This window comes from Sarcophilus harrisii, chromosome 5 (genome assembly GCF_902635505.1).
Source record: "Sarcophilus harrisii chromosome 5, mSarHar1.11, whole genome shotgun sequence".
Taxonomy (NCBI): Eukaryota; Metazoa; Chordata; class Mammalia; order Dasyuromorphia; family Dasyuridae; genus Sarcophilus; species Sarcophilus harrisii.
Window position 1 is genome coordinate 42,217,102 of NC_045430.1, and position 144,179 is coordinate 42,361,280.

A 144,179-nucleotide genomic window follows, 5' to 3' on the forward strand; every position below is an offset into this window, starting at 1 on the left:
TTAGAAATACTTTCACATTTGTACCTTGATGTCAATAACAATTACATTAAATAGGAAAGCTTAAGTACCCTCCAGGTGAATTACCATCTCTCCCTTCCCCTCCCTCTGAAGACCTATTGGTTTTATGATATTTTGGCATTCTCAAACAGATATACCAAAGTCTTAAATATTGAGTTGGTGGTGAAAGTTGACTTTTCATCTTGCTTGATCAGAATATCTCTTGTGAAACTTGTTCTAGCCAAGAAAAAATGTAAGTTAAAGCTATAATTTCTTTTTTTTTAAATAATTATAACTTTTTATTGAAAGATCCCATGCCTGGGTAATTTTTTAAAGCTATAATTTCAATATGTTTTTGTTTGTAAATTTCTCTAGTCTAAGAAAAAAAGGTATATAATCTTTGGTGGGAGGCACAATAATAATCACAAAAGTTGGTAAAATTGCATAGGGGTTTTTAATTTTTTGAATTTATTTAATATTTATTTTCAAACATGCTTTATGAATCATATTGGAAGAGAAAAATAAGAATAAAAAGGAAAAATCATGGGAGTAAAAAAAAAATAAAAAAAAAACATAGCATATGTTGCTTTAAGTTCAGTGTCCATAGTCCTTTTTTGGATACAGATGACATTTTCTATCCAAAGTCCTTTGAGATTGCCTTGGATCACTGAAACTGAGAAGAACCAAATCTTTCAAAGTTGATCATCACACATTTTTGCTGTTATTATATACAAAATATTCCTGGTTCTGCTTGATTTTCTCAGCATCAGTTCATGTAAATCTTTCCAGGCCTTTCTAAAATCAGTTTGTTCATCATTTTTATAGAACAATAATATTCCACTACCTTCACGTATCACATTTCATTCACCTATTCCTTAATTGATGGCATCTAATCATTTTCCAAATCTTTGCTACCACAAAAAGAGATGTTAAAAACATTTTTGCACAAGTGGGTCCTTTTCCCCTCCTTTATGATTTTCATGGGATGCAGTCCTAATAGTGGGCATTGCTGGGTCAAAAAGTTTGCACAATTTGATAGTCCTTTGGGTATAGTTCCACATTGCTCTCCAGAGTGTTTGGATCATTTCACAACTCGATCAGCAATGTATTAGTATCCCATTTTCCCCACATTCCCTCCAGCATTTATCATTATCTTTTCCTATTATCTTAGCCAATCTAACAGTTGTATAGTGATACATCAGAATTGTTTTAATTAACATTTCTTTAATCAATAGTGATTGAGTTCATTCTTTCACATGAAAAACTTCTTTACATGGCTTTAATTTCATCATCTAAAAATTGTCTGTTCATATCCTTTGACCATTTATCAATTGGAAAATGACCAGTATTCTTAAAATTTTGACATAGTTATTTGTTTATTTTATAAATGAGACCTTTATCAGAAACACTGGCTGTAAAAATTTTTCCCAGCTTTCTACTTCTTTTCATTTTATTTCTGTTGGTTTTCTTTGAGCAAAAACTTTTTTATTTAATGTAATCCTAATGTTATCACCCATTTTGCCCAAACCATGTACCCATTTTGACTTATTTTGGTATGAATCGTGAGATGTAGATCTATATGGAGTTTTTGACATATTATTTTCCAGTTTTCCTAGCAATTTTTTGTTGAATAATGAGTTCCTATCTTAGAAGCTGGAGTTTGGGGGGTAACAAATATTAGGGTATTACAGACCTTGATTATTATGTTGCATGGATATACTCTGTTCAACCGATCCACTGCTTTATTTCTTAGTCAATACCGAATGGTTTTGATGATCTGTTACTACTAAGCCACCATGCTTTGTATTTTTTTTCCCATTCATTCGCTTGATAATTCTAGAACATTTTTTCTTCCAGATGAATTTTATTTTTCCTAATTCTATAAAATAATTTTTGGCACTTTGATTGGTATGGCACTGAACAAGTAGACCAATTTAGGCAGAATTGTCATTTTTATTATGTTAGTTAGGCCTAGATATTTTTCTAATTGCTTAGATCTGACTTTATTTGTGTTTTGAAATTGTGTTCATATAGTTCTTTGGTTTGTCTTGGCAAGTAGGCAACCAAATATTTTATTTTGTCTATAGTTATTTTAAATGGAATTTCTCTTTCTATCTATTGCTGCTGAGCTTTGTCACTAATATATAGAAATGCTGATGATTTGTGTGGGTTTATTGTATAACCTGCAACTTTGCTAAAACTGTGAATTGTTTCCAATAGGTTTCTGGATGATTCTTTAGGATCTTTAGGATTCTTTAAATATATCATCATATCATCTGCAAATAGTGATAGTTTTATTTCCTCATTGCCTATTGTAATTCGTTTAATTTTTTTTTCTTATTGCTAAAGCCAACATGTCTAGTGCAATGATGAATAATAGTGGTGATAATGGGCATCCTTGTTTCACCCTTAATCTTCTTTGGCAAAGATTCTTTGTTCTTTGGCAAAAAGCTTTTTTCTGCCTCTATTGAGATTATCATATGATTTCTGTTGATATTGTTATTGCTTTAGTCGATTAAAGTAATAGTTTTCCTAATACTGAACCAGCCCTAAATTCCTTGTATAAATCCCATTTGGTCATAATGTATTTTCCTGCTTATACCTTGCTGTAATCTCTTTGCTAATATTTTATTTAAAATTTTACATCAATATTCATTAAGGAGATTGGTCTGTAATTTTCTTTTTCTGTTTTGGCTCTTACTCATTTCAATATCAATAACATATTTGTGTTATAGAAATAATTTGGTAGGACTCCTTTACTTATTTTTCCAAATAGTTTACATAACGTTGGAATTAATTATTCTTTAAAAGTTTGGTAGAATTTATTTGTAAATCCATCTGGCCCTGAATATTTTTTCTTCGGGAGTACATGAATGGCTCATTCAATTTCTTTTTCTAAAATGGGACTATTTAAGAAATTTATTTCCCCTTCTCTTAGTTTGGACAATTTATATTTTTGTAAATATTCACCAATTTCAGTTAGGTTGTCAGATTTGCTGCCATATAGTTAGGCAAAATAGCTCCTTATCATTGCTTTAATTTCAATGGGACTATTTAAGCAATTTATTTCTTCTTCTCTTAGTTTGGACAATTTATGTTTTTGTAAATATTCACATTCATATTTTGTAAATAAATTTGTAAATGTTTTGTAAATATTTCAGTTAGGTTGTCAGATTTGCTGCCATAGTTAGGCAAAATAGCTCCTTATTATTGCTCTAATTTCCTTTTTATTTGTGGCAAGTTCATCCTTTTCATTTTTGATGCTGGTGATTTGTTTATTTTTTCTTTCTTTTTTCTAATCAAATTAAACTGAGTTTTATCTATTTTTTCATAAAACCAAATATTAGTTTTATTAATTAGTTCAATAGTTTTTTTTAGTTTCAGTTTTGTTAATCTTTCCTTTGAGCTTCAGAATTTCTAATTCAGTATTTAATTGGGGGGATGGTTAAATTTGTTCTTTTTCTAGCTTTTTTAGTTGCATGCCCAATTCATTAATCTCCTCTTTCTCTATTTTATTCATGTAGCTATTTAGAGTTATAACATTTTCCCTATGAACTGCTTTGACTGCATCCCATAGGTTTTGGTATATTGTCTCATTATTTTTATTTTATTGGATAAAATTATGGATTGTTTCTATGATTTGTTGTTGGACCCACTCATTCTTTAGAATCAAATTATTTAATTTCCAGTTAGTTTTTAGTCTATCTTTCCCTGTCTCTTTATTGAATATAATTTTTATTGCATTACTACTTCATTGTTTATAATAGTCTTTATCAAGATTTCCTTCCTTTTCTCTTTCAATTAGATCTATTTTACTTTTGCTTTATCTGAGATCAGAATTGCTACTCCTGCTTTTTTATTTTTAACTTTAGTTGAAGCATACTAAGTTCTGTTTCAGTCTTTTGCCTTTATTCTGTATGTCTCTCTCTGTTTCTTGTATGCAACATATTTTAGTATTCTGTCTTTTTAATTCACTCTGTTATTAGCATCTATTTTGTATGAAAACTCATCCTATTTACATTCACAGCTATGATTACCAGCTCTGTATTTCCCTCCATCTTATTTTCTCCCCCATATGTACTTTTTTCTCTTTCTACCCTGTCCTTAGTAGTGCTTTTACCCTCTCCACTCATTATTTCTTCTATAACCCCTCCCTTCTCTTAGTGTTTTATTTTTTGACCCATCCCACCCCCTGTCACCCTTCCCCCTTCTCTCACCATTTTTCCCTAGTGGTTTCTGTCTATGCAGCCCTCCCTTCTCTTTCCTCTTTCTCCTCCTACTTCTTCATGTGTTTAGATAAATTTTTATACACAATTAAATAGGTTATTTCCACCAAAACCAATGAGATCAAGCTTCATTCCTTTCCCTTTTTTACCCATTGTCATAGATCTTTTGTGTCTCTTCACGTGATCTAATTTGTCCCAGCACACCAACCCTTTCCTCTTCTCCCAGTATAATCCTTTTTCTTTCCATTAATGTCTTTTTTCTTTGATATCATCACATCAGAATCCACTCACAATCATACCCTCCAGCCATGTGATGCCCCAATAACAGACAGTTCTCAAGAGTTACAGATATAATTTTCTGATCTAGGTATGTAAACAGTTTAACCTTTAAATAATATATATTTTCCCCCGTTTACCTTTTTATGATTCTCTTGAGTCCTGTGTTTGAAGATTAAATTTTCTGTATAGTTCTGGGTTTTTTCAATAGAAATGATTGAAAGTCTCTTACTTCATTGAATATACATCTTCTTCCCTGAAAGATGATGCTCAATCTCTCTGAATAGTTATTTCTTGCTCATTAAGCCCAGGTTTGTTGCCTTTCAGAATATGATATTCCAGGCCCTCCAATCATTTATTCTAGAAGCTACCAGATGCCTGGGTAACCCTGACTGATGTTCCTTGATATTTGAGTTGTATTTGTCTGGCATTTTGTGGCATTTTTTCCCTTGAGATTGTAGTTCTTATGTTTTGGAACAGTGTTCCTTGGGGTTTTCCTTGCAGAATCTTTTTCTAGAGGTGATCAATGGCTTCTCTCAATGACTATGTTTTGCTCCACTTCTAGAATATGGGGATAGTTTTCCTTGATGATTTCTTAAAGAACGCTATCCAGGATCTTTTATTGTTTATGTTCTTCTGATAGACTAATCATTTTAAAATTGTCTCTTCTGGGCAATTTTCCAGATCAGCTGTTTTTCCAATGAGGTATTTCACATTTTCTCCTATTTTTTTTCATTCTTTATAATTTGACTGATTCTTGGTGTCTTATAGAATCATTAGCTTCCATTTGGTTTATTGTAGGTTTTAATATGTGATTTTCTTCAGTTAGCTTTTGTATCTCTGTTCCTATTGGTTAATCCTACTTTTGAAGGTGTTGTTTTCTTCAGTGGATATTTTTTTGCATTTGAACAATTGTATTTTTTTTAGGAATTGCCATCCTTTTCCAAACTGTTGACTCTTATATATCTCTAATTTCTTTTCTTTTTTTTTTCTTCTACCTCTCTTATTTGCCATTTAAATTCTTTTATGAGCACTTCCAAAAAGCTCTTTGGGTTTGAAGTCAATTCATGTCACACTTTGAGATTTCCTTTGTGGACATTTTGTCCTCATCTGAGTTGATGTTTTCATTTTCCAGTCACCATAACAGCTTTCTATACCCAAAGTTTTTTTTTTTTTCTGTTTCTTATTCATTTTCTTTCCTTCTTCTTCTTTTTTCTTTTTTAACTTTTATAGTTGAGCTCTTCTCCTGGGATAAAGGAGGTACAGTCCTAAGCTTCCTATGTAGCTCTGAGCCTTGGTTTTGAGCACAGGGATCCCTTGTGTTTGCAGGGAGTAGTTTTACCTGCTCTTTCCAAGAAACAGCCTTGTATCCCAGAATTTGCCTTCTGAGCTGATACTGGGGGCTGCCCCACTAGTGTGTCTCTCTATTGAGCCAGAACTGAGAGTCTCAGTTGCTGATCTGCAGTGTTTAAGATCTCTCACTGACTACTGCAGACTGAACTAAGCTTTTCTTCAACCAGTGAGACTGATCTTTCTTGAAGTTTTTCTGTTCTATCTTGATCTGGATGGTGGTTTCATTGCATCAGATTCTCTTCAGAGGCTTGGGAGGGAAACTTTCAAGGGAAACTGGGAGAGCTCGAGCAACTGCCTGGCTTGACTCCACCATTTTGGTTCCACCCCCAGAAGCAGATTGTGTATTATTCTTATTTTATTTTTATGACAACCCTGTTTGGTAATTACTGTGAAGATCATTAGCCCTATATTTTAGATGAGTAAACTGGAGCATGAAGAGATGAAATGACTTCACACAACCAGTATGTGTCAGAGGCAAGATGTTAGCTCAGGTTGTCCTAACTCCGGTTGTGGAAACCTTTCCATCATTATCCTGACCGTAAACTTTTCTAATGCCTTCCAAAAAAATTGCTGTTATTTTAGTCTGTGGGTGATTCAGATTAGCAAAGACTGAACTTCAGAGTTTGAATCATTATTTAGTCCAAATGACACTATATGACAAATTATTGTTTGGTGACTGCTGCTTACCAGGTCAGACTTGAAAATTTATTAGTATTTGTTGTGTGCCAAGGATTCACCTATCCACCCCAAGGAAATACCTCATTTCTGAATGATATTGTTCCTCTTTTCATGGATTTTAAAGTCTAGGAAAAAGTTTTCTTTTCTGGAAATTCCATTATATCATCTTTCAGTTTAAAAAAAAATAGTCCAATTTTGGTCACTATCAAGAGACAGGAAAATTTTTTATTAAAAACATTATTTTTTGTTTGTAATGTTAATTTTTTCCATGAATATATAACAATTGTTTTCAAAAATATCTCATGATACTTTCCCCAAATATTACCATAAAATTAGCTAAAAGCTAATCAGATAAAATGAATAAGAAATCAATAATCAACAAAATTATATAAATATCTATCTGCATTACATATACACATGCATATGAATGTACTCCATGTGCTTGTCACTTAATCTCTATCTGACTCAGTTTCCTCGTCTATGGGAATAATAATGCCTACTTTACAGGTTTGCTAAGAGGATAGAATGAGATAATACTTGTAAAGCACTTTCAACATTTAAAGTGTTATATATTTCCTAACTATATGTATGTCTGTATGTTGTGTTTATGGATATAAATGGGTATATGTGCACATACACAAACACATACATGTTTATATATGCATATCTATTCCAACAAGCTGCTCTATATGTATGTGTATGTATGTGTGTATATATGCATATTTATACATTAAACATATATATTATGCACATTGATAGAAGAAATGGTATGTGTTACATATATATAAATATACACACATGTGTAATCACTAACAATAAATAAATATATCATAAAATTAATAGTTATATATTGCACATATTTATACATACATATACATACATATATGCATATATATACTGTGTGTTTATTTATAAAATTGAGGAAATGAGGCAGCTTAGTGAAGTGGATACTAAGCTAACCTTGGAATTGGTTCTGAAACACAGTGGCTATGTGATCCTGGAAAAGTTACATAAATATGTTCATGGATATAATTCTCTTTTACTTGATATTGAAGTCGACATTGGTAGAAGAGGTCTCCAGGTCTCCAGAAGCCCAATGATTAATAAAATCATATTGTTATTACTCAGTTGTGTTCAGCTCTTCCTGACCATATGTACCATGGCAAGTTGAGCCTTCTATCCTCCATTGTCTCTCAAAGTCTATCTTCCATGATAATATCTATCCATCTCATCATCTGCCATCCTGTTCTTTTTTCTTCTTCAGTTTTTTTTTTTTTTTTTTTTTTTTTTTTGACATCAGGATCTTTTGCAATGACCCCTGTCTCTTATTATGGTTAAAATTGTTTAAGCTTTGGTATCAGTATTTGACCTTACAACAAATAATCTAAATTAATTTCTTTAAGTATTGTCAGATTTGATCTCCTTGCTCTCCAGGGCACACTCAAAAGTCTTCATCCTAGTTTTAAAATATTGATTCTGTAGTGCTCAGCTTTGCTTACACTCCAGTTCTCACAGTCATATTTTGCTAGTGAAAAAAATCATATCTTAGACTTTATGCTTCATTGTTGGCAAGGTGGTTTCCCCGATTTTTAGTATATTGTCCAGTTCATTAAAGCTTTCCTTCCAAGTGGCATCTTTTACTTCAAGGCTGCAGTCACCATCTGCAGTCGTCTTTGAGGCCAAAAATACAAAATTACACTGATTCCACCTTTTTGCCCTCTATTTGTCAGGAAATGATAGTACCAATTGTCATGATTTTAATTTTTTATGTTAATCTTTAAACCAATTTTTACATTTTTTTTCACCCTCATCAAGAGGCTTCTTAATTCTTCATTTTATGTCATCAGAGTGGTATTATCTACATATCTCAAATTGTTGATGTTTCTCCCAAAACCTTAATTTTCCAGCTTTTGATTCCTCCACACTGACATTTCACTTGTATTCTGCATATCTTGACAATTTGGTCTCTAGTCCTATGCCTCTTCCAAACCAGATTACCCTTCTGGTAATTCTCAGTTCACATATTGCTGAATCCCAGTTTGTAGAATCTCAAATCTAACCTTGCTGGCATGTAAGATGAACTCAAGTGTTCAGTAATTTGAAAATTCTTTGGCATTATCCATCTTTGGAACAGAGACATAAACTGATTTTTTTTTTTCAAATCCAGTAGCCACTGCTGGGTTTTCACCATTTGCTAGCATATTTAAAGCAGCACTTTAACAGTATTATCTTTTAGACTTTAAATAGCTCAGTTGGGATTCCATGAGCACCACCAGTCTTATAATTAGCAATGATTTCTAAGGCCAATACCCTTTTTAGATGTCTGGCTCCAGATCAGTAACCACACTATTATGATTATTGATAATATTAAGATCTTTCTTAAATAGTTCTGTTTCTTCTTGCCACCTCTTCTTAATATCTTTTTTGAGTGTAAGTCATTATCATTTTGTCTTTTATCATGCCCATTTTTTCATGAAATATTTCCTTAATATCTCTATTTTTTGTAGCAATCTCTTCTCCTTTCCATTCTATTGTTTTCTTCCATTCTTTTGCATTGCTCAGGTAAGAGAAACTTTTCATCTCACCTTCTCTGGAATTCTGTATTCACTAGGTAAATTTTTTTTCCTCCTTTTTCTTTCACTTTTTCCCTTGCCTCAGTTTTTTGTAAAGCTTTATCAGAGAGTCATTTTGCTTTCTTGTTTTTCCTTTTTTTTAAAAATTTGTGTGTATGCAACTTGTACAGTACAGACAACATTTTGGTTCTTCATACCTTTATTAGATAATTAGATAATCCATTAAATCTATTCCTTATTCCTAATTCATATATATATATATATATGGAATGTTATTTAAGTCCTACCTCTATAGTCTGATGGTTTTTCCTTACTTTTTTTCAATTTAACTCTGAATTTTGCAATAAGAAGTTCATTATCCGAACCATAGTAAGTTCCAGGTTTCTACTAACTGTATCAAGCATCTCCACCATTAGTTGCAAAGTACATAATCAATCTGATTTCAGTATTGATCATCTAGTGATTGCTCTATATGGAGTCATATTTTGGATTGTTTAAAATAAAATCATTTATCAGGTTAAAAAACTTACCAAATGTCTAGAATTTCTACAAAATTGCTTTCATCTTAATTTTTTTTTCTTTTTCGTGCTTCTTTTTCTGGCCCTCACTGAGATGGAGTTCCTTCATGATAACATATCTCCCTGAAAACCCTTTTCTGTATAGGCTCCACTTTCATTCAAATTCATTGGTTTTTCTTAATCCTTGTCCTTCTTAGTCTCTCTGTAGGCTGACACTGTCAATTACCTCTTCCCAATGATACTCTTTTCTCTCTCCATTTTCATTTTTTTCCCCACCTACCTATCAAACCATTCCTTTTGAGTTTTGTTTTGGTTTTTTTTTTTTGGTTGGGTATTCATTCAGGTCATGACCACTAACCAAGGTGTCCTAAAGAGAAGTTTCTTCTCTTCTCCCTCTATGCTTCCTCACTTGATGAATTCATCAACTCTTATAGATTCAAACTATCTCTATCCTGATGATTCTCAAACCTATTTATCCAGCTGTTAACTTCCAGTTTCATCTCTTCTAATGCATATTAAATGTCTCTAACTAAATGTCCTTTAAAGATCTTAAACTCACCATGTCAAAAACTGCTCATTTTTACCCCCTGCAAAGTTCTCTGCCTTTCAAACTTTCCTATTACCATTAAGGACACCACCATTCATCAAGTCTTCCAGATTCACAATCTAGGTATCATTGCTGAATCATCAGTCTCTCTAATCCACCATATCTAATATTTTGCCAAAGCCACTTGATTTTACATCTGTATCATCATGAGGGATGTTGATGAAAAAAGTAATAAACTTAGATCGGGATGGTTAACGAATTTGTCTAGAGTCACATGCCTAATAAATATATAAAATGGGATTTTTTCCAGGTCTTTGTAACTCCAAATCTGGAGCTCTGTCTGCTCCATCATCTCACCTCCTTCCTTATAATACATAACTGAGTATAATTGCAAAGCTGGTTTACACATACTCCTGGATGTTTGCAAATGTTATGATCATGGATATGCATGTTTGCATGCTTCAGACAAATACATTTCTATTGAGTTTCTATAGGTGAGGTAAGATTTGAAAAGATATCGAATACTGTTGATTATCAGTCTACAAGCAATTAAAAGCATTATTTATAGTATAGCCAATTGTCTTGGTCTTGTCCTGCCACTGGACAGTAGTGGTTTTACAAGAGAGTGAGATTGATATCTTTGTGCAATTCTGCTCATTTAAATCTAACTTATTCACAAAGCAAAATATTTCGCCATAGTATTATTCTATATTATGTACTGTCCTATACTATAGTATACTAATATAATAATTTTATGTTATAATAATGAAACCATATTATAGTATAATATCTGATATATAATAATTATAATATATAACATAATATACTTAATAAATATAATAATATTAAAATTTAGTATTCTATTTTCTGCTAGTAATTAAAACATATCCTAAAAGTATACTTTTTATAGTTTTTAATAATGAAAAGTATTATTTTTATACATTTTGAAATCAGGTATACATTTTATCAATTGAAAAAACACTTCAATTTCACAACAACCTAGACTCATTACTTCTTATAATCTTTGCATCAAGATAAACTCTTTTATTCCCATTATATCTTTTGATCTTCATTGATCATTTTCCTTTATATTTCTTTTTTTGAAATAGAACTTAATATCTGCACTTCATGTATATGACAATTTTTGATCTTAATAATCCCCAAGGCATCAAAGAGGCAGTGTGGAATAGAGGAGTAGGTGCTGGGTTGGAGTCAAGAAATCTGGGCTCAAAGCTATTTTCAGACACTTAATGAACTTCTTAAATCTCTTTAATGATTTCTTTGGACAAATCCCGTAACTTTTCAGATTCAATGTTATATTAGTTGTAGAGTAGAAATGACACTTGCCCATCTGGCAGATTTGTTGTAAAGAACTTATTTCTCAATGCTAAAGGATGTCATGAGTGAGAGTAAGAATAATGAAAGATAACATAATTCTACTTGTGGAGGATATATTCAAATCATGCCCTCACTTCCTACCCACCCCTGCCATTGGCCAATTGTGTGACCTTGGACAAGTCATTTAACCACTCCTGGTCTGAGTTTTATGAAAGGAATGCCCTAAATGCTCTTCTTATTTTTGATCCTAATCCTATGCAATGTTTGATTAAGGAGTATATTTGATAGAGATTTAAACTGGTAGACAGAAAGCCCTGAGTTCAAACTCTGCCTCAAGAATTATCCAACTAACATAAATTCTCTGAGCCTCAGTTTGTTCATCTATAAGGAAGGCTAATAATAACATATCTGTACTTTGTTGTGAAGACTAAATATGTTAACATGTGGAAAGTGCATTGCCCATTCTCTGAATACTACAGAAAATCACTATAAATAATATATTTTGTTATTATTATTATGAAATCTGAACAATGACATTCAGATTTTTTTAATCTGACTAGAAAATTATATGCATTTAATGATCCATACAAGTTTGTCTGTGACCTCAAACCTGTTAAGACTTCCTATGTGGAAGTCCTTGACCTTTAGAACTCAGTTTGATGGAGGCAATACCCAATCAGTAATTAAGGCCCCAGGCAGAATTTAACCCAAAGCCTATTTTCTAATAAATATTATCTCCAGTTATGATTTACTGTGATATTGTCACAATATCAAAATTATAAATTACATTATTAATTAGGAAAATAATCATTTTTAAATTTTACTTGAAGATGGTTTCCTTTTTTATAATGGGTTAAAGCTTTTCTGAATTGTGTGTGTGTGTGTGTGTGTGTATTTTATATGTGGTATTCTTGAAATTAGTAAGTAAAGCTTGAATATTTGATGTTGTACTTAGGGATTAAATCCCTTTTGTGCTAATTTGGTGATTATTTCTTCCTTTGGGCAACTAACTCCACCTGGAAAGTATCTTCCAGTGAGAAATTCTAGCAATAAGGCCTGGGGCAAGTTATTAACCATTGCACTTTGAGTATATACTTAGAGAAAACTCTAAGACTCAATCATAAATAAAAGTACCTGCTAGGCATAAGGCATATATATATTCAAACCTGCCTTAGAGGCAGGTCACCTTATCAGAGAGACTGAAAAATATGTAGGACTGCAGTCAAAGAAGCTTTGAGATCTCGCCACAACAACCTAGAGGAATAAACAATATTGTTCTTAGAATAAAATATATCTCCTCCTTAATTTAGGAGGAGATAGAAGATATTGGTTTAGTTTGGCAGTAAAAGGACTTAATTGACTGCAATTGTGGTGAATTGATTATCAGCCTCCTTACTATTCTAGCTAAATTACATTGTCTAAAAATATTAAAAAAAAATGCAACCTTACTATGTAATTAACTCAACTAATGATTCTATATAAGATCATACAGTAGAAGGAGCTTGCATTAGGAATAGTAATTGACATTTATAGAGTGCTTTAAAGTTAGCAATGGGACTTACATACCTGATTATATTTGTCTGTCAAAAAAAATTATCTCCATTTTTCAGATGGAGAAATTGAGGCTCCTTAGAGGCTAATTGAAGTCCTGATGCTTGTATAGTTCATATATCTCACATCATACAAGCATAATCACTGTTTCAAAGGTCCTGGATCCAAATGCTGCCTCTGATTACTGAATGTGACTTTGGGCAAATGACAATCTTAGTAACATCTAGTTTCCTCATGTGTTTAAAAATAAAAAAAAAAAAAGAGGAAATAAAATACTTTACCTTTGTCTCTATTCAAATGTAGATTGATGATCTAAAGTATCAGAGATAGAATTTGAACTCAGATCTCACTGATCCGTTTATGGCTAATATTTTTATACATTGTATCATAGTATATCTCGATAAGAAATATGGGCAAGGAAAAATGCAATTGAAATTTAAAAATTGATTCAAATAGGCTAAAAAGAGAAATATATACCTTGTTTATCCACAGAAGAAATATCCCAAAATAAAATGACTATTTCTTATGAGTAACTTAATCAAAAATAGTCCTTGAATATCAACTACTCCAAAAAAGTTGAGTGTTTTAGGGGAAAAAAATCAACTTCAAATGTCCTTGGAATAAATTTCAGACATACATAGACTAGTTTTTCATTTAAAAAAATGTCCTACAGATCATCAACATATGCTTTCAATTTTATGATAGTATAATTTATTTTCATTGTTTCTAGCCTTTAATTCATCAATGTGCTAATTGGCAACAATTGTAAATGAATACCCGTCATTATGATTTCTTTGGCCATATTGCTTAAACAGCTGACACACAGGAACATATAAGGAGTCTCCTTCAAATCTAAAGCACGACTAATGCTTTAGAATTTTGACTAGAATATTTAGAATTTTAACTTTCATGTAATTCTTCACAAAATCGAAAGATCTGGCAGGCACTAAGAATAGGATGTGGGCCCTAAAAGTAGTGTTCCAGGGCAAGGAGTAGTCATAGGTCATTGACTATATATCAAGCAAGCAGTAAATCTAGGAGCAGCCAGCAGGAATGAGGCTCAGATCCCAGTAATGGAGCAGGATCTCAGTTCTAAATTTAATTGGAAGCATGCAGAGGAATAAAGAGGGCAGGAATTCCAGACTGAAGAGGAGCCTACAGTTTTATCTTTATGTACCAGCTGGTTCAGATATTGGCAAATAGTGGCTGGGTCCAGCAGCAATCTATTGAAACTATAAAGTGGCAAGCCTAAAGGTCTGTTGCTCAGACCCAAACACATGTCAGAAACTTGCAGAGCTCATACAAAGGAGCTCATACAGTATTTGTGCCAGATCAGACCCCACTATAAGCACTAAAAATCTGTAGGTCCTAACCTGAAATACCTCAGAGATCCAGGAATAATATAGCATTCAACACCCCAAGAAAATAGCAACAACGCCAATCCAACCCTTCCCTAAATACACAGACACTGGTCTTGAAATAAATTCCAAAGTCTGGGACAAAGAGCAAACAAAAAAAAAGAATGCCAAGGTAAGAAAAACATAAGGAAAGGGGACGTTCAAGACAGGAACCTAGGAGGGAATGACTACAAAACAAGTAGAACAAAGCTCAAAACAAAACAAAGTTTAGGTAAAAACTCAGTTTTTATAAAGTTTTTAATTTATACATACATATGTATGTGTGTGTATGGATTATGTATGAAATGAGAAAAACCTAGGAATATTTGTATGAATTGATTCATAGTGAAATAAGCAGAATCAAGAGAACTAATTATATAATGGACATCCATAATTTAAAAACAAACAACTAATACAGTGGATAGACATGAAGTCAGAAGAGCCTGCAAATCCACTTCCGATACTTAACACTTACTAGATGTGTAATCCTGGGCAAATCATTTAACCCCAATTGTCTGGCCACAAAAAAAAAAAAAAGAAAGAAAGAAAAAGAAAAAGACAAACAACTTGAAGGTTTTGGGAAATCTGATCAGTATAATGATTACTGATGATGCCAGATGAAACATGTTGGCCACCTGAGAGAGATGTGAAAGGCAGACTCAAAGTACAGAATAAAACATGCACACACACACACACACACACAACCCTTGCCATTGAAGAAATTAGTTTTACTTTATAGCATTTTTTCCTTTCTCAACTTCTTTTTTAATTAAAACAGGGATTGAGAGACAAAATATACTTTCAATGGTTTAAAAAAAGAATAAAAAGAAAGTATTTCTTTCAAGGAAGTTGCACTCTAATACAGAAAAACAACTTTTACTTAAACTTAATTTTTTTTTTAAAAATGGGGAGAGAGAATCCACATGGAAACATGATGGCAAAGTATAGAAAAATAAAATCACAATTAAGGGAAGCAAGGTGCGTGGCCAGCCACGGCTTGTCTGATTCAACTAATGCTTTTTCTACCTTACATCTATTTTCCAGCTGATTGAATTTGAGTTTGTTGAGGGAGTTTATTGTTGTTGAGTTTTTTTTTCAGACACATCTGACTCTTCATGATTCAATTTATTTTTTTAAAATTTTAGTAATAGCTTTTTATTAAAAAAAAAAAAAACAGCAAAAATAGGTTTCAGCATTCACTCTCACAAAACTTTGGGTTCCAAATTTTTCTTCCTCCCTTCTCCCCAGCTCCCTCCACTAGACAGCAAGTAATCCAAAATAGGTTAACCATGTATGATTCTTTTATACATATTTCCACAATTATTATTCTGCACAAAAAACAGATCAAGAGAAAAAAAATGAGAGGAAAAGAAGGCAAGAAAACAACGACAATAAAAGTCCCCATGGTCCTCTTTTTACTTCCAAACGGCTCTCTCCATCACAAGTCTATTGGAATTGCCCTGAATCACCTCATTGTTGAAAAGAGCCCTGTCCAAAAAAATTTATCATCACATAGTTTTGTTATTGCTATATACAATATTTTCTTGCTACTGTTCATTTCACTCAGCATCAGTTCATGTAAGTTTCTCCAGAATTTTCTGAAATCCTCCTGTTTATTGTTTCTTATAGAACAATAAAATTCCATTACATTCATATACCATAACTAATTCAAGTCATTCTCCAACTAATGGATACCCACTTGGTTTCCAGTTCCTTGCCAATACAAAAAAGATGCTACAAACATTTTTGCACATGTGAGTTCTTTTCCATTTTTTGTGATCTCTTTGGGATATAGAGCTAGTAGAGACATTCCTGCTTATAGTCCTTTGGGAATAATTACAAATTGCTCTGCAGATCACAGCTCCACCAACAATGTAGTAGAGTTCTAATTTTCCCATATCCCCTCCAACATTCATCATTATCTTTTCCTGTCATTTTAGCCAATCTGAGAGATGTGTAGTAGTACCTCAGAGTTGTCTTAATTTGCATTTCTCTGCTGTACAGTGATTTAGAGTATTTTTTCATGTCTAGAAATGGCTTTAATTTCTTTATTTGAAAATTATCTGTTCATAACCTTTGACCATTTACCAATTGTGGAATATCTTGTATTCTTATAAATTTAAGTCAATTCTCTCTATATTTTAGAAATGATGCCTTTATCAGAACCCCTAGATGTAATTTTTTTTCCAGTTTTCTGCTTTCCTTCCATTCTTGGCTGCATTGTTTATGTTGTACAAAAACTCTTCAACTTAATATAATCATAACCATCGATTTTGCATTCATAATGCTCTCTAGTTCTTCTTTGGCTATAAATTTCTTCCTTCTCCATAGATCTGAAAGGTAGATTATCTTTTGTTCTCCTAATTTGTTTATCGTATTACCCTTTATGTCTAAATCATGAACCCATTTCAACATTATCTTGGTATAAAAATGTGTTAGATGCTGATCAATGCTAGGTTTCTGCCACACCATTTTCCAAGTGTCCCAGCAATTTAGTGAGTTCTTATCACAGAAGCTGGAATCCCTGGGTTTATCAAACACTGGATCATTATAGTCATTGACTATTATTTTTTTTAAGATTAACCTATTCCACTGAAACAACTACTCGATTTTTGCTACTCAATAACAAGTCATCTTGATTATCACTGCTTTCTAATATCTTCTAAAATCTGGTACAGATAGTCCACATTCATATGCATTTTTCATTAATCCCCTGGAAATTCTTGACCTTTTATTCTTCCAGATGAATTTTGTTATTATTTTTCTAGCTCTATAAAGTAATTTCATGACAGTTTGATTGGTATGGCACTGAATAAGTAGGTTAATTTAGGTAGAATTGTCATTTTTATCATATTAGCTCAGGTATCCATGAGTACTTGATATTCTTCCAATTGTTTAGATCTTACTTTATTTGTGGAGAAAGTGTTTTGTAATTATGTTCATATGGTTCTTGGTTTTGACTAGGTAGATAGACTCAAATTGGGGAGGCAAATTGTATTCTTTTCTGTTCCCTGCATATATCATGCATTTTCTAACTTCTATGTCTTTTTTTTTTAATTAACTTTGATAGTGATTACAGCATTTTTCAAAATTGGCCCTAAAGTTCTCTCTATTCTAAAAGTTAAATACATCTCAAAACTGGGAAGCCTTCTCTAATTTCTCAAGTTGACATTAACATTTCCCCCATTGGAATTATTATATAATTTTTTTTTTACATTTAAGAAACATTTATTGATTGGATGGATGTGACATTCTTTTTTTCAGCAAAGCAGTTGGGTTGCATTTGGCAACTTGTTTATAACCTCAATTCCAGAAAAATCCATGAGCTTATAGAGAGAATCAAGCATGTTGCATATACCAGTGCCAAAAACACAGTATAGTGCTAATGGTGTAATTCCCAGTTATTCCTCAAATGCCATATTAAAAAAAGTCCCCAAAACAAAGTTCCTTTAAGATTGTGGTTAGAGCAGCCTAAAATTCCAAAGACCTATTATTTAATTTTACTGCAAATCTCATAGAATGATAGATAAGGTGAAAAAGACATTGAGATCATCTAATAGACTTTAAATTTCCTCTTTTATGGCTAAGAAAATTGATCTCCTTAGGCAGAGATTGGGAGATCAATGCATGAGAGAGCTGGTATTCAACTCAGTTCCTATGAGTCCAAGTTAAGCATTCTGAATTTCTTCTCCACTGCAACACTGTCTCATGTACAATCATATATTTATTTATCTGTATTTATATCTGAGATATATTGCAAATTTCATCAAGGCAAGAACCATGTCTAAGTTAAACATTGTTCCTCCGTCAAGCCTAGTTCTAGCTCATTATGAGCACTTAGTGAATGTTGGTTGAATGAATGGATGGATGACGAATGAATATCCTCTTTGATACATGACAATCCTCCATGGTTCAGTACTGGTGAGATATCTTCAAGGTGAAGCTTCCTTGAAATCATATGTTTCTCAATCAATTATATATAGATTGATATACTTCCTGTTAGAAACCTTCTGCATGACTGACAAACCCTTATGGTTCTCCTCCTTTCCCAACAGTCATAACATAAATCACTAGAATGTCTGATATCTGGTCCTGTTCTTTAAAAATGGAAAGTTTGGTTAGATAATTCATAAACTGAAATAAAAATGTTCATTATTATTTGACAATACATTAAACACAGTGTGTAAATGATTGAAAATGATTATTTAGTAAGATAAAATATTTAATGAGGAAAACGCATCATTTAACATAGTTTCTTATACTTTTGACTGCCAGAATTTCTTGTGCTTTCCATAAGGATGTGTTGCAACATTTCTTGTTGTAAGTCGGTTGACTTACTGAACCAAGGAAGGACATGACAGAACTGGAACAACTCCAACTAGACTAACTAAGAAGATCAGTGGGATGAAGAAAGATAAAAACAATCAATACAGAAAAATAAAGAATGTTTTAGAATGAGGTTACTTTGTAAAATCATGAAAGCATTAAAATATTATTTCTATGAATGTGCTTCTCTTCTACTCAAATAAATATCAGAAGTGAGTTATGACAATAATAATAATAATGGATTAAATGCCTAGTATGTGCCAAATATTGTATTAAATGCTTCATAAATATTTTCTTATTTGATACTCCCAACAATACTGAAAAATAGGTTTATATCATCATCTCCATTTTACATATGAAGAAACTGAGTCAAACAGAAACTAAGTGCCTTGCTTAGAATCACACAGCTAAGTATATCTCAGGCCAGATTTGAACTCAGGTTTCTCTTTAATATGTGCCAGCTTCATAATTTTTGGAAGTGGTCAAAGTGATAATGGAAGGAAACTGATTATTTAACATTTAGAGCATATCTTTGGATTCAGATATTTAATTAAAGTGTCTTAATTTTAAAATAGAATAATGTTATAATCAAAGGCTGGTGTGTAATGAAATTTTAGTATCACTGAATCTTGAATTGAAGATTTTTTTTAATGTATTTCTTTTTTTAAAAACATACTGTTAAAATATCTGTACGTGTGATTACCACTTTAAATGATTTCCCTTTTAAAACTGCATTTATAAAAAAGTCAGGTATTAAAATCATTTGTGAGAATTCACTATTTAAATAGCATAATATATTTATATCTAATATAATAAATTTTATGAGAAAGATTGATAAATGGAATGGAAAATTAGTTTCAATACAGATTGAAGCATAATATTTTCACTTTATTCTTTTCATGATTTTTCTTTTCTTTTTGGTCTGTTTCTTTCACAACATGACTAATATGGAAATATGTTTTACATGATTTCACATATGTCACCTATATCAAATTGCTTAGCCTCTTAGGGAAATGGAGAGGGAAGAGAAGGTAGGAAAAATATGGAACTCAAATTTTTATTAAACATTTTACTAAATTTTGTTATAAAATGTAATTTTTTACATGTAATTGGGGAAAGGGAAGGAAAGGAAAGGGAAGCAAGGAAGGAAGGAAGGGAAGGAGGGGAGGGATGGAGAAAGGAAAGGGAGATTTGGGTCATTCAAGATCTGACCCTGAACTAAACTGACTTTGTGACCCTGAGCCAATGATTTTACTTCTCAGCAATATTAGTAATCCTTTAAGAACAAAATAGTGTAACCTGCATGAGGACAATGGTTCCCTATACTAAAGGAATTACAGGTTCTATCACTAATAGATTTTAAAATACTTTATTTGTCATTATAAAACCCTTGCTTGAGGCACAGAGATTTTGTGTCCATAGTCCTACAACTAATTTGTGACAGAATCAAATGATGTTACTAGATAGGTTTTTAACTGAGTTCAAATTTCACATCAGAAATTAATAACTGTGTGATTCTGAATAGTAACTTAACATTTTTCACTTACCTGTAAAAATGAGCATAATGATAGCATCTTCCTACCAGAGTAATTGTGACGATAAAACAAAATAAAAGATGTAAAATGTTTCACAAACCTTAAAGCATTATAAAAATATTGTTAATAGTTATGGTTTGTTGTAGCTTATCTGTTGATGTATTTGTTTTTTTGCTATTTGTGCTTGTTATTAAACTAGGTTTTCCTGACTTTCAGATCAACTCCTGTCCATTATGCCAAGTTTCCTTTTAAAACTATATTTGCTCTTTTAAATTTACATGTCCATTTAGATTTTCCATTATTATATTAATATTTCCCATTATTCAGATTTCATTATAAATGCATGTTTTATTTAGGAAATATTACTTCCCCCCTATTTTTATGATATAACATCCAAGAGGGCTATATTTCCCAAAGGTTTTCATTTTTCTAAATTTTATTATTCAACTAAAGAAAGCAACACTCCTAAATTCAAATCCTTTGGGATAAAATGCTTACTCTGAGGCAGGTAGCAAAACTTTTGTATCTGTATTATTCACACTTGTTCTCTATTTCAAGGTGGTGATAGATATTTAAGCTTCTCAAGGGTATGTTTTATACTACTGTATTCTTCATAGTGTGGACACATAATAAGCATTCAGACATAATTATGAACTAATGAATTGTAAATTGAGGAAATGTGTTCTAGTATTCAAACTAACATTTGTTGAGTATTTATTTAATAGATACATTTAAGTTCAAAGTTGGAAATACAAATAAAATAGCCAATCTCTGCCTTCAAATTTCTAATTGCTTTCTAATTGGGGAAGAGAACCCCCAAAAGTAAGATGAACAGAGACATGGGTACCCAATGTTGGACATGGTAGAAATCTGAGGTACACACTGGAGAAGAATGGTATATTGTTCCTTCCTCCCATCTCCAACCCCATTCACCTTCATCCTCTTGGAGGCTCTGGGAAGAACCATGAAATACTTCCTATTTTAAGGGACACAAGGTGTCAGGGTTCAGGATTAAAAACTCTGGTTATGGTTCTCTTTCAGAATGAAAATCTGAAGTGCAGCTGAAAGAGGAATAAGGTCATATGAAAGTCAGTGTCAGTTTTAAGACATTACCATTATATATTATGTTTTCAAATAGGCATGTGGAAAAATGCAAATGTTAAGAGGAGCATATTTAAGTGTCCTACTGTCTGATGGTCACCATGGAAAATGGGAACTCAGTACATTTTCCTATCTAATCTAGAAAATTCATAAACTAACCAAGAAGAGGGTAAAGCTATTGCCTCCCATTCATTAATTACATAATCTAATATTTGCAAGAGAATTAAGAGGTCATTCAGAACAACCATAACTGGAAAAAGAATCACCTGTGTGACTTTCAAATATTTACTTCGGGGTAGCTTTGATTTTTAGAGAGACTTGTCTTTTGTATAATTGTTTTGTACCTTTTCTTGTCAAGTCTAAACTTGCTTTTTTTGTTTGTTTGTTTATATTCATCATTTGTTTTTATGGCCTCTTCCATATTGAATGAAGGAAGTGAGATAGTAGAGCCAATTAAAAACTTGACCTGGAGAGCTAATCCTGAGGAAGTCAGTTAACTACTGTTCACCTCAGTGTCTTCATCTGTAAAATGGTCATTTATAATAGTATTTATCTCTCAATATTGTTATTAGGATCAAATTTCCAATTATAAATAAGTAAAATTAAGTGCCTGATATGAGTCATACATTATACTAAATACGTACAAACAAAGAAAACCCCAAATGAGGCTATGAAGAGTTGCACACAATTGAATAACATTGATGGTTGCCTATATGCAAGACCTATCTCCCAGGATCATTCTTGGGTATAAAAGAAATAACATTTCTAAATCATTTTCCAAATATTAAATGGTTATATAAATTCTTTGTTTTAAGAATTTTTATTTTATTCTACATTCTTTATTTTATTTTATTCATACAATTTTTTTCTGATGAAAAAAACTGTTTTTCTAGAAATATGTAAATATCATGATCAAATCCAAGGTTAAATGGTTAGGATCAAATATGACTGATGTTTATAAAGCATTGTAGAGACTTTAAAGTGCTAGATGAATGCTAGCTATTACTATTATTATTCTTCTTTGAACTCTTTCAATTTCTACTGAATATCTCTCTAGCTAAATGTATTGTAATTTTTTACAAGTCCTCATTCAACACAATCTTAAGACCCTTTGCTATTACAATTACCTTCCTTGGACTTTGCTGTTTTTGAATGTCCTTTCTAAACTCTGGTTCATAGTACCAAATTCAGTAGTCCAAAAAAGAGTATATAGTAAGATCATCTCCTCCTAAATCCTGGAGTCTTTCAAAGAAATCAAAACTGCACTAACTTTTTTGAATTGTCATATCATATTATTGTAGGGCAGCTAAATGGTGTAGTGAATCCTAGACTCAGGAAGACTCATCTTTGTGGGTTTAAATCTGGCTTCAAATATTAACTGTGTGACCCTGGGCAGGTCACTTAACCTTGTTTGCCTCAGTTTACTTAGTATTTGTAAAATGAGTTGGAAAAGAAAATGACAAACTGCTCCAGTATCTTTGGCAAAAAACCCCAAATGAGGTCAGAGTCAAATACAGCTGAAAAATAATTTAACAAAAATCATAATCTTGACTGCTCTTAAATTTACACTTCATTTGAAGAAAGTCTCTTTCCTTAACTTGATATGATTCACTTGGAATTAATTTATGTTAATTTCTATGGATTTTAACCTGAGTTCATCAGATAGAAAAATTAAATAATTATGTGGAATAAAAGAACAGTTCTTAAAACCTAGGATTTATAGAACAATTTGGAAAATGATTTAGACACGTTATCTCCTTTTAGCCCAAGAATGATTCTGGAAGACAGCTTTTGCATATAAGCACCATCATTTCCATTCTGTTGTTCAGTTGTGTCCAACTCTTCATGACTCCATTTGGGATTTTCTTGGCAGAATTACTGGTGTGGTTTGCTATTTCTTTCCCTAACTAAAGAAATTAGCTGGTGACTGAGGCCACAACTCAGAACATGAAGTTGGCTTGGGGCAGAATGTAATAAGACCATCCATTCTTAATTCTGAGAGAATCTGAACTCAGGAATCCCTGACTCTAGGTCTGGTAGTTCTATCCACTGTGTCTCCTAACTGTGCGTATAAGTTAGTATATTTACTATAAATGCACTGAATGAAAAATATTTATTATATGAAGAAAATAAACATTAGTAGATGTAAGGCACTCTGCTAAGGATTTTACAAATGTTACCTTATTTAATATTTACAACAAACCTGAGGGAGAGATCCTATCCTTATTTTAATAGATGAAGAACTGAGGTAGATTGAGAATATCTCGTATTGGGAATTGTGACCAAAGAAGATCATCTTCTTACACAGTAGTTGAAGAAATGTTGAATTGGGTCATAATAGAGTAGATTGGTACACTTCATCAAAGAACTACAAGGTTGTGGAAGAGATGATCAGAAAATAGGAAGTGATGGGTGTTTCTGAAATAGTGGTCCAGGAAAGTCAACAAGATAGCAGCTTATGGGTATGGACTAATACTTCTAAGGAATAGGATTGCTTAACAATGTTTTTTTTTTTAATTTAGCAAAATTTGGGACAACTCTCAGTGGCAACAATATCTAGGTTTTTATTTTATCCTTTAAAACTGTACCCTGACGCAAGGTAAGCTTAAAACTTCAAAACTGCTAACAACCAATGAATTATTGGTGAATTCCTTCAATATTCAGGATAGGACTTGAGTTAAAAAGAACCTGAGTTAGCAAGAATTTAGGATAGAATTCAACTTTCTGATTGTCAATGCCTTGTCATTAGTGACAGGTCAGCCAGTGAGTCCCAAAGGTAATTTTATTGAATATGATTTAATGGGTCATTTCTACCTCCACATCATCCATGCTTTTGTATAGACTGTGCTACATGCCTAGAAAAATTATTTTCTTACCTCCACTAACCTCATTTTAATCAAAACTTATATCAATTGTTTCTTTCTACGTAAATCCTTTCTTTATCCCTTAAGTTATCAGGGCCTTTCCTAACAATTTGCCTTGTATTTATTATCTTGTCTGTCTTTGGAAATAGAACCTCAATCTATAATTTCATCAAACAGAGAACTTTGACATAAATAAACTCTACCAAAGCAGATCAGTTCCTTCTCTGCAATTTATAGTCTCAGAGAGTTGTTGAGACTGGTCAGCTGATTTGTTCAGGGTCTCACAATCAGTATGTGTGAAAAGGCATTGAACATAGAACTTCCTTGTCCTGAGACTAGCTCAGTTATATCCACTACTCTTGGCTTTTCCTCTCTCTACTTGAATATCTTGTCTACATTTATATAGAGTCCTAAAGTCTTAGTGCACTTTTGAACTATCATAGGTTAAGATTATACCAGAACTTTTTGGATAGTCTGTATTACCATCTGTTACCTGCCTAAGTACAATGCTATCTCCTTAAATTAAGGAGATTTTTTTTCTTTAAATGGTCAACATCAACAGTTTTTGGCATATAGTAGATAACTAAATGCTTTTTGATTGGAACTTATCACATCCCAGTATTTTTAATGGATTGTCTTCCATGATTAGAATTCATGTTCAACTCACTGCTACCTCTTAGTATCTTAGCTTCCTTCACAGCAAGGCTCATATATTCCATATCACAGGGAACATTTTCTGATTTCCTCCAGTTGCTAATCTTTGTACCCAAATTGCTTTTTATTTCCTTTGCATAGGCTTTATTTTTTATTTCTTCCAATAGATTACTATCTTCTTAAAGTCAAAGGACTGTTTCTTTTTTTGTGTCCTCTTGAAGTCTAGACCTTGTTTTGTCAATTTGGACTTAGAAAGTACTTAAAATATGCTATTGAAGTGGTAAATGAATAAACTAACATGATGAAATTTACTCAACACCCATTCCCACCGGTTAAAATTTTCATAATTCTATATCACCACAATTTTCAAAAGAGAGGAAACTCAAAATGCCAGTGATGAAGGGTTCATTTGAACATTTAAATGTACAGAATAATGAGCAGACGTAAAGGTGAAATGTGACAAGAAGGAATACAAAAAAGGGCTCATCAAAGTTGGTTTATAAAATAATTCACAGTCACATAGCAATAATCAGGAAATCTTGGTTGTAAAATGATACACTCAAGCAGTAGCACTGCATGAATTCCCAGGTTGACTTTCCATCACCACTTGATTCTGGGCCCCACTCATTCTCCATCTATAGTTCTGTCACAGATGAATTCTGCCAGCATACTAAATCAAGGGTCTAAATATCCAACTACATTTCATACTCAGCATTATAAGTATTCTTCTTCTGATTTGTTTTTTTTGTTTTGTTTTTCTATAGAAATTAGAAGTAAATGTGTTCTTATCTTTATGTTTTCTCGGATTGTAGTCTTTATTTTCTCCTGGAAACACAACAGATTCTGAACATATGTCAAAGTCAGCATACTGCTATTGAGATAGAGTGCAGGCTTTCTTTAATCCTTTAGGAAACAGAGACAGATGATACACAAATGCAGAGAAACATACAGACAGAAGCAGAGAGACTGACAAACAGAGGCAGAGAGACAGACACTGAAGCTTCCTGATCAGTCTGAGATCACATTTAATGGAGTTTCCTGGACTTTGAATCAGAAGAAAACTGGGTTACAATAGATCCTTTTGACAGCTATTAACTGTGTTATTAAGGCATCTTTTCACATCTCTTCTCCTTTCATTAAGAATGTTCCTACTCAAAGCATCAACATTTCTGGGTTGTTTTGAGAGAATGTGTTTAAATCACTTCACACACTTTAAATAATTGTAAAGACTTTGACCTATTATTATTGTTACAGAACTCAGGTCATTTAACCACAGGTCCAGCTTTGGTCACATTATGCCATTATATTGCTATTTTATCTCCAGCATACCCTACTGATCACCTCCAGAGGTGGCCAAAGATTATGTAGTACCTTACTTATTTATTTTCAAGAAACAAATTATTGAACAACTCAGTGGATAGTAATTATGTTGTTATATATCTTCCTTTTGAAATTAGCTCAAAATGTAAAAGTTCAAAAACATTTTTAATGACTAAAAAGATTGATAAAATTAACCCATCTTTTGAAAGTTTTTCCTCTAGACTCCATATCATTTTTTTTCTTTTTCTAATAAGCATGGTCAGGCAAGGCAAACCTACTCATTTTCCATGTTTTTCTTATTCTGCACCTTAAATCCATCACTTCTGTAAAAGGACATCATTTTCATACTTCATTATCTGTTCTATGGATGATTATTGCATTGGTCAGGATCCATATTTCAAAATTCTTTTTCATTTTCATTTTCATCTTCATCTCAAACATAGCTGAGGCAAGTTATCTGTTGTTAGAGATTTGGCCTAAAGTCTACCAGACAGTTAACTGCTGACAGTATTTCCTCTCGAGAGCAAATACCCATGTGAACCTGAGTCTGATGAGACATTTTTTGTAATCCTTCATGTCACATCTCACCATTAGGCCTACTCATTATGCTGTGCCTTTAAATGTTCAAATGAATCCTTCATTATTGGCATTTTCAGTTTCTCTCTTTTAAAAAATTGAATATTGTAAGAGAAGTCCTTTAACAAGACTATAATGTAAAGGGAAATGGAGGACTGAAACATCGCTAGGTTTGGCAGATAATGTGAGAAAAACAAGATCAGTGTTGAGCTTCACATCTTGGCTTTCTTTCTTGCTCCATCCTTCAGTCATTGTGCTTAATTGCCTTTCCACTGTTCTTCCTAGGAATGAAGAAAACCATGACAACACACTTTTATATAAAAATATAGGGTTTATCTTATCCTGATAAACTAACACATCTCTTGCCAACTTTTAGTTTTTATTCTCACTTAGAATTTTTATTGCTTTTAAGGCCTTTTCTTGCAGAATAATTGAAATTTAAAAAAAAAAAACCACATTTCTATAGTTTACTGTTTACTTTATTCATGAATCTAATTATTTCAGATGAAATGTTAGCATATTTGGGAATGATTTTATATGAATTAGTTAATATTTATGCATTTAGATGAGATTAAGTGCTATATAAATTCCAAAACTCCTTATTATTATAATAACTCATTGCTTGTCTTTGTTGGTCTCTGTATATAAAAGTAAAACAGAGGGCCATCTGGGGAGCCAATAAGTACTTTACAAGTACTGTTGCAGTAAAATTATAAAAACAGAGGCTTCTTAGAGCTTATATTTCAGAATAAAGGTTCCCCTCTATTTTAATGACTTTTTTATTAGCACTGAAATTAATTCCTGAATTTTTCTGCATTCCCCTAAATTGGGACAAGATGGATAATTTCATAAAGTTTTAGGAAATCCCAAGAAGAGCAAACTTGTTATGCAGGCCCTCACACCCTCAATAATTTACCCTTTTAGCAAATGGTCTAGAGTATAGGTATCAAATATGCACTCTGAGGGCAACATGCCATCCAAACCCTCCTCAATGCATCCAAATAGTTTTAAATTTTAGTTGGGCAATATTTCACAAAATAAATAAAAGTACAATAAAACGTAATAGTACATTTTAAAACAAAGTCAATATGGCACTATGGGGTTGTTTATGTAGGGACTAATGGCCTCCATTTCTGTTTCAATTTGACACCATCATCTAAAGGACTGAGAGATTTAAGTGACTTGCTAAGGGCTGTAGCATAGATGAGATATGTCTTCTAACTCAGACTGGCTCTCCATCCTCTACTCCATGCTATATGTTTTTTCCAGATACACTGCGCTAAATTGTGTTTCTAATAATTTTAACTATATAGAAATTAATACACATAATTAAGTATTCGTAATATAATTCTGAAAACTTTAGTTGCTTAATTATTCCATCCAGTTTTACCTTTTGAGAAGAATAGTGTTGTTGTTCTGATAATTAGCACCATTGACTTTGTAATGATTATGAGAAACGACATGGTACCTTGCCATTTATAATTTTAACAGCAACCACTATTTGAGGATTATAGTTATTTTCCTAAACTTCCAATTACTTCCAAGCAATTTCAATAAAATTAGCCCACCAAGAATTAAAACAAAATGCATTTTCTCTAATGCCTTAGATGGCCCAATGCATTATTCATGCATTTTTGAATGGGGCATTTACAGTCACAATTGTAAAATGCTATTAAAAGTGTTAATTTCTTTAACCTATATGGAAAACATCAGGTTTCAAGGTTGCACAAAAAAGAATCATTAGTTAAATGAGATACATTGGTTACATGTGGATTAGAAGCCAGACGTTGACCTTATCTTTTTGTTCTCTCAATTTTTCTCCTATGAAGAAATTATAGGTTATTTTCCCCTGCTATATATTCTAAAAGAAAGATATATTTCCAAGGCAAAAGTATGTCCCTTTGAAAGTAAGCTTTCTTGGTACTTTTTAAATTGTTATTCATAGTTATTAGAAAAATGAACAGTTAAAAAAAAAGCCATACCTTTCCAAAATATCTTTTTTGTAATCCAAATAGTTTGGGGACCTAGAAAAGTTTTTGTTTGGTTTTCCTTTATTTTCTTAATGATACCAGTGATATGATAACACTATTTCCTGCCATTTTTCTGAAAGAATTCTAAAAATTGAAGAATCAGCCAATTTTTAAATACTCTAGATGAATTATTGAACAGAATGTTTAATGAAAATGGGAGTTGCAAAATCTATACAAAAATGAGCTTTAGAGAAAATACTGTCAAGAATATTCCCCTAGTGAATACTTCAATAACCCAAAAATCATCGAGGCAAGGGTATTCTCTGCACTGATATAGAATATAGATAAATTTAGGACATTCATGTGTGTGTATATAAGCATATGTACACATGTATGCATATACACAAATATATGTATATAACATGTATTTACATTCACATATAAAAATATGTATATACATAAATTATTGTGTAAAGTATGTGTGTGTGTGTATATATATATATATATATACACAAATACACATATATACACAGATATACATGTATACAAACATCCTGTATTTAATTTGGTGATGAGATTCTTTGAAGTTAGTGATTCTTGGACAATGGATGTACTAAGTGTAAGAAATCTGGAAAAAAAATAGGACAATAAAAGCATGAAGAGAGCTTCCTTCAAAGATAGAAAGTTGTATAATCTATTAGTTATGTCTGACAATTTGTAAGTTCATTTGAGATTTTCCTGGCAAAGAAATTAGGTTTGCCATTTCCTTATTTAGCTCATTTTACAGATGAGGAAACTGAGGCAAAGAGGGTTAAGTAACTTACGGTAAGAAAGTGTCCAAGGCTGAATTAAACTCTAATCCTCCTGATTCTAGGGCCAGTGTTCTTTCCACTGTACTGCCTAGTGACTCCAAAGGACAGGTGCAATTGCCCTGACAGAAACCAGATCCTAGAAAAAAATTAAAATTTCAGTTTTCTAGCAGTACTTTTAAAATATTATATAGAAGGTATGAACCTGAATTAGTGGAAAGAACTTTTGTAACTTAGACTTCTCTATATCCATGAAATCAGGTCCAGTTTCTATCTCTGTGTGTAAGGAAGTCTCTGATCCAGGCAGAGTGTTCTAAGAATATAGACGAAAAGAAGGATCAAACATAAAAGCAGAATGTGAGTGGAGTTGCCTGAGTAACATCATGGTACAAAATAGGGTTATAAATTTAATTTCATGGTATTTCTGTTGTGGCTTGTTTTCTTGATGAAATTTCCCTTTATCCCCAGCTATCTGATATGACCTCCTCTACCCAAGAAATTTGATTGTTTGGGATTTCCTAGTTCAGCTTCATGGCCTCAGAGCATTAAAAAAAAAAAATCTCAGCCATGTTTTGTTTGGGCATTTCAGACTTGATGGGTGCTCAATACGATGTGAATCCCCATATCTTGGTCATTTACTGAGGAGATTTGTTTCCATGTGGAGAAAAAGAGGCAGTCAGAAGTTCTTGTGTCTTGTTGCAAGTTCTTGTTTTGTGGGGGCAAAGAAAAGGTCCTTTATTAAACAGATGTGACTTTGGAGCGCTTTATTTCATCCCAACATAAAACCTGTAAAAAGAGTATGTTGGAATACATATAAATGTACACACAAATAATGCACACATCCAAGTGAGACAGAGAGAAAGGATAGTCACTTTTACATATTTTATAAAAGACAAATGTACTTTTTTTTTCATTTTTGATTGAATTTATTTTTCTTTTTTGAGATGCAAAAGGACCTTTGATTGAACTGCTTACCCAAATGAGTAGAGAAGAATAAAAATAACATGCTATAATTAATATATAGCAAGACCTTTCCTATGGCCAATGGGCTTATTCTCTCCATTTCCATTTCATGACTATATCTCTAAGTGATGACAGAATTTTGTGTCCCTCACAAGAGTTGTATATTATTGCAAATGGAAAACTGAACTTAGAGGCAGAGGATAAAGGTTAAATTCTTGCTCTGCCTTAAACTAGTTAAATGATCTTAAGGAAATATTTCACTGAGCCTCAGTATTCTTATCTGTGAAGAAAGTAATAAGCCATATCCTCCCTCACTCACAGCGCAGCTGAATCAAATGAGATAATGCATGGAAAACATTATGCAAATCTGTGATGTTATGATGTGAGATAGTCTGATACAGTGCAAAAATATCATTACCTTAATCTTATTATTGAAAAGAGTAAATTGCTCAGCTCTTGGAAACCTGTGGATGTTTCTTGATGTAGGGTAAAATGCTGTTTTATAATTCCTACAACATATCAAAATAGCTGGGGAGAAAATGAGAAGTTTTGCTATCCATATATAATTTGTGATTTTGTATTTTAGGCCCTTTTTCTACTTCTAGTATCAGGTATAGGACCTTGTCACCTCATGTCTGGACTATTACAATAAGCTGATGAATGTCAACAACTCTCTCCCCACGCCAGGTGATCCACTACTCAACTGTTTAAATGAGCCTTCTAATGTTCATCTTTCTTTCTGTCTCTCTCTGTTCTGTCTGTCTGTCTGTTTAGGTCTCTCTCTCTCTGATTCTGGCTGTCTGTCTTTTTCTCTGGTTCTGTTTGTCTTTCTCTCATTCTGTCTGCTGTCTCTGGTTTGGGTCTATCTCTCTGTCTCTGGTTCGGGTCTGGCTGGCTGTCTCTGATTTGTATCTCTGTCTTTCTGTCTATTTATAGTGTAGATCTGTTTCTCTCTGGTTCAGGTTTGTCTCTCTCTTTGGTTTGGATCTGTCTATCTGGCTGTCTTTCTATCTGCCATCTCCCCTTCTGTCTCTGTCTCTCTATTACATATACACTCTCAATAAATTCAAGTGACTATATTATTTCCATTTTTAAATATCAAATCCTTTATTTAACTTTTAAATCACTTCACAACCTGCTCCTTCCCAATATTCCAAGCTCTTACAATCATCTATAATCTATAATTCGATGACACTAACCTTCTGACTATTCCTCTCAAAAGACACTCCATTTTCTGAGTCCATGTTCACTATTGTCTGTCCCTATTGCCTCAAATTTATCTTCCTTCTTAACACTTATCTCCTAGCTTCCCTGACTCCCTACAAATCCTAGCTAAAATCCCACCTTCTACAAGAAACCTTTCCAGAATGTCTTCATTCTAAAGTCTCCCTGCCTAAGATAAGTTCTGGGGGAAGGTAGGGGGTGGGTAGAATTACCAGGTCTGGAATTAGAAGGACTCATCTTTCTGAGTTCAAATTTTGCCTTAGACCGTCACACTGGCTGTGTGACCTTAGGCAACTCACAACTCCCTTTACCTCAGTTTCTCATCTGCAAAATGGCAAAGCACTCCAGTATCTTCTCCAAGAAAAGAGCAAATGAGGTAACAAAGAAATAACTGAAAAACTACTGAATGACAAAGACAACCTTCAGTTTACCTTGAACTTATCTTGTTTTATACTTACTGGTTTGCATACTGTCTTCCCTATTAGACTGAGAACTCCCTAAGAGCAAGTACTGTTTTTACATTTCTTTGTATCTCTAGGCACAATGCTTGGCATGTAGGATGCACATGATTAAATGCTTGTTTATTTCTCCACTGTTGCAGATAACAATCAAGCCTTCTCTATTCTAGGAATTTGAATTTATCCTTTGGCCATTAGTCATAAGTGATTCTGTAATATACTATATAGTCTTTGAGAGTTATTGTGATTGAAAAAATTTCTCAACTTGTTAATATGCATCTTTGAACTCAAAGAGTTAAAATTAAACTAAACAGAACCAAGAAAACATTGTACACAGTAACAAGATTATCTGTGATAGATTTTGCTTTTTTCCACAATGAGGTGATTCAAGGCAATTTTGGGGATGGAAAATGTCATATGTATACAGAGAAAATTATGGAGACTGAATGTGGATCAAAGCATAGTATTTTCACCTATAGTTGCTTGTTTCCTTGCTTTATTTTTCTTTCTCATTTTTCCCTCTTTGTTTGATTTTTCTTGCACAGCATAAAGAATATGAAAATAGATTTAGAAGAATTATACATGTTTAATCTATATAGGATTGCTTCCTGTCTTGGGGAAAGGGGAAGTAGGGAGAGAGTGAGAAAATAAGATTTTGCAAAGATGAATACTGAAATTTTATCTTTGCATGTATTTGGAAAAATGAAGGATTTCAACTACAATGGTCCTGAGATCATAAATATGTAGTCCTCTCAACATTTTTGATCTTCTTTTTAAAAACCAGGTGAGAATACTGAGGGTCAAAGAATTACTTTCCAGAGATTATTCAACTAGTTCATGGTAGAACCACACATAAAAGCTGTATCTTCTGCCTTTAAATTCAGTGTTCTTTCTGTTGTGCCACGCACCCCTTGCTTAGAACCATGAAATCATGCTACTGTACTTGAAGGCTTTCTGACTAGACAAAAATTGGACTCTTCCACCAAAATATTAAAAAAAAAACCTTAAGTGTTGTTTTATACAATCAGACATTCAAATAGATTCTTATTGAATATTCAATATACCTTATTGAAGAATAATTCTTTTTTTTCTTCCTGAGGCAATTGGGGTTAAGGGACTTGCCCAGGGTCACACAGCTAGGAAATATTAAGTGTCTGAAGTCATATTTGAACTCAAGTCCTTCTGACTTCAGGGTCGGTGCTCTATCCACTGTGCTACCTAGCTGCCCCTTGAAGAATAATTCTTAAAAGAAAAAATATTTGGATGCCATATAATAAAAAGCTTCATAAAAACATTTAGAAGAGTCAATGATAATATAACAATGTTTCCTTTTTTCTTTTCAAAACATAGAAGACTGGTAGATTAATAGAAATAGTGAACATCAGAATGAAGAGGTAAGATAATAAGCTTAATTTTATATATACTGATTTTAATATTTTAGCATGAAATCTCAAGCTGAGAATGTGTTAAGGCAATTAGAAGAGAAGTCAGAGATAGTTTGTAAAACTTGAGATATATGAAAGAAAAGGGAAGGAAGAAGAAAATAACATTTATTAAGCACCTACTATGTTCAAGGCACTGTGTTAAGTGCTTGTCATAATAGATTTGGCATAGTAGCTAATAAATGCTTGTTTCCTTCATTCCTAAGACATTATATGTGTGTATACGTAGTTCATAAACATAGATACATATATATATATATATATATATATATATATATTTCAAATGAAATTAAATATACACACATACCTATACATATATATATATATGCATATATACACACTTATATATATATATGTGTGTGTAATGTAATTGATTAGATACTTATGACAATCCTCATGAGGTAGTAAGAGTGTAATAAGAGAGAATAGAAGGGAGAACTTGGATAAACCATTTTAAGAGAAAAATAAATTAATAAGAGAGTCAGCAAAGTTGAGAGAAACATTAAATTAATCAAAAAAGATCCAGGAGACTATAGGATCTTAAAAACTATAAAAGTGAAGGATTCAGGAAGAAGGGATAATCAAAAGCATCATCTACTGCATTTTGGTCAAGAAGGATTTTGTCCTTGGCTTTGTACTACTCTACATTTTATTAATAATTTTTATGAAAGGAAAGATGGTGTGTTTATTAAACATTTGATTGACATAAATCTAGGAGAGAGCTAATAGAGATAACTAAATAGAGATAAATTGAAATGTAGAGTACATTGTTTAATTTTAGCAAACATATAGTGGTGGTAGTGATAAGACAGCAGCAGTAGTAATTAATACTGTTTTTCTTATCATTTGTTTAGTGGTTTAAGTGTTTATTAAGTGCTTGTACTTAAGTGCTTATAAAGTACAAAGCATTTTATAAAAATTATTATGTGATACAACAACTTGGGGATGTACATACTATTATTATCTCCATTTGTATTATTTTCCATATTGTGCTATTCCTACTTTGTTATTTTAAGCGACTGAAATTCAAAGAACAGATTATATTGCTCTCTTAGCTTTGATATCTTATTTCTCTATTAGGTCATGTAAATCTTTCCTTTATTTCTGTGAAAGTCTTATATTTGTCATTTTCAGTGATGCTATATATTTTTGCTACATCTCTTATTTTCTCCCCATGCCCACTGTTTTCATCTGAAGAATCCTGGGCACCCCTTCCAATAAATGTATCTTTCTCTGCAGTGTGTTCTCCACAATAACTTCTGTGGACATTTTATTTGGCTTTTTTCTGGTATTCTAACTACAATATACAGTGTGCATGAATGAGTTGATCAGTCTTTTAATAGAGACACTCTAGTTAATATTCACAAGGTAAACTACTGAGGATCATATGGTTGTAATATTCTAAGGTAGAATGGATAGAGCACCAGCAAGCCCAATTGCCTCAGCAAAAAAAAAAAAAAAAAATCTAAGGCAGAAGTGTTAAATATGCAGATGCGACCTCTAACGATCTTGAGTGCCCACAGAAACAGATTAAAATATAATTGGGAAATATTTAGCAAACTAAATAAAAATAATAAAATACAGAAGATGTGAAGATGTGGTTTTCTAAATCAATATGCATAGCTCACTAGGATCCTTATATGTGGTCTAGTGTTCATAGTTTCTATTTGACTTTGATGATTTAATTCTGCAGTTACAGAATGAAACCGTCAAGCAGTATGTATTAAATTCTTAGAATGTGTTAGGCAATGTGCTAAGTGAGATGAATATAAAGAAAAGTAAACTGTGGTGCCTGCTTTCAAGAAACTTACATTCTAAAGAGAGAAGACAATATACAAATAAGTATATTCACCAATCATCATCATCTTCAATAGCATATATATAGCATCTTAAAGATTGTAAAATACTTTATAATGTTATTTTATCTTCCCAATAACAATGAAAAATTATGTGCTATTATTATCTCCATTTTACAGTTGAGGAAATTGGAAGTTAAGTGACTTGCCCAGTGTCATACAACTACTAAGTATCAAAGCCAATTTGAAAATAAGGGTCTTCTGAATTTGTGACCAAAGAAGAACTAGAGATCATTATTGATCACAAAATAGAAAATTTTGATTATATCAAATTAAAAGGCCTTTGTACAAACAAAACTAATGCAAACAAGATTAGAAGGGAAGCAATAAATTGGGAAAACATTTTTATACTTAAAGGTTTTGATAAAGGCCTCATTTCCAAAATATATAGAGAATTGACTCTAATTTATAAGAAATCAAGCCATTCTCCAATTGACAAATGGTCAAAGTTTTATTTTTCTCCCCAGGTTAGTTTTACCTTCTGAATCCAATTCTTCCTGTGCAACAAGAGAATTTTACAGTTCTGCACACATATATTGTATCTAGGATACACTATAACATATTTAACATGTATAAGACTGCTTGCCATCTAGGGGGAGGGTGAAGGAGGGAAGGGAAAAGTCGGAAAAGAAGTGAGTGCAAGGGATAATGGTGTAAAAAATTACCCAGGCATATGTTCTGTCAATAAAAAGTTATAATAAAAAAAAGAAAATAAGGGTCTTCTGATTCCATGTCCAACACTCCCTCCAATATGTTTTTAGATACACTCTCCATTCAGTGAATAAACAAATGTAAAGTGTAAATCATTCTAGCAGGAGATACCACTGTTTACTCATTTGGAATACAATTACATAAAACAAGCAAATAACAACCAAAAAAATAACTTTTCTGTAATGTTCAGGCTAGCTTTCTGGAGGGCTTTGGGACCAGCCTCTGGCTCAGCAGAATGATCACCATGAGGGTTCATGACCTAGGCATAAAGAATGAAATTAATAAATTAGAGGAACACAGGATAGTTTACCTCTCAGACCTGTGGAAGGGGAAGGTCTTTTTATGACCAAAGCATAACTAGAGATCATTACTGATCACAAAATAGAAAATTTCGATTATACCAAACTGAAAAGTTTTTGTACAAACAAAACTAATGCAGACAAAATTAGAAGGGAAGCAATAAACTGGGAAAATATTTTTACAGTCAAAGGTTCTGATAAAGGCCTCATTTCCAAAATATATAGAGAATTAACTCTAATTTATAAAAAATCAAGCCATTCTCCAATTGAAAAATGGTCAAAGGATATGAACAGACAATTCTCAGATAAAGAAATTGAAACTATTTCTAGTCATATGAAAAGATGCTCCAAGTCATTATTAATCAGAGAAATGCAAATTAAGACAACTCTAAGATACCACTACATACCTGTCAGATTGGCTAAGATGACAGGAAAAAATAATGATGATTGTTGGAGGGGATGCGGGAAAACTGGGACATTGATGCATTGTTGGTGGAGTTGTGAACGAATCCAACCATTTTGGAGAGTAGTTTGGAACTATGCTCAAAAAGTTATCAAACTGTGCATACCCTTTGATCCAGCAGTGTTACTACTGGGATTATATCCCAAAGAGATTATAAAGAAGGGAAAGGGACCTGTATGTGCACGAATGTTTGTGGCAGCCCTTTTTGTAGTGGCTAGAAACTGGAAACTGAATGGATGTCCATCAGTTGGAGAATGGCTGAATAAATTGTGGTATATGAAAATTATGGAATATTACTGTTCTGTAAGAAATGACCAACAGGATGATTTCAGAAAGGCCTGGAGAGACTTACACGAACTGATGCTGAGTGAAATGAGCAGGACCAGGAGATCATTATATACTTCAACAACAATACTAGATGATGACCAGTTCTGATGGATCAGGCCATCCTCAGCAACGAGATCAACCAAATCATTTCTAATGGAGCAGTAATGAACTGAACTAGCTATGCCCAGAAAAGAACTCTGGGAGATGACTAAAAACCATTACATTGAATTCCCAATCCCTATATTTATGCACACCTGCATTTTTGATTTCCTTCACAAGCTAATTGTACAATATTTCAGAGTCTGATTCTTTTTGTACAGCAAAATAACGTTTTGGTCATGTATACTTATTGTGTAATCTAATTTATATTTTAATATATTTAACATCTACTGGTCATCCTGCCATCTAGGGGAGGGGGTGGGGGGGTAAGAGGTGAAAAATTGGAACAAGAGGTTTGGCAATTGTTAATGCTGTAAAGTTACCCATGTATATATCCTGTAAATAAAAGGCTATTAAATTAAAAAAAAAAAAAAAATAAACAGGATTAGTTAAAAAAAAAAAAAAAAAAAAAAAAGAATGATCACCATGAGAATAGTTAGGAATAAAGTCCAAAGTCTTTATTGTCTCCTTCAATCTCCCAGTGTGAACCAGTCTGCTTCACAGTCTTTTCCAGCAGTCTGCCAGTCTCCCCTATAGTGCAGGAGGCAGGAGAGCCACCAGGATGATAGTCAAAAATGTCTGTGGCTGACTTTGTCCTCACTTTAAATACCCTATTAAAATTACATCAACTGTAGAACTATTTAGCATCACCATGCTAAGTACTAAGTATATGTAAACTAGATAATCATTGTCCCATCAGTTCCACTGAGTTAACACCTTGTTTCAAGTATACTTCTTTTAAGTGTACTTCTCCAGAGTTCCAGCCAGCTACATCTTCTTTGATCCATATATCCCACTAATTATTATCACCTATGCCTTCCCCTTTTGATAATTAAATACCTTAAAAAGTGCCCTTTTTGCCATTTACCGTAATTGACTCAACTTCCTTTCCTCAGTCTTTTTACACAAGCTTCTAACCTCATCATTTAATCAAAACTGTGCTTTCCAAACTACTTGCAGAGATCTTTCAAAAATATCTTAATTCTAAAATCTAAAGGTCTTTTCTCAAAATTGATTCTTCTTGATCTCTCTGCACTCTAAAGTTGATCAAACTCTTTTTTTTTTTTTTTACTCTTTTCCCTAAGTTTTATGACACTACTTTCTTGTGTTCCTTCCATTTCTCTGACCACTTTTTTTTTTTTCAGTCTCTTTTGTGGAATCTTCAATCAGGTCATACCTAATAATTGTGGATGTGTCATCTCTTCTCATCTCCTTCTGTACTATTTCACTGCTTATCAACTCCAATGTATTCTATTATGATTTCTCTGTTGATGAATATCTAATCTATTTGCTTTGCCCTAGCCACTCTGCTAACCACAGGTTTGCTTCTCTAATATCGATTTCAAACTAGATATCTTGAATGCATCTTAAAGTCAATAAGTTCAAAACTGAACTCATCTCTTCAGTAAAATTCTTCTCTCTTACTGTTCAAGGTACATTTACATTCCAAATCAATCTGACTCTCCTCTGTGTCATCCTCAACTGCTCTCTTTCTTTCACCCTTTACTCCCCCATATCCAATCTTTTGTCAAGACTGGTTAATTTCAGGAATTGTTGGAAAGAGCTACCTTTAGAAATTGCAATTTAAGCTGAGTTTTGAAGAAATTAAGGACTTCTAAGAGACAGACAAGAAAGGAGAGAATTCTAGGAATAAACAGACTGACAGTTTAAAGGCAGCAGTGTAAAAATCAAGTGTTTTGTGCAAGGAATAAGTATTAGACAAATATGGAAGGAATACGGAGTATGTGTAGGAGAGTTTGACATTCCAAATTTCTCTTTTATATAACTCTTCTACTCTAATCCAACTGTTTTGTTTCAACCCCTTTCTCCCTCCCCATGTCAAAAACACATTACTTGTTCATTCCTTTCTCCAACCCTTCGCTTTGTATTTGTTTCAGAAATGGAATGTCCTGTATCCTCCCCTCCATCCAAAAAAAGTTAAGCTTTCACCTATCTCTTGAGGCTCAAATAAAGCCCCCATTCTTCTTCTCCATGAAGAATCCTATCACAATCCATAATGATCTCTCTCTTAACCAGACTCCTTGTAATTTAAAATTGGCACAATCTATAGTTAAATGCCACATAGTTTACACTTAATCGTTCTCTAATTATTTCATGGGTCTGTGATTACTACAAATAAATTGTGAAGTCTGTAAGGGCAGAGACCTTGCAATATATTTTGTCTAAATCCCTGTCAAAGGTATCAGTACAACTAAGTTAATAGTAGGTAAGCAATAAATACATGTTGGTTAATTGCTTGATCAATCTTAAGCTTCCAACACATGGAAGGGTAATTGCATTCATGCATGACATTTCTTGGAGTTTACTAATATTCAGGCACTTCAAGACTGTTCCAGAAGAGGCTTACTAGTTTGCCCAGAGACATTTGGAATGTCTACTATATACAAAAGCAACTTTAAAAAAAGTCTTTTGGTAGATGAAGAAAGGAAGATAATTTTATACATATATATTCATGTATGCATATGTGCCCAGAAATGTCAAAATGCTATTTGCCCTTCTGAAATGATAGTCACAGACCTTAGCTATAAAACATAGAATAATCTTCATTGTTGCCATAAATCTGAAACACGTTTTAGTAATTCACAGTTTTGATTGTAGGGTTTCTTATGTCTGGATAATATGCAAATGATACTTAATCCAGCCTACAGTCCTAGCATAATATTGAGAGAATTTAATTATGCATACAATTGAACGTCCATATGCCGTTGATACATGTATGCTTAACTATCCATGCCCAATCTGTGGGATATAAAGACAATAGTACATATATATATCTTTCTTTCTATAGATAGAAAAATAGGTAGATATTGATATATGTATATATAGATATAGATATGTATATGTGTGTATAGATATATACATATATATTGTTTTGTATTAATGATCTTTTCTAGGGGTCATATTTTTAAATAATTGCATTACCAAAATGAATGGTTTTATATGTATATGTTTATGTGTAGAAATATTTATATGTATGTAAAAGCCTCAGGTGGCTAATATCCCCATTAAGAAATGATTGCAGGATTGAAAAAACTTTTTTGCTATCTATTAGTGGTTGTCTTTTATTGAAATTAATGTAACATGCCTTTATGGGTTTTTTGGGATTTTTTTTTTTTGAAAATCCCTTGGAAGTGTTTGAGCACAAGTGTGGGTGAAAACTATATAAACACTAATATTTAAGCTTTAAAAAACACTCTCTGGAAATATTTTAAGAAAAAGGGGCTTCAGAAAGAGTATTTGCTTTATATAAAAACACAACTGCTGATAGCTGTAATAGAAATTGGATGCATGTGAAAAAGAAACTATTCTTTATCTTTTTTGTTTTAGAGGTTTTTTATTTCTTTGTCTTGGAATTTTTAAAAGATTTCTATTAGAAGAACTTGGCATCTTTCTGGAAAATGGGAAAATTATATCTGATCCAAAAATTGAGATTTGTATCTTTCATTCTCCCTAAACTTCACATTTATGAGGATCTTGACCCAATGGCATTACTCGACATCCAGGAGTAAACATATGAATATTTGTGCTTTCTGGACACACTTGAAATCATATTACATGTATGACCCAGGACAGTGAGTTACATTTTGAACTAAACTCTCAATATCAACATTTTACTCCTGTTTTTAGCCACTACAAAAAGGGCTGCCACAAACATTCGTGCACATACAGGTCCCTTTCCCTTCTTTATAATCTCTTTGGGATATAATCCCAGCAGTAACACTGCTGGATCAAAGGGTATGCACAGTTTGATAACTTTCTGAGCATAGTTCCAAACTACTCTCCAAAATGGTTGGATTTGTTCACAACTCCACCAACAATGCATCAATGTCCCAGTTTTCCCGCATCCCCTCCAACAATCATCATTATTTTTTCCTGTCATCTTAGCCAATCTGACAGGTGTGTAGTGGTATCTTAGAGTTGTCTTAATTTGCATTTCTCTGATTAATAATGACTTGGAGCATCTTTTCATATGACTAGAAATAGTTTCAATTTCTTCATCTGAGAATTGTCTGTTCATATCCTTTGAACATTTTTCAATTGGAGAATGGCTTGATTTTTTATAAATTAGAGTTTATTCTCTATATATTTTGGAAATGAGGCCTTTATCAGAACCTTTGACTGTAAAAATATTTTCCCAGTTTATTGCTTCCCTTCTAATCTTGTCTGCATTAGTTTTGTTTGTACAAAACTTTTCAGTTTGGTATAATCGAAATTTTCTATTTTATGATCAGTAATGATCTCTAGTTCTGCTTTGGTCATAAAGACCTTCCCCTTCCACAGGTCTCAGAGGTAAACTATCCTGTGTTCCTCTAATTTATTAATAATTTCATTCTTTATGTCTAGGTCATGAACCCATTTTGACCTTATCTTGGTGTACGGTGTTAAGTATGGATCAATGCCTAGTTTCTGCCATATTAGTTTCCAATTTTCCCAGCAATTTTTATCAAACAGTAAATTCTTATCCCAAAAGCTGGAAACTGAATGGATGTCCATCAGTTGGAGAATGGCTGAATAAATTGTGGTATATGAATATTATGGAATATTACTGTTCTGTAAGAAATGACCAACAGGATGATTTCAGAAAGGCCTGGAGAGACTTACACGAACTGATGATGAGTGAAATGAGCAGGACCAGGAGATCATTATATACTTCAAAACAATACTATATGATGACCAGTTCTGATGGACCTGGCCATCCTCAGCAATGAGATCAACCAAATTATTTCCAATGGAGCAGTAATGAACTGAACCAGCTATGCCCAGAAAAAGAACTCTGGGAGATGACTAAAAACCATTATATTGAATTCCCAATCCCTATATTTATGCACACCTGCATTTTTTATTTCCTTCACAAGCTAATTGTACAATATTCCAGAGTCTGATTCTTTTTGTACAGCAAAATAACGTTTTGGTCATGTATACTTATTGTGTATCTAATTTATATTTTTATATATTTAACATCTACTTGTCATCCTGCCATCTAGGGGAGAGGGTGGGTGGATAAGAGGTGAAAAATTGGAACAAGAGGTTTGGCAATTGTTAATGCTGTAAAGTTACCCATGCATATATCCTGTAAATAAAAGGCTATTAAATAAAAAAAAAAAACATTTTACTCCTGATGAAAGATTCATGACATATGCTAGATAATTCTTATAATCCAGAGCACATTGTAATTGGAGCAGGATAGTGCAGTGTAGAGTGCTGCATTTAGAGCCAGAATTACTGCATTCAAAGGTATGGTCAGCTTTTTTATATTCTTCAGTATGTCACTTGGGTTTTTTGGTACTGAGTTTCTTTATCTTTAAAATGAGGTCCTTTCTAAGTACACATATTAGATTCTAATCTTTTTTTATTCTTCAGTAGTTTCTCCCCCCCAAAAAAAAAAAGTTTCTATGTTATGGCAAATATATATGTTTCCTTACCAATACTTGCCTTCACCAGTGTTGTGATGAATTGCATCTCTCTATACAATGTGCAGTAGAAGTATTATTTAAAATATGGCAGCAATTCTCATCCTTTAAAAAATGATAATTGATTATGACATGAAACGAATAGAATAAAAGTTATTTTTGAGAGGAAACATTTTGAATCTTTACAAATTCAATGAAAATAAAATTATATACACTTAATAATGATGACTGATGTTTATTGCATTTTCCTGTACAAAGAAAGCCTTTGATTATACATTGGATGTCCTGTAGACATTTTAAACTCAATATATTCAAAACTGAATTCATCTTCCCTTCAATTCTTTCTCTTTCCCCAACTTTGCTATTACTATCTCAGTCTCCCAGGCATTTATCATAGAGATCATCCTCAACTCCTCACTCTCATTCCTAATATTTAATCAGTTGCTAAACTGGTTGATTTTTACCTTCCTAGCATCTCTTATATGCCCCCTTTACTCTTCTAATACTGTCACTATCTTCAAAAAAGCCTCTATTGTATCACACCTGGATCATTTTCATACTTTCTGATTAGTCTCCTTGATTCACAGCCGTGCATTCCAGTTGGCTATCAAACTGATCTTCGTAAACTACGGGACTGAGCATGTCATTAACCTATTCCATAAATTCCAACATCTCCTTAGTACTGCCTGAATTAAGTAAGAAATCATATTTGCTTTTTTAAATTTCTTCATAACCTAGCCTTTTTTTAGTTTCCAGTATTACATTTTATCCTCCTGCATATCTTACCTGATCCAATGACATTGACTTCCTCACTGTTTCTCACACAAAAAACTGTAGCTCCTCATTCCAGACATGCAATTTCACTGTCTATCCCACATACCTAGAATTATCTCCCTGTTAATTGTTATCTCCTTTATTCCTTGGCTTCCTAAAAACCCCTTCTCCAAGAAGACTTTCCTGATCTTCCTTAACGTTAGTTTCTTCTCTCCAATTTATTCTGTATGTAACTTGTTTTTATACAGTTGTTTCAATGTTGTTTCTTCCATTATACTGTGATCTTCTTAAGAACAGAGATCATTTTGTGTTCATTTATTTCATTTTATTTCTTACTTATTACTTAATGAATTACTACATTATAATATATGAATACACGCTATATATATATATATAATATGTATACATGTCAGATATATGCATAGATGTATATACACATATATATGTGATAAATGCTTACCAGTATCCCTTTTTACAGATGAGAAAACAAGCTCAGAAATATCAGTTTTATACAGTTTAACACAATTAGCATATATATATATATATATATATATATATAGGCTAATATTTGGCTGAAAGTCTAGTGTTCTGTCTCTCAACTGATGCTAGGATTCTTTCCCCAAGATTTTAAAGCTTTTGAATGTTATTCTGAAAATACAGTTTTGAGGGTGGGGAAATTAAGTCAATTTCAGTAGCTACCCATATATTCATATAACTCACCTCTTTCTTATAGGCATTATACAATGCCCTTTTTCATATTTTTTTAATTTAAATGCTCAGAATTTCATACATTAGTCATGTATTGAAATATTTAGTTTTATAAATGGATATTCCATAATATGAAATATATTTCTAAGAATTCCCTTCTTACTTTTCTAGCCCACAATGTCCTATATTGTTTAATTGTTTTAAAAAAATGTCCATTTTATGGGTTTAAAAGGCTTTATATATATATACATCATCTTTCTATTTCTTTTAATATTTATCTGCACAAATACACATGTACACACATTTTGGTCAGTCACTGAGAGGGGAAGTAAACACAGGGAGAAAACATAAATATATCGAAAGTGCTTTTCAAATGATCACTGAATACACACACATACACACACACACACACACACACACACACACAAACAGATGCACATCATTCATACATATATATTCATACATGACTATCTTTTTGGTAGGTCAGAATTTTAATGCTTATAATACTAATGGAAGATGGCATTTTAGTTAGACCTCAGAATCTGACGTAAATATGTGATCTAGTGTTGTAAAGCAAAAAGGTTTATTTTTTAAATTTGTCTAGTATGAAATAATAACCATATTTTGAAATGGAAATAGTATCATATTTGGTATCAGAAGAGTTGGATTTGTCCCTTATAAAATTTAGAATCTTCAACCATTTAACCACCAGTTGTCTTATATCAAAGTAAATAGTTTGCCTAAATAACCCTAAAGGTGTCTTTTCATGCTTACATTTTGTCATTTTAATTATTTTATAATCTAAATGTCATCACAGAGGGCATAGGGTAGTCTTACTGTCACACCACAAACAGATAACTTTCACTAAAGTGCTGTATTTATGATTTAATGTGTTCTGCCTATCCAAACTTGAAAAGATACCATTCTATGTCATGATATGAATTATCCAAATGTCTTGATAAGATTTACCCAGTGCAACCTTCACACATTTTACATCCCTCAAACTAGACACTTTCGATCAGCAGAGACTACAAGTTGAAGGAAGATGTCAAGTATACATAATCAAACTTATATATTTTCAATGTGCTACCTTTTCTTCTATATTTGTAGATATTAATAGGAATGGACTGAATGATAAGTAAAGGGATGATTCATTCAACTTTAAATATTCTAAAAGTTTACTGATTTTGAGCGACAGTAGAAGTCATAGACTCTATTAAGTGTTGGTCTACACACACACACACATATGCCACAATAATCCAGGTAATATGAAATTTAATATAACTTAAAAGAATTATTTTCAGAAATAATTTTCCCTTAATTATAACAAAGCTTACTCATGAGTTCCACAAATTTAAATTTGCTTGTTCTTTGTAATTCAAAGAATATTTATTTTTCTATCTAAACTCATGAACACAACCAATGAAACAAAGGTAATACCTGATGTGTGGGAGAAGATATGATATGAGTATTATAGGGGTTCAAAGATCAGATATTAACCATCAATGAGAATCCATGACTCTTGTTTCTTGCTCCAATCCCTGGACAACAATGAAGGAGCCAAAAATACCCTTTGCCCAATTTTATGTGTGTAAATCATCATTCCTTCAAATCCTTGCTCAAATGAATGATTTCCATGAAATCTTCCTTAACTTGGTCAATTAGACCCATTTTTTCTGGTCTATCGTTTTTCATCGTATTTGTTATTATAATTATTTATTTTATAGTATAAATAGTTATTGAGGCAGTATGCCATAAAGAATGGGAAGCTGGACTTGAAGCAGGAAGATTTGTGTTCAAGTTTTATCTATGATATATACTATATGATTTCTAGCAAACCTAAACTTTAAATTCATTAGGCAATTTTCTGAAATTTTAAGGTGGCTGTTCTCTATTAGTCAAGGAAGTCCTATACCAGGACATCTTTTAACATCAATGAAATCCCAGGTCTAAAGGTTATATCCCTAAGAGATATAAGATAGATGTATCTTGGATTTCTCTCTCTTTGCCTCCTTCCCTCTCTGTTTCCTTCCCTCTTCCTTTTTCTCTCTCATCTGTTATTCTATGTATCTGTGTGTCTATCTGATAAAAATATTTTGACACTTTGTTTTCTTAATGCATCATATATTGATATATTAGTTTTGGTAATTTCTCTAAAGATCATGATCTAAATAGAATGTATCATATTAGCCTATCAATGTGCATGTTTTAATAATTTTCCCCATTTGTCTTCATAGCACAGCTTAGAAAAAAGTTTTCTCAAAGTGATTTGATTGTTTTAAGATAAAATGATATCTTCATTACTTTTCCTAACAGGATCATGGCATACTGTTTAATCAGAAGATATAACCATGGAGATGAGGAAGTGATATAAGTGCATTAGAAACACAAATATTTGGTAAGATCCTGACCAGATTAATTTATTTAGATCTATTTTTTGTAGATCTATTTTTACCAATTAGTTAATTTTCTTCATAGGTGAGTGTTTGCTTCACTTTCCCCCCTTTCCCACTTTATTTTAGCTAATAAATCATTCATCAAACTAACAATTTCAAATGCCTGAATATATCTTATTTAGAAATCATTTTGATAACATAATAGAATCTAATTAACCTATTGCACCATTTTCTTTTGTTAATTTCTAAATTCAATAAGTGTGACTTGGAAAAAAATTGAAAAACTGTCCAAAAAATTGTTCTGTTTTGTGTAATAACCTCAAAAAGGCCTCATTTGGCTCTCCATATGTGTAGAGATGTGAGCTTTGGATGTTTCCTATATGAATAGCAAAAATTGGGATATATTAACAACAATGAAAAAGACCTCTGTTCATCTTTCTGGCACATCTTCAGCTTCTTCATTACTCTTGGAACAGGAATGAAAGTTTAATGGGTTGTTACACAAAAATTTTACAGTCTATTCCCTCCCTGTGCCAATGTACATAGCTTTCATTGATTTCCTGTCTTTTTAGATATTCAAGCTCTTCAGCTTTTGTCTCCCACTGGATTATTTTTCTCCAAGTAAGGTGTGACTTAAAATAATTTAAATGAGATGTAGTAATCATTCACTTCTTCAAAATACTTATTCATTTTATTATTTACAGCTAATTAAGTAGCTTGACAACAATTGCTCATTAGAAGGAAACACTATGTGTCTAAGCATGATTGTTCTAAGGATTTGTTTAAGAAAAAGGATTTAAATTTGTTGGATAGTAGAAGTTTTTTTTTTTAATCTAGCAATTCAAAATACAATTTCTACTTGTTTTAAGAATCAAGCTGAATATAGTTCTCAGTTGAAAACCAACATATAGATTTTGCTAAATGTAAACATTTCTGAAAATGAATATATTGCTATTCATTGGTCTATTGCTCCATGGTTTCAAAGTTAAATGACTGTATCACATATATCATATTGAAAATTCTTTTGAAGGTATGAGTTTGACTAAATGAACATGAGGTCCCTTCAAATTCTCAAATACTGTGATCCAGAAGCAGTATGATACAGAGGAAAAGGTAATGAAGTTGGATTCACAGGACCTGAGTTCAAATGATAACTCTTGTCACTTATGAATTAGGAGTTAAATAACTTAAAATCTATGAGCCACACTTTTCTCATCTTTAAAACGAAGAATTCTACTAGCTAACATCCAAAATCTTCAAGACCCAAATCTGTGGTAAGAGGATCAAATTTCTTGGTTCTTGAAAAAAAATTTACATTTTAAATAAAATTTATTCTGACATTCTTCCATAGGAGCACATATAAGTAGTTTTCTTTCCTTATTTTTGTCTTTTTTTAAAGGAATAAAAGTGTAACAAATATCAAACAGATAAATAATTTTTCTCTTGTATATAACAAGTATAGATATGATTATTATCTTCTTTTTAGTGTTGAAGAAACTGAGATGTCTAGAAATGGGTTTAATAATACATTATTGAAAATATTGTTACAAGAATCAGAGATGTATGAAAAGCATTTTCAGACCTTAAAATGCTGTATAAATACTTCTTTTCTTTTTTCTTCCTTCTCCATCATTCCTCTATTTCCCCTCTTCTTCTTCTACTCCTCCTCTTACATGTAAACCTCATAACAACCTTGTAATACATAACTATTTTATCATTCTCATTTCACAGAAAGAAAATACTTCAATGAATTTTTAAGGCACTTACTCAGTGTTACATATCTAGTAAATGTCTGAAGTGAGATTTAAGAACAAGTCTTTCTGATTCAGGCATTAATGATTATGCCACAAAATCTCTCAAAGAATTAGAATGAAACTGAAGGGATCTCTATCTGCTTTTTCTATTCAGTAGCTCTATTAAAAAAAGAAGAAGAAGAAAAATTTCAGAAGCAACAGCCTCCTAGTCCATGAGTATGTTGCTAGTTAATATTAGAGTCTGGTCTGGAAGTCAATTTTCCATATATAGATGTTGATGGGTATATACATACACATAACACACACACACATATATATACACATACACATATGTAATAATATATTACATAATATATTATTATATTATATATAGCTTTAAAATTCATGATTGTAATTTATATACATTATCTCACATATGCTATACAGTCCTCTAAAGGAAGCATAATAGACAATATTAACACATTTTTAAAAAGAACTAGTGAATTACTCTCCACAATCATATAGCTAATAGTATATGACTGAATTTTTAAAATCAGTAAACTTTTTTGCTAAAAATCAAAAATAAGCACTTTTTAATGCTTTTAATTTTAACATCCAAAACATTTTATATCAGATATCATTAAAAAATAGTGAAATCAATAGCACATGACTAGGAATCATGGGGGAGCAGAGGAAATTTTCTATTACATTTTTTAAATTCTTCACTATCTTAAATGGGGCATTCAGGAAATTTCAGAAATTTCTCCTGAGCATTTATTATTCCCCTTAGTCCTGGAATTAAAAAATTCTTTAAAACCTATACTTTCTACTTGTTATATCACACCTAAAAGTCACATAAGCTGTTGAAAAGTTGAAAGAAAAAAATGCTTTCTTTTTATTCTAAATTGTAGACACATTCACTGACAAATACTAAGTTTTGTCATTTGGGATAATTATGTCCCTCCTAGAACTTTGAGATTTACTTATGTGAGCTTTATTTCTTTGAGAATTCATAATGATATAGCTTCAACTATTCCTCCACCAAAAAAAAAATATAAGAGGAAGGGAGAGAGAGAGAGAGAGAGAGAGAGAGAGAGAGAGAGAGAGAGAGAGAAGGAGAGAGAGAAGAGAGAGAGAGGAGAGAGAGAAGGAGAGAGAGAAGGAGAGAGAGAAGGAGAGAGAGAAGGAGAGAGAGAAGGAGAGAGAGAAGGAGAGAGAGAAGGAGAGAGAGAAGGAGAGAGAGAAGGAGAGAGAGAGAGAGAGAGAGAGAGAGAGAGAGAGAGAGAGAGAGAGAGAGAGAAGGAGAGAAAGAGAAGGAGAGAGAGAAAAGAATGAATCTCCAGGATTCCCTTCTATCTCAAAATTGATAGTTCTATGAACTCACAGCACAACAAATAGGTCACTTTTTTTATATCACTTTACAATTCACCCAGTTAATTCTTCCCAATAACTCTTTAAGACAAGAAATGCAAATGTCATCAATCCTGTTGTTCAGAGAAGTGTTGAAGTTGGAGAGGTAAAAAGAAGCATCCAGTCAATTATAGTAGAGTTCTATGGTCTCAGTTAAAGCTTTTCAGTTTTCATGCCACTATACCAAACTGCATTTTACCAAAATCATGCTTATTCTTTGGCATGTTTGACCAAAACATATATTCTTAACCAGTGAAATAAAACTGATTTGAATTCAACATGTTGTTAGTCTGTACTCTGATTCAGTGCATACCAAGTGTTAGACTATAAAAGCACTCAGTGGTGAAGTTCCTGACTTTTAAAAACTTATAATCCAGTTGAGGGAACCAAGTCATGTGTTTGAAGCAATTTGAGGACAATACAGGGTGTTAAATATGTGTCCCAAACATAGCATATTTCCCCCATATCCCTTGAAGCACCCATATTTTAGGGTTTTATACGTATTAAAAGTAAGGTTATTTTTTATTTTTTCAGAGACTTTTATTTCTCATCTAGACAGTCTATCACAGAAATCCAGAGTATCACATGCACATAAAAAAGAACCTGAGTTGACTTAGAATCTGATATTTCTCTTTGTTCTTCCTTTCTATGATGTATTATCATCCGACTCTTTCCTTTACATCACTAATTCCCCCTTCTCAGTACTCTTCTTTCTACTCTCTTCAAGTGCCTCCTTCACAGACTTGCAATATCTTAGCCAAATCTTAACTGCTGGTCAGGATGTCTCCTTTTTTGGACAAGTTATTACTACTTATTTATTTATTCCCATTTGAGGAAGGGGAAAATAGCAACTATCTTTCCTTTCTTGCAGAAGTCTCATTCCAAAATATCTAAGCTCCTCAAGAATTATTCCCAATGGAGGTAAATTTATCTTGTCAATTTTTCATCTTGTTCTCTTCTTTTTACAATAAAAGAGGCATTTATACCTCATAAAGGAATCATAGGTAAACTGCAGCCTTCAGAGTTAAATACTTCATTGATATAGTCTTTTGCACCTTCTGTGATTATATCACCTGAGCTGCAGATGAGAATCCCTCTCTTTACAAAAGGCAGAAAATATTTCATGAAATGATTGTAGAGAAGAGTGGGGATGGAAGGGATAACATCCTCAAAAGGTACAATAGTGCAGAAGGTGCAAAGATGAGACTTAAGGATAGTACGTTCAGGTGTGGTGCAGCACCCCAGGCTTGATTGGGGAAGAAGGTTCATGCAGGAACTAAGTCTGGAAGAGCAAGTTAGGACCAACACATCTCTACTTAATTTTCTTTTTCTCTCACTTTCTTCCCCCAACACTCTTCCTTCCATCATTTGATGCCACTTGACCTTTCTAATCTCCATTATCTTTTCTTTAGAGGGAATCTAGCCTAAGTACTTGGAGAAGATTCAGGGTCCTCTATGTGCAAATGGACCTGACAGGATTTTATTATTGTTTTGACCCAATTCAGTAATGCATTTAGAGCACTGGATTCAGTCAAGAAGTTTGAATTCTGGCTCAGAGCATGAAAGTGCTAAATCCTTCTAGGCTTTTTCTTTCCATGACTTAGGAATTAGGAATATTATTTTATAAAAGTGTTTGAACTGAGCCATAACTTTCTCAATTTAGAGAATAATTTCTGGAATATTGGTCCTAATTATTTTTTAAGTTTGATAGAATTTTATTATAAAAACCTAAAGACCACATATTTGCTAATTCCTTTAAAGGTAGTTCTAGAGATTTCTTGGGGTTGATCAAGATGGAATAATAAAGAAATCACTCATCTGAATTCTCCCAACATTCCCCTTCAAACAATACCCAAAATAGAATTCTCCAGTGGCAGAGTCCACAAAAAGCACAGTGAAACATTATTCTACTCTAAGACAACTTACAAGATCAGGAAAAGAGATCTATGGCAAAAAAAAAAAAAAAAGTAACAAAGATAAGATGGCTGAAACACTAGTGGTAGTTCTAAGTACTGGTGACATAAGCAAAAGCAAATCAGGAACTCTGAAAACAAAGATGATAGACCTCTGAATAAAATTGAATGGGAATACAAAGGAATACAGATTGAATAGAAATACATGTCTTTTTCTCAGCTGTACTTAACAGACATTAAAAATCTATCTTTATTAGCTTTATTATAGCTCAAGCTAATGTATACCAAGATGCTAAGGCATTTGGAGTATGTATATATATATATATTTGAAAATATTGGTTTGGTGTCTATGGTTCATTTCATCATAATATAGTTTGGCTATTAATTTTTATTTTTTAATGTTTGTTTTGGTTTTGAATTTTTAGATAGTATGATTACAGCCTCTGGAGTTTTTTTCTTTAGATTCACTTGATGATCTTTCTATCCTTTCAGCTTCATTTTTTGTTTTTTTAACTTTCTTTTTAAAATCAAAAAAATAGTATGTTTTCATTTCCTTAACCAATGTGTAACTCTTTTTCATTTTATTGGATTTTTTAGTCCATTCACACTTAAATTTATGAAAGTTATGTTTACCTTTCCTCCTTGTGTGTCTAATATTAAATTTTAAGTTATTTTTTCAAATCCATTTGTAAACAAAACACAATGTTCCTACAATTACTTTAACTTATTCTTTTTTTTAAGTTGACCTATTCCTAGTGTCTATTTTCTTCTTACTCTTGGTTCTCTCTTTTCGTTATTTACTGGTTTCCCTTTGGGGTTTTGCATATTACATTATTTTTTTCTTCTATGCTTTCATCTGGTTATTTAATTTCTCTCAACTTTTTTTTTCCTTCTTAATTAGTGAAGTAGATTTCTTCTTCCTCTAATCCTCTTCAACTAATTTTGCTCAATAGTTTTTACAGTTGGGGTTGTTGCTACAAGCCCATGTTTAGGTGTTTTCATTGGACCCTAACTGAAGACTTGACTCCCACAACATGACAGAGGAGGGAGAAAGTGGTTGAGTTATTTCAGTGTAGAAATCAATTTATAGGTTTGTTTTTGGTTATGGTTTTACTTTCCTTTGGATTCTTGGAGTCCTAAAGGATGGAGATGGTTAAAGTTATTTTATTTGGGGCATGTTATTTTTATTTGGAAAAAGTTTAAGTGGTCAGGAAAATTAAAGAAATTAAGAATTAAAGAAAAAGCCTAAAATCAATTACCTATTTTAGAAGTCCAAAAAGAAATGATATATTTGATTTAATATATTAAAGCACCATTAATAAACACCACTCATTATACAGTAAAAGTAGGAAAGATTGTTGGATTTGGAGTTGGAACACTGGATTGTTATATTATAAAGGATAGCAATATTCTACAGTATAATTACATATTACTGATTTATTATACATGTTATGTGCATATTAATGATATTCTTTTGGCAAGTCATTCATTCAGCTCAATTACTTCATTTGTAAAATAAGAGAAATAGGTTAAATAACCTCTAAGGGTTACTTTTAAATCTATAATCCCTATGATTTGTGAGGATAAACTGAATAGACCTTCCATGATTGGCTCAAACTTGTAGTCCAGTTTTTAGTATAACCCATTTCATAAAACTCATTGGTAGAAAGGAATGTTCTATCCTGCAAAAGGAACATGACAGAGTTGGTGAGAGATAAAAAGTTCCCAGGCATCTTCAGTTTTCCTTTGATGATTTATTATTCAGCATTCCTTGCTTTCAGTTTGAAGAAGAAAAAATTGAAGATACCAACTCCAGTTCAGATTGCTGAAAGAAAAGACACTGGGAAGAATGAAAGGAGAATAAAATCTCCATTATGTCTTTGTTCTCAGCTTGCTACTCTAATGATTTCAGGCAGTTTCCCCTTGGATAATAATCCAGAAATCTCTCTCTTGGTTGAGCTGAGTTACTTCACTCCAAATAGGAAGAGTCCCTTCAGTCTTAACTAGCCTAAAGAATCTCATGTATAACTTTTCTGATTGTTTTTTTTTTTTTTTTTTTTAGTTCTCTATTGTAATGTATTTGGTTTTCTGGAGATCTTGGAACCAGCCTTCGTTTCAGCAGAATAATCACCATGAGAATAGTCAGGGATAAAGTCCAAAATCTTTTATTCACAGTCTGTCTCCTTCACCTGGGGCCCAGCTAGCTTTCTGGAGACCCCCTGAAATGGGTCTTGGTTTCAGTGCAGGAGGCAGGAGAGCCACCAGAACGGTCTCTATCTTGAAGTCTTTCTGAATCCCAAGAGCCTGAGCTCCAGTCTCCAATCCTCTGTCTTCTCTCCTTCTGGCTGAGTTTGTCTCCAGTTTATATACTCTATTACAATTGCATCATTACAATATACTGAGGATAAACCAATCATTATATCACTAGGGAACCATTATTTGTTGTGTTGTTGATCATTTGTTGTTGTGTTGATCATTACTGATCACAAAATAGAAAATTTCGATTATACCAAACTGAAAAATTTTTGTACAAACAAAACTAATGCAGACAAGATTAGAAGGGAAGCAAAACTGGGAAAATATTTTTACAGTCAAAGGTTCTGATAAAGGCCTCATTTCCAAAATATATAGAGAATTAACTCTAATTTATAAAAAATCAAGCCATTCTCCAATTGAAAAATGGTCAAAGGATATGAAGAGACAATTCTCAGATGAAGAAATTGAAACTATTTTTAGTCATATGAAAAGATGCTCATTATTAATCAGAGAAATGCAAATTAAGACAACTCTAAGATACCACTACACACCTGTCAGATTGGCTAAGATGACAGGAAAAAATAATGATGATTGTTGGAGGGGATGTGGGAAAACTGGGACATTGATGCATTGTTGGTGGAGTTGTGAACGAATCCAACCATTTTGGAGAGTAGTTTGGAACTATGCTCAAAAAGTTATCAAACTGTGCATACCCTTTGATCCAGCAGTGTTACTACTGGGCTTATATCCCAAAGAGATTATAAAGAAGGGAAAGGGACCTGTATGTGCACGAATGTTTGTGGCAGCCCTTTTTGTAGTGGCTAGAAACTGGAAACTGAATGGATGTCCATCAGTTGGAGAATGGCTGAATAAATTGTGGTATATTGAAAATTATGGAATATTACTGTTCTGTAAGAAATGACCAACAGGATGATTTCAGAAAGGCCTGGAGAGACTTACACAAACTGATGCTGAGTGAAATGAGCAGGACCAGGAGATCATTATATACTTCAACAACAATACAATATGATGACTAGTTCTGATGGACCTGGCCATCCTCAGCAACGAGATCAACCAAATCATTTCCAATGGAGCAGTAATGAACTGAACCAACTATGCCCAGAGAAAGAACTTTGGGAGATAACTAAAAACCATTACATTGAATTCCCAATCCCTATATTTATGCCCACCTGCATTTTTGATTTCCTTCACAAGCTAATTGTACAATATTTCAGAGTCTGATTCTTTTTATACAGCAAAATAATGTTTTGGTCATGTATACTTATTGTGTATCTAATTTATATTTTAATATATTTAACATCTACTGGTCATCCTGCCATCTAGGGGAGGGGGTGCAGGGTAAGAGGTGAAAAATTGGAACAAGAGGTTTGGCAATTGTTAACACTGTAAAGTTATCCATGCATATAACCTGTAAATAAAAGGCTATTAAATAAAAAAAAAAAGATTACATCAGTCATACTGAATTAGAGAACTCACATGCTAAACTAAATAACCTTGTCTTATTAATTCCACTGAGTTAACCCCTTGTTGTAGGATTAAATCAATCATACTGTTCCTACCCTTTACACTCTATATGTGTCATCATGGTGAAAGGTAGAGGAGGAATCAAGAGGTAGATGAAACTTTAGAGAGTCCTTCCTCTTTCCGAAATATCAGAGCAATCAAATTTTGGATGAAATATCATCATACTCCAAAGACAAACAATATTTAAAGTACCAGATAGATATACTCTTTTTGTCAGATAGATATATTTTCTTCTTTCATCACCCTTTTTCAAGGGATATTTTAATTCCTGCTAGGATAGAAGCAGGAGTATAGGACTACAAGTCACAACTCTGGTTCTCCCTCTGAAAATAGCAGAGGGGTTCACTCAGAGTCCAATTTCCTGCTTCCAACTCTGGAAGAAATTAAAGTCTTCCTTGAAGAAGTATGGGGTAAGAAAAAGCAATGGACTTTGGGACAAGGATACATCAAAATACTTCATTTTCTTTTGGATTTAGTTCACTTTTGCTTTTTGTTTAAGAGGGCCATTCGAGGATGCATTTCTTTGAGCAAATAATTTTAATTCTAGGACCCCAAACTTCTGTGTTGAAAGAGATCTGACAGTATTTTTTAATTAAAAAATAGACTGGAATTTATACTTGGAGTCTTTGATTTATTTAAAAAGTGCTGAAGAAACTAAACTTCACATTTCTCCTTTACCACTTGCTGGGATGAAAAAAATTTGCTTGTTATTTAAAAAAAAACATACCTAGAGAAGAGGAAAAAATGTTTTTTTCTTCTCTTTAATGTGAATTATCAGTAATGGTTTTATAATAAAAAACCTTTTCATCTTTAATTTTAGTGTTTATTTCCATAGAGACTAGCATATATGAGGATTCAGATGTCTTAATTTTGAAAATTATACTTTCTTTCTGGTTTCATTCATCGCTTTTATATTTAGTTTCTAATACATCTACAAGTAAAAGTTTTCAGTTGATTGAACTTTGGACTGAATTTTTAATAGAAAGATAAAGTATTTGTGATTCTTAGGTACATTGAGAGTGTTTTCTCAAAACTCTCAAAAAATAAGACTGAATTCATGGGTTATATAGTAAAAAATGAGATAATTTTCACTATTACAGGGAATGTTCCAGGAAAGCAGGGAAACAGAGAGAGTTTTATGTAGCTATGAATCTTTTTCTGACTTTGTGGCATTTGAAAAAGTTCAAGAGACATAACTTCTGGATATTTTAATAAAAAAGGATGGTCATTTGGCCTTTTTTGACTTATACCAAAGACCATCATGGAGGCAGGCTCTCAGAAGTTTATATGCCCTTTTGGAAAAGAAGTGTTCCTCAGGGGGGCAACCAACTCTGACCAGTAATCAGTGAGAAAGTGAAAATTGCAATAAAGGAGCAAATCTGAACTTTGATTATGTCATCTACTTCTAAGTTCCTCCTCCCAAGCAGTCTTGGATAATCTATTGAAAGATTTTATGTCCCAGTCAAGCCTGAACCGAATGCAATAGCTAATCCACCTGGGTGGGGTCTGGAATGAGTAAAAAGTAAGTTCGATCTTTAAATTCTGAGGTCCTGAAATGAGAATATATATAAAAGGAGAAAATCTGAATCTTCCCAAATCATTGGTTATTAATAATCATTTCTTTTAACTTCTTTACAATATGTTTTCTCCCAGTGAATAGAAACTAATTAAGTTGGTATTTTGTTCAAAGGTAGAGTTATCAATATATCAATACTTCTAAGACATTTCCAAATTATGCTATACTCCAGCTATTCTCCTCATCTACCTTATCCCCTCCCCACTGGCTCCTTAGACTACATCCTTGGATTGCTCACCTCTGGGATGTTGGGTTCTAATAATGAGTTTTTAACTGTACCTTGCTTTTAATTAGTTCTCTACATTATGTCCCCAAAATTTCTTAGCAAAGCATTCCTTCAATCCCTTTTATGTATTGTCTTAGTCCATGATAATATGAGTTCCTTGAAGACAAGAACTGTCTTGTTTTCTTGTATTTGTACATTCTGCACTAAAGAGAGCACCTGGCACATGATAAATGCTAAATAAATGCCTTTTCATTCATTCATTGAAGAATATATATCTTTTTGATGGCATATTTTAAATGATATATAACATTGCATTTGTTTTAATCAAGGATATACTCTTTCTAACTTAATAAAACAATATATAAATTATCTATTTTTTTCCATTCTTCACTGACTTAGCAATTTCTTATCTTATTCCATTTTATTTCATTGTAATAAGGCCAATTATTTGTAGGATTTAAAACTAACATATTCCATGCCCATCATGGAGAGGAAAAAAAACTCTGTGATCAGAAAAAAAATTCTCACGGAATAGAGAAATAATACCAATAACATTGGAAGATCAGAATAAGGCATCAATAAGATAATGATACTAATTCATGACTAATATTTATAGAGTATAGTTTTTAGGTTTTATTATGTTGACTTATGCTTACAACAGCTCTAATAGATATTATAATTTTTCACAGTTTACAAATGAGGAAATTGGGGCTGACAGGATGAATGCCTTGACTGAAGGAAGATAACTAGTGTTTTAGATTGAATTTAAATTCAGATCTTCCTGATTCCAAATCCAACACTCAGTTCACTATAAGAACTCTTGTTTGAACTTTTTAGAAGGGTTTAACTGATGAGAAAATGGAATCAATAAAAATGCTGATTGTTTATCCTTTGTTTTCAAATAGTACCAATGCCATCATGTGTGATGTCTTTACTTGTGCATGAATTGGATTTATGTTTATGCTTGTTATAAAATTGCAAAGTAGTGTATGATCATGAAACTCTTAAACAGAAAAAAATGTAGTTTATCAAAGCAGAAACATATCTATTTGGTAAGATTTTGTAAAAAGTAAAAATGATATTGATAGGGATCAAAGCCACTCACAATGCACAGTTTTATCAAGTGTGGGCAACAGAGGGAGATAGCATCAATGGTAGTATAGAATACAGTCCAAATACAATTATTGTCCATGCAGAAGGCTGACACATTCTCCAAAGAAACTTGTATGATTTCCCTTTTGTCATGTTGGAAGAAGAGGTAGGACCCTTCTAGAGAGATACCAAAGTGAGGTGATTCTTTGCATGGATCCAGGAATAAGTGTAGTGTTACTCTGTTTGGGGAAGGACAAGAAGATAAAGGAAGTTAGGGTTTGTGGTCTCTTGGAGGTCTAAAGGGAGTAATCTCTAAACCATTACTGAAGGAATATATTGGCAGAGGAAAAGTACATATTGAAATCTTTAGGAAAACTTGGACAGACCCACTTTAATTATAGTTTTATTGTAGATTTATCCAAGAAATTTTAATGAAAGGGATAGAAAGAAGCTAAGTTCCTTAAAAATTACTACAGAAACCTGCCATTTCTAAGTTTGCAATGGATAGAGCACTGAACTTGAAACTGGGAAGACTGAGTTTAAATGAGATCTGATATGCTTGCTTGGCTGTGTGATCTTGGGCAAATTAATTAACCTTGATTTGTCTGTTTCCTTAACTGTAAAATGGGGATAAAAGTAGCTTACATAGTGTTATTATAGTACTGTTGTTAGATTCAAATGAAATAATATTTATAAATGTCTTAGCATAGTACCTGTCATATAGTAGATGCTAGGTATTAAAAATTTTTTATCAATAGAAGGAAACATCAAGATGGAAAAAATAGCAAAATAACATACTGAAATGTACTATATCACTACATAATGCTTAGAACATAACCAGAAAATATAGAACACTTAAAATTCAAAATTAAATGAAATTTTGATAGGAGATAATAGAATTTTTAAAATATCATGAATTAGAGAATCAGCTAACCTACCAGGATCAAGAGAGGTAGAAAAAGAGCCCATACAAAATTTCCTAGGATACATGTCCTTAAATGGATAAGTGGACATTAAATCGGGCTAAGTAAAAACTTTTAGTACTAAGAAAATCATAAAGTCAAATAAGAGCATGAAAATTATAATTATAATAACATAATAAGAGAAAATAGAGTTTTTAAATTAGAGGGGAAAGAAGAATGAGATAAAATAATGAAGGTGATCAGTCAATCAAGTACAGGAACTTAGCATTTACTATCTACCAGGTAACATATTAGGGAGTGAGCATGCAATTGCTAAAGTCAGACAATCCATGGCCTAAAGGATCTTCAATTTCTCATAACCACAATAAGGAATGCAATAGAAATCCTGAAAAAAATCCCTAAAAGCAAGAAACAATAGGCTCAAAGTAACAGAAAATAGAATTTCACATGAATCAGAGCAACTACAAAATAAAACAACCACAAAACCTGATTTATCCAACTATAAGGAAACTTACAAAGCCATATGATAGACCTAGAAGAAATAATCACTGTCAACCCAAGGAACTTAAAAATAATAGCTGATGGGGGCAGCTAAGTGGCGTAGTAGATAGAGCACTAGCCCTGAACTCGGGATGTCCTGAGTTCAAATCTAACCTCTGACATTTAACACTTCCTAGCTGTGTGGCCCTGGGCAAGTCACTTAACCCCAATTACCTCAATAAAATATATATCTCTTATAATAATTCAAAAATCTTCAACATTGTATTATAAGAAACTATCAAGGAGAAATTTCCAAAACTGGCAAAAATATCTGATGAAATATGAATAGAATTTAGAAATACTCACAGTTTAACATGCCTAAGCATATCATAATTAAGTTTTAAGAGTATCAAAATAAGAAAGAAATACTAGAAATTTCCAGAAACTAAGAAATCACTTAACAAGGAATTATAGTTAGAACTAAAATGAAGTTTTTCAAGGACAAAAATGTGTCACAGAAACTAAAATACAGTATAAACATAGTTAAGAAGCATGGATTGTGCAATCAGAATTATCAACCCAGCAAAAACTTAACCTGTCTTATGAAGACAGGAGTTGAATATTTAAGAAGAAAGAAGGATCTGAAAAGTTTACAGAGAAAATTCAATTCAAAGAAGTATTTTAACAATAAATAACCTCTTAACAAAATAGAAATGTATATTAAAAAGAATAGATAAAATATTTGCTGATGATATGAAATATCTGAAACTTTGTTTTGGCTTAAATCATCAAATATATATATATATATATATATATATATATATATATATATTAGGGAGGAAGGAAGAGAGGGAGGGAATAAGGAAGGGGAAACACAGTTAATCTATAGAGAACTAAATTCTTAAAAAAAAAAAAAGTTCATGGATAGGATTTTGAAGGTCCATGAACTTGGATGGAAACAAAATCATTATTTTCACTAAATTAACTGAAATTAATGTTTAACTTACCTCCAACTGAAATTTATCTTGTCCTTTTTATTGTTATTATTATTAAAATCACTAATAAATAGAGCCTGTAGGCTTCATTATACTGTCAATGGATTTTACACAAAATATTTAAAAATTTCTTATCTAAGTAAATTCAGAAATAAGATCTAATCTAATATTTTTTATGTTATGGAATTTAAATGAAAAATTGTTAAAAGATATAAAAGGATCAGTATTAAATGGGTATCTCTAATAGTTGCACATCACAGAAGAAATGGACTTTTAAAATAGGAGATTTTAACATATATGAAAATGCTCATAGATTTTGTAGCTGAAAGGTATATTTGAGTATTTCTAGTCTTCTCTCTCTCTCTTTTTAAATAGATAATTGAGGACCAGAAAAGTTGTTACTTTTTTTTTTTAAGTATTTTCCCCAAATTACATACCAAGACAATTTTTAACATTCATTTTGCAAGATTTTGAGTTTTAAAGTTTTCCCCCCTTTTTCCTATCTCTTTCCTCTTCCTAAATTAGTAGGAAATTTGATATAAGTTAATGTGACATTAACATAATTTTTTCATGTTAATCACAACTGTGAAAAAGAAATAGATCAAAAGAAAAAAGTACAAAAAAAGAATAAAATGAGAGGGAAAACAGTCTTTGATAGGCATTCAGAGTCTACTAGTTCTTTATCTAGATATGGATAACATTTTCTTTGTGGGTGCTTTGTACTAATCTTAAATTATTGTGTTGCTGGGAAGAGTTAAGTCATTCATAGTTGGTCATCACAATGTTTCCCTTTGTACAATGTTTTCCTGGTTCTGCTCATTTCATTTTGCATCAGTTTGTACAAGTCTTTCTATGTGTTCATCATTATTCCATTATATTTATAAACCACAGCTTGTTCATCCATTCCCCCAAATGAATGACATCCCCTCAGTTTCCAATTATTTGCCACCACAAAAATTCTGCAATAAATATTTTTGTATATGTAGGTCTTATTGTGTCTTCCCAGGCAATCACACCTGCTTATTCTGTGCATAGTTTTCAGGAATCCAGGTCATCTTTTTTTGTCACTGAATCCCCATTACAATCAGCCCACTGACTGGTGAAGACTGAGATGTTTTGGGAATAGATATGTTGATATGATGGGAACCAGCATATAGGATTGATATAATAAACAAGCTGGATTGGAGGAGAGAACGTTTGTCTAAGAATGTTTAAGTTTCTCCTTGAACTCTAAATTCGCATAGTCCCTTCATACCCTGACTGATTTATCTGCTTTTGTTTTCCTTTTGTTTGTTTTTTTTTAGCAATTTTGTGACTAGAGAGGTTAAAAGAGAATGCTTAGGGGTAATAAAGTGTTTTGACCACTGGCATCAATGTTTTCTCTCTTTTCTTGCTTTCATGGTTTCTGTGAGAGCCAATATAGCTGGCCTGTCTTTCGCATTCCATATTTTTCCTCTTTTTGGTGATTTCTTTTGGATACAGTCATAGTAATGGTATTGCTGGATCAAAGAATATGCAAAGTTTGGTTACTTTTGAGGCATAGTTGCAAATTGCTCTCCAGAATGGTTGGATCAGTTCCATAACTCTAGCATCAATACATTAGTGTCTCAATTTTCCTCCATCTTCTCTAACATTTGTCATTTTCCTTTTTTACTAAATTAACCAATCTGATAGGGTGTGGTACAGTACCTTAGAGTTGTTTTAATTTGCATTTCTCTGATTAAAAGTGATTTTGAGCACTCCTTCATATGCCTATAGGTACATTTAATTTGTTCATTTAAAATTGCCTGTTCATAACCTTTGACCATTTTGTCAACTGGAAAATTGCTTGCATTCTTATAAATGTGATTCAGTTCTGTATATATTTGAGAGATATTTGCCATCAAGATTCTCCCCAACTTTCTGTTTTCATTCTAATCTTGGTTGCATTGGTTTTCTTGGTGCAAAAGGTTTTTTTTTAATTTAATATAATCAAAATTTTCTATTTTGCATTTTGTAATCTTCTGTATCTTTTGTTTGGTCATGCATTTGTAACTCACTGAACTTCTCTTTTAAGAATTTGGATACTATACTACGTGGTGCATATCTATTGAGTAATGATATTATTTCATTGTCTATGGTTCCTTTTAGCAAGATGTAGTTTCATTCCTTTTCTATTTTGATTAGGTCTGTTTCTGCTTTTTTAGGATCTGAAATAAAGATTGTTACCTCTGCTATTTTTCCCCTCCAGCTAAAGCATATATTCTGCTCCAGCCTCTTATCTTTACTCTATGAGGGTCTTTCTGCTTTAAGTAAGTTTCTTGTAAACAACATATTGGAGAATTTTGGTTTTTGATCCAGTCTGCTAAACACTTCCATATTAAGGAAGATTTCATTCCATTTACATTAACAGTTATGATTCCTAACTCTGAACTTCCTTCCATCCTATTTTTCTCTTATTTTTCTTCTCTCTCCTTTTACCCTTTCCCTCATACCCAGTGTTTTGTTTCTGTCTACTGCCTCCTCTAGTCTATCCTTTCTTCTGTCACTCCCTACCCCACCTTATTTAGACTCCTCTCTTATTTTCTTGTTGGGTAGGATCTATTTCTATATTATATATTAATTATATAGACATGTGTGTGTTTACACACACACACACACACACACACAAACTATAGTGTATGTCTATATGGCATATATGGTAGTTATATATACCTATCTTCCATCTGTCCTATTAGTGCTACATTTAAAAATATATATATTACAAATATCACCTTCCCACAAAGGGATGTAAACAGCTCTGCTTCATTGAATTCCTTATGTTTTCTTCTCTCTTAGCCCTTTCTTTGGCTTCTTTGCACCTTGATTTTGGAAATTAAAGTTTTAATTTGGTCCCAATTTTCTCTTTATGAAAACTTGAAATCCTTCTGTTTCATTGAATGACCATTCCCCCCCTCCCCACTTGAAATATATGCTAAATTTTCCTGGGTAGATGATACTTGGTTATAGTCTTAATACCTTTGATTTCCAGAATATTGTGCCTCATGATCTCTGATCTTTTAATGTTGCATTTGCCAAGTCAGGAGTAAATCCTGATTGTAGCTCCTTGATATGTGAATTGTTTCTTTCTAGTCACTAGCAGTATTTTTTTCCCTTCACCTGACAGTTCTGTAATTTGGCTATTGTGTTCCTTAGAGTTTTTAACTTTGGGATCTCTTTCCTGAGGTGATTGCTGGATTGTTTCAGTACTTATTTTGCTCTTTGGTTACAGAATATCAGGACAGTTTCCCTTGATAATTACTAGAAAGATGCTGTCCATTGCCTCCTTTTGACTATGACTTTCAGGTAGTCCATTGATTCTGATATTGTCTCACTCTTGGATCTATTTTCCAGGTCAGTTTTTTTTTTTTTTTTTTTGTTGTTGTTGTTCTTTTTTAATAAGCTATTTTATATTTTCTTCCCTTTTTCATTTTTTTAGATTTGATTGATTCCTTATGACTTATGGAATTATTACCTTCCACTAGCCCAATTCTATTGTTTTCTTCAATTAGCTTTTGTACTTTCTTTTCCATTTGGTCAATTAATATTTTAAGAAGTCGTTTTCTTTTTCCAAGCTGCTGTCTCTTTTTTTCATAATTTTCTGGCATCACTCATTTATTTTCCCAATTTTTCTTCTATCTTTCTTATATAAGTTTCTGACTGCTTTTTGAGCTCTTCCATGAGTTCTTTCTGGGCTTGAGACCATTTACCATTTTTCTTTGGAGTTTTGTTCATAAATGTCTTAACATTAATTATCACCCTCTTCTGAGTTTGCTTCTTGATATTCCCTGTTGCTGTAATAACTTTCTATGATCAGATTCTATTATTGTTATTGTTTTGCTTATCTTTTTTAGCCTTTTTTTCATTTTTTAAAATATAAGGTTTTCTCCTGGGGTAGAAAGGCTACTGTCACAGGCTTCTTATGCCAAAGGTTGCAAGCCCTGGCTGTTTTTCTGACACTGCAATGATGTTCTCCTGAGATCCATAAGGTACTCTTGTGTGTCTGTTGCTCATTGAATGAGTATGGTGGGGCTGATTGCTTCTCCTGGAGGCTGTAAGAATATGGCAGCTTATCTTGTGTTGAGGCAGAATCCTAATGCAAGTGGTCAGTGTTTCTGGTTTCCCCTATCACGGGGTGGTGCTGGTCAAGTCCCTTAACTCCTCAGGGCACTAGGCATATAAGTTGCAGAAATGTTGTGAATCTCCATTAAGGGAAGAATCTTTCTCTTTTTTCACTTGGTGTGTAAGATGATGAAGGTAAAATGCCATCACCTCGTAGTCTCCTATTTTCACTAATTATTCTTTCTATGTGTTAAGGTCAATTGTTTCTCCCTTTTGAAAAAAGAAGTATAAATACCGTAATTTTATGACCTTCAAAATTTAGTGCTTTAGGGAAGATCCATAGTCACCCCACCTTAGTCACAAGTTTGATAACAAATTTTTGACAATGATGTTCAGACTTTTCCAACATAATGATTTGGAAAAATCGCTATCAGTTTTGAGTCAGAGAACCTGTGTTCAAATTGTACTTCTAATTCATTCTTCCTTAATGACCTTGGATATGTCACAACTTTCCTATGACTTAAGAGTCTCCATCCCCATCAGTTGTCAATAGGAATTTATTAAAAAGAAAAAATTTGAGAATTACTATGTTGGTAAATTAATTGATAAAGATGAATGTATGGAAAGAATCAAGTATGCACTTGTACATATTTCTATATGCTTGCTATTGATAAGGAATGAATAATTGATGCTATTCTTTATTTCCAATATATGAATTACATCTGTCAGTCAAATTGTGAGATTTTGAAATGGATAGTAAATTGAGATAGTTATATAGTATTTGCTGTATATGATATTCCTGCAAGGACAGAACTGACTTTAAATTACAACATCTGATTGTCTCTAAAATAGGAGATTAAGACTAAATGATTTCTCCTTTCCAGCTCCCTTCCAGCTCTAGATATATGAACTTATCATAAACTATATTATTATGTCATAATAGTATACTCAGTATTATGGAAGATAAACATTATATATAGAGATCTGACTTCAAAATCAATATGTTCTGTGTTCAAGTCCCACTTTAGTCACATATTGGCTGTGTGAAACAAGGAATTATCATTCAGTGACTTAGAACATTTTCAAATTGATTGTAGAGGTAAGTAAGTGATATAGCAAATAGAGTACTAGACTCAAAATTAGGAAGACCAGAATTCAAATCTGACCAGCTATTTACTAGCTGTATAGCCTGGGACCAAGTGCTCATTATCCTCCAGTTTTAGCTTTCTTATCTGTAAAATGGATATATTAATTCATAAGATTTTTTGTGAGGATCAAATGAGATAACATATGTATAATAATTTGCATTGCCTAGAGTGCTATATAAATGCTATTAGTATTAAAAGCTGCCAACTTCAATTTGTAAAAGGAGTTTCTTCATCTAGATAGTAATGAAATCACAGGGTGAATCTCTAACTCTATCCTATACTGTAAGGAAGGAGAGGGAATGTTCCCCAAGGAAATAATGAGATTACTCTGTGAATGTCCTTCTCACTGCAATAAAGTTCAGGAAGAGAAATAAACTATTACAGACTAGCAAGGTGGAGGAAAAATTCAGCTTTGCAACCTACATTCACCTTTCTAAGAGATGACTCTTATCTTTAAGCAGACTCTGTAAATCAAAGTCTTTGTGTGTTAGACTCTGTGACTTAAGTGCAATAAATGCCTTTTTAGTAGACTTTCCCTGAGCTGAGAGTCATTTGAGGTAGGTGGGGATAATCTAATAGCTGACACTAAATGTGATTCACACAGGTGCTTTGTCCATTAGGATGAATGGTAAATGGCAGGTTGCTGCCCTCAATTTTACAGAAGCCTTAATTAGAATTAGCCTAGAAATGAAGGAGTAGCTGTTTGAAAAGCACAGAGGGTTATTCAGGAAAAGGTAGCATAATGGTTTAGGAGGCAACAGCTCAAGCCATAGTATTTCCTCTTGAATAAATGCCTGGCCCTTTTCATTTGGAAAAGGATCTCATTTGGTTGTAATTTTCCAATTAATTATTATGAATAATAAGCATAACAGAACTAAATGTTCAGAGGAATTCACATGTACTTAAGCACCCACCCACATACCTGACTTCCTTATCTCCTTGAATAATGAATTTCCCCATGATAAATTAAGCGCTAGAATTGAGAAGAAAACTCTGAGTTACTAGAAAATAACTCATTGAAACATGCCTTGTCTTTTCTTAGTAGAGATGTTCCAATGAGTTTACATGTTGAGGGCATAAACATTTATATTAAACTGAACATGTAGTAAATGTTTGTTCACTACAACAGTAAAAATGGCCATTAAATCTTCTCAAAAGTATATTCAAGATACTCAAATAATAAATATTTTATATCACTTCTTATTTCTATTCTCTATTTCCATATTCATTCTCTATTTCTATAGTGACTATAGGAGACTACACAATGAGCCTTCATTTGCTAGTGACTATGATGGCAATCATCTGGATATTTCAAGCCAAATTCTTTGAAAAATCAACATCATTTGCAATCTTTACCAACACAACCCCCTCCAAAGGTAACTTGGCTTTTTTTCCAACATAATCCTCTTTCAAGAAAAATTGGTCAAAAACAATATTCAGAGCAGAATAAGAATAATCAGAACTGGAATTATAGATAGGCTTAAAACAAAATCTGGGTGTGAAAAGTTGGGAGGAGAGCCAGGAGAGAGACTTTTATCTTTAGCAAAAGCACAACAATAGAAATTAATGTGGATATAGTTATAGAAATAACTCCTATTAATATAGTCCTATTTGTCATGGTTTGGCACCTTATGGTTTTTGGATTGTTCCATCAGACTTCACACTAAAATGTATATGTCTTATTTTCCCTCATTACATGAGATCCTTCAGAACAAACACTGTCATATTTTGTTTTATTTTGTTTTTTCCTCTCATATTATTCCAGTGTCCAGTAAATGACCATAGTCACTATGTTCAAATGATTATTTAGGTTTATTTTTTTCATCCTTTAATGCTTATGTAAAAAAACAACTATTCCAATAAAATGTAAGCTCCTTAAGGACGGGAATACATTCATTTCTGTATTTGTATTCTTAGCTTTTGATATCGTGACTATCCCCAAATAAGCTTCGTGGACTGAATATGTTATGAAGAATTTGAATGTAGCTCTAAACCTGAGAGATCCATATACATGGAATGACAATCACATTTCTGTTCTAAGATTGATCAATCAGTTGGTCAATCAGTTGACAAGCACTTATTAAGTACCTACTATATGTAAATACTATATTGGGTCCTAAGAAACCAAGAACAATGAAGGAATCAATCTCTAATCACAGAGATCCTAACTTGTAATGGGGAAATAAAAAATATGTATGTATGTATGTTATACACAGACATCTGTTCTGCTCCTGGAATTTTTCCTGGAGTTGTCAGATAGTAAACACCACATTGACTGTTCCTGAGGCCCTTCTGAAGTCACACTGACTCTCAAGTAGATGTTGTAGTATCAGTCTATTAAGGAGCATTCTGGCAAGAATTTTTCCAGCAATGACTAGGAGAGAGAAACACACACCCCCCCCCCCCGTGATTGTTACAGGATAGTCTATTCTCTATATATATTTATAAAGATGGACAATAGAGGCATCCTTGAACTCCTGGACCATAACTTCTTGCCATATAATCTGGAAAATTTCAGCTTTTGTATGAACAATGGTCCCCTTACCTTGTAGATATCAATTAGAATAGAATCCACACCAGTTGCTTATGTGGACTAGTTGTCCACATAAATGACATTCAAAATCTCTTCTTTAGTTGAAACTTTAGCTTGGGAGTGAGTGTTTTCAACTTGAGGTAAAAGGTCAATAGTTTCAGCAATGATTGATAATAATCTGTTGAAAACATTATGGAAGTGTTCAACCCATCTTTCCAGGACCTTATCCTTATCATTAATCAGTGTGGTACCATCAGCACTGAGTAGTTGAGGTGTATCATAGGTCTTTTGCACATAAAGAGCCTTCAATGCATCATTAAAAAAATTTGGATTGTTCCTATCAATGTAAAACTGAATTTAATCTGCATTTTTTACTGAGCCAAGAATCCTGCATCTCTCTAAGTTTCAATTGCACTTTACTCTTGATAGAATTGAATACTACCTTCTTAGAGATGGATGAACTATCTTGTTGATGCAGCCTATGGTGTTCTCATTTTTCATTTACCAGCTTCTGAATTTCCCCATCATTTTCATCAAACCACTTTTGATGTTTGTGAGGATTCTGACCCAAATATGCAAATGCTATGGTGTATAACAAATATCTGAAAGCTGCCCACTCCATTGTTGCCAACTGTGTGTTGGTTCAACTTACTCTCCAAGTTGACAACAAATTTCCCTCTCAAAGAAGAGCTCTAATCTGTTAACATGTATTTTTCTAGTAGTATTTTTTCCATAGGGTTGCCATCTTTTTTCCATAGGGTTGCCAGTTTTGTTGAATGTGAATATTCAAGTTGAAGAGAATAAGTCTATGATCAGTCCATCACTCTGCACCACACATTGCCTTGGTCACTCCCACATCCTGTCTGGCATATATATATATATACATAAATGTGTATGTCTGTGTGTTTCTCTAGAAAGACAGTGGGAGAGAGAAAAGGGAATCAAATAGGAGAGTTTGGGAAATGATGAAGTAGTAGTTAGGGGAACCAGATAAAGCTCCACATAGAAGACAGTTTTAAGCTTCATATAAAGTAAGAGAGGAACTTTGTAATATCAAGATAAGGAAAGCATTTATCCCAGATATGAAGAATGTTAGTTCAAGACAAGGCAGAGAGGTGAAAGATGAAGTATCTCATGTGAGAAACAGCAAAATCTGTTGGTTGAAGGTAAGAGAGATGTTCTATAAAGTAGGAAACATATGTTGAGGCCAGTTTTTAGGTCTTTGAATCCTTAGATTTTCTAGCAAATTGAATGGTGAAACATGCTCACTTTTATTTAATGGGAATTTTCTAATAATTTCCTTATTTAACATATTGAGATCATTTTGTTTTAAAAACTCAAAAGAGGTTTTATTTTATGCTTGAGGCAAAAGAAAGCCACTAGAGTCAATTGATTAGATGACTGTTATTATCAGATCTGTTTAGTTTAGCAGCTGGATAGAGGATAAACTGAAATGATGAAACTCTTGAGGCAGGGAGACCAATTAGGAGGCTGTTGAAATAATATGCTGTCCCAAAAAACTATAAAACTATGAATATCCTTTGACACAGCAGTGCTACTACTGGGTCTGTATCCCAGGGAAATCATAAAGGAGGGGAAAGGATCCACATGTACAAAGTGTTTGTAGCAGCTCTTTTTGTATAGCAAAGAATCAAAAAATGAGTAGATGTCCAGCAATTGGGGAAAGACTGAATAAGTTGTAGTATATGAAGGTAATGGAATATTATTGTCTAGAAAAAAATTAATGAACAAGTTGATTTTAGAAAGGCCTAGAAAAATTTATATAAACTGATATTGAGTGAACAAAGCAGAACCAGGAATACATTGTACATAATAATAGTAAGAATTGCAATGATCAACTATAAAAGACTTGGTTCTTCCTAGTAGTTCACTGATACAAGCCAATCCCAATAGAAATATACCAACTACATTCAGAAAAAGAACTATGGAGATTAAATGTAAATCAGCACATGCTATGTTCATTTCTTTTTTTCTGTTTTTTTTTTTTTTTCTTTTCTCTCTCTCATGGTTTTTCACTTTTCTCCTGATTTTTTTTCTCCCAACATGATTCATAAAATTAATTAATTCATTTTTAAAAAAGAAATGATATAAGTCAGAGGTAATCAGAAGCTGAACTAAGATGGTAATTTGTATGAATAGAGAGAAGATGGGGGATGGGAGAGATGTTGTAAAGCTAGAAAATGCAAGATTTGACAGTTGATGAGATATGTGTGATAAGGTAGAATGAGTGGCAAAAAAAATTGAGATTACAAACCTATGAGACTAGATAGATAGTCATCCATTTAACAAGAACAGGAGGATTTTTTTGCAGAGGGAAGGGAAGAGTAAGGGAAAAGATATTAAGTTCAGTTTTAGTCATTTTGAGTTTGAGATGTCACCAAGAATTTCAGTTTGAAATTTCCTATAATTACTTAGTTGTTAAACATCTCTTGTACATTTATCCTTTTCTTTACTCACACAACCATAATCTTAGTAAGCAAATCATTTCTCCCTTCATCCATTTGGTTAGCATTTCCTCCCCCCCCATCACCCCCCCCCCCCCATTGCCCTCACCTCTTCAACTGCCAGCCATCCTCCATTTAGATACCAGGTAGTAGTAAAGACTGGACCAAGTCACATCTTATTTAAATAAAAAATCCCATGATTCTAATCAATATAATCAAATTACATAATATATATATATATAATACATTCCAACAGCACACCATTTAATGCCTTGACAATTGTTTTCTTCCTACCTATTTATCTTCTTACATTTCATTCCTCTTCAACTTGATCAACTATGATCCAGCAGCACTCTTCTTGCTATTCCTTGCACAAAACATTTGGTTTCTCTCCATTGTCTGACAACTTGTCCTTGGAAAACTTCCCTTGCCATTACCAAACTGGCTTCCTTGATTTCTGTCAGAAATTATCTAAAAATCTAATTTTTTGTGGAGATCTTTTCTGTCACCCTTTCATCCCCAGCTTCTAGTGACTTCCCTTTAAGGTTACTTTCTTATATATATGTATTATATATGCAGGCACATGTATATATTTTGAATGCACAGTTATTATTTATTTGCTATTTCCCCCATTATAATGTGAACTCTTTGAGAAAAAATAAAATATTATGTATTTTTGTTTTCATGGTAATGCAAAGTATATATTAAGATTTAATTATTTTATAGATTTGTAGCCACTTATAAAAAGCTAAGATTGCAATTTAAAAGTTCAGAAAGATTTTTATCCTTTTAAAAAATTTTGCGAAATTTTCTCCTTCACAACAGACAAACACTAAGCTATAATAGCAGCCAATGTCAAGATTGTTCTCAAGACATTTCTTAATTTTGAACTTCAACCAGTCCTTCACTAAATATTATTTTAAGATTAATAGTGAGAACCATTGCATCTTTAGATCTTTCTTTCCCCAAAACAAGAGTCCTCTACATCTGATAATGCTTATAGTTTTGAATTTGTGTTATTGTTAAATTTCCTCAAAGAAAGATGGATATGTAAAAGGCTATACCCTACGGCATGTGTATTGTCACCAATTTGTTAACAAATCAAAAAGTATGATCTCAAGGTGCTTATATTCTAATGGAGTGACATCAAGTACACAACCTTGAAAAAATCAGGTTTAGACAGAATAGACAGAGCTAAGTAATAAGCAGTGGAGCGGGAACTGAGACACAAGAAAGGCTTCAAATGACAGTAAATTTCAACTGGAAGGAAATCAGGAGATGGGAGTGAAGAAGAAGAGAACTCACTCTTAAATCTTCAAGCTACTTGAATACAAGAATTGAACTGTACTGATTTATTTGTACATAAATAGTAGGTAATGCATAATAATACATATCATACACATGTACACATAGTGACATAGTTGTTTAAACACTTATATATACAAGCATACAGATTTATATCAAGCATAATCCAGCCACAAGTCACATTGCTCCAATAATTCATCTTGTGGCTCTTATATACGTACTACTGTGAACAAGGTTATAGAGAAGGTTGGTAGCAAAAAAAAAGAAGAAGAAGAACTGGAGACTCTACATACCCAGAAGAGCATAGATCTCACCTAAAAATCCCAAGGAATCACTGCCAACTTTATCATTATTCATTCACTTCTATCTCTGAGACCTAACCAACTGTGACTCATATCTATCAGTAACACCTCCTGGAACAATTGAGTTGTATATTGGTCTTACTTTCACCTACTAATGGTAGAGATATAATATTTGTTGTGGAACTATCCTTTTAGAGAGAATTTAGAGAAACATTGGGGAATAGAGAGAGTGATACCTTTTCCAACTTTTGAAATTGGTCCCACAAATCTAATACAAGTTGCTCCTAGATCTATATCCAATGTTCTAATGAGTATTCCAGTTAAATCGAATTGAATAAAATATGAGATAAGAAGATACAGAGATAAGGGACATTTTGGGGAAAAGGGGAAAGGAGTGGCTTGGCTTGAAATATATATTTTTCAAATCGCATTTAGATTTTGTGGTTTTGTTTTGCTATTTTTTTTGTTTAGAGTTTTTTGGTACAACAAAAGTGACAGCCTGCCCAGCAGTGCCACTACTGAGTCTGTATCCCAAGGAAATCATAAAGGAAGGGAAAGGATCCACATGTGCAAAAATGTTTGTAGCAGCTCTTTTTATGGTAGCAAAGAATTGGAAAATGAGTAGATGCCCATCAACTGAGGAATGGCTGAATAACTTGTAGTATATAAAGGTAATGGTATATTATAGTTCTATTAAAAAAATGATAAACAAGCTAATTTTAGAAAGCCCTAAAAAGATTTACATGAACTGATGCTGAGCAAACAAAGCAGAGCCAGGAATACATTGTACACAATAACAGCAAGAATGCACAATGATCAAGTATGAAAGACTTAGTTCTCAGTGGTTCAGTGATGGAAAATAATCTCAATTGACTTTGGATTGAAAATGCCATCTACATCAGAAAAAGAACTACGAAAATTGAATATACCATGTTAACTGCTTTTTTTCTGTTTTTTTTTTCTCTCACATGTTTTTCCCTTTTGTTATAATTTTCCCTCCCACCATGATTCATAATCAATGTGTGTATTAAATATATATATATATATATATATATATACACACACACACACACACACACACACACACACACACATATATATATATATATATATATATATATATATATATATATATGTGACAGTCTGGCCAGGAATATGGGTCAATGGCAGAAAGTCTCTAAAGTACAGTCACATTATTTGCATGCTTATATGTTTGTACCCTTCCCTTTAAAAAAAAATAAATAAATGCCAATTTTCTGTTATTTGATGTTACTACATTTTAAATCACATCTCTATGGGACAATAGCAAAGGACACTAATTCAGTAAAGATCTGAACTTCCTTCTCTCTCTTCTTTCAATTCATAGGATACTAGATTTAAAACTAGGAGAAACTCCAAAAACTGTTTAGTTCAACCCCTCCATTTTATAGATTAGAATAATGAAGTGCAGGCAGGGTAAGAAATTTCCAAAGGTTATGATGATCATTAATAGCAGAGAGATCTGAACACATTATGCTCATTTCAGAGTGAACTCTCTTTCCCTTGTACCACAAAATTCAAAGTTTTGAGTTTTGGTTTCCCTAACTCCCTTAAATTTCCTGAATCCCACCAGACTCTTTAGGATCAAGTCTCATTTTCTCAAAGTACTGTCCTTTGTACTTAAACTCTTCCTGCCTGATTAGTCATTTTATGCTGTGCTTTCTTTTGTACTTCTGTAGTGATATTGAAATGCATTAATGCTCCATATCAGAGCCCAAAATGTCCTGAGGATTCTTATGATAATGTTAATATCAAAACCCAGCGAGAAGAGAATGGCTAACAATCCATCACAAGACTAGTGATAAGAAATTGGGACAATTACGCATTGAGGTTTTGTGTTCTGGCTCATTTACTCAGGTCTTGGGAAGTGGCTAGTTATTCAAGGCTGTCTTTTCTTTTCTGCTTCTTTTCTTTCACTACAACTCTCTTTGAGGAGCATCTGAGACAGCATTTTTCTCATAAAATCTTACCATCAAAAGTACTGAGAATTAGAATGATCCCGAGGCAGTGGATATTTTAACCTGCCTTAACCAACTTTTACTTTTTATAATGTCTTTGTGATGGGGTAAGAGGAATAGACATGACTATTTAAAAAAAAGCAGAAATTACATTCATATCAAAGAATCTATTACAGTTATTTTTTCCCTAAAATCTTCCTATTTCACTCATCTTTACTAGCCTGATATGTATAAGTTGGAATTTCATAGTTGGTCAAATTTGTATTTCCCTTTAGAACTTTTTCATATAAGCTTGTTAATAGTGTGATTTTCTTCTTTTGAGAGACTGTTCCTATTATTTGACCATTTGTTAATTAAGAATATTTCTAATTTTTAAAATGTTGAATCAGTTTATTATATATCTTAGAAAAAAGGCCTTTAATAGAGATATGTGTAAAAATATTATTTTTCCTTCCCAGTTTGATGTTTACCTTCTCATTCTAACAGCAAGACCTTTTATAGAACTTAAAATATCATGTGAAATTTGTCCATTTTATCTTCTGAAATCTTCATTATAACATTTTTTGGTTATAAACTCATACTTGCCCATTAATCTGAAAAGCAATATCTTCTTTGCTTCTCTAATTTGTTTATGATATTGCCTTTCACATCTAATTCATGTTTTCTATTTGGAGATTATGTTGGTATATGTAACGCTCAAGGAACTTTAAATGAATCAATACAGCTGTATATGCAACTTCATTGTTACATGAAACTCTGAAATATATATATATATAAACTATTGCTTTTCTTCCATTCTTTTCTTTTCTTTTAATACTACAGAGAGTTTTGTGAGATATTGTTACCATAAGAAAGAACAGTAGGAAATAACAAATTATTTTAATCATCATTGTGGTGTTTTCATTAAAATTGAATTGTTTAAAATTTAAAGTTGTTTAAAGTTGATATACAAAAGCCTTCCTACTCATGCCTAAAGTCCCTCATTTAATGAAATTTCCCCAGAAAATATAACTATTCTTTAACCAAGTTATGTGATTTTCAAGAATTTTAGTAGGGAACACTAAGAAAAAAAAAAAGAACCTATACTTTCAGTCTCTAAAAGCCATGGCATTTCTAAGACATAGTATAACTAAGTAGAAATTTCTAGATTTAGAGCTAGATTACCTGGCTTTCAATGTTAATTTTCTTCTTTTTTTTCTTAATAGTATTTTCTTTTTCCAAATAGATGTAAAGATAGTTTTCAGCATTCATTTTTTTAAGACTTTATGTTCCAAATTTTTATCTTTCCCTTCTTTAACCCTCCCCCATCTTCCTAAGACAGCAAGCAATTTGATTTAGGTTAAATATGTGCAATCCTTTTAAACATATTTCCATATTTGTCAAGCTGTACAAGGAAAATTAGACCAAAGGAAGAAAAAAACATGAAAAAGAAAAAGCAAAGAAAATAGTGAAAGTACTATATTTTCATCCACTTTCATTCTCCATAGTTCTTCTCTGAAAGTGGATCACATTTTCCATCACAATTATAACTATGTGGACTTGGACAGTTTCACCTCTATGGGCCTTAATTCATTTCTAAAATGAAGAAATCAGACCAAATGATGTCACAGGTACCTTTTAGCTTTAAATCTATGATAGTGGCATGTCTTATAAAGCAGTAGGAAATGAAAAGAGATTTCTTTTATACTTATTGCACTTTTAGACTCTTTCCCTAAATTATCCTTGTACCATGGTAATCCTTTTTGAATTACTACCCTGAAAGGGATACTCATAAACATTAAATGCTAGTGAGATAATAAAAAGCAACTGAAAAAATCATTATTTTTTTAAATAGTTTTAAGCAACTTTAAAATATCCTCATTATATTAATATTGTAGAAGTCAACAAATATGAACATTTGTGTATGTGTGTGTGTGTGCCCTCTCACATCCAATTAACTCACATGCCATGGCATCATCTTCCTTATAGCATGGTTCTCTTTGAGAATGAAGGACAAACAACAACAATATATGAATGACTTTTTTTAAAAGAACATCACTTATTAGAATTATTCATAAAAAAGCAGATTTTTGCTGTGCTGGTGGTTTTTATTTGTACTGCTGTTTTGCTGAAGAAAATTTTAGTTGACCACATAAAGACAAAATCTGGGCTTATACAGAAAGTCAAAATTCCAGGCTGAAGGTAAGGCTGTTGTGTCTGGACTAGTACTCTGGAGGACCTCGGTACCAGCCCAAACCCTTGGTTTTAGAATAGGAGTGATGAGAACGGGATTCATGTGGATGGTTAAATATGGAGTCCATTTATTCCAAATTCTCTCACCCTTATATACCCTAATACCCTTATATAACCAAAGCAACACTGCACATGTGCTAACTATATACTGTGCCTGCAGGACCAATATAAACAACTTGCTATTGTACGTAGATGACTCTTTGCCACATGGTATCACTTTGTTTTAATTACAACATAGGATGTCACTGCCTTGACTTCTCAGGCCTAGAACCCTCAGGGGAGATGGCCAGCTGAACCAGACTTGGTTAGCAGGTTCCCTCTGGACTGAAGGGCCTAATACCGCACCCAGAGTTCCCCAACTATCTGTGGCCCTCTACATCTCTCCCTTTCCTTTGTTTTAATTGAAGTAGTTTTACATAAATGGTTAAATCCATCAGCATGGGAGGAATTACACAGGCAAGTAATAATATCACACAAACAAGTAGTAATATAACAAACAATATGAATAAAAAAATACTATAAAAGACTTCCATGAGTCCCAGAAAGAAAGTGTAGAAAATAACGACCAATATACAAGCACACATATATCTCCTTCAGCAGCCAAGAGATAGTCCAAAACCAATCTATTGTCCATCACATCATGTGTCAGGGAATGCAATGATTTCTGAAGATTTAAAGTCCTGCATCAGTCTCATTAACAATTATTTTTATGCTCATGGTAATGTTCATGAGTCAATTACCATACACATTGGGTTAACTGCCAAGCTCTTTTAGTGGTGGAGGCAGTCAGAGAAGAAACCACCCAATGTTTCTTGGGTCTTTTTCATTTTGAGAGTCTTCTCTTTTTTCTATCTCTCTCCAATGGACATGGAGGACCAGCTTGTCAGTGCCCATCGGATTCCTTCTCCATCTATAGAGACACAAGCAAACCCTCTTCCATTCACCACTCTATGGATCTCTCCACATCACCTGGCAGTTAAAATGACTGGAGCTGCTTGCACTGGACACTGCCCTTCTGGCAGGTTATGAAACCTATCTGCCAAAGCAAGTACATCTCCATCAAAATTTTTTTAAAAAATTATTAATGCATAAAGTTAAATTTAGAAGTTCTCTAGGGTTACCTGTGGCTCCCCCTCTCTTTTGTTTTGGAGGAGCATTTTGATGTTTCTGTTCCTCCTCTCTACAATTGCCTATCCTTGAGGATTAAAGAGTATGCCAATGGTGTGTGAAATCTGAATGGTGTATGCACAAAAGTGTACAAAATGTTTAGAAGTATATGCAGGTCCATTATCTGTTTTTATTGCTTGTGGCAAACCCATAACTGCAAAGGCCTATGTAAGGAATTCAGTGACTACCTGAGCCATCTCTTACTGCAAAAGTAAATCCTGAAAAGGTGTCCATGACAACATGGATAAAAGACAGTCAACCAAAAGATTTATAATGGGTTACAATCATTTGCCAAATTTCACTGGGTCTCAAACCATGAGGGTTCTTCCCTGGAGGAAGCATAGGAGCATGGAAAAGAAGGCAAGCTGTACAGGCTTTTACTATGCTCCTAGCTTCCTCTTTTGTTATCCCAAACTGCAAGCATAAAGCTTGTGCAGCCTGATGATATTTAGAATGAAATTATCAGAATGCCTGAAATATGGGAGGTTGTCAAACATGGTGAAAAAGTGAACTGCCTTTGAGTTTCCATAAAAAAAATGACCTGGAAGTTCCATATTAGAGGAAACATGCAAGATATAATACTTACCTGGACATTTTCTTAAAGTTTCTTAAAAAGCTGATTTGTGCCATACCTCCTGAATAAGCTGAATCAGATATTATATTTACATCTCCTGAAAGGAAGTTCTAACTACTCTTTTTATAGCTAAGTGAGGAGAATACACAGCACAAATGTTATCTTTAGATGAATTTGTAAAGATGTTTTTTTCCTTTAAGAGGAACCTTAGAAACTTTTTCTTCAAAAATCCATGCCCAATTATGTAATAGCCAGGGTATCTTTAAGGACCTCTGTGTAAAATTTGGAACTGTGGTCAATAAAATTTGCTACTCTGGAATGGTTTCACAGCATGTATTAATTTGTGCATTGGTATAGAAGATGTATATCTTGTCATGATTTATCCCAGATAATTGTGTTACTCACTTAATGGCCTTTGATAAGATTCTAGCCACAAGCACTGGGTAAGGAATAAAGCTTTGGTCTGCTTGTGCTTGGAGAGTCACCCCCTTGATCACATTGTCTCCTTGATGAGGGACTGCTGTAGGTCTTTTGTAACAAAAACTGATATTTCCAAAGATTTTTGAGTGACTTTTCCAACCACATTGGATAAAGCCAGTTCAACTTCTCCCAAAGCCTCTTGAGCTTCTTTTATAAGCTAGTATAGTGAATCTAAAGCAGTGTCTCCCCTTAAAATGTTGTACAATGTTTGTAATTGATAAGTAGTTAGACCTAACACTGGACACATCCATTGGATATCTCCTATTAATTTCTAAAAGTCATTAACATGTTCAACTTCTCTATTCTTAAAAAAAAAGTTTTTTGTACTACAAGTACCTTGGGATATACATTACATTCTAAATATTGAAAAGGCACATGCCTTTGAATTTTTTTCTGGGGCTATTACAATTGGTAGTTCCTTCTTGTTTCCATGATTTTTTGTAGACATGCTTCCAACATTTGCTCCTCAGGTGCTCCACCCCAAGATATTATCCATGTAATGTAATAATTTAGCTTTTGAAAATGCTTTTCTTACTGGAGTAAGAGCAGCAACCACATATATTTGACACATGGTAGGGCTATTTATTATTCCCTGTGATAAGGCTGCCTATTCAAATCTTTTATAAGACTCAGCTAAATGAATGCTAAGGCAAATCTTTTCATATCTTTCTTATCCAGAGGAATAGAGTAGAAACAATCCTTAATATCTATAAGCCAGAGGCCATTCTCTGGGCAATTCAGTAGGAGATGGAAGCCCAGGCTGAAGAGTTCTCAGTTTCCATTTATCTCAAATCAATCAACACCCACCATTTTCCAGATTTCTTTTTTACAGCAAATAAGGGGAATCCCAAGGACTTATAGGTTGTAGGTATCCTTGGTCCAGTTGCTCCTGTTACATAACTAATAAGGCCTAAATTTTTTCACTGGTTAAGAGCCACTCTTCCACCCACATCACTGTATCAATTTTCCATTGGATGAGGACAGGTGGAAAGTCTGGCAGGCTTTTTTTTAGGCAGTGGGCCTGCCTAAAAAAATCTGAAGCACTCAATCTTACTGCAGTAAAATATCTTTTTTCTTTTGTCTTACCTCCAGACATAGGAAGGCTAAACTGTGCTGTACTGTAGGGGCTGATGAAGTTACAGCCCCTCTGGCCCCTCAAATCTCCTAGGGCAGTCCGTATCTCCCTTCCAGCCCAATTCTCCATATCCCTCAAATCTCCTAAAGCAGTAACAAACAATATAAAGCAACAAAATACTAAAAAAGACTTCCTTAGCTCCTTCCCAAGTGCTAGAGAAGTACTTCTGGGGCTAGGGGCACCAATCCTTTGCTTGTTTTTGTCCTCATACTTCCTGGTTTGACATCCACACTAAAAGCTTTCTTTTTCTTATATGTGAGATTCCTTAAAGTCAATTTTATCCCACTGTATTCAGTTAGTTGTTCTCCCACTACCCTTCCACATATATGGCTCCAAATTCTACTTCTTACAAAGCCATGAAAACGTGTACTCCTGAGCATCTGAGAACTCAGTGATCAGCTTCTGAGTTATGAACAAACTTTTCTTTTCTATTAACCTAATTAAGCATGCTTCATACTTCCCTTGGGAGGGAGGCTCTTTTGTTACTATTTGCCCCATTTTCGCTGAAAAACAAAAGTGATTAGATTAGCCTTTACCGAATCTTCCCCCTTGCCTATCTTTAAACTTACCCTATTCCTAAAGTAATGGGGATTCCTCTGCTGAACTCACCCAATCGTGTCAGTCGAGCTGCTCTGTACCTTGCTTTCTAGGGCCCCATGTTTCTAGGACTCCATATTTAGGCACCAAATGTTGGAGGATCTCTGGAGGATCCCATTACCAGCCCAAGTCCTTGGTCTTAAAAGAGGAATGATGAGGTGGGACTCACATGGATGGTCAAACATGGAGTCTGTTTATTCCAAATTCTCTCACCCTTATATATCCTAATGCCCTTATGTAACAAAATATGAAAAAGCAAAAAAAGAAAATCAGTAAAAAACAGAAAAATAATTTTAATTATAGAAAGCTATTTAGGTGACAGGGAAGAGCAAAACAACAGAGGACAAAATGCCCACATGGGAAATCTCAAAGGTTGATATGAATTGGTCTCAAATCAAAGAGGTTTATTGGAACCTCTCATGAAGTATTTTTAAAGGCAAAGGAAAGAGGTAGAAAATTGGGAAAAGAAATGAGAGGTATGCATGAGAGAGTCAACAGCTTGAAAAAGGAAGGACAAAAATTGACTGAAGGAACTTAACACCATTGACCAAATGCCCCCCCCAAATAAATAAATAAAAGTCCACTAAAGAAGTTAATTCTTTAAAAAACACAATTGGCCAAATGGAAAAAAAAAATCTGTAACTATAATCTCAAGAAAAAAATACTGCAACCTGCCCGAAGAAAAAACAAATCAGAAACAGAAACAAAAGACAATTCAAATACTGAGGAGTTACAGTCAGGATTTATCCAGGATATGGCAGTTTCTACAATAAAGTATCTAAGAGCCTACCCTATTCCAGAAGGCAAAGGGACCTGAAGTTACAACCAAGAATCAACTATCCAGTGAGAGTGAGCAGGATGTTTCAGGGAAGGAGATAAATCTTCAATGAAGTAAGGGACTTTCAATCATTTCTACTGAAAAGACCAAAACTAAACAAAAATTTGATCTTCAAACACAGAACTCAAGAAAAGCATAGAAAGATAAACAGGAAAGAAAACAAGCAATTAAACATTATTTAAAGGTTAAACTGTTTATATCCCTAGACGGGAAAATGATACTTGTAACTCTTGAGAATGGTATCTTTTATAGGGCAGTTAGAGAACACATATATAGACAGAAGATGTGGATATAAATTGACTCTGATGTGATAATATTAAAGAAAAGTAGCAAAGGATTGTAATGGGAGAAGAGGAAAGGGGAAATAAAATGGGATAAATCAAATCACAAGAAGAGGCACAAAAGACCCATTATAATACAGGGAAAGAAGGGAGCAGATTGATCATTTTCTGAAGATTAATCTCTTCAGTTTTGGCTCAAAGTGGGAACAATATATCTTACCCTATAAAGAATTTGGAGGAGAAAGGAGAAAGAAAAAAGAGGAGCTGAATAGGGAAAATACCTAGGAGTACTAAGAGAAGAAAAGAGGTGTGACAGAAAGGAGGGCAGGTTGAGGGCAGGGTGGATCAGAAACAAAATACTACCAATGAATGATGGAATAGAAAGAGAGAGCAAAAGGATAAAAAGGGAGAAAATAGCAAAGAAGGAAATACACAGCTGGTAATCATGACAGTGAATATCCATAAGATGAACTATCCCATAAAATAGAAGTGAATAGCAGAGTGGATAAAAATCAGAATCCTACAATATGTTGTTTACAAGAAATACAAGAAATACATTTGAAAAAGAGAGATACATACATAGTAAGGTTAAAAAATGGAAGCAGAATTTATTTGCTTCAGCTAAAGCCAAAAAAAGTGAGAAAAAGAAAAATACAATTGTAGCAATTCTAATTTCAGATAAAGCAAAAACAAAAATATAGATGTAGTTAAAAGAGAAAAGAACGGAAACTACATCTTGTTAAAGGGAGCCACAAACAATGAAGTTATATTAAAACTAAATGTATATATACCAAGAGGTATAGCATCAAAAGTTAAGGTAGCTATAGGAAGAAAGAGACAGCAAAATTACACTAATGGGGGAATCTTAGCTGTGCCCTCTCAGAATTAAACAATTTCAATAATAAAATAAACAAGAAACAAACTATGGAGGTTAATAGAATATTTAAAAACAGATATAATAGGCCTCTAAAGAAAACTTAATAGGCTTAGAAAAGAATATACCTTTTTTCTCAGCAGTACATGGTACCTACACAAAAAAATGACCATGTATTAGGCTATAAAAATCTCACAATCAACTGCAGAAAGGCAGAAATAATAAAAACTTCCTTTTCAGATCATGATGCAATAAAAAATGCATTCAATAAAGGGTCAGAGATGATAGACCAAAAATCAATTTGCAATCAAATAACTTAATTCTAAAAAATGAGGGGTCAAACAACAAATTGTAAAAACAAACAATAATTTCATCCAAGAGAATGACAATAACAGGACAACATACCAAAACTTATAGAGTGCAAATAAAGCAGTACTTAGGTGATTTTTTTTAATCTCTAAAAGTTACATGAATAAAGTAGAGAAGAGGGGTTCAAAGTACCGGGCATGCAATTAAAAAAGCTAGAAAAAGAATAAATTAAAAACCCCAATTAGAAAATTAAAAATTCTGAAAATCAAAGGAGAGTTAATAAAATTTAAAGTAAGAAAATTATTGAACTAAATAATAAAACTAAGAGTTGAATTTATGAAAAAACAATAAAATAGATAATCCTTTGGTTAACTTGATTAAAAAAAGGAAAGAAAAAAAAATTTACCAGCATTAAAAATGAAAAGGGTAAACTTACCACCAATGAAGAAAAAAATTAAAGCAATAATTAGAAGTCACTTTCCCAATTGTATGCCGACAAATCTTTCAATCTAATTTAAATGAATAAATATTTACAATTATATAAATTTCCCAGGTTAACAGAAAAGAAATAAATTACTTAACCTCATTTTAGAAAAAAAAAGTTGAATTAAATTACACTTACCTTTTAAAATCAAACTTGTTTATTAAATGTCCCCGGAATTAATATGGAAGCTTTATAACCACAGTCATACATTGAAATATTTTATTGCCCATTAAAAATGCCAAATGAGTTTTATATTTAATGGGTTGCCATGAGCAAAAGTAGGATGATAAAGATAAGAGATGATAGATCCAAATTGCAACTGGTGGTTTCAAGGACTTGACATGGGAACATTGCACATCTTTGGTATTGAAGTTATTACCCTGAGTCATGCAACAACATGACTCAGTAGAATCAAAATTTCACAGGACCCAAACAGCACTGAGCAAATATTTTATAAGTATAAGAAGACTACTTCATTTTACTTAGGATTAAGTATAAGAAGACTGCCTCATTTTACCCAAGGATTTGTTAAAATAGCCTATGTAAACCAGTTTAAAAACCTCTTAAAATAATCTTTAAAAACATCATGGAAATATAAGCTAGGATGAATAATAATGATAAAATGATGATGATGTTCATCTTATATTGCATTGAGCTCAGATGCCAATGATTCTGAGACAAATTGCAAATTCTATTATTATTCTTTAATGTTTAAATTTCAATGTACTATTGCATAGGGATCTACAATGATTGCTTTTTATAAATTAAAGGTACATGTTGATAACAACCCAGAATCATTCTAGTAATATAAGATGATATAGATACTCAGTGTCTCTTGCTGTTTCTATCTAGTTTTACTAAAAAAAATGTGTATATTTAAGCCCTTTTTGTTTCATATAGTTTCAAAGGTATGGGTATTCAATAAGCAATATTCATTTAAATATTGGGGGCAGGGATTGAAAATATTTTGTCTGGAAAGGACAACAATGTTCTTTCCCAAAATGGGAAAGGTATAGTCTGATTTCCATCAAGTTAATTTGTGGAATTTTAATGAATATTTATTTAAGGGTTCATATTTGTAATATAAAAGTTTGTTGCTTATTCACTTATGAATGAAAATTTTGTGTATCTAAGAGAAATATAATTCTCAATACTTGATTAAATGTTTCTAGAAGTTTGATTTTTTTTTCAACCTGAAGAAACATATGGTACCCCATTTCTATCCTTTTTCTTGAAAAATCCAGATGGAATTGCAAGTCCAGGGTCCTAAGAAAAATACAGTGTCTTAATTCTTACAGCAAAAGCCTCATCTTTAGTCTTGAAACCTTCCAATATGTTTAAAACAAAAGATTCAGACTATTGTTCCCAAGCTTTTTTGCTGACATATTGTTAGTTAAATTTATGTGAATGTTCTGGTGAAAGACCATTTAGTTTCTTTCTTGGATCTTCAATAAGTTGACAGAAACTAGGCATATATTCAAATACATTTATAAATACAAAAAACAATTATACTTTATAATTTTTTTCTTTTTCTAAAGATTTCTAGATGTTTAACAATTTTGTTAGCCTTTTCTTTTTCATGAAAATACTTTTTATTGGTGTATTTTATTTTGTATTATCACTAAGCTATGTTATCTTCTTACCCTTCATTACATAGTAAAAATGCTATCCCTTGTACTATGCTTGTGGAATTTTTTTAAGGTTCCTTCAAGATTTTTTTTTAAAACCCCATGAATAATCTATGATCTTTCATATTTTGTGTGTGTACAAGTATGTGAAAGACAAGGAATAATTGGGGATATAATAAATAGGGATTCTGGGGGAAAAAAAGTTACTTCAATTCATCTTACCTGTAGCAAATGTATGTGACCCTAGGCAAGTAACTCAATTACTATCTGCTTCAGTTTCCTTATATGTAAAAAGGGGATAACAATAGTCTTTACTTCTCATGACTGTTAAGATCAAATGAGATATATTTGTAAAGTTATATGAAAAACTAAGAGTTCTATATTATTTTATTGAATCAATGAATGTGGAATTGAATGAAAGACTATTCAATAATCCATACAGGTAATTTATATGTTAGGGTACTTTCTGAGGGCTTGTTCAATAATCAACTTATGATATTGAGTTACTCTTTAAAGCAGTGACATTTTTTGACACTAACATTTTCATTCTTGGTCAGTATATCAGTTTCTTGTAAGCCTTTATAGATTTCTAAGTGATATCAGTTATGAATGCTTTGAAAAAATTCATGAATATATAATTGAATTATTTTGTTATTCTTTTATCCATGATCAAATCCACTTAAGAAGTAATTTTTAAAAAGCTATATAGGACATCATGTACTAGGTGGAACAATGAATATCATGTTGAGCCTAGAGATAGGAAGATTCATCTTCCTCAGTTCAATCTGCCCTCAGACACTTAAAAGCTGTATGACTCTGGCCAAGTCACTTCACTGCTTGGCCACAGTTTCCTCATTTATAAAATGAGTTGAAGAAAGAAGTAGCAAACCAGTCCAGTATTTTTCACAAGAAAACACCAATGGGGCTGTGAAAAGCTGGCCATGACTGGAAAATCAATGGAAAGAAAGGGATAAAAGACAATAATTTCTATAATGGTATTATAACTGAAGACAGGACAGTGTTGTATTACTTTTCCTCAAGAGCCATAGGAAGAATTCACAAAGGTGGTGATACTTCTAAGGGAAATATATGGAAAAATATGGATGAGAATCACATAGGATAATGAGGGTGAAATCTACACTGTAGAAGATAATATACATGCCAATAAGATTGAATTGTAAGAGGTTTTGTATTTTATAGGAATTAGACTGATATAGATTTACAGTTATACCAATGTATGTAAGAATCCAATGTAACTTAAATTATTGTCTTTGGAGGTAACATATTATAACAGTTAAATATTTAAAGAGTCAGACATCTGGGTTCAAAGCCCTGACTATGTTTCTGAATAGCTGTGTGACTTTGGTCAAGACTTAATATCTGTCTAAATTTTCTCATTTTTAATAAATTATATTCTGCATCCCTTTCAGGCTTACAATGCTGGGATTTCAGTACCGATCTTTGGTAAAATTCAAAATGTATAATAGAATGTGTAATAGAATTTATATTCTGCCTTATTTGTTTGACTTACTTACAGCATTTAACTGCAGCATTGAGATATGAAATATGGTTTTTTATCTCAAGGTTACAGATTAAAATGAGCTGGAGGCAGTAGTCTAAACAAACAATCAATGTTAAAATGATACTGGTTTTGGAATATACAAATTAGTTTCTGGGTCCCAAAGGCCATACTGCTTTTTATAAATAACAAGCACAAAAAGGAACATGCTTCAGGTGAGTGGAAAGAAATATGTTTCAATACGTTTCAGACAAATTTTTCCTCCATTTTTATTGATGCAAAAAGGGGAATAACTTGACTTAATTGAAAAATTTATATTAGAAATGTGTTTTCTACCTAGAGTCCCCCTAAATATTCTAAACTGTGGTTGGTATGTACTATTATGAATCTTTTCAAAAGAAATGTGTTGTTTTGTAAGATACATATTTTTTAAATTATCTCTCTGAACTTATATTAAGTATGATATAGCTTATCTTTACCCTCTAATCTTTCAATGTAAAATTATGCTTGGTCCTTATTAAAAGGAATTATTCTTGTAGCATAAAGCACTTTTCATGGAGAGACAGTGTGAACCAGTGGAAGAAGCACTAACTTTGGACTCAATCAAAGAAGAACCTCCTTTTGAATTCCACTTCTGATACTTCCTACCAGTGAGAACTTGAGAAAGGTATTTCATATCTCAGGTCCTCAGTTTCCACAAATATAAATTAAAGGTATTAGAATAGATGAGTTCTGATATCTCTTCCAAATGCTATAATATACAAGATGTTTTCCCAGAGAGATGTTGTCCCATATAGAGATGAAAAATAGCATGCATCCTTGCTTCACAAGATAAAGCTTAATTAAGAGGTACGATCTACTAGGCAGTTAGTTGATCCAGTGGAAAAAAGCACTGAGTCTGGGGTCAGAAAGACCTGAGTTCAATTTTGATCTGAGAAATTTATAGGTTGCATTATCTTGGGCAAATTACTTAATCTCTATTTGCCTTAATATATTGGAGAAGGAAATGGCAAATCATCCCAATATCTTTGTCAAAAATAATTTGGTCCTCAAGAGTCATAAAGAGTTGGATGAGACTGAGCAACAAATAATTTATTTTATTTTATTGAATCTATAGTCACATTAATTTGGGATCTCTCTCTGATGAAGCAAATTGTAATGATACCCCATCCTGTGATTCCTCAATGGAGAATTCTTCCAACATGCAAGTTGGCTTCCCTTTTTCCTTTTACAATATATGGAAACCAGTCGAGCATATTTACTTTACACCAGCTTTTTCAATCATTGTCTCTATCAATTCCACTGACTTAGCACCTTGCTTCAAGTTCTGGCCCATAACGTGTGTGTGTTGCAACTGATAACATGGTCAAGGCACACGGACAATTTAGTTACTTTCCTTTTTAAATTCCAGTTTCCTTTCTATAGTGGCTGTACCAATTCATCACTCTACCAACATTGTATTAATGGATCATCTTTCTACAATCCCTCAAAAATAGATTATTCCTAATTTTTTAATCATCTCTGCCAACCTCAGAGTTGTTCTTTTGCTTCTCTCTTATTGTAAATATTTTGAAAGTTTTGTTGTTTAATTGGAAAGGAAAGTTGAAGAAATAATATATAGTTTTGAAATGGCAGGATGGAGAATTTGTATTTCAGAATAAGGAATTTTGGAAGATTTTTGAGCCAAAGAGCTTGGTCAGAGATAGGAAAAATTAAAATGCATTATAAATATATGCTAATGTAGTCTCAAAATCACAGAATATGTCAAGACCTAAAGGACATCTAATCCAGGAATTTATAGATCCCCTTGTGGGTCCATGAACAGATTTCAGGCTTTACATGTACTTGGGTAGGGAAAAAATACATTGTTATTTCAATAGAGTGGATTTCTATTACAATCCTATTTATTTTATTTTATGTAGAAGAAAGTGGCAAACCACTCTACTATCTTTGTCAAGAGTCAGGAGTGAACAACAACAAAATACATATGAAATGTTATTCTCAAAAGGGATACATAGAATTTACCAGAATGTCGTGTCCAAGGCACAAAAGAGGTAAAAAAAATCATTGATTTAATGTAAGACCCTTATTTTACTATGAACAAAGTGAAACAATGTGGGAGAATGATTTGTCTAAGCTGAGGTACTAAAAGTCATGGGCAAGACAAAGTCCTACTTTCTCCTGAATTGCAGTTTCCTAGAATTTCTACTATGACATATTGGTTTCAAGTTATAAGACTTCTGAAATAATCCTCATTTATGACATATACCAAAAGAACAGTCAGTTTTTGTAAAGGAAATTTTTCTCCTGACAAGAGGCTATAAAGAGTTTTTCTAAGTAGAAATTCTACAGGAAAGAAAGTCCCCATGCATTTTGCTGTGAAAGCTGTTAATGTTTCATTGACTCACGACACAGGTTTTACCATATATTCTATGACAAAGAATGGCACAATTGTTTCACCCCCTGAATCATATACCATGGATCCAAAATAGAAATGAGACAAGTTAACCTTAGGTTAAAGGTGCCAATATATTTGGGTTTAGCCACATTTTCTTTCTTTCTTTTACAAAGTAGCATATTCCTTAAAGTTATAATTTGCTTAGATTATATACCATAGAATGATATGATACATATGGAGATAATGTCATAAATAATTAGGACTTGTATTTTTTATATTAGTGGATGTTGTTTTTTGGAATGCTGTGCAGAGTCCCATGATTGCACATAAATCAGACTCCCTGAAAACATGGTCTCTTTGGTTTGTTTTTTGGCCATTATTTGTATTTTTAGTGTTTAATACAATGCCTGCTTGACACATAGTAAAAATTTAATAAATGCTAATTGACTATACATATTGTATATCTGATGATAATTTTAGCACTTCCGTTCTTCATGTTGTTAAATTTATGAAAGAATGTTTTTAAACCATTTTTAGCTCTATGGATATAAATATGATAAGATGGAGAAATCAATATAAATTTAAAGTCTTATACTTTGATTCAAAATATTATCTTTACAAGTGTGACTAAATGACATGTCATTTTTAAATTATTGGGTGTTTTAGTGAATTCCAATCCTATGAGTCAATGTAGTAAGTCAGCAAACAAACAAACAAACAAAAAAAACCCACTGCAATCTTGGATTGTATTAATAATATATCCACAACAAAGAAAATGATAATTCATTCTCTTCTTCCACAAACATTATTATTATTATTATTATTATTATTATATTCAGGTCTGGGTTTAACATTTTTTAAAGAATGGTGTCTTGCATTTAAAGAATGAATCTTGGTGCATATCTAAGGAAGTAGAGAGAATGATGAAGGAAATAAAAATCATGACATACTACAACTGACTGAATAAAAACAGAATGCTTTCAGAAAAAAAAAAAAAAAACTTGGGAATGTATGATATGTGTCTTTAAGAAATCTTAATACTGTCATCTATAAGACAGATCAAACTTGTTTTACTTGGACCCAAAAGGCATTATTAGGAGCAGCAAGCAGAAATTTCAAGAGAACAATATAGATTTGATATTGGGGGAAAGAAAATGTTCTTACAATTAGAACTTTTCCAAATTGGGATGGGTACTTTGCAAGAAAATGGGATCCTTGTAATTAGAGGTCTTCAAGCAGAAGTTCATGAGACCATGTCAATTATACTAGATAGGACATTCTTCTTTAGTTGGTCATTTATCAATATGATTGCTGAATTCTATTAAAATTCTGATTATTTTTCTTTTTGGTCTTCCTCTCCCTAGTGCCTAATAGCACTTGATAAAGAAATACTAATTAATCAATTTCATAATCCATAAAGGGGTGACTGGAGAAGCTATTTATGTTAATTTGCCATAACTAGTTAAAGTCATCATTAGCAAATATATAAGACCATGGAATACATTTTTGGATATTTAAAAAATTCTCACCCTTTGTCTCTCCAAGCAATTACTATTGTTAAAAATAGGGGAAAATGCTTTAATATTACTTTTATAATTTTATAGATTTTCATGATTAAGATTTACAGCATAACACTTTATTGTTGGAGCCAAAAAATGCATATATATTTAATTATGTACTGCATTATTACCCACAATAATCATGTATATTTTCTCAGACGTGAAATTCTAACATTATATTCCAATTAGGGACCAAATATTCTCTGTCCATTTCCTCTAGGATCATAGAATCAGTAGTTGTTCTCATTAATATCAGCCAAGAAGACATCTTGCTATTACTTATGCTCTTGCTAAGCTATATTGGTTTGAAAACATTTGTGTTATTTATAGAGTTGATTTCAGTTACATTTTCAGGAGCAGAGGAGGAATGAGTACAGATATTTACATTTTGATGTCATGAGCCCATTACAAAAATTAAATACTTTAATTTTCTTTCCTAAACACATTGTACAGTAATAGAAAATTGTTATGCTTTTTATCTTGTTCACCCTTGGAAACATCCTTTAGGTGGCAAAAGATTCCTGTCATATGTCCTCCTCACTTTCATAATTTTTATCATTCTTACCCATAGCTCCTTCTGATTTTGTGGAGGAAATGCATTTTTTTTTACACCTTCCACGTGGTGTATTATGATAAAAAGATCACTGGACAGTGAGATAGAATGCCTAAATTCTAATTTTGGCTTGCTCTTAACAAATCATATATCATTCAGAAGGCCACTTTACGTATGCATATGCATGTATGAACATACATATTCACAAGCATATTTATGTATATGTAAATATGTATTTTTAAAATTAGAATGTGCATATAACAAAATCATACATAAAATAATTGTTTGGGAGAAGAGCTAAACTTAAATATTCCTGACCCCATGCCCAAAAGTAACTACTATGAAAATCTAGCTACCTTTTATCTAGGCCATCTCATTTCCTAATCTGCAAAATGAGAGTTGGATTACATGAATCCATTAAGTAAATTGTAACTCTTACGTCAGAAATTTTCTCATGACACATGGTACCCTCTGACAGGTGGGGAAATTTACTCCTATCTTGTTTCCTAGCCAGGAACCTAAGACAAAATATGTATGGAATTTCACAGTATATTAAAGGCAATTTCCCACTTATAAGCATCTAATTAACAAAATCACAAAATGAAAGTTTTATTAAAATGAGGAAAACAACCAAAATTCTTAATGGAACTATTTTCAAAGATATGTGAAGTCATTTGATATTTGCAATATGAAGTCATCAGAGGAGGCTTTTTAATCTACAAGTTCTGTATAGTTCAATGGTTCCTTACTGATCCAAGATAGCAGAATCTGACTTTCTGACTTTTTCTCTCCAACTTCCCACCAGTGTTCACAACTCTGAAGCCTATGTTTGGAGTAAATTTTCCAAGCAAGTCAAGTCTATAAAAAGTACTCTTTTGTTGCCATCTATTCCATGTGAGATAATTGTGGTAGTGGTGATGATGAAGAAGGTAATTTTATTGAACTCCTTAAGGTTTGCAAAACAGAGCACATCCATCATCCCATTTGATCCTCCCAACTACCTTGTAAGATGCCTTTATTATCCCAATTTTATAGATGAGGAAGCTGAAACAGAAAGCAGTTAAGTGACTTGTTCAGCACTACACACATTGATTGAGTTCTCAGGATTTTCTTCCTAAACAATTCTTGAATTTAGATTAGAATGGTGATTTCTTTAATGGTGAGGATTTTGTATGCATTGATTTCCAAAGCTCCTCCAATATTTACACACTCTTAAACACTTCCTCCTCTCCCCTCTTTCTCTCCCTTCCCTTCTCTCTCTCTCTCTCTCTCTCTCTCTCTCTCTCTGCATAATGTTACTTGAAATCTCATGTGAAGAACAGATTGTCTTTTATTGTTTGTTTGCCTTTTTTACCTCGTTGCTTGGCACACTGCCTGGCATATAATAAATAATAAATGGTAGTTTACTGACTGACTAAATAAGACTTATGGAGTTGCCTAAGATAAATGTAGAATAGCTGACCTATCCAAGATCATTTTTGTTGTTGTGTAGTTGTGTCCAAATCTTCATTGGGTGTTCTTTTGGCAGAGATGTTGGTATCATTTGTCATCTTTCTCCATCCCATTTTACAGATGGAGAAAAAAGGAGTTAACTTACTTGCCTAGAGTAATATAGTTAATAAGTATCTGAGCCCAGATATGAACTCAGGAAAATAAGTCTTTCTGATTCCAGACCCAGCACTGTATCTAATGCTTCACCTAGCTACCCACCCTCATGTGGAGGGAGATTAGATTTGGAAATTCATTGGTATGCTATTTCTAGCCTTATCCTTCTTCATCTCTTTCTCCTAGAATCCCTAAAAATTTTTCAAGGATTGCTCAGGTTCCTACCTAAGCAACATTTCTGACTAGTTTTTAGAACTGTTTTCAAGGAAATTATTTTATGTAAACATCATATTTTCTATGTGTATTTATTGTACACAAAGCCTTCCAGATTAAATGTAAGCCTCTTAAAGGTAGACTTAGGTTCTTTTTGTTTTTATTTTTTTTATTTTTAATCCCCATTGCCTAATTTAATACTTCTCAGAAAGTAGGTGTGGTGTTTGTTGAATTTTAATTTTATGTTTGTTGAATTGAAATGGAAATAAATTTCCTGTTAACTGCTATATTATTGATCAGCTATGATCCTTTATCCTTTATTGATTTTCTGTTTCTTCTGGTTCTATAAACATGGTCTACAAACATACTTAGAACTTTGCAATTCCAAAAACAAAACAAAACCTTGGCTTGACCCTCTTACTCCTACATGAAGCCACCCTCTAACTCACTTTTTTTATTCACTGCCACACTTCTCAGAAGGATAAATTTTGTCATTTTGTTTCTTCTTCCAACTCTTCACTCCGTTTCTTTTTTTTTTTTTTTTTTTTTTATTTAATAGCCTTTAATTTACAGGATATATACAATGGGTAACTTTACAGCATTAACAATTGCCAAACCTCTTGTTCCAATTTTTCACCCTTTACCCCCCCCCCTCCCCAAATGGCAGGATAACCAGTAGATGTTAAATATATTTAAAATATAACTTAGATACAAAAAGTAACATGACCAAAACATTATTTTGTTGTACAAAAAGAATCAGGACTTGAATTATTGTAACAATTACCTTGTAAGGAAAATCAAAGATGGTGGTGTGATAAAATATAGGGACTGGGAATTCAATGTAATTTGGGTTTTTAGTCATCTCCCGGAGTTCTTTTTCTGGGATAAGGCCAGTTCAGTTCATTACTGCTCCATTAGAAAATGATTTGGTTGATTTCGTTGCTGGAGGGTTGGCCCTTGATCCATCGGGACTGGTCATTCAGTATTGTTGTTGAAGATATAATGATCTCCTTGGTCCCTGCTCATTTCACTTAAAATCAGTTCTTAAGTCTCCCAGGCCTTTCTGAAATCATCCTGTTTTTATTTAAGAACAGTAATATTCCATAATTTTCATATACCACAATTTATTCAGGCTATTCTCCAACTGGATGACATCCATTCAGTTTCCAGTTTCTAGCCACAAAAAAGGGTGCCACAAACATTCGTGCACATACAGGTCCCTTTCCTCTTTATAACCTTTGGGATAAATCCCAGTAGTAACACTTGTTGGATCAAAGGGTAGCCAGTTTGATAACTTTAGCATAGTTCCCAAACTACTTCCAAAATGGCTGGATCTGTTTCCACAACCCACCAACAATGAATTCAATGTCCCGTTTTCCCACATCCCTCCAAAAATCATCATTATTTTTTTTCCTGTCATCTTAGCCAACTAAGGTGGAGGGTATCTTAGAGTTGTTTTAATTTCTTTCTTGATTAATAATGACTTGGAGCATCTTTTTTCATAAGATTAGAAATAGTTTCATTCATCTGAGAATTGTCTGTTCATTCCTTTGGACCATTTTTCAATTGGAGAATGGGTTTGATTTTTTATAAATTAGAGTTAATTTATATATTTTGGAAATGAGGCCTTTATCAGAACCTTTTGACTTGTAAAATATTTTCCCAGTTTATTCTTCCCTTCTAATCTTTGTTCTGCAAATTAGTTTTTTTGTACAAAACTTTTCAGTTTGGTATAATCGAAATTTTCTATTTTGGATCGTTAATATCCTAGTTCTGTTTTGGTCATAAAAACCCTTCCCCTTCCACAGGTCCCGGGAAAACCATCCTATGTTCCTCTAATTTATTAATACTTTCCCCTTTTATGCCTTAGGTCAAAAACCCGCCTTTTGACCTTATCTTGGTGTACGGGTTAATATGGATCAATGCCTGGGTTTCCTGCCTATATTAGTTTCCAATTTTCCCAGACCTTTATCAAACAGGTGTTCTTATCCCAAAAGCTGGGGATCTTTGGGTTTGTCAAAGACTAGGTTGCTATATTTGTTGACTGTTTTATCCCTTGAACCTTAATCTATTCCCACTTGGATCAATTTAATCTATTCCTTAGCCAATACCAAATAGTTTTTTAACTGCCGTTCATAGTATAGTTTTGACTGGTACAGCTAAGCCACCATCATTTGATTTTTTTTTAAATTTTGGAAATTTTTGACCTTTTGTTTTTCCATATGAACCTTGTTGTTATTTTTCTTTGGTATTAAAAATAGTTTTTTGGGGAGTCTGATTGGGAAGCCCAAATAAATTAATTAGAATAGGTAATATTTATCTTTATTATATTTGCTCGTCCTATCCAAGAGGTTTTAATATTTTTCCAATTGGTTAGATTCTGGACAATTTGGGAAAAGTGGTCTGAATTTGCTCATAAAAGTTTTGATTTTCCCTTCAGATAGATTCCAAATATTTTATATTCCAGTAGTTACTTTAAATGGAATTTCTTTGTAAATTTGACTGTTGGATTTTGGTTAGGATATAAAGAATGCTATGAATTTTTATGGGGTTTATTTTACAACCGAACCTTTGCTGTATTGGTTTAATTTAACCCTTTGCAGAATCTCGGGGTTCTCTGGATAATTATCATGTCATCGGAAAGAGGATAATTTGGCTTCCTATTGCCTATTTTATTCCTTTAAATTTTCTCATTTCTTATTAAATAGCTTAGCGTTTCTAAATTAAATTTAAATAGTAAGGGTGATGGGTGGGCAACCTTGTTTCACTCCAGATCTTATTGGGAAAGGTTGAGTTTTGTCTCCATTACATTGGTTTTACGATGGTTTTAAAAAGAATTGATTTTTTAAGGAAAAGTCCATTTATTCCTATACCCTCAAGTTTTTAATTAGGAATGGATGTTGGATTTTACCAAATGCTTTTTGCATCTATTGAGATGACTTGGTTTTTGTTAATTTGGTTTGGATGGCCTAATTATATTGATGTTTTCCTAATATTGAACCAGCCCTGCATTCCGTATAAATCCTATTTGATCATAGTTAATTTCTTTTGGGAGGATTTTCAGTCTTTTTTGCTAATATCTTATTTAAGATTTTAGCATCAATATTCATTAGGGAGATTTCATTTTTCCTTTTTCTGTTTTCAGCCCACCTGGTTTTGTATCAGTACCATGTTCAGTTCTGAAGGAATTTGGTGGACTCCTTCATTCCCTATTTTTCAAATAATTTGTATAGATTGAAGCAATTGTTCTTTTAAAATGTTTGGAAAATTCATTAAAACCATCTGGTCCTGTGATTTTTCGGTTGTTTTAATTGCCTGTTCCATTTTCTTTTTTCTGAAATGGGACTATTCAAGCAATTTACTTTCCTCTTTAGTCTGGGGAAGCCCCATTTTGAGGTAATTATCCATTTCCTTATTTTCAAATTTATTAAAAGTTAACAAAATAAATTCCTTTATTATTTCTTAATTTCCTTCATTGGGGGAAAAGTTCCCCTTTCCCTTTTTTTAAGACCACAATTTCATTTTCCCCCTCCTTTTTCTAATGGGATTTTACTAAAGGCTTTCTTTATTTTATTGGCTTTTTCATAGAACCAACTCTTAGTTTTATTAAAGTTCCAAAGTTTTTTACTTTCTATTTTTAATTTCTCCTTTTAATTTTAGGAAATTTCCAATTTTAGTTTTGATTGGGGGTTTAATTTGGTCTTTTTTGGTTTTTTAGTTGCAAGCCCAATTCATTAATCTTTTCTTTTCTGTTTTATTCAAGAAGCCTCTAAGGAAGGTTAAACCCTCTTTAACTGCTTTGGTTGCATCCCACAAATTTTGTATGATGTCTCATCATTGTTTATTTATCTTAAAATTAAAGTTCTATAATTTGCTGCTTCACCCAAATCATTCTTTGGATAGTTTAGTTTCCAATTACTTTTGGTCTATTTCCAATTTTTGTTGAAATGAAGTTTCTTTGGCCAGATCATGATTCGAAAAAGAAAGCATTTACTATTTCTGCTTTCTTGCATTTAATTTTTGAGGTCTTTGTCCTAATATATGGTCAAATTTTTAAATAGGTTCCATGAAACCTTGAGGAAAGATATTTCTCTATCCCCATTCAATTTTTCTCCAAAAGATCCAACATAAAAATTTTTCAAATATTATATTTTACTTTAATTTCCTTTCATTTGTTTTGTGGTTTGATTTGTCTAATTCTGAGAGTGGTTGAGATCTCCACCATTACAGTTTTGTTGTCTATTTCTTCGGAAACTTTAACTTTCCTTTAGGAAGTTTGAGTGCCATAACCACTTGGCATATATGTTTAATATTGATATTGTTGTTGTTTATGTTACCCTTTTAAGGATGTTTCCTTCCTCATCTCTTTTAATTGATCAATTTTTACTTTTGCTTGATCCGAGGGGAATGGCCACCCTCTTTTTGATTTCACCCTGAAGATAATTAGGATTTGCTCCAGCCCTTTTACCTTTACTTCTATATGTATCCCCCTTTTGTTTTTGGAAAACAACAATTGGGTTAGGGTTCTTGACCTTTGGATCCGTCTTGCCTTTGCCTCCCTTTATGGGGGAGTTTATCCCACATTTAGGTTAGAATTACTAAATCTGTATTTCCGCCATCCTAATAACCCCAGATTGTGCTTTTTACTTATTCTTGCCCTCCCCCCAACCCTTCTTTTCCCTTTAAACCTTATCCCCTTTGTATCACGAATTTTCCTCTTTATAACCTCCTCCCCTTGAGCCCCTTTCCCCTTCCTTCCCTTTATTACTCTTTTTCCTTTTTCCTCTCCCCCGTTTTTAATTGAAGGGAGAGAAATTTTTAAAAAATGTCAATTATTTTTCCTTTTGACCAACCTGATGAGAGTAAGATTCCCAATGTTCCTTCCCTCTAATTTTCAGATATGATAAGTTTCTTTAGCCTCTTTGTGGGATGGGTTTTTTATCCCCCTCCTTCCCCAATTTTATTCCTTGCCATCATCCCTTTTTCCAATTCATTCCTTTTATGTTATATCAGTACTATCAAATTTTATATGGTTTTTTTTGTATATCCACAATTGGAAAAAAACCTCAAGAGTTATTTTTACCTTTTTCGCATCTCTTTGAGTTCTATTCTTGAGATTAAATTTTGTTTAGTTCTGGGCCCTTTTCAGAAACAAATGGAATTCATTTTGTTTTATTAAAGTCCATCTTCTTCCCTGAAGAAAATGCCGTTTTAGCTGGGTAGTTTATTCTTGGCTGCATCCCGTTCTTTTTTCGGGAAATCAATTTCCAGGCCCCTTCTTTCCTTTAATGTAGAGGCAGCCAGATCTTTGGTGATCCTTATTGTGGCACCCTCGGATTTAAATGGTTTTTTTTTGGTGTTTTGTAAATTTTTTCCTTTAACTGATAGTTCTGAAATTTTGCCACAATATTTTCCTTGGGGTTTTTATTTTAGGGTTTCCTTTTCAGAAGGTGTTTGATGAATTTTTTCAACCTTTTTTTCCTTCTGATTCTATTACATCTGGGGCAGTTCTCTTTGATGATTTCTTTGTAAAATAGTTTTGGCTCTTTTTTCATCATAGTTTCTCAAAGTCCAATAATCCTCAGAATTATTCTCCAGACCCTTTTTCCAAGTCTGGCTTTTAGCAAGTAGATTAATTCATTTTTTCCAGTTTGTCATTTTTTTTGGTTTTGTTGACTGATTCTTTGTGTTCAATATCATTAGTTTCACTTGTTCAATTCTAATTTTTTAAAGAAATTATTTTTTCATTAGCTTTTTACTTTTTCTGTTCGCCAATTGAGTTTTTGAAAGGTTTGTTTTGGTCTGTGGAATTTTTTTCCATTTCCACTAATTTTTTTTTGAATTATTTTCTTTTCCAATTACAGATCCTACTTTCTTGGAAAGTTTTTGTTCCTTTTCCAATTCACAAATCCTACTTTCTAGTGAATTTTTATTTTCCAATTACAAATTTTTTTTCCTGAGATTTTTTTTTTTAATTCACCAATTTTGTTTCCCTGCACTTCCTGGGGTTTTTAATTTTTCCAATTATTTTAGGAAGTTGTTTCTTTGTAAAGGTTTTTCCTTTCCCCATTTATTTCTAACTCTTTTGAATTTTTTAATGGCCCTCTTGTGAGAGCATTATGTTGGGGAGGACAGTCTGAATTTTTGGTTTTTGAGGTCTCTTCGGTTTTGTTTGACCTGCCTTTTTTCTGCATAGAAGTTGGCCCATCGTTCTTTTCACTTTTATTCATGTTAAAGCCTTTTTGGGGTTTGGGTCCCGGGGCCACTTTCCCCAAAGAGCAGGGAAAAGAAAACCTCCCTCCTGGCCCGAGGTATGGGAGTGCTCGGTGAGAGTTTTCCCTTCCCCAACAGGGAAGGGGATTCACCGGCCGGAGCTCTCAAACTGCTTGGTAGGGCTTGGGGGAATCATTGCCCGGCGGACTGGTGGGAAAGTGCCCGCCCAGGCCGGAGCCCTTGGGGACTGTGAGTATTAGCAGCTGAGGCAACCGCAGGAACCCAGGACAGCCACAAACCTGCCCAGTGTCTCGCCCAATGCAAATTGGGCCCCTGGAAAAGCCCCAAGGCCCCTGCCGAGCCCCCCCGGGCAGATTGGAGGCCAACCTGGGCTGGCGCCCTCCCGCCGTGCAGGATCACAACCTCCCCAAAGGAAAGCCCGACTGGGGTTGGGGCTGCGCGCTTGTGCCAGACCGGCCCTTCACCCCGGGTTTGAGACTCCTCGAACCCAACTTTCCCAGTTCGGCCGATCTCCCCGGCCCCAGAACCAACCTTTTTGGCGAACGCAGATTTTCTTGGCCGGTGAGGCAAATTCTTACTTTATCTTTACAATTGCAGCCAAGACTATTTTTGAGGTTCGAATAATATTGATAAAGAGGGAAGAAGAAATTTGAAAGACGTTGGGGTTTCTCCGCCATCTTGGCCTCCCCCCTTCTACCTCTTTAATATACTTTATCCCAGCCAATCAAATGAATCTTCCCTCTTGAAAACTGTCAATAACTCCTGAATCACGAAATCCAATGTATGTGATTCAGTCATTTTTCCTTCTTCCCTCCTATTCCCTTTCTTCTCCTTCCTTCTCTTCCTTCCTCTCTCTCCCTCCTTCTCTCTTTGTCTCTCTGTCTCTGTCTCTGTCTCTCTCTGTATGTCTCTCTGTCTGGGTATGTTTCTTTCTGTCTTTGTCTCTTTTTCTGTGTCTGTCTCTGTCTCTGTTTCTGTTTCTCTGTCTCTCTGTGTCTCTTTCTGTCTGTCTCTGTTTCTTTCTGTGTGTCTGTCTCTGTTTCTGTTTTTCTGTCTCTCTGTGTCTCTGTCTCTGTCTCTCTCTCTCTCTCTCTCTCTCTGTCTCTCTCTCTCTCTCTCTCTCTCTCTCTGTCATACACACACACACACACACACCATTCACCATTCCTTTCTTTTTGACACCTTCTTTACTCTTAATTCATTTTATATCACACTATTATGTAGAGTCTCAACCTCCCTAGTATTTGGGACAGATTACATAATCATTAATTCTAAATTTCCAAAATTAAAACACCTAGATTCAAGCCAAATTAGTAACAAATATTTATTAAATACCTTCTACATATAGGGTACTGTATTGCATTTGATCATTACAAAGATTTTTAAAAATGATACCTTCACTCAAGGAACTTATATTTTATAGCATAGCATATATAACAAAAAGCATGAAGGCAGGGAAATTATAGAAAACACTTGTAGAATTACCCATTTCTTTAGATTAGAATCAATTTTTTTCTTTTAAATTTCTGGTCAAGAATTGTGACTTAAATAAAATACTCACCACCTATCACTGTATAAGTTTTTTCACTGAAATTGGCATGATTTCTACTATGAACTTTTTTCTATAGCAGCAAAAAAAAGCTTTTGAAATTTCATAGTAGAAGCACACATGAAATTGATTCACTTCTTCTTGGCCCCATTAGAGAATTTAATATCAAAATCAATAAGTACTTTTTTATTTGTAGAAGATAATTTCTACAACAAATGTCAGAATTGTGAGTGAATATAAGAATTTCCCATAGTGATTTTTTTTCTGTTTTGAATGATTGCTCTGAGCCATCAGAACAATTGAAGTCTTTCAGAAAAGCTTTGAATCTTTCATGTGGAATAAGTTATGAAGCCAGACTTTCATAAAGGAATGTTGATGTTGTAAGTCACTGCTCTCTCAAATGTCCTACATAGAGATAGTTGTGAATGAAGACTGAGATTGAAGGGTCACAGAAAAGAGTCATTCCAAGACAAAACTAACTTTCTAAATTAATTCCCAAGAAACTAGATGATTCTCATAAAACTGTTATCATGGGCATAAATCAGCTAAGCAACTCACAAACTTGTCAAGAAGAAAGATTATTCTTTTTCCTCTTCTTTGGAGTAAATCTTGTCAAACTGTCTAACAGAGAAGGAAGGGAAAGGAAAGAGAGAGGGAGAGAAATAAAGGGAAAAAAGGAGGGATGGGAGATTTATATGTGGCTCAATTTTTGATTACAAGAATCCTCATTTTAACAAATTTTTGTTTCTCTGGTGTTCAAAATGCTAACCTTTGACTCAGTTTCTTTGACTTCTTCATTTAATATTATGAGAATGGAATTTAAAATATGCTGGCTCATTCCAGTGGCTATAATTATAGAACATAGGGATATCCATGGGCAAATAATACAAATAACCAACCCCAGAGTAAAAAGTAAATTGTTTGGTCATTCCTTCCTCCCCCAATCCCTTGTTTCATTGCTTATATTGTCTTAATCAAATGATTTGGGCATTATTAAGACAACTGGAAAGATACCTGGAGTAACAAGTATTTTTTATAAGTTAAATAGATTTTAAAAATTTATTGACCAACTTTTTAAAAAAATGACTCCCATGAATTTCTTGAACTGTCATTTTTTATCACTCTCTTTTCATTTATCATCTTGGATTTGATATCTTGAATATATCAATCATTTTGATGAACCTAAGTCAAGATTGTTCTTTTCACCTGTTAAAGCTACTCCCTCTACTTGCACAATCAACTTACACAATCAATTACAAGTGTTTGTAAGCACTGCTGAAGCCAAAACTTTATCATCCTACAAACCATCTGGTATAGTAGATAGAGAGTTTGCTTTAGAATCAGAAAATCCTTGGTTGTAAACTAGCTTCTGGAATATACTGACAAGACCCATGAGAGAGACATCTGTTGCATGAATCAGAGAACTCTGAGATGGTAAATTGTAGATTAGTTAATGATCTACATCAGTGGAGAGTTTCCCATATCTATGAAATTACCACAAAATATGCAAGGTAACAGTTACACTATATCACATGGTATAGTAATGAAAGATATTTTTTTTAAATGTCTCATATAGTAAATTCTTCACACTTATTTATTAAATGTACTAGCAGACTATGATTCTGGGAGTGTGGAGGACAGTAATATATCCCAAAATCTATATAAAGGTCTCATGAATTGTTTCTTCATTGTGTATTAGAAGAGACTGACTCCTTTCTTTTTCAAGATAGGATCAAAATCACGCTGGCTAATTTAAGATCTGGTTGCTGAAGCCTAAGTATAATTATACATTAATGGAGTTAATTGTATCAGTGGCTTCTAGCAAAGAACTATTCTTATCTCTAGTCATTCCATTTTAATTGTCACATGCCAAAAACCTTGTAAAAGTCCACAGTGTCTGCTCAGCCTTTATTCAACTGAGCCTTTATTCAACTGATATTGCATTATGTCTACTTACAGCTAATAGTTACAGTTTTAGTATAGTTAAGTTTTTTTTTTAAGTTTTAAACTTTAGTACATTTTAGAGTATGGTATAGGAATGACATCATTTAATGGAGTTGAGGAACATTTAATAAATATGAAATAAGTTTTCTCAATATTCCATGGATCTGTAATTTGCTAAAATGTGGATGTTCCCTTCAATAGCAAAGATTATGAGATCTATATGCTTTATATACTGACATTATAAGTTATGTTTGGGAAAAAAACAATGAAAAAATTTCATTCTTATATATAAGGGCCTTTTTTAACTTAGCTAGGCTGGTTCAAGAAAAAAAAACTTATCCATTCTTGGGCCAATATCCAATACCTCTTCAGGTCTGGTTAGAAGCTACCAGAGACTGTGAGGAGCTGGCTTTATTTTAATAACTCTTGTTCACCTCCATACCACATGGGGCCCAGTGTGATAGATGTGAACAGAACACTATTTAAAAGTAGGATAGAAAATATTGAAAAAAGGATTTGTAATATGACTCTGGATAAACAATCCTGATATTTTGACAATGGAAAAATAAGACACTAAACTTTTTTTCTTCCCTCGATTTTTAAATATATTAATACTCATAATAAATTCCACAGTACGTTCCTCTTACTGCCACCACCACTTCAAAGAATTAAAAAAAAAAAAAACAGAAGAAAACCTAGGAGTTAGTTGATGAGCTCTAGAGGATCATAGGATCTTAAATTTAGAAATGAACAAAACCTGGTAAGTCATTTATTCCAACTTCTTCACTTGAATATGAGGAAATTGAGCCCCAGAGAGCTTAAATTAGTTGCCCAAAGTCGTACAAGCTAAAGATACAGTATGTGAGATTTGATCCTCAGCCTCCTAATGCTGATTCTTTTCCTTTTTCTATTGTATCAAGTTTCCTCTTACTCTTAAATCTATCATGATTTTTAATTCAAATTCATGAAAACTTCCTTTAATGGTTCATTGACAGTGTCTCTAGGCTACTCTGGTGTAATAAAACAAGAGTGGTTCTTTATTAATTTATTAATTATTGACTGGTTCACTAGTTCATAAATACTAGATTCAGTAATATAGAGATATGACAATATTCATATTCCTGATTCAGGTATATTTCCCAGGGTTGAACTAGGAAGTATGAATCATTATTTCTATCTCCGTAGTGCTCTCTTTATATCAAATAGGTGCCCAGTACTCTTGAACTTCTTTAGTCTAACCATAGTCCCAACTTCTATATCATTAGTTCATACTCCAGACCTTTTCTGCTTTCCCCTTTCTGATACAATACTTAACTTAAAAAGATTAAAGTCTCCCATTGCATCCAGAGACATCTCCAGACGTCTTGATCTATACCTAGCCACTGGACCCAAATAGTTCTAGAGGGAAAGTGAGGCAGATGACCTTGCACAGCTGTCCCTCACTTAAATCCAATTCACATGTATGTCATGGCATCACCTCCCTATTTCAAGGTCCTCTTCAAGAATGAAGGACAAATGACAACAGTTTTTCCCTATCCAGATGTAGCCTATCCTATTTTCCATTACAACTAATCTGGTAAATTAATTCATAAAAATATATATGCTTGTGAATTATTATGTTAATATTTTCAAATTACTAGGAACTTTTTGAAGACAATGCTTTAACTTAGAGTATAATAGAATCAGTTCATAGAATTAATAGGATTGGAACTGCAAAGGGCCTTGGAAATAACCTACTTCAAATGTCTCATTTTACAGATGAGCAAACTAAAGTCCAGAGAAATTAAGGGACTGGATCAAGTTTAAAAAAAAAAAAAAAAACAGAAGAAGAGCTAGGAATAAGATCTACAAAATCATAGAATCAATGCTTAAAGGAAGATTTTTCAACCATTATTGCTACTCAGTGGGAAAGATAATTTGGAAGGGTGGTAGGATAAAGGGAATATCTCTTTCACTTTCATTCAGAAAAACATAGACTTTCTGAATTTCAGGTTGACCTTGATCTGATTTTTCTCAGTTGTTTTTTTTTTTTAAATATCTAGTTCCATGTGTGTGTTTTTGTATCTGAGTTATTTTCCCCAAATGACTCAATCCCTCAACTATAATAGTACCAACCAAATGAAAATGACTTCAGTGGTTTATTTTAATTGATTTTTACTGGATGCTCTGAAATATTGCTTGACTGAAGTCTTACTCTAGTGTCTCATCCTGGGATGAAGTCAATCATGGGTTCTTGAAGGTTGTGCCAACAGAGACTGTAGTAGGCCTTTCTGAAATGGAATAAGAGAAAGTAATCATGATACTAGTAATGGAAAACATCTTAAAACAGGTTTCTTTTTTTCTTAACTGTGATGAATTTGAGCAGTGTTTTTTTTTTTGGTCCCATTTACTAGAGAACTAAACCATATAAGATGTTATATAATGAGTAGTTTTTAAAATTTCATTTAAGATCAAATTCAGAGGTAATGATATTTCATTTGAATAGAGATTTATAGATAAAACCAGGGGAGGGCTCAGGATCAGAATGCATTCCTGTTGCATAATGACTAATCTAGGGAAAATTATCATTAAAGTGGTCTCAGAGTAATGAATTTTATTATCATTGTTATTATTATTATTATTTTACCATAGCAATTCTGGAAGATTATTTACTAGGAACTAGAGGGATTATGATCTGCATTAGTACAAAATGTAATCATGTTGATAATATAATAGGTGGATGAAGCATTAAATAATTTTTATCTGGGAGGACAGAGTAGAGATTTCACTGGAGTAAAGACATACCAGTATTGTAACCTCCTGCCAAAGCACCCACTCTGAAACTTTCTTTCCTACAAGATTGTGAGTTCTTTAAGAGCAAAAACCTTTTCATATTCTTTGCATCCCCAGTGCTTAACACAGTGACTGGAACATAGTTATCACTTAATGAAAGCTTATTGAATGACAGACATATAGCCTTAGAGAGTTAGTTGTCTGAGACTGGAAAGTTAAGTGACTTGTGGCTCCCAGAGTTAGTTGGTATTGGAGATGGCTAAAGTTCAGGCTTTAGAACCAGGCCCTTTTCCCACTGATCCAGGTTAAAAAATACTACATTTTTAAAAAGCATTTCAACATTTTCAAAATGCTTCTCTTAGAACTACACTGTGAGAGAGATAAATAAACTATTATTATTTCCATTTCTTATGTGACTTGCCTCAAGTTCACATACCAAGGAAATACATGAGATAGAACTTCTGAAGTAGGCTTCCTGATTCCAAGTCCACAATACCCCCCTACCTCATGTTGAAGAAATAAAAGCTCTAAAATAAGAGACTTATGAGTCTATTTTAAATGAATACACACACACACACACACACACACATATATATATATATATACATTTAGTATTAAGATTTAATCTGGGAATTATCCAGAAATGTTCCTCAAAATTGAATTACTTAGCACATATGGACATGTAGATCATATAAATACAAGACTATGATGAGAAACTCATCAAATCAATTTTTACTTAAACTCTCCAATGTCTATAAAGCCAAGAAAAATAAATTATTCATAAAACCATTAATATTTAATTCCAGAAAAAATAATGAGGAAGATGGCCCTAATGATTTTTAGCCTATAGGTTTTTCACTACCTATTATTTTTTTTTCTTTCTTTAAGTGATTCAAAATTATTGTCTGTTCTTGCTTTCCTTGAAAACAATATTTTGAGGTATCTAATTTGCTGTCAATTATGTATACACAAAAGTTTACTGAGATACTCCACTTGCCTTCAAAAATGATTAACAGCATCTTGTGTATGTCATTTGATGTGAGTTGTTCAAAGGAACTTTAAGGAATTGACAATCCCTAGAAACAAGAGTTAAAGTTGTAAGGCTGAGAGAGAAAACACATACAACAAAGTTAAGGGTCTTGGCTCCAGATCATGTTTGAAAGAAGCAAAGGAAATTTAGCTGGAACGCCTGACTTCTTATTCTATGTGCAGTCTCTATTAAATAAACACTAGTTCCTCCCCACTTGAAAACAAAGAGAGATCATGGCACACATGTATAGCTCTTTATATTAGGCAGAATTGTAAGAAAACTAGTTAATGCATAGGTTGTCAAAATAGTTCTTTTTTCCCATTCAATAAAACTTAATATCTGTATTACCAGGACACTTGCTGTAGAAATAAATATCAGAGAGCATATGCTGACATTTACTGCTAAAAAAAATTATTAAAAATTAAATAAAGCACAATGAAATTGTAACCCTTTTATTTATTTAGAAGCCAGATTCTAAACTTTTTTGTGCATATACCCCTTTGGAAGTCTGGTGAAGTTTATGGATGTATTCTTGACCTCAAATATTTCCTAGTTGTATGAGTCTGGGCAAATAATTCAGCTTCATTCTGATTCAGTTTCTTCATCTATACAAAGGGATAATAACAACATCTGTCTCTCTTAAATGTTGTCTACAGAGTTGCTATGAGTATCAAATGAAGTAATATTTAAAGTCATTTAATTATGCTTTAAATGCTAGATAATAATGGTGATGAAGATCAGTAAATAAAATGATACATGCAATTACAATGGAAATTAATTATACTGAAATAGTTATCAAAATGTATATGTAAAAATTCATAAACCTCAGGTTAAGAATCCCTATTTTAGAGCTTTACAAATGCAAAACAACTATTTCCCTATAAATAACATCATTAGTTCTCACACCTAAATACGAGAAAAATAGAACTGTTATTATTCATATGTTATATATAAGGAAAAGAAGAGTCAGAAGAGAAATTATTTACAATTATTCACAATTCATTAAATACTTGTTAAAAATTATATATATATATATATAAAGAAAACAAGTATCCTGATAGAAAATGATGAGAAACTGGTGAAAGGTGAAATCCATCATCAGCAATAGATATTTCTAAATAATGATTAGAATTTTGGGGTAGCTAAGTGGTGCAGTATCTGGCCTCAGACACTTAACACTTACTAGCTGTGTGACTCTAATTGCCTTACCAAAAAAAAAAAAAAAAAAAAAAAAAGAAAGAAAGAAAGAAAATAATAATTTTGACAACAAAGCTATGTATTAGCCCTGCATATATTCCAGGATCAAAATCTATGAGTTTCAAGTTTCTCTCTTTGAAAGCATACTAAAAGGGGAAAAATTCCCTACAGATTTTTTTTCAATTTATATTTATCTAGTTTTTAAAGATAACTTATCACTTTTCGGAGATTATATAGGATGTAGCATATTAGAAGGAAAATTATTTATTTTGGAAGCAGAGGATTAAGTCCAAATCCTAGTTTTGATGCATCTTGTTTGTGTGAACTTGTATAAGTTACTTAAATTACTTAGACCTCAGTTGTCCATTTGTAAAACTATAGGGTTGGACTCTATGGGCACTGAGGTCCATTCTAGTTAAAGACTTTTTAGTTTATATTCTCCTTTATATCTAGTAAGTATTTGGGAAACTGACATTTCAGAAAACTGAGGCAATTGGATTCAATTGTTTTTCTACTCACTGGTGGGGGGATCATCCCCTACTTTTATTTTTGTTTTCAAGATGGAAAGAAAGTTGTACCCCTAGTTCACTTATTGATAACAATGGGAATTTTCATATGAAATACAGTTCAGGGAGCATGATTCTAGTCCAGTAAGCTGGACTTATGATGAGATCTGGGAAGTCATAATCTCCTTAGTTAGAAAATCATATTCTAAACACAGTTTGAATATGATAATTACTTGGTGATGTTCCTCAAGTTGACTAATGTATCAATTAATGAAGTTTTGTTCTATTATCTTGATGTATATATCATGATCTTCAAAGATTATATTTTGCTATTATTTTTCCTAGTATGAACAGGAATTTATCATGTAGGTTTTAAATACACTCCTTTGGCATATTTAATAATAATTTGCAGGATAGATCTTCATCTAATTTAGATGACCTTGCTGAGATTTATGCTGGTTCCATAAAGATGATGAATGGATCCAACATATGAACAAGCTAAAAACAGGACTAGATCCTACCATCAATAGGGAAAACTACAACATTCTTAAAACAAAGAATTTTGAAAAAGCTTATTCTATGTAATTCAAGGATAATAGAATCCTTCCTGTAATTTAGGGAGGGGGGCAGGGCACTCTCAAAAGGCACATTCAAGATGATTCATTATAAGTTAATTTGAAGACTTTTTTTTTTTTTTTTTTTTTTTTTTTTTTTTTTTTTTTTTTTTTTTTTTTTTTTTTTTTTTTTTTTTTGCTGAGGAAATTGGAGTTAAGTGAATTGTCCAGGGTCACACAGCTAGGAAGTGGTAAGTGTCTGAGGGCAGATTTGAACTCAGGTCCTCCTGACTTCAAGGCTGGTGCTCTATCCACTGTGCCACCTAGATACTCCAAACTTTACATCTTCTTTTATAAAAGTTAAAATTTTGATTTCAGAATAAACAAAAGACTATTCTGAATATTTTGTACTTCTAAAACACAGTGGAGACTTTTTAGATGCTAATGTTGTGGGCTGGGAGGCTATAGGCTAATATCACCTAATTTGATAAGACTTTTTGCTAAATTGAGATTTTTTTTTCACCACACAATATAACTTGAGGGGTTCTTTGTCTGAAATGGGTAAAAACTGTAAGCATTCTCAAGGGAGTGGCTCTCTCCTGCTGTGTACTTCGGCTTGCAGACCAGGATGGGGTCCGCTTCTCAAGATTCTAATAAATAATTTTGTTTTTTATGAGTAATCTCTGAGTAGTCAATTTGGGTAGGTGTCTTGGTCCCAAACATAAGGAAGAAGTGTCTATTAATTTCATGGATGCAGTCACTGTCTGCAGTGATCTTTGAGAACAAGAATATAAAATCTGACACTACTTCCATTTCTTCTTTCATTGCCAGGAATTAATGCGATCAATTGTCATGATCTTAGTTTTTTGTTGTTTAAAACAAAACAATTTTGTTTTTTTACTCTGCTCTTTCATCCTCATTTGAGAGATTTCTTAATTCTTCTTCTTCCTGTTATCAGAGTGGTATCATCTACCCATCAGAAATTGTTGATATTTCTCCTAGCAATCTTAATTCTGGCTTTATTAAGTGAGAAATAGATGGGCATTTGTTTGGTTTCCATAGTTGTAAAGGTATATAGGAGAGTAGTCAGGGGTGGAGATTATTCCCCCCAAAAGAATGTAAGAATGTAAACTCCTTAGTGGCACAGACTAGGTTTTGTATCAGAGATGGTAGTCTGAGATTTGAAAAGATAGCTGAATGGCACAACAGAAAGAACACAAATCCTAAAGTCAGGAGGACCTGAGTTCATATGTGACCTCAGGCACTTAACATTTCCTAACTGTGTGACCCTGAGCAAATCACTTAACCCCAATTGCCTCAGCAAGAAAGAAAAGAACTTTTTCTATTTTGCTCCTAGATTTCCACTATTATTTTTTCCTTCTAGAATGGAAGCTCCTTGGGGGCAGGGATTGGATTTCATAGCCTCAGGCTTTCTTACCTCACATTTTTATTTTGAACAAACCTGAAAAAATATTGGATACTTATTAATAACCAAGTATGATGTCTACTCCCTAAAAGAGGCAGACATACTTAAAATACAGAATGTAGATTACATTTTTGAACATGATAATTTGTTTTGAGTTACTATACTTATCTATTAAAAGTATAATTTTCCCTTTGTTCAGTTGGATGGAAGAATTTGAGAGAAAGAAGGAAGCTATTACTAAAATTAATCCCTCCCTCCCAAAAAGAAAAAAAAAATGAAGGGAAGAGTTAGTTTAAGTATTTTTAAATGCTTAAAGTATACAAAAATTCAAAAGGAAACAGAGAAGCTGCATAGTTTTAAAATAACACCTTAAAATATATTACATAGATATACACATATATATATATTTCTACACCTACATATTTATAGAAAGAGAATTTCACATTTTCATTTAAAATCCTCTTTTTCTGTTCTACTATTTATATGGAAAAGTTCACTTTTTGGTGCTTGAAAAAGTTTGGTTAAAAAATAAAAGTTAATCATCGAGATAAAATTATTTTTAAAACTTTCTTTAGTAATTGTACTGTTTCATGGAGAAAAATAATGCAGAATTTTCAGAATATAATTATAATCTCCTTAAGTCATGACTATTACAGAACAGGAATACTATTGATGAGATTATTTTCAGGGAACCACAATGATGGGATTAGGGTTCCTGGTGGTCAGGGAGTTAAATGACAAAGTTAGTGGCAGGTTCAGGATTCAGGGAACCAAATGAAGCATTTTGGCTCCCCTAAAGCCCCTTAGTATTCAGCTCAAGGTAGGGAGTTGTGGGAATCCCCTTCTGGTGCCACAGAAGTCCTTCGTAAAGGAATTTATGAACCCAAAAAACAAGACTGATAAGTTTATTTTTGGCATTTGGAAATCACCCTTTGCTATGCATGAATAGAAAGGCTGTATTCTTAGTAGCAAGGTCCTGAAACAGAGATATTAAGTCTTGTTTGAGAAATAGGTGAGGAAGATAAAAAGAGGATAACACTGAAAGAGAATATTATTTCAGCGGGCAGAGGTATCCTTGGCATGGCATGGCATGGCATATTAGTTCCTCTGCAAGGACTGGGTTTAAAATTGGCTCTTTTTATAATAGAAGCCTTTGCTACAAGCCCAGGCCTGCTCCTGATGGGAACTGGTGGGTGGAGTTTGAGCTGGAATTGAATAGAATTGAATGAGTCTTTCTAGGCTTAATCTGTAATTCAATTGGGAAGCTTAATCAGTAGTAAGTGTTATCCATGGAGGTGGTGCCCATCTCTCAGGAAAACAGAATGAAGCTGTTAGGATGTTTCCCTCTGGTGGGGTCCCCTACAAAGGCTGGATTCAAGGGGACTTTCTCCTTGAAGGAGTTTTAGAGAGTTGTGGGGCTCCCTCGTCACTATTACTACTCTAGACTAATAATAGCAATTCTTGGAACATTTTGATAAAATATCTTTTAGAGAAATAGAGTAATTTAAAGAGTTATTTTTCTTTTTATTAAAATAAAATTGTTGTTCAGTCACTAGTCATAACCATTTTTTTTTTATCTTATTTGGGAAAGGTATTGAAATAATTTGTCATTTCCTTCTCTAGCTCATTTTATGGGTGATGAAACTGAGGTAAATAGGATTAAGTGATTTGCCCAGTCACACAGTCTGAGTCTGTATGTTACCTCAGGTTATCGGTGTAATGTCTGGGCTAGCTTTCTGGGGGTCCCTCAGGATCAATCAGAGTCAGGATCAGTCAAAGTCCTTGGTCTTTAGGAGAAGTGAAGGAGGCAGGCAAGCTGCCATGTGGCTCCTCAGAGATGGATCCTGGACTCTGGAGTGTGGAGCATGAAGTCTTCCCTGCTGAGTATGCTGAAAGACTTTGACTCTTCCCTTAGCCCTTCAGTCCTTCCCTTCAGTTACTCCACTACAACACATTCAGCAGGAACTAATCATGAGGAGAGCCATCACATCACTATACTATCTAAGTATATGTTTATAGACTTTTTATATGTCTATAGGTCTATAGGTTTATAGGTCTATAAACATATAGAACCATTATCTCATACTCCGCTGTCTTCGATTCAAATATACCTTTTCAGAGTTCCATCCCTCTGCAATCATTCCAGCCCTCTACACTTCTGGACTTCAGGTTCTATTCATTGTGTAACCTAGCTGACCAAAGTAAAATATAAGATACATAAAAGTGATGTAAACTGTGTGTCCCCTTTGATTGTTGGGGAAAAGGTGGCCCCTCCTGGCTTCTAGGAGGGGCCCCCACCCTCCTGTTCATAAGGGAAACTCCTAGTTAGTAATCTCATTCAATTCAATTGTAGATCTTGGCCTGGGCATAATCACTACCCTCTATTGGATTGAAAATGAGTCCCTCAAATTGCTTCCTAGCTCAGGGCAACAATAATCCAATATAACCAAAAGCTGTGTGCCCAAACTTTTGTAAAAATCCTAACTTTTGCCTGCTAAGAAAGTTGTTTTCTTAGTGTAATAAACCCATTTTTTTTTTACCACAAACCTCGTTATTTGGCATTGTGAATTCTTTTGTAAGGAATCTATGGCACCAACCCTCATTTCTCATACCACAAAAGCAAATGTTTTATAGGCATTCCAGCATCTAAGCAACAGAAATATTCACTATAGGGATTCATTATTAATAATAAGTGACATCATTTTTGAGTTTCATGAAGTCTAAATTCTTTGGAAATTTGCTTGGAAATGTGTAAGAGAAATCAAATCAGTAAAAAGTACTTTTAAAAAATATGAAGATTATATTTTGCAAAACAGAACCAATTAAGATGTTTTTTGTTGTTGTTATCATTTTTATAGTTTATGAAAAACAAAGCAGAATGCTAATGCCAAAACAACAACAAACACTTCAACATAATTAACTAGTAGTTGTTAAAAGACTTTATCTTTTCTCTTCAGGGAAATGTACTCAGCTGTGGAAAAGAAACATGAAACCAAAAACTAAAGAATAGATTGGAATAACACAATAAGGAATAGGAAAAAAAAAGTTTGCTTAAGGTTTTCATGTTGATTTTTTAAATGATGCACCAGAGAACTCTGGGATTGCCCCTAGGATGAAATGCAAACTCTCTAGCCTCACACTGAAGTCCCTTCTACTGCAACATACTACTTCCATTTCCATTTACAGTCTTATTTTCTCCAGCCCATTGAAACTAACATTTTTCTTTGCTCCATACTTTTGCTTAGACTACCCTGTGTCTCCCACCTCCAATCTCTTCTCTGTATGCAGAATATAGCCTTTCTTCCTTTCTGTGAGTGGGAATTTTTCTTTCTTAATATTTAAAATCCTTCACTAGATGATTTAAATGTATATTGTCATGCTGGATATACATCATGCTCCATTATACAATCTTCATTCTAATCCAATGAGGAATTTGATAGCTATTATGTCTAATATATTCTTTCCTCTTGATGCTTGCCTTTCATCTCCTCTACTTCCCTTCTAAGTCTAGGTTAAGTGACATCTCCAAGAGGGCACCTTTCTTGATATAATGGAATGGAATGTCCAGGCTAACTTTCTGGAGGTCCTCATAATCACCATAAGAATATTAAGGAATAAAGCCCAAAGTCTTTATTACCTCCTTCACAGTCTGTCTCCTTTGCCTGGGATCAAGCTAGCTTTCTAGGGGACCTTCAGATAAGTCTTGGTCTTAGTGGAGGAATGCAGAAGATAGGAGACCCACCATGATGGTGGGAGATGGAATGTCTCTCTTCCAGGCCTTGTTGGTCCTTATATATTCTATTACAAGTACATCATTACAGCACACTATGCATGTGTGAACTTAGAGAGCCATTACATCACCATGCTAACTACTAAGTATATATGTAAACTAGATAGCCATTGTCTCATCAATTCCTCTGAGTTAACATCTTGTTTCAAGTATACTTCTTCAGAGTTCTGGCTTTCTACAATGGAATGCCAAGATTCTGGGGTCAAATTTCCTTATTAATAATTTCTACTTCTGTGGCTTAAGGAATTCCGATCCCTTAACCTTCCTATGCCCCAATTTTTTCATCTTCATGAAAAAGCTGAATTAACTGGATTGGTGATCTCTTAGTTCTACATGTCTCTCCCATTTGTAGCACTAATCCTTTCCACAGATTTTTTATTTACTTCATTTACATTTTTGTATTTATTTAATTGTGCATATATTATTTCTCCTCTTAAGGTCAGTCACTGATTTTATTTGTTAAATTCCTATTATGTCCTTGATGTGGCTGATATAACACCAAATATTGTTATTTAAGCACTAGATGATGTGTTTTAGGAGAAGCATCAAAAGTTAAGAGTTTGGTCATGTGAAGAATTCACAATGTCCATTTTCTTTGGCTAGAGGTAGGTTTATTTAGGAGAAAAGGTTACAAACAAAATAGGAGGTACAACAGACATCATGAATGGTAAATATAAAATGTGTTAGGGGAAATTTTACATCAGGGACTTGACATAATTTGGATTTTTGATTGGATTTATGAACACACACACACACACACACACACACTATATTTTTATATACACCAAGAGAGGAATTTACAGTTTTATATAAAATTCCCTTTTTCTGTTCTACTATATATATGGAAAAGTTCATGTTTTTGGTGTTTGAAACAATTTGGTTAAAAAATAAAAGTTGGTCATTCAGGAAAATTATTTTTAAAACTTTCTTTAGTCATAAAACTGCTTCATAGAGAAAAATAATGCACAATTTTAAGAATACACATTGTTATAATCTGCTTAAGTCATGATTACTCCAGAACTGGAATACTAACAATATTCCCTGGTAACAACCGGATGAAATCTTGGAACTAAACTTAGCTCTATCAAAACTTAACTCTTATCAGAGTTTTCTTCCTGCCTGCCTCAGTTTCTCCCTGCCCATCACACCCAACTCACCATCCCTAACACTTGTAACACTAGGCATATAATGGATATTTTATTTGTTCTTCCTTGAATTTAATTCAAAGCCAAATTTAAATACTAACCTCTTCAAGAATGTTCCTTTTGAGTGTTTTATCTAGATACCGCAAAGATGTCTCTCACTTTACTCACAGTGATTTTAAGATTGAACTCAAAGTCAAGAAGATTTGTATTCATATTTTACCTCAGTCACTTACTTGGAAAGGTCACTTTGAAAAGGTCATTTAATGCTTTTATGTTTCAGTTTCCTCCGTTTCCACCTAAGAAGGATGAACTGACTAATGGACCTTCATGTCTTTCTATGACTTTGAATCTGTGATCTAGCCTTATGTCCTACTGCTTTGTACATCTGTCCCCTATTGTAAAGTAAAAACCAATTGAGGACAAATATGAGTTTTAAATTTTGTATTTCCAGTTCCTTAATTAGGACTTTGAGAATTATACAATAGAACTGCGACATATGATTAATGGTATTCATTAGAATTAAAATATGGCTAGCGGATAAATCTGGGAAACTCAGGGATCCTCTTTATAATGAATAAAGAATTTTGAAGGACTTTTATTTATTTAAAATAATATTTTGTTTTTTAATTACAAGTAAAGATAATTTTACTTTAAAACACTGAGATCCACATTCTCTCCCTTCCTCTCTCTCTGTTAAATTATCATTCAGTATTCACTATTACCTTGTAGCCTGTTTATACAAAAGCAAGAGAATGCTTACCATATTCTATATGGAAAGTTTTCCTACTTCTTATGAATTTAGAATGAATGGAATATCTCCCACCTACTCCCTATGTGCTCATGGAGAACAGGAATATAGCCATCTGAATACCTTGTTTCCCACTGTTTTACTATGCTGTGAGTATATGTAAGCCAGTGAAGTCTTAGCTCTGGGGAAGGAGGATTCCACTGTGTCACTAAAAACAGGCAAGGGGTGAACAAGCCTTCAACATGTCATGTTATTTCTGCTAAGTTGCTCTGAATAAGCACTACCTTCAAATCACTGAGGTATGAAGCTATAGGGCTTGAAAGACATAAAAACACAAATAGAAATTCAAAAGAATAAAAGAAAAACCCACTAACATTGTCTCAGAGTACCCCCTGTCATGTATAACATGCCATCTCCCTCATCCAAAATAATATTTAACCAACAAAGGTGTGTCATTGTAGGCTATTATCCCTAGGTCACATTACTGAATATGGAAATATTAAGTGTATACACTGTAAAAAGTACAAAAGACAGAGTAAAACAAATCTACTTATTGTATTTTGGAACTCTTGAAGATCCTCAGGCAATATGGGCAAATCATCAGTGCTTTGGAGCTATAAATAAAATGCTTCCAATGGTTTTAGTGAGGAAAGCAGCCAGTGTGGAATGTTTTGAGATTGATCAACAAGGCAACAGCTCACCTTTTATGATGACTATATACATATATGTGTGTAAATATATGTATGTGATTGTAAGATTAAAGCCTCTATAATCCAATTATAGTAAAAGAAACCCCATTTTCATCAAACTCTACAGTTCTAAGGAAAAGCAAACTCTTCTGGGTAAAAAAGGAACAAAGAAAGAAATATATTTAAAGACTAGTAAAAGACTTTATTTAACAAACAAAGACTGGATAATCACTTATTAGATATGTTATACAAAAGATTTGTTATGTAACAGATTGGTCTTAGAGGTCCTTTCCAAATATGTGATTCTTTTTTTTGTTTTAATGCTTTCTTGTTTGTCTTATAAGTCCTTATATAACGCTGGTTAGAGATGAATGAAGCAGATCTTTAGGTACCACTCTGAAAGTAAGTTATTGTCTGACTCAGACCCTTTATTTGATTCCTTTCTACTCAAGTATAGCTCTCAAGCAATTTTTCATAGCATTACTCAATAAATGGATCAATCTTTTTGATCATCCTAGTATCTTCACTAAGTTTACTGGCTATTCCAAATCTCTTGACCTATGATTATTGAATAACTTGTATCTTTGATGTGCCAATTAGTTTGCATGTTGTTGATAAGACATCTTCCTCTTTGAGAGTTTTTGAATGGGTCTTCTTTAAGAATAAATATTAAATTGCTGATGAACTAAATTAAGAGGTTATATAGGATATCCCAATTGACATTGAAGCATTAGAAGAGAAGTCTTAGAGGAAGAGGAGGATTATCATTATTAAGAGAGAATTAAACTTTAACTTGATTTCAAAGATCAGAACTAGGAACTAGAAATAAGCATAAAGGTTGCAAAGAAGCAGATTCAATTTTGGATGTAGGTTTGATTTCAAGAAAAACTTTTTAATCGTTTAGAACTATCTTAAAATTCTTCATCACTTTTCTTTAAGAAAAAGCTAGATGGGTTTGTGTCATTGTAATAGTGGTTCTTGTTCTAGTTCCTAGAATAGTGGTTCTAGTTCCTAGAAATAAGCATAAAGGTTGCAAAGAAGCAGATTCAATTTTGGATGTAGGTTTGATTTCAAGAAAAACTTTTTAATCGTTTAGAACTATCTTAAAATTCTTCATCACTTTTCTTTAAGAAAAAGCTAGATGGGTTTGTGTCATTGTAATAGTGGTTCTTGTTCTAGTTCCTAGAATAGTGGTTCTAGTTCCTAGAAATAAGCATAAAGGTTGCAAAGAAGCAGATTCAATTTTGGATGTAGGTTTGATTTCAAAGAAAAACTTTTTAATCGTTTAGAACTATCTTAAAATTCTTCATCACTTTTCTTTAAGAAAAAGCTAGATGGGTTTGTGTCATTGTAATAGTGGTTCTTGTTCTAGTTCCTAGAATAGTGGTTCTAGTTCCTAGAAATAAGCATAAAGGTTGCAAAGGAAGCAGATTCAATTTTGGATGTAGGTTTGATTTCAAGAAAAACTTTTTAATCGTTTAGAACTATCTTAAAATTCTTCATCACTTTTCTTTAAGAAAAAGCTAGATGGGTTTGTGTCATTGTAATAGTGGTTCTTGTTCATCTATGAGTTAGTAGATAGATAAGAAGCATATAGACCACCAAATTCCTGAATGTTGCAAAAACCAGATTAAAATGTAATTAAGAAATATTTAACAAAAATAAATATAAATACAATCAAATATAGTGTTAATGTGTTTTCCTAAGTCAATATGTGGCCTGCACTATTCTTTCTGTATAGACTAGTAGCTTTCTTTTCAATTTGAGTTTGACAAAATTGAACCAAATGGTAGATATTGTAGAATGTTCATTTCCTGATCCTAAAGGCAGTGGATTTTAGAGTGTATCTTAGGGAAAAATAATTATATTAGAAACTGCTGCCTCAATGCCTGAAGGAATATACTCAAATTTTATTCCTGGGTTTTTTTTTTTTTAGTGTAAAATAGAGTTCATTAAAGAAAAGTCATTGGATGGTTCCAATGCCAGTTTCATACACAAAGCAAACATAATACATAATTGGAAAAATTTCTAAAAATTATATAATTAATTCTGTGGGAGCAGTTTTGCAATATAAGCAGTAATACCCTCATCGGGCTATTGATTCCATTTATAATTTCTACAATGACATGATGTTGGTGAAAATGAAATTTCAGTGATGCCATAAACATGATAGTTTTGGATTAATTATAATATATATATCAACGTATATGTGTGCATGTATATATAAACATTTATAGAAACATTAGATAATAGAGATAATAAGACAAAAATTCTCAAAGAATCAACATTCAGTCAATAAAAATTTCTTAAGCACTTATTATGGACCAGGAACTGTGTTAAGGTAAACTACATTCCATAGCTATACTGTTTGTAGTTGCCTGATTTTAAAAGGAATCCATTATCTCTTTAATATTATTTTTTATTCATCAGATCTGGTTTTTTAAAAAAAGTCATTTACTTTTAACATTTAAGCCCTTTGCTGCTACAAAAATAAAAATGTACACTAAAAAAAAAAAAACTATGACATAAACACAGGAAGGATATGAGGATATTACACTGGAAGGAACTGAATTGATCAATAAAAAAACATTTATTAAGCACATCCTGTGGCATACAAAGACAAAAAAAATGAAACATGAAACCATTAATATTGTGCTGTTCTACCCCTTAGCCCGGATATATAGATTTCTTTCTATTGGATTTTAAAAATCATTTCTGAGGAGAGTCAAAGGTCCATATAACATGGGAATTAAGTCTGGAAGATAACTTAGAAAAATTTTAGTCTAATTTCCTTATTTTTAAAATGAGGAAAATGAGACCTAGAGAGATTAAGAGACTTGTTTAATATCAGTGAGGTCCCTAGGGCTCAATTCCCTGTACCATAGTGATACTAGTTGGTGAAATTTTCATTTTTAAGGTAATGATGGGGAAATTGAGTATCCCTTTGAGTGATCTTATTCATAATAAAGAAAAATTATAGTCATGATAAAATCCCCAAATTATTTGTCATCAAAGTTTTATATAAACTTTTCCATAACAGTCCCTTCTTGGTATGGCTCACCCACTAATTTAGAAGACAGTGAATACAAATAGTCATTGACACATATACAATGTTAAGGCAGGATAAGTACTTTTTTGTTCCTTTATGTTCCCCCAAAGACCCTTCACATTGTATGACTCACTCTACAGCTGCCATTGAGCAATAGTTATTCTAAAATAACAAAGATTAAAGTGTACACTTTGCTCCCTGATACTTCCACTCTAGTTGGGATTCCACCTCTCATGTTATAAAGAGGAAATCTATTACTCGGCACTGCTTGCTTAAATGAAAGATAAATTTTTCTTCTAGATCGGACAGATCAGTAAGGCTCATAAAATATTAATGATGAAAGCTTTGGGAATTAGATGTATCCCTGACCATAGGTTTCTCTTGACAGTGGAGCTCTGTCAGTGTAAGCTATTTCTTTCATATGATCCCCATCAAGAAGGATGTAAAGGATAAAGAATACATCACTTCAGATTCAAATGGATGTAGGTATTTACAAAAGGTAAAGATTATTTTTTAAATTCATTGTCTGGATGTTTCTTAACTGCCTGATATATTTTATTCTGTGTTGTATTGGGATGAATTTTCCAAACTGCTCATGTAGCCGATTGCGTGGAGCTTACATCTGGAAGGCACATATTGGTTATTGCTCATATTATCATACTATCAAGAAATAACTGAAGTCTGGTTGATTTAATGGATTTGTCAAGAAAGTTGATAATGAATTGATTATGTGTTCATGTGTATTACATATAGTATTAATGCAGAATACATTTAGCTCCTATAGAAATAGTCATAATTAATAAAGCATGTAATTCTAGCTGGGTAAAGTTGATGTTTTATTATTGTGAATCTTATAAAAATTATAAATACATGATATATTATTTGAGTTTTGTTGGCATTATGTTGAATTATCATTCTGTGATCACTAACACTTGGACAATTGTTAGCATTTTTCTTCATGTATATCAGGAAATGGATCTAGAACTAAAAAAATTAGAAAAGGCTATTGCTTGTACATTATCATATGCTAGCAGCATCATTAACTATATTTTCTATGAATACCTGCATCATATTGGAATCTGTGCATTCTATTGAGTGACAATCCATTTTATTATTGTGTATCTATATCTTCACTGACTTATAAAAAACATCATTTGGAAGAAGAGTTACACTGAAGCTTTTGATAAAGTTTTACAAAATTGTCTCATGACAATTATAGTTGGGCTAACTTTAAAGACTGTTTACTAATCACTAATAATAATGTCAGGAGAAAAGATATGGATTTTCCAACATCAAAACCAAAAAAGAAGACCCAGTTAATTTCCCTTTTCCTATTTCAACATGATGAATTACTTTATTAAAAAATTCAAGCCCTGATCCGAGGATTGTCCTTTTTGTTTGTTTGTTTGTTTTAGATTTCTAACAGAGATCAGATCATCTAGCACAAAAGAGCAAAGATTTAGAATTCTAAAGGGTCTCAGAGAGTACTAGGATAACTCTTTTCTTTTACAATTAGGAAAACTGAGTCACATGGAATCTAAGTGATTTCTTCTAGGCAGTAATAAATCTGTCAGAGACTGAATATGAGCCCAGAGCTAGTGTTCTTCACAATGAATGCTCTAGTGTTGAATCAACACTTATTGAATGAAATGAATTGATTAATCAATTATATCCATTGATTGATTAATTAGTGCTTTGCCTCATTTTTCCAGATAATAAGTAAATATAATTTGTTTAATTGGTCATATAATATATTCCTCTGCCAAAACAGTAAGGTCCTTATAATGAAACTATAGGTTTTTTCTCATAAGGAACCTGTATTTTAGGTGAAAATAAATGAAATTTGCAGTCATAAATTTGCCTTGTATTGCAATAAGCTTCTTATACCTAAGAAGTATGATTTTCTTGTTCTGCATATCTTAGGTGTACCCATGTGATAATAGTTACAACTTTATACTGATAAGATGGATATGCCTTCTTGATAATACTTTGGTGGGATCTGCATTTTGATCATAAAAAACACTAGATGTCACATCCTGATTCACCTCTGGTAGCATAAGCCCAATAGCTTCCTCTTCATTTGATAACTAGACATTTGGATAATAATTCATGGATTTAAGCCATGAGCTGAACCACATTAATTATCTTTGTCATAACAGCACTTTTAAAGTCATATGTATTCCTTACAAAGGAGCAAAGAACTCACAATAATGTTAGTGTAGAATGGATAAAGATATTCAACAAAATTCAATCAGAATATAATTAAGTAATGACTGTTTCTGGAACCAAACATATCTCAGAGGCAATTAGTCCATCTTCTATCATTTTTGTAGCTCAAAAATATGAGAACAGCAAGATTATGTGCCCTATCTGTTCAAAAGGATAAAAAGTGTAGAAGTAGAATTTGAACCAATGTCCTCTTACTCTAAACAAGCAAATCTTAATGCTTAATACTAGTGTGTGTGTGTGTGTGTGTGTGTTTATTCAGTTTATATGCTTATAAGAATTCATTTTAAAAACAAAGATAAGTATAATGCAAGATAGAGAATCATATTAGAGTGAAATAGAGAGGCTCAAGGAGAAAACCAGACAAGGAGCAGTAAGATTGTTTGTCTGAGGAGAGAATACTTTCACCTGAGGATATAAGGGAAGAATTGGAAGCTGAATTATGTCCTAAAGAAAGATAAGGATTTTTCTTTAAGGAAAGCTCTCCAAAGAAGGAGGCAAGAACAGTGTACATTATAGGCATTTGGGGTGTTCTTTACAATTCCAGGAACACTTGCTGTTCAAGTTTCCATTTGGGAAATAGATTCTGTGAAGAATGTATAATTTGAAATAAGGACAAAAAGTTGTAAGATCTTTGGCTATGTCACTTAGCTGTCAATGCCTCTCCCCTGGTGTTGGCCTGACAGCATAAGTACAAAGGGAGAACTTTTACTCCTTTTTCAAAGAAGCAAAGGGAAAAAAAGCAGAAGGAGAAATTTGAATGAAAAAGCAGACCCAGTCTGAGTAGGGATATAGGAAAAACTAGAGAAATGAGAGTTAGAGAAAGAGATATCCCCAGAAAATAGGGATAATTCAGAATTGATTATAACATAAAAGGTGTATCTTTTTTTAATTGAAGCTTTTTATTTTCAAAATATATGCAAGGATAATTTTTCAACACTGACTCTTGTAAAACCTTGTGTTCCAATTTCTCACTCTTCTCCCCATTTCCTCCCTTGGATGGCAAGTAATCCAATATATGTTAAACATGGTAAAATATATATGTAAATCCAATATAGACATACATATTTATACAATTATCTTGCTGTACAAGAAAAATCAGATCAAAAAGGAAAAAAGATGAGAAAGAAAATAAAATTCAAGCAAACAACAATAAAAGAAGTGAAAATGCTAGGTTATAATCCACACTCAGTTCCCATAGTCCTCTCTCTGGATGAGATGCTTCTTATCACCACAAGATTATTGGAATTGGCCTGAATCATCTCATTTTTGGAAAGAGACACGACCATCAGAACTGATCATTGTATAATCTTGTGGCCGTACACAATGATCGCCTGGTTCTGCTCATTTCACTTAGTATCAATTCATGTAAGTCTCTCCAGGCCTCCTTGAAATCATTTTCCTGATAGTTTCTTAAACAACAATAATATTCCATAACATTCATATACCATAACTTGTTCAACGATTGTACAACTGATGGGAATCCAGTTAGTTAGTTTCCAGTTTCTTGCCACTACAAAAGGGGCTACTACAAACATTTTTGCACATGTGGGTCCCTTTACTTTTTTTAAGATCTCTTTAGGATACTAGCCTAATAGAAACACTGCTGGATCAAAGTGTATGCACAGTTTGATAACTTTTTGAGCATAGTTCCAAATTGCTCTCCAGAATGCCTGGATCCATTCACAATTCCACCAACAATGTATCAGTGCCCCAGTTTTCCCACATCCCCTCCAACATTCTTCATTATCTTTTCCTGTCATTTTAGCCAATCTGACAGGTCTGTAGTGGTATCTCAGAGTTGTCTTAATTTGCATTTCTCTGATCAATAGTGAATAAAATATATATCTTTAGCGACTAAGTCCTGAGAGATAGGTGCTATCATTATTTTCATTTTATAGACAAGGAAACTGAGGCAAATAGTGACTCATTCAGTGTCACAAAGTCTTTCTGGTTATAAGCCCAGTGCTCTCTCCCCTGTGGATTAATTGATGAATTAGTGCTTTGGTTCATTATTCAAGGATAATAAGTAAATAAAACTTGTTTAATTGATCATGTAATGTATTTCTCTGCCAAAAGAGTAAAGTTCTTTTAATCAAGTTATAGGATTTTTTTTTCTCATAAGAAACTTATATTTTAGATTAATTAGGTTAAACATAATTTGCTATCATAAATTTGCTTTAAGGGTTGCACATAAGCTTCTTGTGCCTAAGCATATGATTTCATTGTTCTGGATAACTTTGATATACTCATGTGATAATAGTAATAACTTTATATTGGTAAGAATGACTTCTTGATAATTCTTTGGTGGGATTTAAGACCATAAAACTACAGTTTGCATAGAAACATTTGTCCTGATGCCTCTCTGGTATGATCTTAGAAAAGTTATCCTGGCTTCACTGGGTACCTTATTTCCTCTTTTATAGAAGGGATTAAAATCAAAGATGTCAAATACACAGCCCATAGCCTTTGTGGTGCATTCAATACTGGCAAATGCAGTCAGTTAAACTATAATTAGGAAATAAATAGCAAAATAAATTAAAATACAATAAAACATATATAACATTACACTTAAAAACTGTCAATATGCTGCAAGGGCTCCCTATATAAGAATATTAGAGTATATTAGAGATTAGATTTGGATCTATATTTTCTTGACTCCCAGTTGAGCTCTCGCCCAAAAGATCTTAATAGGTTTTGTGTCATGAACTCCTTTGGAAAACTGATGAAGTCTATGGATCTCTTCTCACAATTATGCTTTTTCAAAAATACATAAAATATATTAGATTGCAAATTCAATTAATTATATTGAAACAAAATGACCAAATGGTAAAAAAAAAAATATTGATTGCTCCAGTTTAAGCAATTCATTTTATTCATGTCCCATACCGCCTTTCGTGACCTTTAATCATTTTTAATTTAACAAATTTATATCTTTATAACTATAGTATGTCATTCCATTCTATTTTAATTTGCTTCTTAAAGTAACATCAAGAAAAAAAGATCCATGATATAAAAAATATTATTTGTTAAAAGTTTTCTACAAAGGGGGGGGGGAAGTTCTACCCCCAATGGGGTAGCTTCAATGAAATTAAATTCAGCAATTAATATTGAATGCTTATTATGTATATATCACTGTGGTGTGTGATTTCTATTTTTATTCAAGAACTGTACTTTTCAGAAAATTGTCAGAAGAAAGTAAAGGGGATGTTTAGCATTCATAACTTGATTAACATGCTTTTAGGAACTTTAGTGATAATTCCAATAACTGGGTGTGAAGCTAAAAGCAATCTTATAATTGTTCAGTCTTTTTATGAATGACTCTCCTTGGGATTTTCTTGGGGAAAAAATGGTTTGCCATTTCCTTCTTCAGATCATTTTGTAGGTAAGAAAATGGAGGCAAACAGGGTTAAGTGATTTATAAAGGATCATAGCTGAAGCCTAATTTGAAGGCAGGTCTTCTTGCCTCCAGAACCAGAGCAACCACCTGGTTGTTCCCATTAAAAACATCTAGAGAGGAAAAATAATATTAGAGGCAGCAAGATATAGAGGTAAGAGAACTTATTGTGATAGGAGAGAATGTAGACTCATATCCAGGTCAACTACTTATTACCTCCCCTGAATACAAACTCCGTAAGGATAGAAATATTTTCCTTTGTTTTTTCCTTCTATAGACAGCACCTATATATCTAGCACATAACAAGGGCTTGATAAATATGTAGTAGTAGTAGTAGTAGTAGTAATAAAAACAATATTTGTTTTTTGTTTGTTTGTTTATTTACATAAAACTTTTATAATTACCAAATTTGATTCTCATAAGAGCCCTGGGAAGTAATTGTTACTATTATTGCCATTTTACAGAAGAAGAAATCAAGGCAAACAGGATTAAGCAATTTATCCAGGATAACACAATTAGTGTCTTAAGGCTAGTCTTGAAGTCCTGATTCCAGGACCAGAGCTTTATCCACTGAACCATCTAGTTGCCCCTATTAAAGTCATCTTCAGGTAGAAATAATATTAAATGTTCAGCATAATATGGAGGCAAGACAACTGAGTTTGGTGGAAGAATGTAGGCTCATATCTTAGGTCAACTATTCATTACCTCCCCAATTACGATATAAGTTTCCTGAGGATAAAACCATTTTCTTTATCTATCACCTAAGTATCTGGCACATAGTAAGGGCTTGATAAATGCTTAGTAATAGCAATAATAATAATAAAAACAATTAACATTTATATACTAGGCTAAAAGTTTTATAATTATCTCACTTGATTCTCACAACAGTTCTAGGAGATAATGGCTACTATTATCCCCATTTTACAGAAGAAGAAACCAAAGCAAATAGGAATAAGTGATTTGTCCCAGGATCAGCCTTCCTGAATCTATATCTGATGCTGTTATGTATTGTAGAATAATTCAAGGTGTGACTTTGGAAGATAAATCAAATAGCTTCTCTGGGTCCCTAATTTGCTCAATTATCAAGTGAAGAGATTGAAATCAAAAATGTCAAATAAATACCTAATAGGCCACATGCTTCCTGCAGCCTTGCCTGAGCCTAACTAAAATATAATTGGAAAATATTTAATGAAAGTGAATAAACATATAATTAAAGACATATAACATTACATTTTAAAATTAAGTTGATATGTTGTCTGAAGGGATCTTTATGTAAAATTAGTGGTACCTTTTCTATTTCAATCTGAGTTAAGTCAATAAATTTAGTGTTCTCTAAGATATCTTCTAACTATAAATCTTTCTATAATTTTTCTGGGTCTTGCTTCATAAATAGGAATAGAGGCTTAAAATCATTAGAATTTAGTCAGGAGAAAATAGAGATTCACTAAAAAGATGTTGCCATATTTTTTAGTGGTAGTGGGGATAATACAACCTCAGCCTCCAATTGGGAGAGAAGTGAGAGAATGCAGAACTAATGAGATAGAGGGAACATGAGGGAGGCACTATGCCAAAACAGATGACAATACAAAACTCCCATTGTGACTTCAGATCATGAATAATTTCTAATATGGCCTGACTTACTATCAGTATGTCCATTTAATCTATCATTCATCCTGTAAATGGACTTGGGAAAAATTCAAGGAAGGACAACTCCAATGATCACAGCATTGAAGCTATGTCAATAAGAAGAATGAAGACTGATTCTAAGGACTGACTCATCAGTCTTAAAGAACAATGTAGAGAAGCAATTTAACTTAATAAAATTATCAAGGGTATGGTTAAACTAAGTATCCCATTGAATTATTCACCAAATCTCAAAATAGATTAATATACCAAAGATACCTCTTAAGTTGAGGAAAGATAAAATGACTACTTAAAAAAATTCTGTCTTATAAGCAGTATCCTTTGGTTCCATCCCTCCAGGAAGTTTTAAATATCTTTTATGAACCTAGTTATTTATATTGTTTTCCCCTTTATTAGTATATGAGCTCCTTGAGGAAAGAGTCTATATATTTTTTAAAATCTTCCTTCATTTATCCATACTTAGCAAAGTGTCTGGTGAATAGTAGGTACTTAAGAGAAGTTATTTAAACATTCATTGACTGTATGTTTATTTTACATATATATGTATGTATACCTATGTATGTGTATATGTGTCCTTATATATTGAATCCAATGATGATAAAATGATGATGTATTGATACAGTGCTTTCAAATTTACAGTTATACAAGTGTGTGTGTGTGTGTGTGTGTGTGTGTGTGTGCAACAAATTTATCAAGCGGGTAGTAAAAACAATCATTCTTATTTTTACAAATGAAGAAACTGAACTTGAGAGTATGTGTTTTGCTCATGACTGTACAACTAATAACTGTGAGAGATGAAATTTCTACTTCATTCTTTTAAACTAAAGAGGAATCTGACCCAATATACTGGGGAAGGATGATGGCACCTTTAAGTTTTCTTAATGTTGTGGAGATACTAATGGAGCACATGGGAGATCCGTTGGATATTCCTCAGTTTCACTAAATGATCAGTCAATTGCTTCCCTTCTCCTTGTCTTTACACATCTATAATGACATCCTTTCTTTTTTATGTTCCATGCAATTCTTCATTTGTATTGTGTTACAGTCTACTTATAACTATCATGGAAATTTCCATTGTTGTACTTTGGGGGACCAAACCTTTTCATTTTTCCTAGCTCATATCCTTAAACATTATTGGCTCAAGATTGGTGTTCAAAAATATTTATCTTTGTTCAAAGGAGAAAAAAAAAACAGAAAAAAGAAAATTGAATGAAAAAGCAGATACCAGACTAAGTGAAGATATGGGAACATAAAGGGAGGAGAGCCAGAAAAGAATGTCCCTATAATATGTGGACAATCCAGAGTTTTTATTCAAGATTTTAATAATGCTAAGTTATGGGGAGAGGGGAGAGAAACATTCTCAAAAATGTCCATATCACCTAAATAAACTTTCTTAAAATATGCTTAAGTAGCAGTTCATATATGAAAAAGGAAAACCTTTAGGCCATGAAAAATTAACAAATTAATATTCAATTCTAAATTTGTTCTCAAAAAAGAAAATAGGCATATGCTGAGAAATCACATATTTTTTTCATATTCCCATCTTCTTAAGTCTAGTCATATTCTTTAATAATCTTCTATTTGCTTAGTATAGTAGAATAAACTGTAGGAATAAGGGTCAGAGCACCTGAATTTGACTCTTGCCTCCATCATTTGTTAATTTTGATACTGCAAGATAATATGACAATTATCTAAGTCACTTTTCTTCATTTGTAAAGTGAAAGGTTTGAAACAGATGATCTCCTATATAACATCTAGTTCTCTCTTTCTTTGAGTCTGCCATAGATATGCAAATGTTAAATTATATTAACATTAGCTCACATTTTTATAGTTTCTTAAGGTTCTAAAACCACTTCATCTGATCCTCACAATAACTTTTAAATGTAGATATTATCTCATTTCACAGCTCAGATAGTGAATGGAGTTCTAAATAATAGCTTTTGTTTTACTAGATTTTAATATGTATTGTTTTTATAAAACTTAGATTTCCCCTCTTCCTCTAAGATATCTATTATAATGATTTTTATTGAAATAGGAAGGGGAAAATTTTAATAAAACTCATGAAAACACATAAAAACCAATTTGTTGCTCTCTACAGCATTTCACATCTGTTGACTCCGATGACTACAAGGGAATAAGAGGATTGTCTTCTATTGATTGTACTTGGGGACTAAATTTGGTTTTTATAATTTTGGAACATTAGTTTTGATTGATCTGTTCTTTCCATTCAATTGTTAGTCATTATATATAATAATTCCTGGCTCAGTTTATTTTATTTTGCATCAGTTCATGAAAGTTTTTCCATGCTTCTCTGCCTTCATCATTTAATGTTCATTATTTCTTACAACACAGTCATATTCAATTTCATTCATGTGCCATATTTTGTTTACCCATTTTCCAACTGAAGGAAATCTGCTTTATTTCTGGTTCCTTGCTATCTTGAAGTGTGTGGCTATTACTATTTTTGTGGGCAATGTCTTTATAATATTGTAAAAGGAACAATTTTGTGAATGGTGTAAGAATTTATATTTTCTTTTGGTTTGGTTTTTTAGGAAACTCACAGTGAGGTAACCACTTTTTCAAATGTGGATAAACAACTCCTTTGAAATTTATAATTTTAGAGAATTGCCTGGGGCACTGAACAGTTAAGAAAATTTGCCCAGCAACACATAGCAGACAGAAGCAAAGATTGAGCTTAGTTCTTGCTTACTTTGAGACTAACTTTATAATATTCACTTTCCTATATTGTCTTTCATTGTTATATACAATGAAAAAAACTATAGTATGAATTAATATGTACCAGTCTTTATTTTAAATTGTGTAGAAAAATACATTGCTGAGAAATGCATTGAAGTTCTTTCTAGAACACTTTTGAGTGACACATTTTGAAATTGAACAATAAAAACAAATTAATAACATTCTTTATCACCATCAAAAGACATAATTTTGTGGAAGATACATCTTATATCATTCATTCAATTTAGTAACCTAGTACTATTGATTAAATTAAATTAAAAAAGAAAGAGAAAAACAGATATGAAGCCTTAGACTACAGCTTCCTATTGCCCAAAATTATTAGAGATTTTTCTGAAATTTTTTTTGGTCACATATTTTGTCCATGAGACTCTCATTTTTTTTCCTCAATAATTTTGGAGTCAGTACTGCTGATATTGAAATAGACATACTAAATGATGGGGTTCAGGAGCAATCTGAATGTGAAGAATTCAAAAGGGCTTTTACCTTCTTCTGAGAAGTTAATAGACAAAATGCAGAGGTAAAATAGATACTAAGGTTGGTAAACATGAAATAGATTTGGGATAGTATAAGGTAAAGCAAGGAAAGGATTTTAACAATTAACAAAGGAAAAGCCAATTTCCCCAGTAGAACCCATAACCAGAAGAAAAGGAATATGTTATAAGTTAGAAGTATGCCATTAACTCATAAGCTAAATCAATAGAAGAGTTTATCATCATGAGAGTTGGTTAGCTACAGCAAAGAGAAAGACACTACAAGGCAAATTGCCATGGTGAGCTAACCAAAAAGGGATTCAGCAAAGATGACATAGGCCATGAACAGATTTATAGGGGAAATTTAACCTTGGTGTTTCCCAAGACCTCCACAGGAGTGGGTCATCTGAATCAGTGTCCTTCCCTGCTTGCTTCAGGGAGTTATCTTATTAGTACTTCAGGCTATCTCTGCCAACTGTACCTAGTTTCCCAGGACCTCAAAATGTTACAACAAAGCCAGCTATTAGAATTATTATTTCTCTGAATTGAACATATTCTTCATTTTTACAGTTAAAATTTTTTATATATCCCTATCACTTTATATATCTATTCCACATTACATGAATGCCTACTTTATTTCTAGTTCTTTATTACTATAAAACATTGTTGCTATGAATTTCCTTAATTTTCAGGTAAGAAAATGGAAGTTCAGAATTGAAGTGATTTCTCTTAGGCCACAGAGCATAAAAATATAGATTTTGATCTGGAAAACGACTTTAGAGGTCATCGAGGTCAACCCCTTCATTTTATGGATAAGAGAACTGAGAATCAGAAAGATTACTTAACCTCTTGCCCCAGGTCACACAACTAATAAGTGTTTGAAGCAAAATTTGAAATCAGACTATAAGACTAGAGCTCTATTCACTACATCTCAAAATCTCTAGAGAAAGGATTCTATTTTGTAAGTAGGATAAACTGTAACATCCACCTCCCCCATATAAAATAAGCATCTGAATACATTTTCTTTGCAATCTTTTTTCTTGTCTTTCAAATTTTTCAGTTAGTGAGATGTATTCATAGATACATAACTATAGATCACTTGTTTCCTTATCTCTTTCCTGAAGATATACTTTGATGGTCTCACCCATCTTACTGAACTGTTCAAAAACCATTTTAAAAAAAAAGTGGAGTTGGGTTTTTAGGCTACTTTTGTGCTATAAAGGAACCCAAGAATCCTAATTCCCATAGCTTATACTATTCACCTTACCTTTTATTTCATGTTCCCAAGTCATGGAGTATTAATAGTGCAATGATGTATGTTCTTAACTGCTAATTGCAATAGCAAAACATTTAGAGTATGAAATGCTCATTTTTGCAGGCTGGCGGCTTGGATAAAGCCTAATTCTTAGAGCTGAGTTTAACATCTTGAGAGAAAAGGGAAAAAAAGGGTAGAAAATATATTAGACCATTAGTCTACTTAGCCATGTGAAGGATAAATAAAGCCACTGGCATTGACATTCCCTGGCATAATGATTTCCAAATGCTCTTTTGGCTAAATCTGGTTGTTGATAATTGTCTCGATTGATTGCACTAATGTGATAACCATGTTAGCACCCTGGATACCTTAGAATCAGCCGGAGTCAGGATAAGCAAAAGTCCTTGATTTTCATTCTTGGTCTTTAGAGGTAAGATTGAATTGCATGGATGCAGAATTTCCAAGACCTACTTCTTCATCCATCACCAAAGTGACTCTGACTAGTCTTACTTCACCTCCTAGTCCCTCCTATAATTCTTTGTATACACCAATTATTGAGCCAACACAGGATAGTGGGAAGAGCCATTCCCCAAGCACATGCCCATAGAGTATTGTCCGATTGGTAATTAGCCTTAAGGGCTCGAATGGACCTCAGTACATTGACTCAAGAGCTTCAGCCCTTTACACACCAAGATAGTTGGAGAAACATTATCAAAATCATAATGTGTTCTTCATATAAAAATAATTTAAGTGAGTTATTCATTTTTTCTATTGTATAGATAAGACCCTGAATTCACTGGAATGGGAAATTACCATTGGAGAAAATTCCCTGCAACAATGCAGATTGTCACCTTTGCAGCAATTTACAATCTTAGACATTTCCCTAGTGTCTAAAAAGATCATATGGTGAAGTTCATACTGCTAGTACCTATTAAAGGTGGCATTGTAACCTAGGTCTTTATGGTTAGGAAGCCAAAACTCCATTTGTTTTGCCAGATAAATTATATGGCTATGGAAGCCAGCCCTGTTTAATTCATAATAAAGTAATTTTATCTGGGGGCTACTGGTGGGAAGATGTCATTTCCAAATTTAAATTAGAGGCTCATTTCCATAGACTATTTATTTTCATTGTTCCTGGAGGTAGACAGAGATTAGGTTTAAACAGTAATAATAAGAATACACCATGTTTGTTTTCCCTCCTAAACATTGGAGACATGTTTTATTATTATTTTTAATTCTTTGAACAAAGTGAGTTATCTTTTGAAAATATAACCACAATTTGGGAAATGGCCAAATGCTAAAACAAAGAAATACTTTTTAATCAATGAGCAAAGTCCTTTTATAAAATCTTTTTTTTTATATTCTGAGATATATGATTGTAATATGAAAATTATAAACAATATGAATATCTTTTATTTACAGGTAAATTTTCTTTATAAACTGTGTTCTCTGATAAACAGACTTTTCAGAATTTAATTATTCTCAACACATTTTCCAATCATGTATAAATACACATATACATATGTGCATAGTTTTATATACATAGATATATATAATTATATCCATATATCTTTCAAGACAGAAGATAATAGCTACTTAGAAAGAGAAAATGAAGCAGTTAGGAGGCACCATGGTGCACTAAGTCTGAAGTCAGGAAGATTTGATTTCAAATCCAATCTCGTATATTAGCTATGTTATCCTGGGTAAGTCACTTAAATGTTATCTGCCTCAGTTTACTCAAGGGTAAATTGAGAATAACCACAGCACTCAAAACACAGAGTTGCAATAATATTTGCAAAGTATTTAACACAGAGTATGTTACATAGTAGGTGCTTCATAAATGTTTGGAGGGTGGGGAGAAAGAGGAACAAATACAGGTATAGAGGGAGAAGAGTCCAGAAAAAAGGAATAAGAGAATCTTAGTTCTATTCCTCCATAGTACAACTCATTATGTACAAGACTTTGGCCAAGTCATTTGATCAAAGGATCAGTATCTTCATCTATAAAATAAGGATTCAAGAATCCAAGGAATTGGCTCCTCTAGCAAAATTCAATGAGACAATATAGGGATAATAAGGAAAATAATTTCATTTCATAATAATGACAGATTTAGAGAGAACAGTATGATTTGAGGAACATTTTGCTCCTAACAACCCTATAAGATAAATAGTTGAACAATTATCTTCCCATTTTCTAGATGAAAAAAAAACTCATTCTCAAAGAAATTAAAGTTCTTGCCTATAGTTGCATAGCTTTTCAGAATTAAAATCAAAGTATCCGTTACAACTCCATTATTCTTTCCATGAAATAAGAGGATAAAACATGATTTCCATTTTCTAAGCAGAGAAAATAAAGTCTGAAAATAATTTCATGGTTTTTCTTGATAAGATGATAATATACTAATATCAGAAAAATATAAAATATCATTTGATAAAATGTTTTAAATTTAATTTTCCACCAAAGATAACCTATAAATCATAAAGCAAATTGATTTGAAATTTTTGATTTTGTAAGGTGATCAAGAGTAGATAACAGGAATGTGTCTTTTAGGGTGTGATAGCAAATCAGGTGCTAATACCTCTTACTTGGGTGTTTTATAGTGCAAATTATATCAGTCTCTATTGTTACACCATTCAACACTGGGCCAAAACATTGCCATTCTAAAGTCTCTCAGATTCAAGGTTCTAAACTGTATTAGAGCTATATCAGAATCTGAGAAAAGGTGGAAATCAAAGTACCAGTGGTTTAATTCACTTAGCATAAGCTGTCTCCTATCTCTTCCTCGGGATTCCTTGCTTCTGCAATTAAGCTGACTTTAAGTATTCTTCAGAACTTGTCTTCATTGTTGTGATTTTATCTATCTTAACAATAAAAGATGCAAGAATAGATCACTTATGACATCCCTTCTAATTCCATATCCACTATTTAATCTATGGAAGTCAGGGGCTTTTTCTATTATACCATAATTAATTTTTCCTTAATAGACAGGTGATTTCTAATTGTAATTTGATAATAGTGTTAGGCCAGAATGGATTTGAAGAAATTAGCTAAAATCATCATATGAAATTTTTATGTCTTCCATTACTTCTCAAAAATAGGTAGGTTGTAGCATATGTGAATTTGGAGGAACCTTTTGGAGAAAACTCTGATGACTTGTGACATATGATTGTGATGAAGTATTAGTGTGCTATACTGGGGTGGGAAAGGGTCAGAATAATATGTCAAGTCCTATATAAGCTGATGCAAAATAAGGTGAGAAGAACCAGAATATTATTGTGCATAGCAACAACAATGCCAAAATGATGATCAACTGTGAAAGACGACTACTCTGATCAGTAAAATAATCAAAAACAATTTCAAAGGACACATAATAAAAAAATGCCATCTTCTTCCAGAAAAAAATGATAAACTCTGATTCTGAATTAAAGCATAATTTTCTCATTTTCCTTATTTATTTTTGCAATATAGTGAATGATTTCACATGTACAATTGATGTCATATTGCTTAACTTCTCCGTGGGTGAGGCACAAAGGGAATTTGGAACTCAAATTTAAAAAGAAAAAAAGTCTTAAAAATATGATTTTTAAAGAAAAAATAACTCAAACAGTTTGATGAATGAAATTATAATGTTCTAAATATATCATAATTCTTCAATGCATGCATGTTTCTTTAATTACATTTGTGTTCTTGAACTGTTATTTCATCAGTATATGGAATTTCCAGAATAGGAACTCCTCTGATAAAAAATAGAAACATAACTAACATTAGACCTTTTTCTAAGGATGCTGAGAATGTAAGTGACCTATTTACATCACATAACCAATAAGTATCAGGGATACGGCTTGAAAAGATGTGTTTTTTACTTACTCATGTCGAAATTCCTTCTTACCTTCTACTTTTAATAATAGTGCCAAATGGAACAAACAACAACAAAAAAATTGAAATACAAATTTTTTTTTGAAGGATAGAAAGGAGTTTGTATTTGAGTTGGGAGCTGAGATTTTCCTGACATTTGCAATAATTAAATAGTCATTGTCTGACTAGTTTGTTGCTCTTCCAAAGGAAATATGAAAAAATGAAATTTACCTAAGGTTATATAGAAAGTGAATGGGATTTAACTGTAACTTAAAATTGATTCTTCTGATTTTGAAAGTAGAACTCAGACAACTACCCTGCAGGCTATAATAAATGATTGATGTGATGAATCTGGTAAGCCTGCTCTGTTCACTTCTTCTCGTGTTGATATTGATTTTCACTTCATGGCCCCTCCACAGATTATGTGACTATTGACAAATCACTTTCCTCAGTTTCCTCATTGTAAAATGACCTCTAAGGTCTCTTCCATCACTTAATCGACTATTTTATGATCCTATGAACTTGTAAATGGTCCAATAATTGCACTGACTTTCACAAGGTGAGTAGCTATTTTTTCTAGTCCAGTATGTCAAGAGTTTTGAAATCAGATAATATACTTTGAAATCTCAGTTTTGTTACTATTCATTCATTTGGCATTTGCTAAGAAAATCCTATTTGTCAGTAACTATCCTAGTTTTAGAAAGACAAAGACAAAATAGGAAGTTTGCAATCTATTTATTAGGCACTTGAACAACTTGTTCCATGCTTGCAGAATTGAGGTCTCAGTTATCGTATCTATAAAGTAAGGTGGTTACCAGAATTATGGTCTTATAAAAATGATACTACTAGAACAGAAAAGTTACCACCAAAATTCAGGCATGAATAATTTAACAAAATGGTAAGGAATTTGTAGGTGATATTACCTTAAATAACTCTTTAGTATTAAGAGGCTTAGTTATTTCAATTTTTCAGATATCAATAAAGGCCAAGTTCCAGTTTTTCTAGTTAAACTCTTTATCATACAGCCCAAGGGGATGCTTCAATAGAATCAGGGATATAGACTCTTCTGTCATCTGAGAGCTTTCTCTAAAAGGTCCATCCAAATGCAGTTTCATGTGATTAATATTAACCCCAAGAAACTGTCTATTCTGTAATCATTATACGTTCACAGTTCTCATTAGCATTAATGAGAGTTACATACATTCATCAATGTGAAAAAACAGACCCCTGGGTCAGAATCTAATTGCAATCTAGTTATCCTGTAAAGATTCACATGAAGTGTAAATAAAATGTCATCAATAACGTCAGTTAATGTGCTTCTAAATCGGTGGCTTTCTTCTTAACAAGAACAAAGCCTAAAAATAGATGATTGGTTAATTGTATTCAACCTCTTTCTGTCATTAACCCTTATATATTGCTCAGGGATCAGTCCAAAATGTGATTATAGAAGAAAAGGAGACACATTTTCATATTCTATGCTGTCATTGCCCAGTCAAATATTTACTACTCAGGCCACCCATCTATTAAAAAAATATTTGCATATATTTAAATAGGATTTTTTTTGTTAGCAAGTAGAAACCAAAGGAGAGACAATAGGTCCATAAATTATGCAGAATCTTTGCAAAGTAAGCTAGGATTATTTTCCTCCCAAGATGGTAGGCATTGATATACATAACAGCAAAATAACTTGAATCATTACCATCAAAGCCTCTAGAAAAATAATTATTGAAATCAGCAATAGAAACTGATAAAGCTAAAGGAAATCTATGATCTGTAAATGTTAAGTCATGGTCATCTGAGAATTTCAATAAATATTTATTAAGTACCTGCTATGTACCAAACATTGTGCTGTGTTGGATACACAACACAAATTTAAAAATGTTGTCTCTGCTCACAAATAAATCTATATGATCAAAAATTATACATATATAATTTTAATATATATGAAAAATATATGGCCATTGTATGATCATCTTGCATAATTCCTTGGAATTCAATTTCCACAAGAAAAAGGAATCATAGCTAGAGTAGAGTTCATTATCCCTGGCATATAGAAGGCACTTAGTAAATGGTAATTGATTGCTCTTTTGCCCACTCAGATTTCAGACAGGAAGCAAACCTGTAGTGTCATTCTGGATGTCCCTGTTCAGGCACCAAAATGTAGTAGTGTTCATACTATCTCTCTCTGGAGGATCTCGGGACCAGCCTTGGTCTTAGTGGAGGAGTGAAGTAGGCAGGAGAGCCATCAGGATAGTGAAAGATGGAGTCCTTATTTCAAGACCTCTCAGCCCTTAAATATATTAGTATGATTATATCATTACAGCACACTAAGCATTTTCCAACTAGAGAACCATTAGATCATGACATCACAATGAGCAAGTGCTATATATAGTAGCATTACATCACCACAGCACACTGTGCAAGTGCTAACTCTAATCACCCTGCTATTGATATATAAATGCCTCTCTTTACTGTAAGTATCCCTTGCTTCAAGTAGAACACAGGTGGTCACAACCTCCTTAACTTCTCAGGAAGGGTGAGAACACCAAAGAGAAGGAGTGACTCCTTCCCTGACTTCTCAGGAAAGATAGGAGCACCAAAGGGAGGTGGGGAGCCAAATAAGACATTGTCATCAGGTTCCCTCTGGACTGAAGAGTCTTATACCTTATCCAGAGTTCCCTGCTATCTGTGGCCCTCTACATCTCCCACTTTCTTTTGTTTTAGTTGAAACAGGTATACATAAATCTATCAGCATGGGAGATATTGCATAAGTAGGTTGTAATGTAACAAGCAATGTGAATCAACATACTATAAAAGATTTCCATGAGTCCTAGAAGGAGGATATATAAATAACAATCACACATACACCTCCTTCAGGACCCAAGAGATAGTCCAAAGCTAATCTATTGTCCATCACTTCACATGTCAGGGAATCCAATGATTCTTGCAGGTTTTGAAGTCCTGCAGCAGTCTTACTATGTGTCAGAGAATCCAATCATCTCTGGAGGTTTTGAAGTCCTGTAACAGTCTCATTAACAATTTTGATGTTGGGGGGCGGAGCCAAGATGGCGGAGAAGACACACGCGTCTTTCTAAGCTCTTCTCTTACCCTCTTTATCAATATTATATCGAGCCTCAAAAATAGTCTTGACTGCTACAATTCGTAAAGATAAGAAGTAGAACAACTCACCGGCGAAGAAAATCTGCAGTCTCGCCAAAAAGGTTGGTTCCGGGGCCAGGGGAGATCGGCAGACTGGGAGAAAATTAGGTTCCGAGGAGAGTCCTCAAACCCAGGGTGAAGGCACAGATCTCAGCATGCAAGCGCGAGCCCCAACCGCAGTACGGGGCTTTTCCTTGGGGCAGTGTGATCCTGCACGGCAGGAGGACGCAGCCCGTAGCCTCCAATCTGCGCAGTGGGAGCCTGGCTTGGGGCCATAGAGTTTTCCAGGGCCGATTTGCATCAGGCAGAGACACTGGGCAGAGTTTGTGGCTGTCTGCGTTCTGCAGTCTGCGCTCAGCTGCAATACTCACAGTCCCACAAGAGGCTCCGGCCTGGGCGGTGACACTTTCACCACTTAGTTCCCAGCCGAGGGCAACTCGATAATCCACTCAGCCCTACTAAGCAGTTTGAGAGCTCGGCCAGTGCTGAATCCACTTCCTGTTGGGGAAGGGAAAACTCTCACCCAGAGCACTCCCATACCTCGAGCTGGAAATCGGTTTACATCTTTCCCTGCTCTGCAGAGGAAGCTGGTAACCCCTTGCCTAGAGACCCACCCTAAAGGCTTTTAAAACATGAATAAAAAGATGAAAGAACAATCGACAGCTTCTATGCAGAAAAAGAGCAGGTCAGCAAACCTGAAGAGACCCCTCAAACAGCAAAATGCATCAGACTGTCCTCCTTACATAATGCTCTATAGAAGAGACCATTAAAAGTCTCAAAAGAGAGTTAGAAGATAAATGGGGAAAGGAAAGAGAAGCCTTTACAAGAGAGCAACAACTTCCTGAAATACGAATTGAAAAGTTAAAAATTCCTCAGGAAGTGCAGGGAAACAAAATTGGTGAATTGGAAAAATAAAAAATCTCAGGAAAGTAAGAATTGTGAATTGAAAAATAAAGAATTACTAGAAAGTAGGATTTGTGAATTGAAAAGACAAAGAATTGCAAGAAAGTAGGATCCGTGAATTGAAAAGACAAAGAACACGCAAGAAAGTAGGATCTGTGAATTGAAAAAGAAAATAATTCACTAAAAAAATTAGTGAAATGGAAAAAATTCCACAGACCAAAACAATACATTCAAAACTCAATTGGACATATACAGAAAGAAGTAAAAAAGCTAATGAAGAAAATAATTCTTTTAAAAATTAGAACTGAACAAATTGAAACTAATGATGCATTGAGACAGCAAGAATCAGTCAAGCAAAACCAAAAAATGACAAACTGGAAAACCATGAATTATCTACTTGCAAAATGACAGACTTGGAAAATAGATCTAGGAGAGATAATCTGAGGATTATTGACTTTCCTGAAAACTATGATGAAAAAAGAGCCTAGATACTATTTTACAAGAAATCATCAAAGAGAACTGCCCAGATGTAATAGAATCGGAAGGTAAAATAGGCATTGAAAGTAATTCATCGAACACCTTCTGAAAGAAACCCTAAAATAAAAACCCTCAAGGAATATTGTGGCAAAATTTCAGAACTATCAGATTAAGGAAAAATTTTACAAGCAGCCAAAAACCATTTAAATACTGAGGTGCCTACAATAAGGATCACCCAAGATCTGGCTGCCTCTACATTAAAGGAAAGAAGGGCCTGAATATGATATCTGAAAGGCACAAGAACTTGGGATGCAAACTAAGAATAAACTACCCAGCTAGTGGAGCATTTTCTTCCAGGGAAGAAGATGGACGTTTAATGAAACAAATGAATTCCATTTGTTTCTGAAGAAAACCAGAACTAAAACAAAAATTTGATTCCAAGAATAGAACTCAAGAGATGCAGAAAAAGGTAAAATAACTCTTGAGAATTGTATTTCGTTATGGATATACAAAAAAATACATGTAAAATTTGATAGTACTGATATAAATAAAAAAGGGAAGTAGATATGGAAAAGGGATGATGGCAGAATAAGGTGGAAGGAGGGATAAAAAGAGGGAAACCACATCCCACAAAGAGGCTAAGGAAACTTATCATATCTGAGGGAATTTAGAGAGGGGAGGAACATTGTGAATCTTACCTCATCAGAGTTGGCTCAAAGGAAAATAATTGACATTTGTTTTAGAGAAAATTTCCTCGCCTCATTAAAAACGGGGAGAGGAAAAGGGAAAAGAAAAAGAGTAATAAGGGAAGGAAGGGGGAAAGACTCAAAGGGGGGGAGGGAGGGATTATAAAGAGGATAAGTATCGTGATACAAGAGGGATACATAAGTTTAAAAGGGGAAAGAGGGTTGGGGAGGCAAGAATAAGTAAAGCACAATCTGGGGTTATTAGGATGGCAGGAAATACAGATTTAGTAATTCTAACCGTAAATGGAATGGGATGAACTCTATAAAGAGGAGGCAGATAGCAGAATGGATCAAAAGTCAGAACCTACAATATGTTGTTTACAAGAAACACATTTAAAGCAGGGGATACATATAGAGTAAAGGTAAAAGGCTGAGCAAAATCTATTATGCTTCAGGTGAAGTCAAAAAGTAGGGAGCCATCCTTATCTCAGATCAAGCAAAAGTAAAATTGATCTAATTAAAAGAGATAAGGAAGGAAACTACATCCTGCTAAAGGGTAGCATAAACAACGAAGCAATATCAATATTAAACATATATGCACCAAGTGGTATGGCACTCAGCTTCCTAAAGGAGAAGTTAAGAGCTGCAAGAAGAAATAGACAACAAAACTGTAATAGTAGGAGATCTCAACCTTGCACCTCAGAATTAGACAAATCAAACCACAAAACAAATAAGAAAGAAATTAAAGAAGTAAATATAATATTAGAAAAATTAGGTATGTTGGATCTTGGAGAAATTGAATGGAGATAGAAGAGAATATACTTTCTTCTCAGCAGTTCATGGAACCTATTCAAAAATTGACCATATATTAGGACATAAGGACCTCAAAATTAAATGCAAGAAAGCAGAAATAGTAAATGCTTTCTTTCAGATCATGATGCAATAAAACTACATTCAACAAGAAGTTAGGGGAAATAGACCAAAAGTAATTGGAAACTAAACAATCTCATCTTAAAGAATGATTGGGTGAAGCAGCAAATTATAGATACAATTAATAATTCTCACTCAAGATAATGACAATGATGAGACATCATACCAAAATTTGTGGGATGCAGCCAAAGCGGTAATAAGAGGGAATTTTATATCCTTAGAGGCTTACTTGAATAAAACAGAGAAAGAAAAGATTAATGAATTGAGCTTGTAAACTAAAAACTAAAAAAGACCAAATTAAAAACCCCCAATCAAATACTAAATTGGAAATTTAAAATTAAAAGGAGAAATTAAAAATATTGAAAGTAAAAAACTATTGAACTAATAAATAAAACTAAGAGTTGGTTCTATGAAAAGCCAATAAGAGAGATAAGCCTTTAGTAAAACATGATTAGAAAAAGGAGGGAGGAAAATGAAATTAGTAGTCTTAAAAATGAAAAGGGAGAACTTTCCACCAATGAAGAGGAAATTAGAGAAATAATAAGGAGTTATTTTGCTCAACTTTATGCCAATAAATTTGATAACCTAAGTGAAATGGATGACTACCCAAAAATACAGACTTCCCAGACTAACAGAGGAAGAAGTAATTGTTTGAATAGTCCCATTTCAGAAAAAGAAACAGAACAGGCAATTAAACAACTCCCTAAGAAAATCCCCAGGACCAGATGGATTTACATGTGAATTTTACCAAACATTTAAAGAACAATTGGGTCCTAATGCTATATAAATCTATTTGATAAAATAGGGAATGAAGGAGTCCTACCAAATTCTTCTATGACACAGACATGGTACTGATACCTAAACCAGGTAGGCTGAAAACAGAGAAAGAAAATTATAGACCAATCTCCCTAATGAATATTGATGCTAAAATCTTAAATAAAGATATTAGCAAAAGACTACAGAAAATCATCTCCAAGATAATACACTATGATCAAGTAGGATTTATACCAGGAATGCAGGGCTGGTTCAATATTAGGAAAAACTATCAATATAATTGGCCAAATAATACCAAATTAACAAAACCATATGATCATCCTCAATAGATGCAGAAAAGCATTTGATAAAATCCAACATCCATTCCTATTAAAAACACTTGAGAGATAGGAATAAATGGACTTTTCCTTAAAATAATCAGCAGCATCTATTTAAACCATCAGTAAGCATCATATGTAATGAGACAAACTGCAAATCATTCCCAATAAGATCTGAGGAAACAAGGTTGCCCACTATCACCGTTACTATTTAATATTGTATTAGAAACGCTAGCTATAGCAATAAGAGCTGAGAAAGAGATTAAAGGAATAAGAATAGACAATGAGAAGCCAAATTTCACCTTTGCTGATGACATGATGGTATACTTAGAGAACCCCAGAGATTCTCAAAAGTTATTAGAAATAATCCACAACTTTAGAAAGTTGCTGGTTATAAAATAAACCCACATAAGTCATCAGCATTCTTATATATCACTAACAAAATCCAACAGTCAGAGTTACAAAGAGAAATTCCATTTAAAGTAACTACTGATAATATAAAATATTTAGGAATCTATCTGCCAAGGGAAAATCAGAAACTTTATGAGCAAAATTACAGACCACTTTTCACACAAATTAAGTCTGATCTAAACCAATTGAAAATATTAAATGCTCTTGGATAGGGGAGCAAATATAATAAAGATGACAATATTACCTAAACTAATCTATTTATTTAGCGCTATACCAACTAGATCCTCAAAAAACTATTTTAATGACCTAGAAAAATAACAACAAAGTTCATATGGAAAACAAAAGGTCAAGAATTCTCAAGGAATTAATAAAAAATCAAACATGATGGTGGGCTTTAGCTGTACCAGATCTAAAACTATATCTATAGAGCAGCAGTTACCAAAACTATTTGGTATTGGCTAAGGGAATAGATTAGTTGATCAGTGGAATAGATTAGGTTCAAGTGGATAAAACAGTCAACAACATATAGCAACCTAGTCTTTGACAAACCCAAAGATCCCAGCTTTGGGATAAGAACTTACTGTTTGATAAAATTGCTGGGAAAATTGGAAACTAATATGGCAGAAACTAGGCATTGATCCATACTTAACGCTGCGACACCAAGATAAGGTCAAAAATGGGTTCATGACCTAGGCATAAAGAATGAAATTATTAATAAATTAGAGGAACATAGGATAGTTTACCTCTCAGACCTGTGGAAGGGGATAGGTTTTTATGACTAAAGCAGAACTAGAGATCATTACTGATCACAAAATAGAAAATTTCTTGATTATACTAAACTGAAAAGCTTTTTGTACAAACAAAACTAATGCAGACAGATTAGAAGGAAGCAATAAACTGGAAAATATTTTACAGTCAAAGGTTCTGATAAAGGCTCATTTCCAAAATATATAGAGAATTAACCTAATATATAAAAAATCAAGCCATTCTCCAATTGAAAATGGTCAAAGTTGATATGAACATGACAATTCTCAGATGA